The sequence below is a fragment of the Callospermophilus lateralis genome, chromosome 6, assembly GCF_048772815.1.
Source record: "Callospermophilus lateralis isolate mCalLat2 chromosome 6, mCalLat2.hap1, whole genome shotgun sequence".
NCBI lineage: Eukaryota > Metazoa > Chordata > Mammalia > Rodentia > Sciuridae > Callospermophilus > Callospermophilus lateralis.
Window position 1 is genome coordinate 157,686,014 of NC_135310.1, and position 144,179 is coordinate 157,830,192.

General features: G+C 40.0%; 1 long non-coding RNA gene across 1 annotated transcript; it reads left to right on the top strand.

The window, feature by feature from the left end:
• The first annotated feature begins 28,905 nt into the window (after nucleotides 1-28,905).
• LOC143400954 (uncharacterized) lies at nucleotides 28,906-114,439 on the top strand. The gene is made up of 3 exons (XR_013091551.1): nucleotides 28,906-29,040; nucleotides 111,717-111,823; nucleotides 113,206-114,439. It is a non-coding gene; the product is annotated as an uncharacterized LOC143400954 (long non-coding RNA).
• The last annotated feature ends 29,740 nt before the right edge of the window (nucleotides 114,440-144,179 follow it).

Consider the following 144,179-nt stretch of genomic DNA (forward strand, 5'->3'; position numbering starts at 1 on the left):
CTTAGCCCCCTGAGGCTGCTATAACAAAATGTGATAGACTGGGTGACTAGTAAACAATACTTCGTATTCTTAGTTTGGGAGGCTAGAAAGTTCAAGGTCACTTTATCAGCTGACTCCAAACCTGGCGAGGACTGCTTCCTGGTGGCGAGACGGTCATCACTTTTGCCATGTTTTCACATAGTGGAACTGGTGGAGAATCTCTCTGGGGTCAGTTATCAAGGGCACTAATCATTTCTCAAGTGCCTTAACTGCTAGTGCAGTTACCGTGAGAGTTTTTATTCCAATGTAGGAACTTTGTGGGGAGCATAAATATTGAGTCAATTGCAGGTGTCATCAAGTTACAGAAGGCACTTGAGAGCATGGGAGCATAGGAAGCTTTCTATTATGACTATCAAAGATTATGAAAGCAGAACTCTGAAAAGGCAATTTGAAAGAGTTTATGAAAGCCTATGGATTAAATAATAATATCAAAACATAAACTTAGAAGAAATTACAATACATAGAAGTGCATCTCTGAAAATTCTTCAAATTTAAAAGAAAAAAATTATAAAGGAATGAGCATAAACCTGGCAAAAGAAGGTTCCTTATCAACATAGCAGGTGGCCCAGTACACAGGGGTTAGAGTGATGGTGACACTTTCCTGCATAGAGGGAAAAGTATTTTCATGGTTAAATTCTATACCCAGCCAAAATATAAGTCAAATGTGAGAGTAAAGGCATTCATAATATGCAATAACCCGTATATGTCCTTTTATAAAGTCTATATTAAGAAACATCTCTAGAAATATAAGTGAAGAAATCAAGGAAGACAAATTCATTGGAAAGAAATAAAACAGGGGAAAAAACAAATACAATTCAATAAAAAAATGTCTGAGGGAGGTTGGGAAAATGAGTGGAAAAAATCTAGGAAAAAAGTAATAGAGAATACAACAGCAGGGATTGTATGTTGTGTGTGTGAGAGAGAGGGAGAGAGAAAGAGAGAGAAGAAAGAATATACAGACTGATTATTTGGAATATTAATAAGAGAAGAACAATAAACTTCATAAAGTTGAAAAAAGAGATATAAGTCAAAAAGAGGCAGAAATGCATAGAAAGTGAGAAATTTTAATTTGCTTCTCTTAGCGAATTCCAGGTTAAGTAGAAAAATACTGGTGTAGAGATCTATACTATGTGAATTGTAATATGCTATGATTCGTATGGTAAATTATGTACTCTGAAACAGAGGACATAGAGACACACGCCATACCTCAGGCCACATGGAACACTTAGTGCACTTCAAAACATGGGAAAGGCATTCATGTTAGTCAGTCTGGGCTGCTATAGCCCAATACTGTAGATTTGGTGGCTTAAACAACAGTCACTTATTTTTCAAAGCTCTGGAGGTGTATAAGCCCATGGTCAAGGTACAGACCAATTTGCTTTCTGGAGGGTGCTGACTTCCTGTTTTGCAAAACGGCAGATTTTTGGTTGGGTCCTCATGTGGCAGATTGAGGGGTGTGGGAAAAACTAGCTCTCTGAGCAAGAGCCTGTGGTCTTCCAGGTGTTCCCCAGTCCCATGCTACATCTAAACCTGATTTCCTCTCGAAGGCCCTACTTCCAAGTACCAACACATTGGTAGAGCCTTAAAATCAATTTGGGGAGAACACTAGCGTATAGTTCATAATACTATTCCCTAGTCATGATGCAGTAAAACTAAAATTAATAGCAACACATTAAAAGATTTAACGATCCCTGGGTAAATTTAAACATTCTTCTTTACACAACTCTTGGATGAAAGAGAAAATTTAAATTGGATGAGCAGAACATTGAGAAAATATCAATAATGCAAAAGTACTCGTAAAAACCTAAGATATATAGCAAAAGGCCACATTCAAAAGAAATTATATAGCTGCAAATATAATTACAATATCAATTTAAAAACATCTGAATCAAAAACTTAAAAAAAAGAATAAATGATCCAAAGACAAGAATGAAAGGAGACTAAAAGAATGAATAAATCAAATAATATAGATATGTTAGAACACAAAAAAATCATAAAATAAAAAGTTAATAACATTTTTAAGTATAACATCAGATAATCTAATTAAGGAACAAACAGATGGTGATGAGGTGTAGGTGGGGAAAAAATTGGAAACAACATCAAATAATCAAATGTCAATTTTTTAAGTCGAAAAAAATCAACCAGTCTGAAGACATTTTAGAAAAATCTGGGGCCAATGTTTTTTCAATTGTTTACAAATATTTGAAAACTTTATTGAAATGGTACATGGCTTAAGAATTATAAGCAGAACATTTCTATAGAAGATTTATTTGGAAGATAGAGAATTTTATCCAGAATCTCAGCTATTTAACCAGAATGATTTCATGCTGAATTCTATCAAAACCTGTAAGAGCAGATAACACCGGTGCCATTTGAACCATTCCATAAAATAAGTAAGGAAGCAAAGTTCCCAAAATACTTTAAATCGTATTAACATATGCAAGAAAAAGATTATGAGTATCTTCTGTGCATGCTGAGAAAGAATTTGACAAATCTGAGCATCCCTTGATTTCAGAATAAGTGACACCTTCCTGACATGACAAATGATCCATCTCTCCATTTACTCTGAAGTCAGGAGCATTGATATGCAGCTTCATAGAAATTAGCCTCCAGGTATTTGAAGCTACCATGAAAATAAAGCTTTGTGTATACAATAAATAAATCGGGACTAAAAGTTATTGGAATAAATCAGTCATTCATACAAATACATGCCAAATTGGTATTCAGCTAAATATTATAATGAAAAATAGACTCCATCCTTAATTGCCATAAAACAAGGAATTCTTGGAAATAAAACTGAATAAACTCCTATAGGAGGACATCAAAAGGAATGGGAAAAAGTGAGAAGACATAGTGTGTTCATGCTTTGGCAGATGTAACATGGAAGAGATGTCAGGTTGCTGTAAGTTGATAAAATTAGTGTGATTCCACTAAAATGTTATTAGGCTCTTACTTATCCGTTCCAAGTTTTAGAATTTGGGGGATTATAGAAGAAAGAAGAAGAGGAATACTGAGAGGTGTAGGCTAACCTTGCCAGATATTGAACCACAGAGCACAGTGCAAAGCATTAATAACAAAACCTGTGTGGCACTGATGCTCGGATAGACACATCAATGAAACGGAAAGCCCCTAAACAACTCTGAAACCTCCAGCCCAATTTTGCAATGAGACAGAGAATATCTCAAGTCACTGTGGAAAAGATAGACTAATTAAAAAAAATAAAGAAATCAGTGATAGGGTTACTAGGTTCATCACTCATTTTTATATTTGGATGAATTCCCAGTGAATCAAGGCTTAAAGTTGGGAAAAAAAACTAAATCAATAGAATTACTAGAAATAGGGAATGGAGATGTCTTTCAAACTTATGACTCAAAAGTCACAAGCCAAAAAGAAAAATAATTAAAGAATTTCAGAAAGCAAATATTAAAAAAAAAAAAAATCTTCTGGGTGGAAAGAAAAAAAAACTAAACAAAGACCCATCAGTGAAGTCCAGAAACAATGACAAATTCATACACAGTATTGCAGTTCACATTACAGACAAAATACAGCAATTTTCCCTAATAGATCACCCCCCCACCCAGAAATTGAAAGGAAAAAAGAGTGATAATTCAGTGCAATACTATATAACAAATATGGAGAAGGAGTTCAAGGAAAAGAAATCCTAGAGAGTTAAATTTATTCATAATAAGAAAAATGTGATTAAGAGATACTGATTTTCATGTATTAAATTAGCAAAAATGCAAAGGTTAAACAGCACTTATCTGAGATGATAAGTCTCTAGAATCAGAAATGCCCAAGTCTTTCTGGGAGGTCTCCAAATTCTTACAGACCCAGTGCAGAGCAATCCGGCACCATCATCAGCATTAAGGCAATTCTAGATTACACATGTGATGTTAGGGACACAGAACAACGCTAGCAGCACCATGTCTAACAGCAAAAGATTGGAAGCAGCTTAATATTCATCCATAGTGGACAGGGGTGCCGCAGTCTCTGGCTGGGCACAAATCACGAGTCTCCACACAGCTTGTAGATTCAAACAGCAATTCTTTATTCCCGAACTCACACCGGCCGTCTACAAACACGCTCTGGGGGAATCCACGTTCTCTGCCCAAATCCACTACTCCTGGGCTTCTGTCTCCCAAAATATACTGTCTGACCCTAAGAACTCAAGAGGAACTCAGCAGCAGGATACGCCCTATTCTAAAGGGGGAACACCCTAATCTCCTATTATGCTAAACCGCCCTGGTCCTTGAGCAAGGTCACCTTTCAGAAGTCCTTCCACTAGACAGCATGGGAGTAAGCTGGCAAGGAGATTGTCATACCTACTTGGCTGATGGCTCCCAGCACAGGGGTAAGAAATTGTGGTTCATTCCAAATAGAAGAACATAACTGAAAATAACAATAAGAAAGCTGTTTGTTCAGACTGACATAAAAGTATCTTCTGGGAACATTAAGTTCGAAGGGACAAGGGAAAGGACAGTGTATATGACATGCTTTATTCTCTGGGTAGCAGAGAGGGAGAAAAAAAGAATATAGTTGAAAGTGCTTATTTGTTCAGAAAGAAACTTTGGAAGGACACACAAACCCAATTACAATGACTATCTCGGGGCATAGAGGGCAAGGTAGTGTCTACTGAGATGTTAAACAGGGGTGAGGAGAAGGAACAGCCACTTAATGTGTAAATCACATGAATGTCTTACTTAGTCAACAAAGTTAAGAGGAGCCAAATATAGTCACAGACATGCGATAAATGGTATAACTGAGGTATAGCAAGTGCCAGGGAAAAGGTGATAAGGAGACATTCAATTATGTTAGGTGGTAGGGAAACTTGCAGAGATAAAATTCTAATAATATTACATTGCTTGTAATGTAGGTTAGAAATTCAGTGGGGAAATGTAGGGCCAGGGGTGGAAATGCATTTCAGTCATTTAGACTGATGCAAAACTAGGGGTAGACATGCCAGGGATGCTGGGACCAGAAGTTTTTTCAGCCCGACCCTGCCCATAAAGCCTGGTGACCAAGTGGCCCTCAGTCTCTCCATAGTACGACAGATAAAAAGTCTATCTGGTTTTAGAAAAGTCAGTTTCTGAGCACTGTGTTAGACAGCTCTTCATCACTATCACCCGTCAAACAAACAAAAACCAGAAATACAATTTATGGAGAAAAAAGACATATTGGGTCACAGTTTCAGAAGGACCGATTTGTGATTCATTGGCTCCGTTACTTTTGGGCCAGTGGCGAAGCAAACATCATGGTGGGAGTACGCGGAGTTGCAAAATCACTCTTTCTAATAGTGAAAGATTGGGAATAGCGTTCACCGACAGAGGACAGGTGTGATAAATTGTGATACATTTCACATAGAAGAATGCTGTTGAAAATAAATATAAGAAGACTCTTTCTGTAGGCTGACATAGAAATATCTACAGCTGGAAAAACAGAGAAAAAGAGGAAGGGCTCTTACTTTCCTGTCCTGCGGCCCACCTCTTAGAGGTTCCACCACTTCCCAATAGTGTCACAGGCTGGGGACCAAGTCTTTAACTCATGGATCAATAGGAAACTCTTCTCTACATAATATGGAGCACATTTCACAGTGTGGAAGTGTTACAGGGCAGCAGTCCCCCACAAAGCTAAGGCAGCTGCAGAGGCCCCCTCTTCACCCTGGTTCCTGTGATCATGACAGAGAGACTTCAGACATGTTGCTCAGAATAAAGGCATGGCTTATTGGAAGGGTTGGAAAGGGGAAAGGGGGCACTCTCAAGGGAGAGACAGGAGATGGATGGCATGCTCCTTCTTCCCTCCAGTTTTATGCAGAGGGTCCTAGGGAAGTTTCCAAGAGTCCTGCCCAGGTCTGTCTCTTGACTTTTGACTGACAGCAAGGTGACATCAGATTTTCAAGCCCCCATTGCCATAGCATCTCTAGGTCACTTTGGCCCTTGCTGACCAGTTATCACTGGATTCTTGATTATAACTTCTTACAGATGGTTTAATTAGGGCACATTCTTCTTAACTCCCCGAATTCCGGGATCTGATCTGTATAAGGGTCACAAAAGTCCCCGCCACCACAGGGTAACTGGTGTTCTTCCTATTGGCATTTCGGGGACTGCATTTCTCCTGTAGATAACAAATAGTTTGCTGAGGAATATAACATATGCTGAGGACTTCAACCAGGCAGGGCTGCAGGTAAATTGCTTTTTAAAAGTGAAAGTATTGGGGGGTCAGCCCAGTGGGCTCAGTTTATAGAATTACTCCACTGCTCCTGTCTGGGCATATCTGAGTTACAGTATTGGTCTGTCAGGGTGCCAGATGTTGTCTATGAAATTAACAAGGTGAACCCTTCATTGCTTGGAAATGTTCTTTTCCCAAAGGTGTGACAGATTTGAGGCCTTGTTTCCCCTCCAGGTCCCCTTTGTAAGGATGGGCAAGGATTTGACGAATGAAGGAATCAGGTCCAAACCTGGGGATCACCTTCCACTTCTCAGTCTCCTTCAGATTCCTCTCGGAACCTGTCACCGGGTCCCACTGGCCCCACTGGTGGGGGGCACCCTTGCTCCTGTCCCACCTCACTTTGGAGCTCCCATTCAAACCTTTCATTTTCCCATCCAGATTCATAATTTCCTAATGCATTGCCCTTTCTCGGGCTTCTTCACCTTCCAATTTGAGGACACTGCCAGGGAAATTTTAAGGACTTTGGCCAAGTCACTAGGCTTAAGCATTTTTTCTGAGGCATCCAATGACCTACTAAGGCATATTTTGAATTCTTTTCCATGACACACATTTCCCCCATATTGACTGTTGCCTGATGCCAGAACTGGTTCATCTGTTTGGAGTCGATAGGTTCAAAATATTACAACTCACGTACAGAATTCAGGTGGAGCTGAAGTTTCCTTTATACTTCTCACACAGAATTTTTTTTTTTTTAACCAAACAAATTAACAGCATCATCAAGACAGCCTGGGTAATTTCTAGGCTATTTAAGAGAACAAATTGTTTTCAAGCATTGGTAGGCAGTGTAGAAGAATCTATTTACATTCAAATTATTTGCTAATTACAAATCATTATTAGCTATTAACTAAGAAAAGCCACTTAGAGGCAACGACTAGGCAACACTTTGTTAGACTGGTTCTAATTATGGGGACTGGAATATAATAAAACCAAGGTTAAATATAGTTCATAATCTATATCTTATTCCATCCATTCAAATGTACCTCCTGTCCCACTCGCCAGGCCAAATGCTTGTGGTTTTATAGGACCTGCAAAATACCTCAGTACCCAGTAATGCATACAAAGGGAGCTGATAAACTGTCTGAATTCAAGAAATCGCATCCCTCCAGGATCCTCCCCAGCTAGGCTCTTCCCCGGATCTTTTTTAAAGCCTGTAATCAAGGAGGTAGAACAACAGTCCCAGAAAGACAGCTGCAGGGTTAGCCGGGAAGAGCATTTGTTTTCATTTTGAAGACAGCAGCCCCCTGCCAACAGGTTTTGGGCTCCTGTACAAGTTTCTCCAGAATTACACAATGGTTTCAAAACAGAAGAGCAAGGATGGCCAGGAGCAGCTTTGATTTAGCACACGGTTCTTCAAGTCTGGACAGACACAAGTCAAAGTAGATGTCCATCGTCTACTTAGAGGTCATCTGAACACAAGGCGGATACAAGAGCTCTTCTCTGGCTGCCTCCTCCTCCTCCTCCTCCTCCTCCTCCTCCTCCTCCTCCTCCTCCTCCTCCTTTTACCAAGGATTGAGTCCAGGGGTGCTTAAGCACTGAGCCACACACCCAGTACTTGGCTATCTATCCATCTACTAATCTATTTATTTTGAGGCAGAGTCTCACTAACTTGCTTAGGGCCTCACTAAATTGCTGAGGCTGGCCTTGAACTCATAATCCTTCTGCCTTGGCCTCCCAAGAGCTGCTGGGATTACAGGCCTGTGGCACCACGCCCAGCTCATCTTGTAAGTTCTTACAGGTCAAGTATTAGGCCAACTGAGTTCAGTGTGGTGCAGCAACATCTCTGGATTCTGGTGATGGAAAACACCAAGGAGCACCAGCAAGATTCCCAGTGTGGACATGCCCAGTCTCTCCTGCATTATGCATGGTCACCTTTGAGAACCGATGGAAAACCATGAAAGTGGATTCTTTATGAAGGTGGTCTGCTAACTGTGTAGTTCTTTCCAGATGTTAGGTGGGCGGATTCCCAGTGCACACTATTGACCCTACGGATCACGAGTGATGATTAATTGATAGAACTTGAAGATAAATTCCCCACATGGGTGTACAAAGACACGAGAAGATATTTCTTGTAAAGAGGAAGAAACGTGTGCTCCATAAACATATTATATAAAAACTGTACTTGTCCCACCAACCCAGCATTTGCACTAACATTGTTAACACACTTGGGTGGACAGAGACAGTAGATAGATGAACGAAGACCCCATAGGTAGAGCACTGAGTGGTTTGGGGTGTTTTAGTTTTAATGTAGACAGGTGGAATCACATGCCTGTAACATATTATTAACAGAGTCAAGCAACAAATAGCACCATGCACGGAACCAGAAATAATCTCTCATCAATGAAGAATCATGATCCACCCCATTCTGGGTTCTGACAGCCCCTCAAAATGTTAGCACTTTATTTAAGGAGGGCATTTTTACTCATATCAACTAGCTTTCAGCTGAGCTCAGTGGAATCATTATTGCCCCTCAACTGTCAGTATTTGAGTTTCTCATGCTGTCTCTCATTTTCTACCAGAGATCCCGTGCTTCACCTTGGTCCTGGGACAGACCAGCAGTTATAATAAGCTAATAGGCTCAAGGTCCCTGGCTAGTGCAAGCACCGCCTGCTCTGTGCTGAGCTCTTTGTCTAATAATAAAACACCCTGTGAATTCAGCAAATGTGGTCAGGAAAAATTCCAATGAAGAAATGAGTTAAGCAGCCTTTAGCAAAATAAACATTTGAATGACCAAATTTGTAAAAAATTTAAAAAAATTAAGAAGAAATCTGATGTTTTCTGTTGCAGAGTAATTATCATGCCATTTGGCTTTTTGGTGGTTAGTGGCTGGATACTAACAACCATGCACCAGGCCTCTCTGTTTCTGCTGCCTGGGTCAGGTGACATCACCAAGGTTTACGGGCATCTCTGTTAGGTACCTTTCCCTTACTGTCACAGATGCTATGGCATCCTAAAGAAGACCCTCAAAATGACTGAGAATCTGTCCCAAATCAAGAAGTGACAACTTATCCTTAACCTGAGCCATTTATGCCAAGACCTCATGCAGTGTGTGTGAGGGTTCACAGATCGTGCAATAAAGGTTGCTAATCTCATTTCAGCAGGTCACTGGGGTGATGAGGGACAGCTGAAGTACTGTGGAATAGTCTCTGGGAGCTGGGAAAACACAGAAAACAGCAAACAGTGCACCAATGCCACCACGTGGAAGGTGACTCTCTGACCCTTGGCCCCACCCGAGCCAAGACTGAAAGTCAGTTCCAGAATGTTCAGCTGAGCGGGCAAGCTCACTTCCGGCTGAGGGAAGCTCACTGCTCTGCCAGAGGTTTTCTGAAGGAAGAAAAAAAAAAAGAGAATGTTTCTGAGATTTCCTTTTGAGAGTCTTGTAATTTCTCAAGCTCATGAAAGGCTCTGAGAACATCAAGAAAAGTGTCCAATTTTAGTTTTTTTCCATATTTAAATTTTGTTCAACCTGGAGTGTTTCTATACACATTTGAAAGAGACTTTTTAAATTTTGTTTTTATCATTCATTTATTTTATCAGAACATTGTAGTTATCCATAGTAATCGGGCTCATTTTGACAAGGCATGGAATGTGACTTACTCCATTTCAGTCCCCCCTTCTCTTCCTTCCCTCCCCCGACTCCCTTCCTCTGCTCTACTGATGGGCCTTCCACTCACTTATTTATTTTTGGTTGGTGCTTTCTACATATACATAAAGTTCAAATCACCTGTGGCGTATGTATGTGTGCACATACTGTGATGGAGCTAAATGCATCTGGTTTCCCTCTCTGTGCTGTCTCCCCTCCCTCCTTCTCCGGCTCCTTCTTTACTCCACTGATCTTCCCTATAGTTTCATGATATCCAGTCCCCACCTTCTTTCCTTTATTTTGCAATAGCTTTCACATGTGAGAAACAACATTTCACCCTTGGTTTTCTGGGCCTGCCTTATTTCACTTAGCATGTTCTTCTCCAGTTTCAGCCATTTACTAGCGAATACAATGATTTCATTCTTCTTTGTGAATAAGTAAAACTCCATTATGTATATGTACCACATCGTCTAAATCCACTCAACTATTAATAGGCACATGGGCTGTAGAATCCCAACATTTAAAACACCATGGAATTCCCATGCAAGTATGCTTCGTTGGAATGCATTTTGGGAAATGATGATTTAAGCACAGATAATTCATATCCCTGTGTAAGGAAAATGGAAAGGTGTAAGAGGAAGTGTTCCATGTGGGGGAAGAGCAAGGTGAACGCAGCCTTCAGGCACTGTTGGTGACAGGACCCAGGGGTGCGGCAGGTTTGAAGAAAAATAGCTTTTAAATATTTGGGAATCAGTGTATATGTGAATGTATATGATAATTTTAAGGAATGATAGCAAATGCAAGATTCTCTAAATGGAGAAGGCTTTTTGAAAATTTGAAATGCTATTCTATGTTTTCCCAGAAAGTTTATCAAATTTATCTTTGAAGAGTGATTCAGAGAGAGACTCCTGTCTTGAAACTCTCCCTCCTTAAAATAAAAACTGTTTGGGCACATTCCTATGACATGCCCATCACCAGCATGTGGGGGACTGTGCCTGCTTCCCGACATTGTCCTCTCCAGATGCAGCAGTCCCTGTAACTGAGGTGGAGCCTGGTTTCACAGCTCAGTGGGGCCAGAGGAAGCACCCGGAGGAACTCACTCCTCTCACACTCTCTGCAGACCTTGTGTTTGTATTCGAGCTGAGCTGAACAGAACCCAAGCAAGAAGGGAGACATCAGCATAGCTACTCTCTGACGTGGAGATTTAACGTCAATCCTTCTCTTGGAATTCAGGAAGGAAAAAAGAGAAGGAAAAAAAAATTAGTAGGAAAATTGGTCTTGTGTGAATTCTTCAAATATTTGACAATACAAATGCTTATCTATGAATCACAAAGCAATGTATTTAATAACAATAATATATTTCATCTTCTGCCAAGACTTATTTTCCTGAATCTTAAGGAAGAGAGAGATGGAGACAGAGGAGCACATTTTCTCTTTATTACTTTTCAACAATCACTTTCCATGAAAAAAAAATTGAAATTCTGACTCAGAGAGGGAAGGACTGAGAAGATCCGCCTTCCTGAAAGCAAAGCTTTGATGTGTTTAATAACAAAGATCCTCCTTTGCCAGGGAACTGAAAATGATCCGACTATCCACTGCAAAAAGAGTAACTTCTTCACAAGCTTTTGGACACTGCATGTTCTCTATCCTACATCAAATTTAAAAAATTAGTATAAATAAAAATGTGTCATATATACATACAGTACCCTGTGCTTTTACAAAATAATTTTAAAATCAAATAATAGCTACAGCTAGCATGAAAATGACTCAGTGTAGGCAACATTGACAGAAATGGGAAAGACACTGAGTGAAAACCAGGTGATGAGAGGTAATTATACTCACAAAGGGATGCACAGATTCACCCTAAACTCCCACGGTCCTGATCATGGTGCTGTAGCTGTCTGTCCAGAGTGAGCATTCAACAGACATCAGTTCAGCATGCCCCTTCTCCAGAGCTCTTTCCCCTGCATACCTGTTTAAGATTATTATTTGAAAATTGCATTGGAAAGCTTTGCCCCTTGAAACATGTTCATCTTATGAGTCAGTAAGAATGACTTGGCTATATTGCGTTGGATTTAAACGATGGGTTGGGAAGTCCCACAAGGGAGTCTGCTCCGTGTTCTGACATTTTTTCCTACCCACTGGGGTTCAAAAGTGGCAGCAATAACATCTGGAATCCCTTATGAGGCTGGTTGTTCCTCCAAAAGTGATGATGCTCAGAGTCGTATAACTGGAGAGAGCCAAAACTGTGGATGGGACAGGTTTGTGCAGGAGCTCCAGGAGTATGTAGGCACGTACTGTTTCTGAGATATCCAGGCTAATTTAGCTTGAAGATAAACGCAAATGCAGCTGCAGGTCTTGGTCTTCCATATGCTCTCTGACCACACAGTATCTGGGAATGGAATTCCCAAACGTAGGTCAGAAATGGCAGTGGTTGCTGAAGGCCCTTCGGGCTACAAGAGTGCTTTCCTTCTGTCATCTCATTTGAAGTGTGCTTGCTCCCAGGTGAGCCTTTCCTACTGAGTAGGTAATTGTTGCTTAGTGGTTAAGAACATGTCCTCGAGAATGCTGGGATTCTAAGCATGGTTTCTTACACAATTCATGCATGAGCTTTAGAAAGTTATTTTTCTTCACCAAGCCTACTATTCCTATGTAAAACATGTATGAGAGCATTACAAATTTATGGGAAATAATGAAAATATAATGCATTAAAGTATTAAGCACATGCTGGTATATAGAAAATAATCATTTAAAAAAGTAGCTGCAATTAGAGTCTGAACTGGATATGAAGGAATTGGGACAATAATTGCCCTGGCCTAAGTGAATCGGTGCTCTGCTCTTAACTGAATTGGTTCCCATTTTGTACCCACTAACAAGGGCCATTGGAGTCTGTAAAATAAAGGAGACTAAAGATGGAAATGTGAATTTGCTCTCTATCCAAGAATCAAAATACTCCATATCTGTTACATATATGCAGTATGATTAATTTATTAGGGATTGTTGACTGTTTATAATTGCATGTATAAATGAAGTATAATATAGTTTTTAAGTTGTTAACCTTTATAAGTATTGTTCTTATTTCTAATATCTTCACTATTCCTGACATAAATGAGATGACAATTAGAAATTTTAAGGACCAGGATTTTTGTTTTATCAGATGTCAATGCAAAACTATCCACAGTAGTCTGAGAAGTATAGCCATTCCTTTGATGGCTTAGCAATGCACACAAAGACCATCATGACACCTAAGTACCTATGATACTGTTCACTTAGACTTTGTTCATAAAATGTTTTTGTGATGAGCTCTACAATGTTTAATGGGATTTTGTAATATATATATATATATATATATATATATATATATATATATATATATATATATATAGAGAGAGAGAGAGAGAGAGAGAGAGAGAGAGAGAGTTATTTTGGGTTGAATTCATTGTAGTCCATGTTGGCATACGTTGCACAACTTTTACCTGGAAAGAAACTCCTAGCATAATGGCAATATAAATAAGCAAATAAGAACAACGAAAACCATCATGAAAGCTAAATATTTCCCTCCTGATTCTTTAAGCAGGTCAACATTAAATGCCTGAGCTCCACTGCCCGTGGGTGCCTGTGGAGGGAGGATTCAGGATTCTGCCGAATCTTGTTCCATGGAATCAAATCTAGTTCCAGAAGCCAAACTGCACAAATCAGCTCGGACTGCCATGGAATTCCTGCCTTTTTAACCGAGCTCCCTCTTTTCCCTTATAAAGCCTGAAGACTGTCTCCTCGTGAAGGCAGCTGGAACCCCCAGAGGGCCCTCTCAGTGCAGGCCCTGGCTCTGGTCAGGCCACTCCGTGACATTGGGTAGAGAGGTAGAGAGAAGGACAGGGAAAGTCTCAACACCACTGAGGTCACTCTGATAAGACTCCTTAGAGGAGTTTTGAAGAGAGCCCAGGAGATGTGAGACCCCCAAGGTCCTGCCCAGGGAAAGGGCACTCCCACCCAATCAGGCCTTCCCTCTCTCTTGCTCAATCCATGGAAAAAGATTCAATCAGACAAGCTGCTGAGTTTAAGGTCAAATTGAAATTCTTTTCCCACCTCTTCTCATTTTTTCCAAGCCAAACATTTTTCTGGCCGTAATGCAGAAGCAGAGATGTTTATCCTTACTTGCCCCAGGAACCCTGTTATTTTCATCTTAAGTAACCATTTTCTATGCTCGGAGCTTTCAGCCCACTGAGTGAGGTTTCACTGTGTTTGCTCTGCTCTGGTTTGTCTCAATTTGTACCGTTTTAATTTACAGAAGCACGAGCCAACGTGTTCAGTTTTGCTTACCAATACACAATCAGCCATCCAACTCCCCTCAGAAGGTGCCTGTCCATGCAGTGCCCCAATTTTCATCTCTTTTTGTAGCACAAGTCCTATAAACACTTTGTGTAAAGACCGTCTCAGTTATTTTGGCCTTCATTTTCTCCTTACTACAGTCTCACTAGGTCTTTTTTTTTCCCACAAATTAACTTTTATTGAAAAAGATTACCCATGACTTCATCTGACAAAGTCCCAAGGACATAAATGTAAAATCTAAAACTATAAAACTTCTACAAGAGAAAACTTTAGTGAATCTGGGTAAGGTTTCATTTCTCAGCTATGACAAAACAAAAACAACAACAACAACAACAAAACCCACCATGATCCTCTTAGGACTGGTTAGATAAGATGTGCCTCAGGGCAAAGGGCCCATGGTTCAAAACAGAGAACTTGAAGATGGCAGCAGCCAGCGGACTTGAGAGTGGACCCCCTAAGTACTGGCCCCTGCAGGGCTGCACCAGCCACACTCCAGAGGAGGCCAGGGAACCCTCCAGCCCTACACGGAGGCTCCTGAAGCACACAGCCCTCTGCCTCCCACCCAAGGATGCCGCACTGCGTAGCTTGCCTTCCCACTTCTGCGTTTTCCCTGGGGGACAATTATGCACTTAGAAGTGCCAGCCATCCTTTAAAAAGCACATCAAATCCTAGTGCACCTCTGCTCCAAACGTGCCAGTGACTTTCGTTACTATGGGAATACAGTCCTAATATGACTGAGCCCGTGACCTGCCCCAATCTGGCCCCCGACTTTCAGATCCCCTCAGTGACCAGGCTCCACTTCCCCTGCTTGCCCCAACCCAGGCTCCTTGTTCCTGTTTAAACTGGACAGCGCCCTCCTGCTCTGGGCCTATTGACCTTGCTAGCTCATTCTTTAGCACAGACCTCAGTTGCCCCATTTCTTGGCAAAATATTCCCCATCTCTCTCCCTCTCCCTCTCTTCCTCCCTCCCTTTCGCTCCCCCTCCTTCCCCCCCAATCCCCTCAGATTTCAGTTTGACTCTCATATCCAGAAGGAGACCTTCCCTGGCTACTTTCTCTAAAATTGCTGTCCCTGGAATCTCCACTTACAACCCAAGTCTCTGATGAGTCCCTTTCCCTGAATAACTTGTTTTGCAGAGCACCTATTTGGAATTATCTTGCACACTACTTTGTCTGTTATCCATTTTCTCTGTGGACATATCACCTTCACAAAAGCCAGGGCTGAACCTGCTTCTTCTCTGTGTTCCTGGTGCATAGGATGGCGTGCACCCCTCTCCCCCCCTTATCTTTGCTATTTGCTGTAAAGTCCTCCCTGCTCTTTCTCTCCTCCATAAGGAGATTAACACTAGATTGAGCCATATGAAATTGTGAAATTGCCAATCTTTGATCATTTTGGTACCGGTTCAAATTACCAATATTGTGTAAAAACAAAACAGCAATAAAATCATGTGAGTGTGCCAATGACAACTGATTAAGATAACAAAGACATTTGATAGCAGAGGTCAAACATCACCATGAGAATATTATTACATAGAAATAAAACCTGGCACTCCACTATAATGTGTCCACCTTTCTGTGAAAGTCTAAACTGCAGAGAGTGATCCGATGCCTGTTCCCTGGGTGATAAGAAGAAATGAATGGATTTTACAGCGACAGTTGTTAATCCATTACCCGGCAACCACAGCATCGGAGACCAATCCCCATTTTCAAAAACCTGTGTTCTCTCTTGAAGTCTTATTTAAGTAATATCTGTGCCATCTGTGAATGAAGCCAAACCAGAAACATGCATAAAAATCATAATGGCTCTCACGGACAGTAGCTTTCTCTTCTAATCCAGGGAAAGGATTTTTTTTTTCATTTTTCTTTCTACTACACCAGCTATTATTATATGTAAGAACTATCAAAAACTAATGCCTTTTTTCCCCCTAACAACAGAAATGTGTAATCCCATGGTGTTTGCATATTATACTTAATTGCAAATGGTTATCAGCAGCATAAATCTTACATTAGTAGGATAGCTTCAGTGTATCTGTTTGTACTCCCAACCGTTCATACTGCAGTTGGCATAATACTGAATAATCTTTATATTTCAATATTTGCAGCTTCTTTTACCTTTTAGCTTTTCTTACTCAAAGATTTCCCAGAAGCTTTGCCAGTATATTAAATCTATTGAAGTCTAAAGCTCGTCTGACTGGAGACTAGATGGAGATGATGTCAATATTACTGGTGGACAGATTGAGCATAAGACTAGTATTTTTTTTCCTTGTTCCTTTTTAAATTTTATCTCATCAACCAATATAACTGGTAGACATATGCCTTCTTGGACCATCCCCCAAACCTGATATTTATGCTTTTGAAAAAATATGGCCATGACCAAGTTTGACCTTCTGATAACTCAGTTTAAACATGATCATCAAACATCGCTGCTTCTTCAATACTACACGTTTCCTTCTGGCTAAGAAGATGTGCAAATGCTCTAGTTTCTCATTAGTTAGGACCCTGGGTGAACAAAAACTTAAAAGAAGAGAAGGAGTTCAAATAAAAGAAGAGGGACATTCTTGTCTATGAGACAAGATATTCATTAAACATATTTAATAAATACCTGAAATTTCATCTTGTAGAAGCTTTTTTACCAATTTAAAAAAAATCGAAATAAGTAGATTGATTTAAAAAAAATCTCTAGAAAGTCAGTGACAAAATATTACAAAGGAATTGCCATTTACTTAATTTTAAAATTAATTTTAAGTTGTAATGTTTTAGTGTAAATCTGTTTGCATTTTTTTTTTCAAGACAGGGTCTTGCTAAGTTGCTTAGGGCTTCACTAAATTGCTGTGGTTGGTCTCAAACTTGTGATCCTCCTACCTCAGGCTCCTATATTGCTGAGATTGCAGGTGTGAGCCAGCATGCCAGCAGTTTTTATTTTTATAAAACATTTTTCTAAGGTAACTTACATAGAACATGAATATGTGTATTAGCATAAAGAGAGAGACATGCAAATTATAATAGCATTGTCCCCAAAACCAGCATCCCAATAGTAAGAGACAAACAAGATGATTATTTCTGTTAGGGGAGGAAACAATGCAGACATTTATTGCATTTGTTTGGCTAAACTTGCAATTGTGGGCCCTTGGGAAGAGGGTAGACATCCTAACTCACAAATTTATTTCCTTTTCTTTTCAAACTACTTAGGTTTTACAGGATAATGATGTTCACAAAACAGGATGGTTAATTAAAATAGATATTTATAGAAGTGGTTATTAAAGAAGGAAGGATAGCAAAATTAAGTGCTTTTTGATGAAATTAATAGATCTAAAGGTGTATTCTACTTCTTATTTTTGAGTTGATTCTTAGATGAAACAAGGACATTCACCTGAGCCTCATACCTATTTGCTGGACACCTCCTCAGATGTCTGAATCTGGTAGATGCTTCTGTAAACCCTGGCTCCCTTAGCTGGCTCACGCGCCGAGGTTTGCATTCACTCTAAGACTTGTCAAAGCTGGCTGCATATTAACAGCATCTGAAAGGCACCTGAGTGAAATGGGTGTCAAAGAGGTCCTACTCAGAGCTGCTGGTTCAAATGCTCTGAGGGGTGAAGCCAGAAATTGACATTCTTTGATGTACATGTCATTTGAACAAGCTGCATCCAGAAGAACAAAGCTAGTATCCATGTGCAGCTCAAAAAATCCTCACAACTGCTACACACCTGGAGCCACCAGGGACATTAATAGAACCCCACCAGCACCCTGCATGTGCCCTATTCCACATCAGAATTAGCACTTTGGGGAAGTTCTTCAGGACAATCTAATGTGTGGCCAGCAACAAGGGCCGCTACACCAAATTCAGTTGTCTTAGATGCCAGTTTCTCTATTTGGATGGCATTGTAAAGAATGGTAAGTGAATAAATTATTAAATATGCCCTCTATGTTTATGGTAATAAAAGGATTATTACATCTTTATATTGACGCTTTAGAATAGTTAGCACTGAGTTCCATGGTATAAATCAAGAAACTGAAGCTAGCGGAGAAGGGGGAATTTGTGAAAAGGGTACCAGGGAACACTGAAAAGCAAACCCCGGTCAGCTTTGTGGCTAGACGGTCACACCAGGTCCACCACTTCCTAAACATGCAACCGGTAGTCAGCTGCTTTGGTAACCTTATCTATAAAACGTAAGTCACAGAGTCGGCTAGCTCACCTCGTTGCTCTAACAGTTACAGGCAAGTGACCCCACATAGTAAGTGCCTTACTTGTTAACTGGGCTAATGCTGGCCTCCTGTCTGTTCAAGACTCTTCTTCCCCACCATTCCAAAATGCTTGTGAAAGCCCAAAAGCAAAGAAGCCCAACATACAAACCTTTGCCAGATTCTTAATGTGATGACTATTTGACCTGATTTCTACAAGGACAGTCAGAATGTTGAGTCATCTGAATGGAAGTCAGAGAGGAAGGTGATCACGGCACACACACTAGCGCGTCCTGGATCCTGAACGCAGGACACACTTAAACCACCCTTCATCAGGCTAAAAATTAGACCCGCAACTTAACACTGGAAGGATTTTCTCTGAGAAGGGTTCAGATAGTAATGAAAAACACATGAAAGCATCAATGGGAAATGGAACCAACATGCTGTTCTATAATAATCTCATCTTATGCCTTGTTCCTTTTATGGAATGAAGATAGATAGACAGAGCTACATACACAAACACACACACTGTTCATATCTTTATAGACAATAAGGGAACTGGGCTAATTAAAGCACAACACGGGGATTTCCCCTCCTTGTCTCCATCCACAGGACATGCAAGAAGTCAAGCAATACTCCAGGTAAGGAAAATATCACAACGTCACTGTTGTCCTTTCAAGTTAGCTTGTAAAAGCTGCATCCTGCGCCCTGGGTAAGTCTGAGCCAGATACCTTTGCCTCACTAAAGGGGCTTTCCACAGTCAGGGGCTTTCCACAGCCATCCTGGGACCTGCCCCGTGAACACACAACTTCCTAGTTGGACCCTTGACCTCACTTGACCTTGCTGGCTTCTAATCCTGTAATTCTTACGGGGGAGAAAATGAAGAAGAGGAGGAGAAGAGAAAGAGGCAAGAGCAATCGATGACGATGACGTTGTTTGACAGGAACTTACCTTAACGCTGGGTGGTGTTGAGAGGCAGAGATGAACAGCTTCCTTATAGTTATTCTTCCAGGTGGAGCAGTCCCGTGGGCTAGGAATTCCATCATTAAGACAATGTCCTGTCAGAAAAAGCTGTGACTGATCATCAAAAGAGCTGTTCCACACTTGATGGTGACACTCATCAAGTCCTTTGACCTTTGCCTCCTTCCTCTATAAAATCTTTCTCTTATCACAATTTCTCAGCATGATTTGACTTTGGAAGGACAAAAACTGAGGATGGCCACAGGGCTTTGTTGTTATGATGAATGTTCCAAGCTTTAGGTGTGTATGTCTACATTAAAGAAGGGATTTCCTAGATCAGCCAGTTACAGAGTGGTTAAATAGCTACAAACTCCACTAATATTGTAGCGTCCCTCTGTCTTACAGGCAGTGACAGCCACTTACAAAGAACTTGTAGCAGGTACCAATGCTGTTCTGCTCCCCCTGAATTTATTCAATTTTTCCTCCTTAAATTTTTATTATTCTGCTCTAACAGATTAAGTCTTAGAAAAATTTGTTTTAATTTCAAATATATATTTTTGAATAATATATATTTTAAGTAATATTTATTATCAGCTATAGGGTCCAATAGAGAGCAATTGATAAAATTTTATTGAGTAGGAGTTTACAAGACGAATAAAATCTTCTTGTTTAAACTATTCTCTCAGATTTTCAGAACAGAAGCAAAGTGTACTAAGCCTTTAACAAGTCCTCTGTAAAAGTGCAGGTAATTTTATCTGATCACTTTGCACAAGGAGGTGACGAGGGTGAGGAGGGGAATCCCGATGGACAATACACAAATCATGTGGGAAGTACCAGGTGGCTCTCAAGTGGAAGGTGCGCCTGCTGCCACTGAAGAGGAACAGCTCGATTCCATACAGACATGTGTCCCAGAGGATGGTTTTATCTTAGGAATACAGTTTGTAATCATTTTGGTGAACTTAACCCATTACAGTAGCACTGTCAGGCGTACCTGGGACAGTTGAGAACTCAGTCTTGCTTTGCTTTGGCCCAGGTCAGTACTAGTGAATAAAGGCGGGGTTGATGGAGAGTCGTGGGAACACCAGACCACCAGAGTCTTAGCACTCAGAACCTGATGTCCACCACACAACTCGGTTCCCTAAAGTCAATTACATAATTAGTCTAAGCAGGCTTTCATAACTGAGGCTCTCTTTGCATCCTGGGTGGGGCAATCTGTGGTGGGGACTCTGCTTGTATTGCAGGACAGTCAGCACCCTGCCACCAAATGACAAAGCACCCACTCACCTCCAACAATCAAAAATGCTTCTCCAGACATTCCCAAATGTCCTCTTGGGAGAGGAGAATTACTCCTAGTTGAGAATAACTTCCAGTGTTTCATTTCTCTTTGATAACTTTATGATGAAATTTATATGACCAAATAACTCTCTAAAAAATTCATATTTTAATATTAGCATATTAGAATTCAGAACATTCTTATTGCAAGGAAACCAATTTACTCTTGCTTAATTTGATATTTCCCAACTATTTTCAGTTACAGAATCACCTGTCTCTTACTGGTAGCTATTTTAAATTCCTGCACTGTTACAAAATGTACCAGAAAATTCTGATAAAAATTGTGTGATTACACAAAGGCTTGATTCACTCATAAGAAACATTTAAAGCCTTTATAGTTCATTTAAAATGATATATTTCTGTACTTTTAAGTTAAAAATAATCACTTAATTAATGTTAATAGACACAACATTAGCTAAAACAAACTAAAAGATCTTTAGCTCATAATACTTTATAAAATGATTTGGCAGGTAGTCATCATTTTCTGAGACACAGATATTTGTTATGATTTAAATATTATGTGTCCCTCAAAAGCTCTCGTGTGAGACAATACAAGAAGTTCAGAGGTGAAATGATTGGGTTATGAAATTCTTAACCTAATCAGTGCAGTAATCCCCTCATAAGGATTTACTTGGTAACTGTGGGCAGCAAGGGCGTGGCTGGAGGAGGTGGCTCCCTCCGGCTGGTCCTTGGGGTTTAAATGTTTTCATTAAGTGGAGCACACTATGCTTGCTGATTTCCATGTCCTGAGCCGCTTTCCTCATCACACTCTTCCATGGAAGAATGGCGTCAGCCATCTAAGGACTGAGACCTCAGAACCTGTGAGCTCTAAATAAACATTTCCTCTTCTAATTGTTCTTATCAGGGTTTTGGTCATGGGGCAAAAAAGAAAGCAGACTAAAACAGTATTGGTATTATTTTTGTTTTATGAGTAAAAGGTAAGTTCATGTCACATACAACCACAAGAATGGGAAGTTATACTTCATGTGTGTGTATCAAAATATATTCTACTGACATGTATAAGTAAAAAGAACAGATAGAAAGTTTAAAAAGAAAGAAAGAAATAGTCTTAGGATGGCAAAGTGGTTTATCTCATATGTTAAAACATTAGGATGGGAAGGGGAAATCCAGACTACTTTCTTGGGTGGCTTCTGCACATTATATAAGCAGCCACATCTGGAACCAGCCCAATAATTAGGATAGGACCACTCTCTTATTTCCTATTCCTAAGGCTATAGGCTTCTTTGGCTCAGCTTAAACCCATCCTGTGTTCACAGTGATTGGCTCAGGGACAGGCACCTCATCCAGGTCTAAATTGCTCTATGCATGACATTTGGGTGACTCTTTTAGGAATCTGCACATGAACTGAGTTGTTCCACTCACATGAAGACTTAGGACTTCAGTGTGGTTGTTTTGGGAAGGAGAACCCTTTGCTCAGGTCGAGCAAATGAGTGCATGAGCAGAGGAGAGGGCTTGATGGCTGCAACCTTTTTGCTGCTATAGAGCAAACTCATCTGCATGGAGGCCAACACAGAGGAAGACAGAAGGAGAGAATTACAGAGGTAGAGCCACAGATTCTCAGTCCAGCTGCCCAGAGTCACCATTTGACATTTGACATTTTCAGTCATTGTACAGTTCCTTTACTGCCTCGCCCATTTTGTGTGTAGTTTTCTGTCAATTGCAATAGAAACCATTCTTAGTAATATATATGACATGGAAGTAAAATCAGGGCCATATCATTTCACAAGTCAGCCATTACAAAGGAGAACGTGATATTTTGATTTAAGACTGTCTTATAAATGTTGACCTACCAGCTATTCAAATCAAACCTCCTACCTTATATAGGCTGAGCTTGATCACTGTTGATCCAAAAGCCAAGACAGACTGAAAGAAAAACTTCAGGTGATGTGGTTCACAGTGACTCTAGAGGAATGCTACACACCACCAGCCAACTGCCATATGTAAAAAAATATATATATATATTTGGAGAGAATAATACCCATGTAGCTTCCTGAAAAAAGAAAATCAAAGTGAACAAAGAATTTAGTGTAGTGGTATTTTGGACATCTGAAACACTAAGAAAAATAAGATATCCTTTTCGTATTTTTTTTTTAGAAACAGATGAATGATTTTGTTTAATTATTTAATTTACTGTGGAGAATCAAGGAAATGATTAATATCAACCCAAATATTTTTCCAGCTTCTCCATAAATAGATTCTCTTTCAATTCCATTTCTAAGGTCTGTTTCTTGAGACACATTTTTTTTTTCATTATTCCTGCAGCTAATCATTATTCTAATTTGGCTAGCTTTCATTCTTTGAAGTCCAGGCAAGCTCATAGCACTAAATAACAAAGAATATTTCTTCAAAGACTGTCACATGCCAGTATCACTCTAAGAAATGCCCACGGTGTCACGACAGAATCCCAGAGTGAGTGACTAAGCCTTGCATTGGAGGAGCAATGAAAATAATAGCTACCAGAAGCTCCTACAGAAGACAGTAAAAGTGGGTTCTGAATGATTCTGATGGTACCTTGATTTTCCGAGGCAGTCGCTTTTGATTTACAAGGAAACAATAAAAACTCAAATAAATGGGCCGAAGGTTCTATGAACAAGGCCATTTTGAAATGGAGTTTCAGAGAGACAGGTGTCCCCACATGCATGGTATTTCCAGAGACCTCCACAGCGGCGAGTTGGGGGTTTGTTCTGAAGACCCTGCTGTGGCAACAATGTGGAGGACTCTCCGTCTGCTTGCTTGTCTTGAATAAAATAAATAAAATAAAATAAAAGCTCTTACCTTTTGCTTTAAATTTTTCTTCCGTCTAATTGCTCTGCTAACTTGTGGTCTCTGCTAGCTCATGCCTTTGACCAAGCCCGTCATTGTCCACCCTTGCTAATTTCACTTTTGTTCCTGTTTCTAAAGGACTCACTCCCTTGGAATGTCCTCCTCCCACATCTCAAGAGGCACTCACTTCAGGAGCTCCTCCTCTGTGAACAGGGCCCCTCCCTCTTTCCTCACCAGCTTTGTGATTGGCTGCCTTTGAGTCTGGTGGTCTACTTCTTTTCCAAGTAGGGATGGCTAAGGATGTAAAATCTGGGCAGTGAGATTTTTACAAAGCAATATATCCTGGAAAAATATTGATAGATGCCATCAAGATCTGGAACATGTCTTATGTACTTAGCTCTCTTACTAATCAGTAGTGCAAACTGCCTACTTTCTGTCCACACAATTTCAAATGTGTCCCCCTCTGACAAGCTCCATCCATTGCGTGTATTCTGAATGTGCTGAAACCTTACAGCTATGATGCTCTTTGTCTTGTGGTAACTCCATCTAGACAATGTCAAAGTCCATGTCAATACTGCTTGATTATTTTGAAGTCTCCCGGGTATAAATCACTACTCTAGGACTGAAGTTAGAATGTTGGATGATGATTCCAATATTTCATATGTGGTCAATTGTCTTCCTGCCTTTGTTCCTCAGTCTTCTAGTCTATAAAATGGGCATGCTCCTTATCTACCTGCTGAGATTTGGAGAAGATTGAGCCTACTAATTTAAAGTGCTTAGTCCTGAGTATTTATAGGTTGAAAGGAATGATTCCTTTCTTTTCCAGCCTATGAATCATGGTCGACTCTTCTAGAAAAAAAATCATGTTTATTAAACCATGGTTTTACATGGTATGGAGACTTTAAAATGAAGACTCAAAGATGCCTAGAAATCCACCTGATTTTTCAAAGCTCAAGTCCTATGAAGTACTTTCAGCGATGTCAAAATGTGGTTGGACCAGGACATATGTGATTGTCCTAAGATACCTGAGTGGGAACCCAGCAAGGCCGTTCCCTGGGATTCTTCTGACGCCTCTGTGCTGGCATATCTTTGTTTCTTCCACTTGTGGGGCAGAACCCCTTCAGCTGTGAGGACTCTATGATCTCCTGTCAAACAAGGTAGCTCTTCCACAGAAAGGCAGGGGAGGCAAGAGTAACATGTTCTCTGTTTAAGGCTGGCTTTGGGGAAGAGGAATTCTAGTTTCCATGTCTTGCTTAAGTGGCAGGGTGGGCGAGATACCAGAGGGCTGGAGGAGGCCGAGAGAAAGTTGGCTTTAGGGGCTGCTTCTAGGCCTTCTAATCTTCTCGAGTTTAAAAGTACTTACTGTGTCAAATACCACACTTTGGGGATTATGCAGTTGGTACATGACATATTAGCTACTGTTTCATATGGAACCTTGGAAGACATTGATATTTGTTACCTCTCTGTAACCTCTAAATTATGCAGCCCAACAGCTGCTGGACAGTGGTGGGGAAACACCTAGAACTGTCACAACAGCTACCTTACAAAAGGAAGAAAATGGAGGGAGCTCCGCTTCTCAATATCTGAGGTGCGCACTATTCATTTGTTCTGGTCCTGAACACTTTCATTTTCTAGAACAGTTCACTGACCTTGAAACAAGTGTTTCCACAGCTGATTGTGGAGGGCCATTTGTTTGTGGATAGTGGAGTAATGAACAGGATGAAGAACTCCAAAGGTCTTGGCTTGCTGCATGAATTCTTTCCCAGTGAGGAGACTCCTGATACTCCCAAAAGCTTCAAAATTAGGTTGTGATTGTGTGTGTGTGGGGGGGGGGCAGGGGGTGAGGGAGTGATGTCCATACTCAACAGATGATAAAATATGGCAGCATTAAATGGTGACAGATTATTTGTGTCCATACAGTAAGGCCCTGTTGGTCTGCCCCACATGACGTGAGCTCCCATGACCACACTTCTTGTTAAGTAGAGCAAGGCTGAAGAACATGTGCTGCTAGATCTCCTGTGGATGCCACAGCCATCACTGGAAGGCCAGGCTGACCACAGAAATCTTCCCTACTGCGTGGAGCAAATCAGAAATGCAAATGAAACAGCTCATTGGCATCTTTACTTCATCCCAGATGATGATACATTTTGCCAGGATTCAGGGAAGTTCCAAGGTTGCATCTGTGACAACATAAGGTTGTCACCCACCTTATGTTTTCACAAAGCACTGAGAGGACATGTAGGACACAGTTGGCTTTGTCATCATTTTGCCCACCAGCCACAAAAAAAGCTTCCTTTGTTTTCATTCAGATTCTGTATCTTTGGAATCGCCTTCACTGAGAAGTTTTGCTTTTAAGCTGGTATTGAAACCAGTGTTTGAGATGAAACTTGATTCCCTGCTTCTGTTGGTGGATGAGGTTTGTATAAGTTTTGGGTCTCTATAGCTGAGAGAGCCTGTGGCAGAGTCAGCACCTAGGGCCACAGCTGCACGGCTGGACTCTTCTCCATTAATAGGGAGCGGCATGTTGAGCTTTTAAGAGAGAGACTTGCCTTCCAGTGACACAGAAGACCCCAGTAGCTCACTGCCATTTTCTTTCTGGGTTTTTGTCTCACAGATTTGAAACATGGAATCCACAAACCACAACAGAAGGCAAGAGTGAAAGAAGTAGGATTGATTTAGGTGAGAAGAAAAGTGATGGAATTCTTTCAAGGCACTAGGGGACCTGGTAGCAGATGACCACTTAAAAGTCCTAGCCTAGGGACTTATGTAACTTTTAGGTAGGAACATTAAACAAAATCAGGTACTGGAAAAACGCCAAGGCTATTAGTTCACCCTTGAGTCTGTGGTCCTGACACAGGTGAGTCCTGCCTTTCTATCACCCCAGGACAAAGGAGTTGGCTGGAATATTTGGAATGTTTCTATGGGTTAACCACCCCCCCACCAGTAGACTTTACATTAAAAAGATAAAATGCTTGAATTGGGATCATTAACTGTCCCATCTTATTCAAAATCAGAGACAAATGCAAACAAAGATGGAGCAAATTCCTTAATTTTGTTCTATACATCTGACCCTCCATTACACCCAAACAAGAGTTTGGCTTTTCGGCTCCATTTTTTACAACCTGTCCCAATAAAAATGCCAAATGCAAAAAACAAGGGCACCTCAAATTAATTAAACTCTTTGTATCGTCATCCAATGTCTTTGTTCCTCAAGACTATTTCCTAGGAAAAGCCCTGAAGATATCCACTATGCTTATTGATAGCAATTCACCACACTAAATTGAGGAGGAGAAAAATTAACGCTGCCCCTCAGCCTGTACTGAGAATGACTGACAGGAGGATTCAGGCCCAGTGACTTTTTCGTCTCTCTGTTGAATTGACTGGACAGGGTCTTTTCATCCTCATGTAATAATAAAAGAACTATTTCCTGTGGACGTTGAGACTTACAGGAGATCACCCTTCCTTGCTAAGATCCTTGCTCAAAAGAAAGGTCAGGAAAGCTGCATAGGGGCACATTCTAAACTCTCTTGCCTATGCCCTAGTGGAGACCCGGCTTAATGAGACTGATAAACTCTGCCTTACCCTTTAGGACACTTAGAGGAACACGCCCCAGGGTGATCAGCCTATCAGGACAGGCACTCGCTGTGTGGCCATTATTCCTAATACTTCTGAATCACAATAGGCAATGCAAATGCACAAATCTATTCAACAACAAAGAGACATTAGGATGGAGCAGGTCACCACTTCTAGAATATAGTTACATGTCAAAGATTACTAACGGGTTATGTTCATCCAAATTATTAGTAAAGTGTTTGTGTGTGGATGTGTGGGTGTGTGGGTGTGTGCCACATGTTCACCTCTGTGTGCTGGGGATTGAACTCAGGGCCTCCAACATTCTAAGAATCTATTCAACTGAAGCCACACCCCCAGCCCAGTGATAAAATGTCTACCCACACACTCAGATGACCCATCTCTGTCATACAGTTATCTCTGATGTTTCCATTTGGGCTGTCAATGCAGGGTGAAAAAGAAAATTGGTTGTAAAATGTTGACAGCATTCAGGAAGGACATCACATTTTGACAGAAATTCAAACAGCAGATAGATGCATTTTGTTTGTTCATGGTGGGAAAAATAATATTTGATGTATAAATGTGCATTGGATTAAAAAAAATCCAAAAATGACATATAAGCATTTTAATTACTTGCCTGAGTCATCAGGATAACATAATAGGAAGGGCTTGAGCTTTGATGAACTTACATTTTCTACTCACACGCATTTCATCTCAATCTTAGCCTAATTTCCTACTTGTGTCTCAGCCTCCTATTTGGACACATTGGTATTGTTCATGCAGACTATGGTGGATTGAATAATGACTCCCGGAGATATCCAGGTCCTGATCCCCAGAATTTGTGACTACATTACCTTAAACAGAAAAAGGGACCTTCCAGATTGTGATTAAATTAAGGACCTTAAAATGGGAGATGATCCTGGATTATCTGGATGGCCCAATTTAATCCTCACAGTATTGTAAATTAAAAAGAGAAGCAACCAGTTCAGAAGGCAGAGAGATTCGATAGCAGAAGAGACATTAGGATGGGAGCAAATGCTGCTTTTCAAGATGGCGCTAAGGATCAAGGACAGCCAGAGCTGGGGAAGGCAAGAGTAGGCCACCTGCATACAACTTGATTTGAGCCCCTGAGACCTAATGCAGATTTATGACTCTAAGAATTGCAAATTAATACATTTGCATTATTTAAAGTCATAGTCATACAATAATGGAAGAAATGAATACATAATCCAATAACATTATCATCATACAATATTAAAGGATCAATGGGGCAATACACACAAAAGCTTATTTATTGACCATTGGTTTATCCTTCTTACACCCAATATAATCAGTGTTATTATTTGTCTTAAAATTATTTGCAACTTGATCAAAGTTCTAAGAGTTCTGATCTATAACAAAACTTACTTTTCTTAATAAGTTACCTGATTCATTGCTGGCAATCCATAAAACAATATTTGGGATGGTGTTGAAATGATCTTTTGACATAGGCTGTAAAGATCTACCCTTGTGGAAACTAGAATCTAAAACTAGTAAATTAACGTAAAAAAAGAATTAGATGATTTCTAAGTTCCTCAAAATTGGACTACTTAAAATATGCAATGAGGGCAGAAAAAAATGATTTAATAAATCCACCTGTATATTTATTTTAAAAGAGTCCAATGCGAATAAAGTGTTTCATTGTTGCATTTTCACGACTTGGACCTTAAATGTCCCCCAAAAGCCCATGTGTTGAAGGTTTGGTCCCAACCCGGCCACTAATGACTGAGAAGTAAAAGGACCTTTAAGAGGCAGGGCCTAGTGGTGGGAAGTGAGGTCACAGGGGGTGTGTCCTAGGCAGATGATATTGAGGCCAGTCTCTTCCTGCCTCTCCTCTGGGCTTCCGGGTCACCAGGAGGTCAGGGGCTGTTTCCGGAAGGAGCCGCTGCAGATCCTTGCTGGAGATTTGTGTGGGTTTCCTGGTGGATTCTGGAGTTCCCGCAGCTCTGAGGCCGGCCGTGCGTCCTCCGCGGTGGTGTTCGCTGGTCCACTCCATATTCAGGAGTAAGTACCTTTCCTCTCAGGTGTTGTTTTAGGGAAGTAAACAGCTGTGGAGTTAACCCACCATTTATAAAGCAGCTCTAGAATAAGATGTAGGCACAGGGCGGTGAGTTTGAGCCTTTAGAACACCCAGATGTGGGATTAAAAACAGCCATCCAACGTCCGATTTAAGAGATTTTTTTTTTAGTTCAATATTTTGATATACATTAAAATGAATTTAGTATATTTTAATATCCAGTTTCAATAAGCAGGGTTTTTTAAAGAATACATTAAGTATTGAGATTTCATAAGCCTGAGGTTCACAATTATCCTAAAGAACCTTTTCACTCCAGGCCGTTGGAAGGAAAAAGCATAAAGCAAGGAGAGTTTGCATTTTCTGTTTTCTTCCCTATTGTCTTTCACCTTCAGGACTGAACCTTTTACCCAGGCCCTGACCCAACCTGGTTGCTGGCGCATAGCTTTCTCTTCTTGCCTTTAAGAAATACTTTTGTCCTATTCCACAGGATTCAGTGCTCTGCTCTCCTGATGGTTCTGATTAAGGGTATTTTCTCTTTCTCCTGAGCTCTAGCCAGCATACCCTGTTTGAAATGGGGTTATTCGCATGCTTGGTCATCTCCCTCCACCAGCAGCCATGCAAAAGGCACCATGCAAAAGTCTTTAATGTTTGTACACTCAGAAAGGATCAGAAGTCACCTGAAAAAAAGATAAAATTTAGTGGGATAAAGTGAGCTACAATGTAAAAGTGAGAAATTCCCATTTGGTTGTCATAGCTGCACAGAGGAGTGGAGACTATAGCCAACATTTCACGGTAAATACACCATTCTGTGTAATTCAGTGGATGTTATTTTATCCTACAGAACAGCTCCAACTGCCTGAGACATCACAGATATCAGATTAATTTTTCCCCATGTTAACACCATTCCTGTTATTGTTACTATTTCTCTCGCAGTTAAAGCAGAATCATTCCAAGAGATCGACACATCATTTTGTCTTTGTTGAATCACATCTTTAAATATATTTTGGGTTTTCCTTTTTTGTGTTTGTGTGGTTTTGTTAGTTTATTTTTAGCATTAATATGGCTTAGGAGAAAAACATAAAGGCATCTCAGACTATTTTCAAAGAACTAACGTAATTACATAAAATTAATTTTAAATGGGGAAGTAAGGATGAGAGGAGGGAGGATGTTTTATAGACCTGTGTTTGGTGAAGTGACCTTTGTCTGTAGCTGAAATGAGAAGAAATTTCTTTATGCAGAATTTGAATTTTAGCTGCATTCTTCTTTGCTTCCTTCTTAATTTTGTTTGGTTCATTTTGAAAATTAAATTTTACCAATGGAACATTGATATAGATGGTTTTTAAGAGTTTCTAACTAGTTTGACATAGTTTCAATGTATGACTGGCGTAAGACATCCCTGTGGGAAGTCTTGAGTTCATGCTAGGAGAAAACCAAGGGGCATTGAACATGACAGAGGAGGGCTGCCTGCAGATGGGCCCTGAAACAGTTCCTCTCAGCCATGTGGTTGGCAACATGGTAACTCATGATAAAAACAAAAATAACCCAGTACAACTCCAAAATAATCAACCTGAACAAAATAAATTTCAAATCCCTGAAAATGTTCAAAGTCACACTGTTGTTAATAAACTAAAAATATAGTTTCTCTTTCCCTGAAAATTATTGTGTTTTTTCCACACTCTGAATTTATACACTATCATGTCTTGCAGGAGAGGTGAGAGATTTAATTAATCAATTGAGAAAGAAAGAGCAAAGTACAATCCCTTCCTCAAATCATTGGCACAACTTAAGCAAACCATAAATCCCAACATATGGAGCATTCTTTATGTGCATTCCTACAAGCTAGATGTACCTTGTTAAATGAAGCCAATTGTTTACATGCATTACAGCCTGTTCTCTTATTTACATGAATATTTTCAAACTTTGTATTATAAAATAATTATAGACTTAGGTCTATAATTTTTTAAAGAAATATGTAGAATTTTAAAAGGTTTCTTCTAAAAAGAAACCTAGGGTTTCCTCATCATTCATGTTGTTGGAATCAAAGAATATTTTTTTCCAGAATCCTATATAGAGATAGAATCTTATTAGGAAGGATGATAAGACATTTAACAAATAAAATATACTCCCAACCCACATATAGAAATACCTCCTTATTAATTTCCTTATAACTAAAGAGTTAAGAGTATGTACATCTCATAGGTCAGTGTGTTTAGAACTAGAGTTATCATAAAATATTTATAATAAAATAATAGTCATGGATATGCCTTCAATGTTCTGTTTATTTGATGAAATGACATATACTTATATCCTTTAAAAGTTTCATGCCCAAACACAGCAATTTCTGGAACACTCAGATTCTTATATTGTTTAAATTTTTGTAGAGTAGCATACAACGGGTGTCAAAGAAGCCATACAGGAAATAAAAAGCAAAACTGAAAATGACTGATCAATCTGTTTCTATCACATTTCTACCAAGTGCTTTACAATACAAGCATGCAGGATTTTAAATCTTGAGTGTCGCACATTCTATACTGCAGTAATACAAGATAAAGAAGGCAGAGTTTGAATCTCAGCTCTGGGATACATCGAGTGATTTAGAAGAATCATTTGACCATGGCTCTTGTTTGGCGATGGGGTTGATATTGGCATTTGCAGCAGGGTAATTCTTCTTTGTCAACTCTGCCTGAAAATTTGCAGTGTGTTTACTGTCCCTTGCTCCTGATATCAAAGGTCAATACCTTCCTCCATTTATCTTGACACCAATCCCTTCCCCTGAACTCTCACATTTTGTAATGACTTGGGTAGGAGTTAGGAATGGGTGGGGTGTATCACCTCAGTTGAGAATCTATTTTAAACCATTGTTTAACTCTTATTTCTTTTTTATAAATGAGATATTTAGTTAAAAAATAATTTCTTTTGTTTTGAATTTCTCAAATTCCCCACAGCTTATAATATAAAGTAAAATCAAGTTGATGACTCTTTTAGGGTTCTTTGTGCTGCTGTTGACATTCTATGTTTTTATTTTCCTTGACCCACAAGTATGATCTTGTATGATAGATTTTGGGGGGTGTTATGGTTTGGGTATGAGGTGTTCCCCCCACACTCCTGTGAACTAGACAGAAAATTTCAGAGGTAAAATGATTAGATAATGAGAGCTACAACCTCACTGGTCCCTTCTGTTGAAGTGGATTAGTAGGGTGGTAACACTAGCAGATGGGCACGACGAGGAGGTGGTCACTGGTTGACTGGCTGGAAGGCTCACTTTCCCCACGGCCCCTTCCCCTCCGTCTTCCTCTGTTTCCTGGCTGTTGTGAGCTGAGGCACTGTCTTCTGCTGTGCTCCTTTGTGATGAGGCTCTGCCTCTCCTCCATTCAGAGCAGTGCAACCAGCTGACCCTGAACTGAACCTCTGAAATCAGGAGCCCAACTCCTCTAAGTTGCTCTGATCAAGTGTTTTGATCACAGCAATGAAAAGCTGACCAACACAGAGGGCACTGGAGAAGGAAGGGCGTGAACAGCCAGGGGCAGAGCTCTCAGCAGGATAGGACAATCAGATTCTTTCTCTGCCATGTTCATTTATCAAAATCCTTCTTAATTTTCAAAGCACAATAAAAAATGCTAACTCTGAACTCTTTCATTTTCTTCCTATGTGCCCTTCTTTTAGTAAACTTATACTTAGGTATAAACTGTGAAACTTGCAGACAAATTCATCACAGTGTATAGTAATCAGTCTCAACATAACAAGGCTAATTTTAATAAGAATAAATACCAAAACTTTCCTGGTGTATATAAGAAAATAACTTCATAGAATCATGTATTGATCAGCAGCATATCTTTAAAAGACTATGAAAAATTAAAAACTTCTATATATAGCAGTCAAAAGGAAACTAACTGTGACTATGATTATATGGTGTTAAAAGAGAACCAGCAAAATATTCCTCCTGAGATTTTGTTCTTCCCCCACTTGGAGTCCTGGGGCTTCTTTCTCTGCCTCAGATTCTTTGCGAGCCAATCATACAGAAGCAAAGACTGCTAAGAGCAGAATTCGGAATAAGCTGAAGCTGATCTTTGGTGGTCGCCTTTGATCTCTCTCTTTTTGATTTCGCATCCACTTTCTCTTGTGAAATTTAATTTAGTCATATTTGAGGACATTCCCACTCAATTTGTGACTGAGCTCCACCTTTTTCAATGGAAGCAGGCTGGGTGGAATGCATAAACATAGGTGACCTTTACCTAAAGATGAAATCATGAGAGATGCGTGATGTTGAAAGGATTCATGTGTGCGCAGATGGCAGGTCCCAGCGTCTCCAGCCGCTGCCACCACCTCATTTCCTCCTGCCACATCCCTTTGCTTCAGCGTTTCCTCATGGTCTTCTTCAGGATGTTGCAATTGGCAGGAACATTTACAAATGAAATTCTTACTAAGGTGAAGTAAAATGATTTTCTCCTTCAAGGTCTGAATTTAGGAACCTGTCTTTCCTCATGACAGCTGATGACATCTCTGGTGTCTAGGAACAGAAGGGAGAATCCATCTGTTGGCAGGAAGAAGAAAAAAAAAAGATGTACGCAAGGTGCTGTACATTTATAATTTATTCCAAACACTCGAGACGGGAAGTGCTTGAGTTGAAGAGGTAATGCTGAATTTCTAGTGCATGTTCTCTATTATTGCAAGCAAAAGTCACATTTAGAGGCAACTTAAAGGATGACACTTTGAATAGCCATTTTTCTTTTACAAAGTCATTTTTTTTTCAAAAAAGTATATAATCCTTAACATTAAAGCTCATGACAAGTTGGAAAAATAGGTTACAGTGCATATTAAAATGATCACTGCCATTTAGTCTGTTTCCGTAATCATTTTAGATTCCCTGATGCAGAAATAAAAACATATTGAAATGTGCCATTTAACTTAGAATCTTAGTGTATTTCTTTTTATATATTTGGTGCTTTGAAAAATATTAATTTTGTCTTAGGAAAATATGCGCCTACCAGGCTCATGAAAGTGACTAATCAGCAGAGTAACCTGTCTGGCTTCTACATGTCACAAGTTGATCACTACCTAAAAAACTGGCTCTTGTGAGCTGCCTGGGTTGGATCATTTTAATGATGTGTTACAAAATATATCTGAGCTGCTATAAACAATCTCTTCTTTGTTTAAGAGAAAGTAAAAGAAAACGAACAAGAACAAGTAAAATGCTTCCTGTTGCAAAGTGATCGCCCTTGAAAGCAGTTCATGTCCTTCTCTCAAAGCCCCTCTTTACTCACCACCAGCAGTCGCCCACACCCATGGCAGGGTGTATGAGTGTGTGCACACATGTCCATCTCCTCCTCGTGGTTATTGAAATCATCTGATATATTTCCATACATGTTGGGAAAAAATACGAGTCTTCAAGACTGGTCACTTATGTTTTAATGTATAGAAACAAATGGTCTGAAAAGACTTAGAAAGCATGGAAACCTTTACCTTGTCAAGTTTGATGTGGTAAAAACAGCTACGAGTATTCTTTAGTCCTAGTTCCCAGCTCCCTTGTGAAAATCATTTAGTGGACATAAATGAAGCCTATCATATATGTTTGTAGAGTTTATGCAAGTGAGTGTGTGCCTGGCACATTGCAGGTGCCCAGCAACAGTGGTGGTTTAACCCTGACTTGAAACTAATCTGTTGTTCATTATGAGAATCAAAATAGTAGTTCAAAAGCCTACCATCCAGACCTCAACCAACCAAAAATTTAGATGCACACACATGGATGTGCATGTAACTTCAAAAAGGAAACTAAAGCAAAAAATCTTTAATGGAAGAAAGACACTCAAAATAAGATTCAAGTGAATCACTGGGGATTTTGAATATGTACTTTCTCATACAATTGCTCTGGATCAATGTTGTGATGGTTTAGGGTTGAACTTGTCCTTTCTTGATCAAAGTTCTCCCTTGAATAATGGAAACCAATAGACTGAGGCTTAAATTTTCTCCTTCTCTTTCCACCTCCCAGCTTAGCACAGTAATGAAGTAGATAGGAGGAAAACTTAATCAACAGAGAAAAGCTGTATGATTTGCCTGGATTAAAATGCAGCTACATGGAGGGGGAGGCACACTTTCTAATTCATGGAAAAGAGTCACTTGCTTTAATTTAAATGAGAGAAAAAGCCACATGTTTCTTATTCATTCACTGAAGTTTCTGTTGGATCCCATACTCTTTGAATAGGCATTATTTTCACACAGGACCAAACTTGAGATTCAAAAAAATAGGAGTCATTGACTTCGTGTTTCTTTTTTATGGATGAGACCATTAAAATATCAAGATGGAAGGTGTTTTTTTATTAATGCCAAGAAATTTAGAGGATCCCTTTACCAATTGAGGCTAGTATGCAGTCAAGACTTAGGCTTAGACAGGCACACTCTGATTGAGCCACTACGATTGTTGGAGATCCTCTATGACATCCAATTTTTTTCTAGCTTGTAGTAAGTCTGTTGAATTGGGTGCCCAAGGCCAAAGTTGAACAGGAGGCACACAGTGCACACAGAGGGAATCCTGTGGGAACAGACCCCAGCAGTTTACTCTGCCCTATAGATTCCAGAACCTGGGGGTCACACCCTCCACCAGGAACTGGAGCTGCGGTCAACAACAACTTCACATATTCTAGAGTTTTCCTAGAGCTCACGATTGCCACTGCAGCACCAGTTCTGAGGAAGCAACACTCATGCACACACACACACAACACACACATGTGCACACACAACACATGCACACACACACAACAAACACACATGCACACATACACAAACATACGCTCTGGAGTCCCTTCTCCATCTCACTGCCTGCCTCTAGGCTCATCCAAATGGCCAGGCCTCCCAGGCTGCTGGACATAGGCGTCCAACTGGGCAGCTGTCCCAGAGGGCAGCTTGCTTTCCCTGGATCTCAGAACTTTGTTTCAAGTCAAAGTTAGCTAAGTAACTAATGTGTGCTAGTGCTTGTATCTCTTCAAAGGAACGGACAGATTGAAGCTTCTAGCACAAGTCAGGGATGCCCTCTTTCACCACTTCTATTTAACATAGTTCTTGAAACAGTAGCCAGAGCAATTAGACGAAAGAAATTAAAGAGATACGGATAGGTAAGGAAGAACACAAATTAGCAATATTCGCAGATGATATGTTTCTATACTTAGAAGACCCCAAAAATTCCACCAGAAAACTTCTGGAACTAGTAAGTGAATTCAGCAAAGTAGCAGGATACAAAATCAACACCCATAAATCAAAGGTATTTCTGTATATCAGTGACAAATCCTAGCAGCTGTTTCTCTCAGCAGTTGCTTTCAAGTTGAACCCCTCAAATTTAAAGTGTTTGGGAATAGCCTGGGGATCTTGCTGCAAAGCAGTTCTGATGCACTGGGTCCTGGGTACAGGTTGAGAGTCTGCTAAGAGTCTGATAAGCTCCCAGGTGAGGCGGACTGCTGATCCTCAGACAACAGTTTACAGTAGTTTTTGAAAGAACTTAGCATGACCTTGGAATACCTTATGTCCAGTCCTTGCTGAGAAAACTTGTAGATGTACTGTGCCAAACAGTTATTTGTATAGTGTTCATTCGTTCTTTCATTCTTGTCTTTTTTTGGGGGTGGGGGTGGGGGGTTGACCCAGGGGTGCCATATCACTGGGCGACATTCCCAGCCCTTTTTATTTTTTAATCTTGAATCAGAGTCTTGCTACATTGTGGAGGCAGGCCTTAATCTCGCAGTCCTTCTGCCTCAGCCTTTCCAGGTAGCTTCACTGTTGGAAGCAATTCTGTGCAACACCACTTGTAGATGTTTTTTGTTTTCACTCAAGCCTTTCTGTGCTTGGGAGAAAGAGGGCACAGGTCTCCTGAGCCTTCCCTGCCTCAGTGTAAGTCCTCAAGTTACCCAGGGATGCTCTGCCTGATGTTGGAGTGCAAAGTCCTTTGAGCACACAGAAGTGTAAAGTCAGATAGCTTGTTGATGCAGCCCCTGCCTTGCATGCCTCTCTTATTCAGACACAGTTGGCAAGGGAGTACCAGGTCCAGTGAGTCCTTGGAATGACATTGAGTTCTTCATGCATGTTTTACCCAGCAGGCTTTTTAATTTTTTTATTTTAATGGTGACTGTTTTCCTCAAGAGCTGTAGAAAACAGTGTCCAGCACTAGTTGTCAGGGTCATCTTCTAATCTTCTAAATGAATTGCTGGCCCACTGTTGATGGAGGATAAGACAGCCTCTTCCTCTGTTGTAGCCCACACCCAGCCTTATTATCATCTCCTGACTTCCAGGTCTCTCTTCCACGTTTACTGACCCTCTGTGCCTAGCTTGTGACTTTCTCTTCTGTGTGTGTTGACACTATCCATCGAATACCTTCACACATCCCTCTGTTGGCCCCTGTGTTTCCACAACAGTTTCTCAACTAACCATTACTCTCTGTGAGTGCCCTGGAATTAGGAGTTTTGTTAACCTCAACAAAGATGATTTCACAGAGGATGTCATGCTTCTCAGTCCTGCTAATGTAGTGCATGCTCTTCTGTCCTTCCTGTCCTTGCATCTCTGCATGAGTTCCTCTTCCACCCAAGGTCTGCAGCTTCACTTGAACCCAGTGCCTGCCTGGAGCTCACCAGTTTTTCTCTCTCCTCTGTCTTTATTTTCTCCAGCATATAAACTTCCTTAAACATTTGTAAGTAAAAATTTTCTCTGACATTTTGGTTTTTATGATCACACATTTCTCTTCTTCCTTCAATGGCAAAATAACTAGAAAGAACATTCTGAACTTGAGACTTTCAATTTAACTCTCATTCAATTTCTCATCTAATGAAGGTGGTTTCTGCATCCATCATCCTACAGAGTCAGATCTTGCCAAGATCATCAAAGATTCAAGCTGCTACATGCAAGGGGAATTTTTAAGTCATGACCTTGAACTTTCTGAGGAGTCAGCTGTGTAAATTATATCTCCATTTTTTAAATTTCTTCACTATCTTCTGGTTTTTCACTTTTCCTGAATTTTCTTTTCTGTCTCTGGCCATGTTAGTATTGTCAGACTTTACATAACTAAGAGCTTCACAGTAGGTCTTCCAGTACTGTAATGTGGTAAAAGTAGCTTATAGTTGTGTCAGAGATCCCCTTGCCACAGAATGGACTGTGGGAGTGGGGCAGAAGGAGGTCTTGGAGAGTTGAGTCTGGTCATTTTCTCTGTTTGCTATTATATTGATTCTCAATCTCTACAACATTATGCTGATGTCAAGTACCTGGGTTAAGATCTTTGTGAAGTCCGCCTCTCTTGCCACTATACTGCCTACTCTGGTTGACCTCCCTATCTCCATGCCTACATGACTTCCAAATCTAGTTCTGGGCCACACTCCAGAGTTGCAAAGGCAACTGCTGCTTTTCCAAAACAACTTGTTGATTTCTCAGACAAGGCAGATCTGATGTTTTCAAAATGTCCCATGCTGAACTTATTATTCTTTATTCCCCAAATGGATCTTTTGGCTTCAGTTTGCATATTGAAGAAAGATCCAGGCTTCTGACAAGTTTCAAAAGCACAAAGTGGTGGTCACGCTTTCTACTGTTTTCTTGCTAGCTATCACATCTTGGTGTTAAAGTGCTGCTCTGTCTTCTGATCACCTCTTACTTCTTAACACAGATCTTAGTTAGTAGGTCAGTATTAGTTTAAAGATCTCCCAGAAACTCTTAACATAGATCTTATTAGGTTAGCATTAGCTTAAATGTCTCCCAGAAACTCTTGGATGTCATCAGGAGCTATCCAAGCTCATCTTGAGGATGCACAAGGCCCTTGATGGTTCTGGCCCCCATTAGATCAGCTTTATTTATCATGCTTTCCCTTTCCCAGTATCACATAAACTCTCTCACCTCCAGCCATACTCAACTCTTTGCAAAATGTATCATGTTTTGTAATTTTCATTTTTTTCTCTCTTGCATATTCTTTCTTTTTTTAAATTAATTTTTATTGTTGGTTGTTCAAAACATTACATAGTTCTTGATATATCATATTTCACACTTTGATTCAAGTGGGATATGAACTCCCATTTTTACCCCATATACAGATTGCAGAATCACATCAGTTGCACATCCATTGATTTACATATTGCCATACTAGTGTCTGTTGTATTCTGCTGCCTTTCCTATCCTCTACTATCCCCCCCTCCCCTCTTCTCTCTCTACCCACTCTACTGTAATTCATTTCTCCCCCTTATATTTTTCCCCCTTTCCCCTCACTTCCTCTTGTATGTAATTTTGTATACCCCTGAGGGTCTCCTTCCATTTCCATTCTCTTGCATATTCTTTCAATGATTTGAAAAATCAACTTTATTTTTTATGATGTACCTAAAGTGTTCTTCAACTTGTCATTCTTTTAAAATCTTCTGTAGCCTCCTTAGTATCCTGAACTTCACTTTACTAAAGTATTTGCCACTCTATGTTGTGATTGTTCATTTCCACGTCTTTCTAGTAGCACTGTGATGCCTAGATGGCAGGGATCCTGTCTAATTCATTGGTATATCTCTTCCTTTTATCATAATATCAAGTGCTTTGGGTAGAAATTCATTCCCCCTAAAAGGTTACTTGAAATTGTAACTGCAAGTACCAGAATGTGTTCTTATTTGGTAATAGGATCTTTGCAAATTTAAACAAGTTAAGATGAGATCACTGTGGATGGCCCCAACATACTGTGACTAGATTATATTCTCCATATAAAGAGAGGAAAGGTGGACAGACACATAGGAAGACAGTGGGAAGGCATGCAGGGAGAACCTTATGTGTGATGAAGGCAGAGATGGGAGTTTAGGCGTGTGCAAGCTAAAGAGCACCAGAAGCTGCCCACAAGTCACCAGAATCCAGAAAAGGCAAGGGAGCATTTCCCTACAGGGATCAGAAGGAAGATGGTCCTGCTGACACCTTGACTTCAGACTTCTAACTGCCAGCACTTGGAGACAGTACATTTCAGTTTGTGGCTCTTGGTTACAGGAGCAGTAAGAAACTAACATGGAGCAATAACACACAAAACAAGTACTAAATGTGTGGGGCCTTTGATTCTATAATATGTTCAGAAGAATACATGACATTTTGCTTTTAAAATGCAGGTGATGGTTGAAATACAAGACACTTAGATAGTAAATGTTCAAAAATGTTATTTATTATTATTGCTCTCATTTGCTAAGAACCATAGCTCTTAGAGTAGGAATGACGCATGGCATCTTTGGCTGAAAGGTGATGCCAGCAAGCCATTGAGATGATAATGATTATGTTAAGATCTGCATTCAATTGGATATTAGACCCCTGCTGTCCGCCTTGGCCTACTACTTTGGAGCTCTCCTGGAACTCCCGGAGAGTTCCCATTGATTGGGGAAGTGCAGTAGGAGGGATTTCCGGAGGAGGGATTTCCTGTTGGTGTGGTGTGTCCTGGGAAAATGCCGTGTGCATGGTTCGCGGAAGTTTTGGAAATAAAGTTTGTTCCTGCTTGAGTGGCTTGTGATTTTGTGCCCAGCCAGACTGCGGCACTCATTATCCCACATGGCACTTGAAAAGGCACTGTCACACCAGGACATTTGGCATGAGGCACCAGATCCCAGCCCTCGTACCCCGTCCAGGCTTCCTGCTTGGCTCACTGTTTAGAGCTAGACACACACTGGCAGCCTTGACAGTGCTTGGCTTTGGACCACACTTTTTTTCCCTAAGAATGAGCCTCTGAAATTGTGATGTAAGGAACAGAAAATAAACAAAATAAAATGCATGATTCATTTTAGATAAATACATTATTGGCTTTATTAGCAACATCATAAGAATGACCTTTTTTTCTAAGTAAACTGGTCAAGAAAAACCCAAATTTCAGAAAATAAATGTCCTTCACATCTCATAAGAATACTGATTTTATAAAATGTTGCTATAGAAAACAGTTTCTTTGAAGTTGAATAAAAATGAGTGTATTTAAAATTCTTGTCCACATACCTAATCCACAGACAATGTGAGCACTCTGACCATGGGTAAGTACTGAACAACTTGCAGATTACTCTTTCTGATTGCTCTCTCTTCAGAGGGGCCATCTCCAACCTTCAAGGAGTGGCTGACCTAATACTATGCAGGTAGTTCCCTTGCCCTCACTAGATCCTGGTCACATAATTGAAACTAATAATATAAAAATTCTAAATCACAAATGACAAATTTAAAATTCTTGCCACTCTCAGGAAGGCTCAGGATCACCAGATTGTCCCTGGTTCTCATCCGTGCATGTGATTATACTTGAAGGGATAGCTAGGGAGTCCACGTGGGAGGCTGGTCAGTGAGGCCACTAGTACATCAAGTGAGAAACTGCCATTCCACACAGAGTTTGCTTGTGCTGTGGCTGTGACTGACGTACTATCCTGGCAAGTGACACCTCACTAGTCCTGAGGATTTCATGCAATTTCTGGTTCTCTGAACCCTTCTGAGACACAGGGGAGTTTGGCACAGGGCACTCTGTAGACCATGGGTGCTTCTTGAGTGCTTAGAGCTTGTTTTCAGGACCCTATTTTTTCATATTTTCATAAAGATAGGGAACATGGAGAAAAAGAACAGTTCTGAATTTGTTACTTGCTGTCTAAAGATACCTTGAGAGGGATTCATAAAGAAAAGTGGTGAACATGGAAGTTGAGAGGAAAGCCCGAAGGACAATCCTCATTGAAAATGAGGTTAGACTGTTGGTTGTCCACTGCTGAAGATGCCCTGTGACTTGGAATAGCCTGGCCCTGGAGGTCTTCATGGAGTGCTGTAAAATACTGCTTACACTATCAGGTTTGTTTGAGTGAAAAAGGTAAGGACAAATGAGAAGAAAGGAGAACTAAAGAGAAAATGTCTTTCCCTTGGTTGGTCTTGGGGGTAGGGGCAGCCTGCCGCAGTCTCTCGGCTGGGCACAAATCATGAGTCTCCACACAGCTTGTAGATTCAAACAGCAATTCTTTATTCCCGAACTCACACCGGCCGTCTACAAACACGTTCTGGGGGAATCCAGGTTCTCTGCCCAAATCCAATCCGCCCAAATCCACTCCTGCCTAAATCCACTCCGCATGGGCTTCTGTCTCCCAAAATATACTGTCTGACCCTAAGCACTCAAGAGGAACTCAGCAGCAGGATACACCCTATTCCAAAAGAGGAACACCCTAATCTCCTATTACTAAACCGCCCTATTCTAAAGGGGAAACACCCTACTCTCCTATTATGCTAAACTGCCCTATTCTAAAGGGGGAACACCCTAAACACGGATCCTGCCCTGGTCCTTGAGCAAGGTCACCTTTCAGAAGTCCTTCCACTAGACAGCATGGGAGTAAGCTGGCAAGGAATTTGTCATTCCTACTTGGCTGATGGCTCCCAGCAGCAGCCCATGAAGGTACTGGTGATTTGTGCCACAGGAGAGGGTGCTTGAGACAGAAAAGAGGTCAGGCCACAAGTTCTAGTTGGTCTCACACAACTCTTTTTCCTTATGTTCACACCATCACTGTTTTCAGTTTCCATTTCAAGGTCCACAACATTGAAGAATGGTGGAGGGGATCTTGTTCCAATGGGCAGAATCAAACTCTACTATTTTTGAGGTTGGTGGGAACATTATTTTAGGAATAACTAAGCTATTATGAACCATTTCTGAATATCATGTGAAAAGACTATTTTTGCATAATATTGTAAGAGAAATAAAGATAGTGATTTGCAGACTGTGCTGCAAATAAACAAGACAAGCCTTATGGAAGGGTTGCTGAACCAAGCCATGAGAGATGTCTTTTAGGAAAAAGATAATCTTTTTAAGGAGGAACATTCTATTTCCAGCATATAGAAGTAGTAACAATAATCACAGTAAGGTTAACTATAATAGATACTTGGCTATATTTGATTTGTGAAGGATGAAAATGCCATAAATCTGTTTTGTTCTTCTTTACATACATTAAATTACCACTAATTATCATTATATATATTGAAACTAAATATTATTCTCATTTTCACATATTCTCAACATTAATGAGAATAATATCAATGAAGACCTTTCTTATCATGTTTACATAAAATAAATTCCCAGAGAATAGTGGGGATCAGCAAATGGCTGGGTGAGGTGGAGGTGACATTGGCATGTTGAACTCGAGTGTCCGTCTCATTGCACCAAAGTCAACACCCTGAGCTCCTACTCACTAAACACCAGGAAGGTGCTTTCCCCCCAATTATTGGGAAAGTCCAGATCACCCCCACTCCAGCACTGAAACATACATGTACATGTACATTTGCAAACATTCCCAATGTGGGTGGTGCTACCCCAGACTGAGGGACATAGATATAGAATTAAAAAGTATATATATATTTTTAAGATAGAAAAGGCAATTTCCAAGTAGAGAATTTTTTGTTTTTACTCTTTTAATTTCTCCTCCCCTCCCCTAACTCAAGTAGTTTGCCAAACTAAGAAAGAAGCCTATTTGTTGGACAGAATCCATCATTGTAACAAAGCAAGAAAATGTGTGTAGTGTCTGGCATAGAGCAGGTGTTTCACGAACTCTAGGTTTCCTTCCTGTATCTGCCCCTTCTTCAAAGAGGAGGGAGCCAAACAAGGAAGCACTTCACATTGAGGTATTTTGATTAAGCCTTCATTGTTCATTTGGAAAAGGTAAGTCATTTTCTTACCCAGTGGGTCTTCAAAATAGTTTGTTCACTCCTGCTCATCACCTTGATAGACAAGGCATAATTTGTTTCATATCATCACATGGTCCAGTTTTTTGTAGCACAGTTGTGGGCAGATTTCAACTGTAGGAATTAGAGACCACTAAAGGAGGCCGTGTATGACAAGGCGCTGGCACTTTGCTGACTGATAGGGCCTGCAGTTTTATTTTTGGAATGTAGCCTAAAGCTATTATGGCTCTGGATTTTTGACAGGCATCATGCATTGCTATTTCAGAAGAAAATTTAACTTTAAAAATCAAGTAGCCTGAGGGTTTGGAATCATACTTACATTTTTAATAAGTTGTCAAAAAGTACTTTGCAGTATTTTTTTGTAACTGGACTACACTCAGCAAATTTATATGTAAACTACTCAACCCCATGAACAATTCGTTACACAAAAATGGCTAAAGGGCCTGTTATCGAGTTTATACCAAGAGAAGTGGGAGGTTCTGATTCCTGTCTATTATTTTTGTACTAGACAGACACATAATATCCTGAGTATATTTTTGTCTAGAAATAAATTGAGATAGGCCCTTTTTTGTTATTTTTTATTTGACCAAGCAAATAAAGTTCTCAGAATAGACTCTTCAATAAAGCTTATAATTACTCATAAGTCACTGAGAAATCTATTATCCAGAGAGAGAGAGAGAGAGAGAGAGAGAGAGAGAGAGAGGGGGAGACGGAGAGGAGAATGCTTTGGTTAGGATTGAGAGGATGGGATCCTTTAGTGACTTAGTCATCAGCAAAGCAGGCTTCGGGGCTGATTGTTTGATTACTGTCATCTGATCACATACATTACTAATGAAAAACATTGACCGTTTGGTTGACTCCAACATTGCTCTTGGTCTGGGAAGCACAGGCCACCTGGATTAAGCCTAGAAGAAATGCAAGTTGGCCTCATGAATTCTTTGGAGGTGGATGTACTACAGGGAAACAAGGGAGGCGCTTTTTAGTCAGAGCGTGTTCAGTCTGCATCTTGAGTTTTCCCATGTCAAAAAATTCCAGTAATTAAGAAAATTATGATAAAAGAAATAGTGCCTGTTTTGTTGTGTTCTTAAGGCAATTAGACTAAGAAAATCTATGAAAATCAACTTCCATGATTGTTTCTGCCTTGGATAACCTTCCTTTCCTGTTCCTTAGGGCTGGGGTGCAGGGCCAGCAGAGTGGTCTAGTAAACCTGTGCACATTATTTAGGCTATTCACTCCAGCAAGCTGTGGGACAAACTAACACCCATGGTGTGGCGTTGACTAGTGTTTACCAGAGTTAGCCTGTGTGTAGCAGGCTAGAAATTAGAAGGTGAAAGTCAGCTGTTCTCTGACTAGCTGGAAGAAATACTTGGGATATATTTAAAGCCTTATCTAAAATGCAGAAATCATCTTGTACAGTTGTACTGTCGGAATGCCGAATGCATCTTAAACATGTGAGTGTCTGAGAGCTCATAGTCAGATGCCTCACGGCCATCGGGGATATTCTGGAGAGGCACAGTGGAATTTCAGCCCTAACTGTACAAGGTAGTTAAATTTAGCAAGGTGAATACAGAATTAAGATATTATATGGAGTCATGGATAATCTTAGCCCTAAACAAACATTTCAGACCTCTTTCAGCAGTGGTCCAGGTTGTTTGGAGGATAAGCTTTGATTACATTCTGTTATCAAAGATGAGGGAAAGACGAAAAAATAATTTGGAAGGGTACTTTGAGAAGTCTTGAGTAACAATTAGTATATGTTTTAGGATTGTTGACCAGAGGGACATTATGAGGACAATGGCATCTTCAGAAGATCCAGCAGTAATACAAAGTGGAAGACATAGGTTCAAGAATCAGTGCAGACTACATACACCTCTGATCTTTATAATACGAAATACAAAAGCAATAGGTAGTGAAGAGTAGAAGTAAAATCAGCAAAATGCTGATGCGTGGGAATTTCTTCTACTGTTCCCTCTACTTTTGTGTATGTTTAAAATTTTACTATAATTTGAAAAAAATAAAAGTAATTCTCTCTTGGACCTCTTTGAATAACTAATGAAGACAGCTGATACTCAGTTCAGAAATATACATTCTAAAATATTCATATATATCTACAAAGAATCATACCTCTCCCTCTCCCTTCTTCTCACCCTGAAATGCATCCACATGTCTCATTTATATGGAAAGTTTCTCCAAATAAGGACTTGGAGATTTTAGCCCTGGCCTTGGGATTTTCCGATATGGCTCACAGCTCTCAGTTCTCGCAGCCTGGCTTTAGTTCGCATTACTCTGACTTCCTCCTTTGAAGTGCCTCTCTGTGCCACATGGAACCTTCTCAGGGGTAACAGTGCTTCTTCTCTGTCCTCTGTTTTCCAAGTACAGAAAGTCAAGGGCAAGTCAGAGGAAGGAAGCGGCTTATGATGCAGTGCCACAGGTCACAGCATCCCCTCCACCCCCAGCATTTTCTGAACCCCATGGTAGGAACTTAGTGGATGGTTCCATAGCTGACTGGCATAATATTCAAACCTAGTTGTGTGCAAAGGAAAACTGATTTGGGATGACCTAGGGAAGGAAGCAAAACACTATTGGTTAAATACTTGGATCTTGGAGTTTCAAAGACCAAAATTCAAAAATTTTGTGTTTATCATCTTTGAGACCTTAAGAAACTGACTTATTTCCCTGGCCTTTTGTGTGTGTGTGTGTGTGTGTGTAAACTTTGTGACATTTAGTTCTTAATTGTTGAAAAGGTTAAAATGAGCCATTAAATATGTTTCCTGTAATTAATGGTGACTGTGTTGATGTTTTACAACATGACTTGGCCAGCTTTCTAGGTAATACCTCAAACCTCATTATTTCACCTAAGCCAAGATGTCAAGGCTATCGGCAACATAACATTAAGCATGTTTACATGACACCATCTACTTTTCAGAACTTGCTTGTCCACAGGGTCACTCTTTAGTGCTGATTCCACTGATTTCCCCACCTCTGAACATATCCCTGATTATCCCCCCAGGCTGTCTCCAATCTTCTTACTCTATAAATGAATCCTCAGGATCCCATCTAATCTCATGCATTTAATTGCTACCCATTCACCAATGACCTACCCCTTTGTTATCTTTAGTCCCTTATTATGTCCTAAGCTTCAGAATTTTAAATGCAAATGACAATCTCCATTTTCAGAATTGAGATTTTTATTCCCTCCCTATCTATCCCATTGCTCCTAGTGTCACCACTCTTGATTTTCCATTGCACTTAGGGTCATCACCAATCTTCTCTCCCTCATCACCCAAATCCAAGAACTCTTTCTGAGTCCTCCTTCTAGTGATTATCACCATTCTCTCTCTCTTTTCCTCCTGCTGCCTGCTGCCACTTCCTCACTCAGGGGGTTATCACCCTCCTCTGAATCTCTAAACCATCCTGCTGGCTGGCTTCCCTGACTCCATTTTTCTCTCTGTACCTAAAGCCAACACTTGTCAACACGTGGCTGCTCTGAATGTGAAGCCAGCCTCACCTTCCCCTGCTTGCAGGGCAGCTTGGCACACAGTGGCCACCACAGTTGTCCTGGCCTCCATCACCTGCTCCTCCCAGGCTCATTTTATATTTGGGCAAAAGCCATGGTTTCTTTACTTAGGGAGGTTTGGTGTCCCTTTGCCTTGTATCTTGATATTCTGAGAGTATGAAATATTTCCTTTGACTTGTTTTTCTTATAGTAATTCACCTTCATATTGTGAGATTCTTTCTTTCCTCTTTTGCAAAAATTCCCTTCATTGGCTACATTAGTTGCATAACTCTGTCCCTCCATTCTCAGCATTGCTGTGTTGTAATGCTTGAGGTATTTCGGAGTTTCCATTTAAACTAACTCTGCAGGATCAGGCATTTCATCCTAGTTACACACTGAATTCCTGTTATGTGGCACATGTTAAGAGCTAGCAAGTGTTTATTGTACAAAATTAAATATGTTCTCTGTAATTACAGTATGTTTTAAACTAAACCTGGCCCCTATAATCATAGAATATTTGAAAAAAATGCAATAACAGGTCAAAACTTATGGAAAATATGAAATAATAAGACTTTTCTAAATCTAGTCCATATGGTCATCAGCATTATTCAACAAGTTTCTTGTAAATTCAGTTCCCCTGGAATTTTATTATTCCTTTATCACTATGAGAAAGCTGGAGTGGTAAGCGCAACAAACAGTGCCTGCAGGCGGTTCCTCATAGACCCAGTCCTAAAGAGAGAGAGAGTAGAAGAATCTGTCCAGGCACAAGAATTGGGAAAAAATAAGCTGTCAGAAAATCTCTTGAATTAACAGTAGGCACATAAACTCTCTCACCCCTCACCCCTGCCTTTGGCAGACAGAAAAAAACAACAACAGGTTTTTCCAGCTTGAAAGACACCTAACTGTTTAACATGTAAGATGGGACAATTTGGCTATCCATTTACAAGGAGGGTTGAAAAGTAAAAGGGGGGTGAATCTGTATTTTGAGTATATTCTATTATTTCATAAATTCCCAAATTTAAAAACTACACATTAAATATGGCAAAAGATTGTAATTTGAGGATTTGTAAAATTGACTTATAACTACAGAAAACAGGACTACATATTTGAAACTAGAACCATAGACAATCTGGTATATAAAATTGCTTGTATTTTACGCAGAAAGTTCTTTTGTCCTGTATACTAAAAATGTTTTAGATTCAGATGGTTCTCTTAATATGTAAAATCATTAGAAAGTTAAAGAAGTCTGTAAACTAGAAAGATACATGATGGATCAGTATCTTAAAGTTGAAGTAGTGTCAGTAATTAAATAAGAAGGCATGTATTGATATTAGGCTCCAGTGAGCTTTAGCTCTTGGGATGCTGATGAATTTATGGTCATAAAGATCTTGCTCAAAATGAGTGGTCTCAATCCAGTCTATCAATATGAAGTTGTGCTATTACTCTTTTCTGTATTCTAAGAGCAGAAGCTGTGGCTGATCTGGTGTTGAGAGATCCTTTCCCACTGGAGAGAAAGTCCAAATAGTTTATAGATGTTCCTCAAAAAGTTTATCCACAGCTTTGGCATCTGAAGGGAATCTGTGCTTACTGTGAAGACAGGTTGCCATGAAGTATTCTGGCAACCCAGGCTTCTTCCTCTGGAACTGTCCCTGGTGACAAATCAGGGAATGTGATAGGAAATAACCAAATCTCAAAAAGTTTAGAATTAAAAGAAACAGAATATTGTTGTTCAAGTTGTTATTCTCCTTAAAAGCAAAATATGCTAACGTCATGGGGGGAAAAGTTCGCTAGTAAGAAATAAGAGATAGCTATAAGAAAAGAAATGATGGGGCTGCTTCTGTTTTTGAAAATCCATTATTCCCACTACTTTGTTTTATGTGTGGGTGAGGTGGGGGAGCATTTTAGAAGGGAGAGAGCACAACACCCTAGCTTTCTTTCTGGCTGAGTCAAGCTCTAAAGGAAGCTTTCACCAACACATTAGCTCATGTCCAAGGCGCTGCTTCCAAAAGGAGCTGCCGGTCAAAACATTTTGGCAGCAGGTGATCGTGGCAGCTCAGGGTGTGTGGGTCCCATGCTTCACCACCTGGGTAATTTAAACTAATCTGACATGACGGGCAGCTGTCCGCTTTCACCCAGCTCACGGTAAAGAACAAAGATGAGAAACTAAAGATTAAAAATGAACTCACTGTATTATGCAGTTTGTTTTCCAGACATTTTAAATACTGAGTTTTCAGGAGATTAGGAGAAACATCAGTTGAATCTTTCATTTCTACATATTCAGAAATTTTAATGGACTGTGTCTATATAGTAAATTAATTCCAATGGACAGTGGTCTGAATGTACATTTAGGATGGATACAAAAGTTGTTAGGCCTGTATGTCAGAGTCAGGCCCAGGTTTGAAAACTGTTGCTAAGGAAACCTGAGAATAGAGTCAGATGGCAAAGATCATTTTTTTGTGTGTGGGAATCTATCCAGGATACCAAGTTATAAGACCTGGCTTGGGCACTGAGTACTGTAAAGGTAGTAAATCATTTAGACACTCAAACTATTTTTATTTTTTAATTCAATTTATTTACATTTGATAGAACTATGCTAAGCTCAATAATCTGTACAATATAGAAGTTAGACTAAGTTTTAAGATCCATTCAAGCCTGGTTATTCTTCAACTGGCCATTAAATAAAGCCCAGTGAGTCTGGGCAAATGATCTACTCTTAAACAGATCTGCATTCTTTCCCCACATGCAGGACTCAATTTGTTTTTGTCAGAGATGCACTTCCTGTCTGAGGCAGACAATCTGACATACGTGGACATTTTTCTCATTTTCTGTTGAGAAGATACCAGAATGTTAAACATAACACATTAAAAAGTAGATTTAGAGCACAGTTTTTTTTTCATGTAGAATACTATAGACATTACATTGGAATGGGGAATTATACTTGCATTACTAACTTATTTAAATCTTTGATACTCCTAATTTATTCTTGCAATAGATAATATTGACTATTGAAAGTACTCCCAAATGTTGTTAGGTATTCATTTGGAAAAGCAGTTCCCTTGTTTAAAGTTTTAACTGTAATCTAAGAACGCTTTTACTTATGTGGACAAGGAGAAAGATACTTTTATTTCCTATAATTTCCCCCCAAAGAAGCATTGGGTAAAAAACCTGAAGCATCCATTTATTTAATTATGGCCTAGTAAAAATGTCACTTCAGACTTGTGACTCAAAGATGACTCATAGATGTCAATTTTAACAGTCATAATAAATATATCTTTGGCTAAAAACCTGAAATTTTATTATTCATATGAGGGAAAGAAAACTCAATTTTATTTACATAATCACAACTGCCTTTCTTCTTTTGCTTCTAAGTAACATTGCTGTCCAACCCACCCTTATATTGAACAGGACTTGGAGCATAATCCTAAAATCATTTTATTTTTATTTCTTACTATCTTTTTAATTTAAGAGCCTATTTCTTCTCTTGCCCCTACATGAAAATGTGCAGAGGTTCTAGAACCTTACTACAAGATACTTTTAGGCACAGAATAAAACTCCACTTTGGAAAAAAAAAGAAAAAATCCCACCCATTTTAAGAATCTGAACTGTGAATTTGAATTGGTATGAAGGTGTCTCCTCACTGTGAGTGGGAAAGACCATCATAGGTTGGAGTTAGTGGGCATCTTCCTTTTTCTACCTCAAGAGCCTCTCCCCCAGCTGGTTTCCACAGTGCCTGCCCCTAGAGACTGGGAAACGGGAAAGTTAGAGGAAAGCACAGCAAGGCAGCCCTTGAATTAACAAAATGCCCCTGAGCTGCTGTGAGCACTCATGGGGCTTGGTAGACGTTTAAAACCTATGTGGTCCTGAGATTTGTGAATTCTTTGGAGACCTCTGTGTGTTCCCTTCTCAACTCACTCCTACTCAATTGATGTTTCACATTTAGCTCCCTTGAGGATGGTCAGTGTCCTAGGAATCCAACTATAACCTTGACATACCTCTGCCCTGTGGTCTTCTTGGACCTTTAAATATACATAAGGGAGGTATTCATACATCTCTTACCCCAGCATTCTCTGCCCTCTCTGCCAACCCTGTGTATATTGCTGATATGACTTGATTATGTTCTTCTTAAATTCCCTTGATCAGGGAACACTGAATAAGAAGATACAGGGGCCATTTGGCGATTTCTTTAAAGTCTCTTGTCTTCTTTGGGTTGGGAGAAATTTATAGCATGGCTCCTTAGTAAATCTCCTCTTGATACTCCCAGTTCTCCAGCTCCAAACTCTTTCACATTCTCCATGAGTATGAGGAGTCTAAACTTATTCTTAATGTTACTCCCAAACAAAGTTTCCCCAAACTTAATCAAATGCTGTCTTCAATGTACCCATCTGAACCTTTTCAGTTACACATCCTCTTACATAAATAACATTAAGGTATAGTACCTCTACTTAGTCATGTTAGCATGGAGATAAATATGTGTATTGACTGGTGTCTGAGACTTATGAATACGACTCTCTGAAGCATTGTTATACTTGCAAATATTTTACAATACCACTGAATATGATTTGGTAAAACGAAAATTGGAGTACAAAATGATGACTCTCCAGTTGATCTTTGAAATTTCAGGACAAAATACCCTAAATTGTATTTTTCATTATCATTATCTAAAACTATTGAACATTCCTATTATCACAATATAAGGAAAGATGCTTCTTATTTTATCTGAGTATCAAAAATGTTGATGGTTACTTAAATATACATTGAAGGATGTGCTGAGAGATAGATTCTGGGAAATTCTGGAGATATATTATTCGCTGTGATTATTACTAGCTATATAAATTCAAATTGAAATTAATTGTATATAAATTCAAATATTTCAGTTAAATGTCCTAGTAGCATTTCAAATGCCAATAGTCATAATTGATTGGAGACCAACATATTGGACAGGGTGAATATAAACAGTTTGCATCATTTTTAAAATGGATGTGGGGTAGCACTGCTCTAGAAAAAGATGCATGATTAAATCCATATGCATGGGACCAAGGAGGCCAAGGAGTGCTGTGAGTCACTAGGGTGGGCACGCAGAAGTAGGGCTCTGGGTTTCCTCCATATAAATGAATGGGTGTTTTCCAGACAACACAGCCTGTTTGGGTGATTTCAAGTGGGATATTATGGAACCAGCTCAGCTGAATTATAAGGAAATTATCTTGATGTGACTCAATCTAGACCTAACTGCCTCAAAGAAGCTAAAAGAGATTCTGAAGAGGCCAGGTGAAACTTGACATGCTGCAAATTGAACTCACTGCCAACTGTTAACACTCATTGTTGAAAGAAATCCACTTGCTTTACAAGTGTGAGATATTTCCATTTCTTTTGCTATATTCTTAAAATAGAGATTGAGGTCTGCAGTCATTTGTTAGGACAATGAGATCTGCAATCATGATGTGTGTGTTCTCACTGGAACTTTACTAAGGGAAAAATGTTATGTGACTTTTCTTTTTAAAATATATTTATTCTTCTTTGCTTTTTAAAATTGACTTCATTGTTTCAAAAGAGCAGGAAAGGGTGACATAAAACGTAGCAATGATGAAAAAGTATATCCTGTTTGTCTTGTGTGTGTGTGTGTTTTTTTTTTTTTGTGTGTGTGTTTTCAGAAAACAAAAGGGTAGGACTATTATTTTTTTTTCCTCAAAATAAAGCAAATATCTCTTTGGTCATCTATAATAGGGCAGCGCTATTTTGAACAGTTTGATGTCACTTCTGCATCCCTGGAAGAGACAAAGGCGAAAGTCAGAGGAAAGGGAAAGGCAGCTTTGATAAGCCCTGCCAGTCACTGATCCGGAGAGTGAGGCATCCTGTTATTATCATGCCTCAGAAAAACAGTGGAAAAACATTCATTGTGATCAATGGTATCCATTTTTTTGTTATTTCACAGTTACCTGCTGCAATTCCCTAAGTAATCAAACTAAATTAGGGCTCTTTTAGTGACAGCTGCAAAACACTAGGTCACTCTGGGTAAAGGTCACTGGAAAATTTCAGTCTGAGGTGGGGAAAGATTGGCCACAAGCCAGAGAGTCCTCGTGATATGAATAATATTCAGTCATGAATGTCTGTTGTCACTAGATGTTATGACCCATCCTAGTGATGCCATCAATTAACATTTCCAATTATTTTAGAAGTCAGTGGGCTATACTACACATAAAAATAACAAAATTTAATGCTCATAAAAATGAAGAATTCTTTCTAAACAAAAAATGGCTTTAAAATTGACTTTTTGTGGTTCCTGGGATTGCTGTATCCATTAATCATTCAATCCTTTAAAAGGACTTCTAGCAAAATGACCTCAGGGATTGCTACCATTTGGAATTCATATCCATTCAGCTGTCTTATCTCTGGGTGCCCAGGTGCATTTCTATAGCATTTATCAACACAGCATCTATAGGATGTCACTTGTGCCCAAGTACATGTGCAGCAATTACAGAAGAAGCACCTCTTCACCCATGCTCATATTCCACTATCTTCCTAGTACAGCCTCCAGCTGGGGCAGAGAGCAAGGCACTGTCACCATGTTCAGTGTCTTTAGGGATAAGACTTTAGGCAAAATCCTAACTTCTTTTCTTTATGAACATGGATTTTTAGTTAATAGATTATTAGACACAGAACCATAAGTAACTTGCATTGCTAATGTCTTTTCGAGGCTTTGGAAGAAATATGAAAGAAATCCAGTCAATCACCAGGATGTTTGTTTTATTTGCTGGCAAACACGTGTTTATATACACATATGGAAATGATGATATTCTTCAATGATTTTTATATGAATTGTGAAGATTCATCCTTAATGGGGGCAAGATCCACAGAACTATTTATATAATTAAGCCTCTATCAAGGAGGATTATAATGTAAGCTTCTGTCCACTTGAACATTATTATGATGTATATGGAACCGGCTTACTGTTTTAGAATTTCTGTATGTTTTCCTTTATTATAGCTTCAGGCTTCCTAGCAAATTGACAATATTCGAGTATGTGGAGTCCCAGTGGATTGCCACTGGTAATGAACAGAAGGTCTCTCTCCCTTCCTCCTTTCCTATTTTCAAGTTACAGGGCCTGAGATGCATGGGTGTGAGACAACACAGAAGCAGTGTCTAGAAAACCATTTTGCTCAGGGGACCTGCCAGCTGAACACTCCCCAAATGCTTTTAAAAAGAAAGAAAAATATGTATATTAATGCCAATTTTAAACAAATCCAAAGATTTGTGGAGCCCTGGTCCACTGGATGATGTTGCTTTAGATACGAATGTGTACCAAGTGAGGTAACAGATAAGAAAAGGCAATGCTAAAAGTCTCCTGAGCTTTCTAACAAGAGATCTGGGAAGTTTAAAAGCATATCAGGTTTCTCCAAGATTATTAACTCTGGACCGCATTTCAAAGTGTATCAAGTGCTGCCTGCTTTATACCAAACAGAAGGGAACATACCACCAGACTGGGCAGACAGAACTAATAAGAACTGCAATAAATCAAACTAAGAAATATTTATTGAACATCTCCATGTCTCCAGCATTGGAGTGTTAGGTGTATGATGTATGTAAAATATAAATGAAAAGGTCTGCAGTCTCAAAGAGCTTAAATGAATTTGGGGGGGAGATAAGACAACTACATAAAAAATAAATGATAATGTAAAATTTGAACAGCAATTCAAAATGAGTATCTCAGGAAATACCACAAAAGATGAAAATGGACCCAACCAAGAACATAAATGAAGTCCCTATTTAAATGTTTGAAACTAAAAAGATAGCTTCATGAAAATTTTGCTGTACAAAAAATCAACATTGAGGCACACAATGCAAATACTTATACTTCAGACACACCAGGATCTTAACTGAGTCCTGTACATGTTCCCAGTCAGATGCTGTGTTGGTAATGGAAACAGAAAGCCAAAGTGCTAGCAGTCAATGGTGGACGTGGAATGAAATTATAGGTAAATTATAAAATAAAATACAAGGATTCAGTCCTTGTTGTAGTTTAGGGTAAAAAGGCCTTTTGCTCCTCAAAACATCACACTCAGTAACTCAATTTTTCAGAAATTGCTTGACTTAACCTGAATGACCTACCAGATCTGCCCACCACTCAGGGTCCAGTCTCTGAAAGGCCTTGGGAGGGCAGGTTCCCACAGGTCCCTCTGGGTTCCTTGAGGGCCTACCTCCACCTGGTGTACGCCTCTTGTTCCATCACCAGGAGTTACTGACCAGTGCTGAACACCTGGCACCCAGGACAGAATGATTCATAGGCAAATGAAGAAATCTTAAATGAAGGAGAGGCTTGACAAACCCAGATGAAGTTGACTAAAACAGAAGAAGGGGGATAGGAAAGAGGAAACACTCTTACCTTTAATAAAGGCAGACCCTGTTGAGAGCCACAACCAAGTCAAGATGGCGCCTGGCATTTTGCCAGAACGAGTGGTTGAGAAGTAACGCCAGCAAGCCATTAAGATGATGGTAATTAAGTTAAGCTGTGTATAACTATTAAGATAATGACTGATTGCTGTAACTGGATGATGCTAAATTGAAAGAAGCTGTGAATTCAGTTGTGTATATAAACCTCTGCTGTCGGCAATAAGGCAGCTCCTGCTACCTCGGGTGCCCGCTACTTTTGAGTTCTCGCTGAGTTCCCGTGGAGTTCCCGTTTGTTCTCGCGGAGTTTCCGTGGAGTTCTGGAGAGTTCCTGTGGGGTTCCGGCAATAAAGTAGTTCCTGTTTGAACCTACAAGTGGCTCATGACCTCCTGGTTATTTTGTGCCCAGCCAGACTGCGGCAAGACCCAGATTATATTTTTAGATATACTGATAGTATAATGTTCATAGTTCCAAGAGGATTATTGAGACATAAGTACCAACCTCAAGTAGAACGAAAACCAGGAATTTATCTTGAAAGTCCCCACTGAAAACAAAACTTAGAGGTCTCCTACAGCCAGACAAAAAGTGTCAGAAGCAGAGAGACCAAAACCAGAGCCTATAGCTTGACGACAAAGTGGATACCAAACCCTATATCAACAGGGATTGGCAAGAGAGGTGAAGATGGGTGACTCAGTAAAAGCACTACCCAAAGTGTATATGCAGGTGTAGGATATCACCAAGGTGAATTCACATCCTGAGGTCAGCGATGTCACTGCTTTCCCATAATCCTGAGTGGAATAATTTTATAAAAGGGGAAAGAGAACCCAGAATTCGTGTCTAGAGAAAGAGAGGCAACCCTGTCATTGGTGACTGTGCAGGGCAATCAGAGGCCCAGCAGGAAGGAGCTAGGAGAATAATCCTCTGGCTTCACTCTCTTCCTGCCAGCCCCATCAGAGCTGCCCACTGATGAACTCAGCTGAAAGCCCAAAGGTAAGGGGGTCCCGGGCAAGGTCCACGTAAGTCCGCCCCCTGCAGCACAGAGCCATCGAAATGGGAAGAGCTGATCTAAAAGCAAAAAGACAACATCCAGTGCACACAGCAGCTCCACAGATAATCCTAACTGAGCACAGGCATCTAAAAATGGACGTGCTCACTTGAGAGATGATTCTGAAAATCCACCCTACTCTATTTTATTATTTTTTGGCACTGGGGATGGAACCAGAGGTGCTCTACCACTGAACCACATCCCCAACCAATTTTATTTTTTTATTTGGAGACAGGGTCTCTGAAGCTGACTTTGAATTTGTGATCCTTCTGCCTCAGCTCCCAAATTGTTGGGATTTCAGGTGTGCACCACTGCATCCAGTAAAAATCCACCCATTCGAAGCCTGAAAGTCCATGCTACTTTTAGTGTATTCAGAGTTGCACACCCACTGGTATGTAAGTTTAGAGCATATCATCACCCCAAACAAAAACATGCCCCTTAGTGGTCACTCCAGCGATTTCCCTTTTCCTTGGTCCTGGCAGATGCTAATCTGTACCTTTCTCTGTGGGTCTGCCTGTGCCTGTAGAGGAAGTCATACATGTGGTCCTTCTTTGTCTGGCTTTTCACCTTTGCATAGTGGTTTATAAGTCTCATTCCCACTTCATTCTTTTCATGCCTAACATTCCACTGTATGAAAATATTGCATTTCTCCCATTCTTCAGTTAACGCTCATTGTTTGTTTTTCTTTTTTAATATTGACAATGCTGCTGTGGACATGCATGTACAGTTTTTTTTTCCTTGGACATGTGTTTTCAGTGCTTTAGTGTAAACACCTGTAGTAGAATGATGGACTCAGGACACCATGATGTTTAACATTTTGAGGGATGACTAGGTAGATTTCCAAAGAACTATACAACTTTATAATTCAACCAGCAATGCACCAAGTTCTCATTTCTCCTTAGCCTTGCTAACTTGAATTTTTATCCATCTTTTTTACATTGGTTATCTTAGTGGGTTGGAGGCATCTCATGTGGCTTGGTTTGAGTTTTCCTAATGAATAGAACTCATGTGTAACTCTTGGTGTGTTTACTGAATTGTCTGTATGTGTGTACTTATAAGTACTTGAACATTTGTCCTTTTTTAAAAGTAGGTTGTCTTTTCACTGTTGTATTGTGTTAACAGAAATTCACTAGGAAAGATGTTGTTAGGTAAAAAAGGGGACATTTTATTTCAAAGAACAGAATATAGAGTTCAGGGAAATGCAGCTGGGGTATGTTAGTCAATTTTCTGTTACTATGACAAACAACTGAGACAACTCAATTCATAAAAATTAAAGGTTTATTTTGGTTCATGGCTTCCAAAATTTCCATGCCTGCTCACTCTGGTAGCCAGGAGGTTTGGGGGCCTTCAGCAAGGCGACACATCTTGGTGGAAGCACATAGTGGAGGAAGTTGCTCACCTCATGGTATCCAGGAAGGAGAGAAGGTTGGGGAGGGGAGGAGACAAGAAGGAAGAGGAGGAGGAGCAGCAGCTAGATTCCCACTGTCCCCTTCAAGGGCATATCCTCCCTTCTAAATGCTCCAGTACCGATAGCTTTTACAATGTTGAGGTAAGTTCCTGTTATCCCTAGTTTTTCTAATGTTTTGAACATAAAGGGATGCTGTACTTTGTCAAATGCTTTTTCTGCATCTATCGAGATGATCATATGGTTCTTATCTTTAAGTCTATTGATGTGGTGAATAACATTTATTGATTTCCGTATATTGAACCATCCTTGCATCCCAGGGATGAATCCTACTTGATCATGGTGCACAGTTTTTTTGATGTGCCTTTGTATTCAATTCGCCAGAATTTTATTGAGGATTTTTGCCTCTAGGTTCATCAGAGATACCTGTCAGTAGGTCCACAGACTGGGGATGAGCTTTCAATATGTGGACCTTTGAGAAAATTCCAAATCCAAATTATGGCACTTAAGGACAAAACAGAAGTACACCCTGAAAAAGCAAATGTTGGGGGTGGCTTATGTAAAGAATGTCCCCTCCACCCCCGGGCTACCAATGCAGTCCACCTATGTAAATGAGGGATGCAAGCTTACAGGAAGGGCTGATCCTGATTGGCTGATTGCAGATTGTAGCTCATTGCTCAGGCAGCAAAATGAGCCTTTCCTGGGGCAGCTTATCTTGACAGTTGGAATAGGAACATGCCCAGGCAATGACACAAAGTTTAATATGTGACTCAGGAACACAAGAGTGCTAGTGCATTACCCCCAAATCCCCAAACGTCCAGTGCCTGCCAGGCTCCATTTTGAACTTAGGCCCAGTTAACCACTTGGGACTATTCTGAGAACTTCAGTTTTTCTTCAGTCATAAGAGTTCATATATTCTGGATGAAAGTCCCTTGTAAGATACATGATTTGCAAATATTTTCTCCCATTCTGTGAGTTTTCTTTTCAGTGTTTAGATGTGTCCTTTAATGAACAGAAAATTTTGATCTGGGATAAATCTAATTTATCTATTGTGTTTCTTTTGTAGAATATGCATTAGATGACCTAAGTGTAATGCTGCCTACTCCAAAAATTTATGCCTATAATTTATTTATATGTTTTCTTCTAAGAATTTGCAGTTTATCTCTTTAACTGTGGTCTGTGGTCCAATTTGATTTAATTCACGTACACAGTCTAAAGTCTATCTTCTTTCTTTCACATATGAACATCCAGATATTTGAGCATCGTTTTTTGATAAAACTGTCTGGTTGATTTTGTCAAAAATGAATTGAATAGCAAATGACTTTATTTCTAGATATTTAATACCATTTCATTTATATATATATGTGTGTATATATGTCTGTGTCGAGAAGGGGCAAAATTGCGACGTATGCAGTCGAGGGGAGAAATAAAGAATGTCCACGTGCTTCTGCACCTTTCAATGCTTTATTCACTCAAATCACTCAATACGATTTCACTTTATAGGTTCTTAATCAAGAAAACGACAATCTTTAATGCTAGGCACTGCCATAGACATAATCACTTCACGTCAAACAATTCTAGATTAATTTTAAGCACTGCAAAATACACTTAATCAAGACAGTCTAATGACAGACATTCCCTCTGCAGGCTATGTTCAAAAGTCTTAAGTCTTAGGCTTTAAGTTCAGCAGATGCACACTCACTCAGACCGCGGAGACCAGGTCCTGAACCAAGGCAGGCTTTTCATGGTGTAGAGTGGACAAGCTGAAGAGAGGGTTGTAGAGAGAAGTTGTGGCTCTAACCAAGGTTCAGACGAGGTGGTAGAGTTTGAGAGTGGTGAGGATCACGCAGAGGCTTAGGAATGAAGACAAGTGATGGGATGTCAGGTCCTCATCAGGCTCTTCAGCTCGAGTGCATCCTTGTTTCAGCTGGTTGAATCCCTGTTCATCAGCTGTATTATTTATATTAAATTTGGGGGGTTTTGACCCCCCTTTCAACCTTATCACCATGACTTCATTTACCCTGGGGTCAGAAACATCTGGTCTGGTGGTCTCCACCCTGATCTTCTTCCTTTTCCCTCTTATCAGCCTGCCAGGGGCTTCACTCTGTTTATCAGGGTGAGGGGAAGTGACTTGTTTGAGGCCACACTGGAGGGCTTTGTGGGTATGCCTGGTGACCCTGCAGGTCAAACTGGAGTTTTTAGAATAGAATTGCTTAGGCTCAGGCCTAAGGCCATCCTCATAGTGTGTGTGTATATAAATGTCAGTACTATGTTGTCTTGATTACTGTACATACAGAGAAAGATTTGAAATCAAGAGATATGAATTCTCTAGGCATTTAAAAAAAAATTTTGACTCTTTTAGGTTCCTTGCCTTTCTACATAAAGTTTAGGATGATGAAGTCAATTTCTTCTTTTAAAAAAATCCCAGCTGAGATTGTGGTATGTATGGATCACATGGAATTTATACATCAGTTTATAATGTGTTATTGTTTTAGCAATAATAATTCTGCCAATCTCTGAGCAAGGAATATATTTCTATTAAGCCTTTTTAAACTTTTTTTTCCAGGGCTTTTTACTAGCTTTTAGTGTACTTATTTAATAAAATTTGTTCCTAGGTGTTTATTTATTTATTTTCTTGCACTGTTGATAGTATGATTGCTTTCTTAATTTCATATTCAGGTTACTCTTTGCCAATGCATATAAAAACAATTGATTTTTGCATATGGATCTTGTATCCTAAGACTTTACTGTATTTCATTATTATTCTCGGAGTGTTTTAGTGGATTCTTTAGAGATTGGGTATATAATTTCATGCCTATCTAATCCAAATGGTTTTTATTCATTTTCTATTCTGATTGCTTTTGTACTTTGTGTTATAGCAGCCACAGAAACTAATACAACTGCATCCCATGAATTTTGGTATAACATATTTTCTTCTTTATTCCTCTCAAATATTCTCTAATATTTCTTGTGACTATGCTTTTTTCCACTTTTTTAAGGTTCCATCACTTAATATCTCTCTCTCTCTCTCTCTCTCTCTCTCTATATATATATATATATATATATATATATATATATATATATACCTTCAAATTCCTTGTAAATGACTTTTTAACACTGATTTCTCATTTCATTCTGTGTGGTCAGAGAACATACTTGGTATGATTTCAGTCCTTTTATGTTTATTGAGGTTTACTTTAAGGACATGCATAGTGTGTCTTAAGAGAAAGCTTCATGATATATAAGAAGAGTGTGTCTTGTGATGTTGGGTGGAGTGTTCTATAGATGTCTGCCAGTTTATGATTTTGTTCATCTTTTATTTCCTTATTCATCTTCTGCCTATTGAAAGCTGAGCATTGAAGTCTATCCCCACTATTGTCATTGAATTGTGTGTTTCTCACTTTAGCTCTTCAGATTTTGCGTCATGTATTTTGGGGCTTCATTTGTTAGGTGTGTGTCTATGAGTTATTAGGTCTTTGTGAGCTGCCGCAGTCCGGCTGCAGCAAAATAACCGGAGGGTGACGAATGACTTGTGTACATTGATACAGCAGGAGTGAGAGCCGTTTATTGTAGGATCTGAGCGATATTTATACATTTTACACAGATTATCTAATTAGCATAAAATAGATACATCAGTCAACCAATAAGGAATCTCCAGACTTAATGGCTCGCTTTTTTTTTTTTATTGGTTGTTCAAAACATTACAAAGCTCATGATAAATCATCTTTCATACATTTGACTCAATTGGATTATGAACTCCCATTTTTACCCCAATTACATATTGCAGAATCACATCGGTTACACACTCTTCTTTTTACATAATGGCATATTAGTGACTGTTGTATTCTGCTATCTTTCCTATCCCCTACTATCCCCCCTCCCCTCCCCTCCCATCTTCCCTCTCTACCTCTTGTGCTGTTGTTCAGTTCTCTCCCTTGTTTCCCCCCCTTTCCCCTCACAACCTCTTCTATGTATTTTGTGTAACATTGAGGGTCTCCTACCATTTCCATATGTTTTCCCTTCTCTCTCCCTCTCTCTCCCCCCAATCGTCTTTGTTTAATGTTAATCTTTTCCTCATGCTCTTCCTCCCTGTTCTGTTCTTAGTTAATGGCTCGCTTTTGTTACTTCACAAACCACTCCCTCTGGCATTTTGCCAGGCGCCATCCAGACTTGTTTACAGACTCTAACATTTCTCTGGCAAAATAACAGGTGCCAATCTGACTTGTTTACAGACCTTAACATTTCCCCCTTTTGTTTAATTTAAATAAGGACCATAGTGTTTTTTACAGAAACACCATAAATAACCTGCTAGAAACAGAAAGGGAGAATACAAAATGTTACAATATTAAGCCAATTGATGGCTCCATGTAAGAAGCCCTTGGAAAAATTATACCAGCAATGACACCATTAGCAAAGATATCGAGTTACAATTTGTTGTAGATTACAGTTTGTTGTCTCAGTCCAGATAAAGCAGTGTCTCAATAGATTAACTCACAGTCCAGGTAAATCACAGTCCAGGTAAGTTTTGCAGGCAGCTAGCTTAAGTTGTAGCAGCAGAAACAGCAACAGCTCCGAAGTTTCCTCTGGTTCTCAGCAACATTGTAAATTCTTTCACCTTTGTTTTCACCGGCACTGGGAGGAAGGCAGGAACTCCGGATGGCTAAAGAAAATCCTGTAGCATTTCACTAAGAAAACAACCTTCTGAACAATTTAGTACATTATCTCAAGGTTTTTTACATTTGAAATAAGCCTTAATAGTACTCATTACTCATCAGCCTCCAGGTGTGGGAGACCCATTGTAGTTACTGGCCTTGGAAATGATCAAACTTCAGGGACGCCAGTAGTGTCTTCTGCCAGCTGTAGCATCCTGGGCAGCCCCAGATGGCCCTGGGGAGAGTCCCAGACTCAAACTGCTTCCGGGCACAGGGAGCAAAAGCCTGCGAGACTGTGCCTCCAGGTCAGGTCTAGATTTGGGCTCGCAGTGGCGTTCTGCTCCCCGGGGCAGGGGGCGGGGAAGAGCCGGCAACTGCCGCTTGGAAAATTCTTGCTGCACCATGATCGGCTTGGGCAGGTGGCAGCCGCCTTGTTGTTTCACGCACCCTCCGGTATCGAAAAGTATTCAGTAATAGCCTTTTGCTGCAACTTTTTTCCTGATAATCCTTCTTCTGAACTTTCTTTTTCTTTCTGGCTAGAGTTTCTGGGCTTTTATCAACACATGCCCTAACTATTCTTGGTTCCACTGGGGTGCCTTCTTCCCTTATCAATTTACTTCTCACCCCTTCCATATTTTCATCACAAAGACAATATAACATTTTAAGACAAAACAAGACACAAACATACTGTATCAATCTTCTCCATTTTCTCGAAATGGCCATTTTTCCTCTCGCCCTATCTGCCTAGGGACGAGCAGATTGCTCCCGTCCTATCTATGGACAGGCAGCTTTTTTCGTCACTTACCCCCGAGTGTCCCAGGGCTCCCCTTAACGGGCCACCATCTGCTGCAGTCCAGCTGCAGCAGAATAACGGGGGTGGGGGGGTGGGGGGGTGATGAATAACTTGTGTACGTTGATGCAGCAGGAATGGAAGCCGTTTATTGTAGGATCTGAGCAATATTTATACATTTTACACAGCTTATCTAATTAGCATAAAATAGATACATCAGTCAACCAATAAGGAATCTCCAGACTTAATGGCTCCCTTTTGTTACTTCACAAACCACTCCCTCTGGCATTTTGCCAGGCGCCATCCAGACTTGTTTACAGACTCTAACATTTCTCTGGCAAAATAGCAAGTGCCAATCTGACTTGTTTACAGACCTTAACAGTGAGCCATTCATTTTTTTTTATCATTTTGGAAATCCTAGTTTGTCTCTAGTAGAAACTCTTAAAGTTTTTTTATCATCACTTCAGTTCTCTTTTGGGTACTTTTTTGCCTAGTGTTATCTTTTTACATCCATCTACTTTTAATCAACTTATTTGTGTATTTGAAACTAACGTGTGTTTTGTAGTCAGCACAGAGTTTGATCAGTTTTTTTACCATTCCTTCAGTGTCTGACTTGTCTAGAGTCTCTGGTATGTTTACATGTAGTGTAATTACCCACAGGAGAGATGTAAGATGCTAGCTTCCTACTTATTTATTTTGTTCCTCTACTCCTACATCATTATTTTCCTTTGTGTTCCATACCTGTTTTCTAGGTTAGCATTCTAATTCATGTAAAATTTCTTTTACTCTTTTTTTAAAAAATTATTTCTCTAATAATTCCTCTGGGAATGGAAATTAACATTTTAACTTAAGTAGTTTAAGTAGATGAATTCAATAACATAATTTTAATAGTTCTATAAAATGTTGCAAGAATATAACCCATTCCCTTTCTATTTCTTTGTTATATTATCATACTTTTATCTTTATTATATATAGTTTATCAATAGTTTTTGAAAGCATTATTCTATGCTGTTTGTATTAAATTAAAAAAAATGAAAGTAGTATGACAAAAATACATTTATATATTGTCTTGTATGTTTACCTGTACAGTTAAATTTTCTGGTGCTCTTTATTTCTTTGTTGGATTCAATTTATTCTGCAGTGTCATTTCATTTGGTATTTGGGACTCCTTTAGTAGTTTCTTTTAGGGAAGTCTGATAGTGACAAGTTTTCTCGTTTTTTTTTTTTTTTTTTTTTCCTGAGAATGTCTCAATTTTTTTTCACTTTTGAAGGATATTTGTGCTGTGTATAGAATTTGTTGCTGTTTGTTGTTGTCATTTTGTTCTGTTTCCATGTTGCTGGGGATTGACCCAGCGCCCTGGTGCAGGCCAGGCAGGTGTTCTGCACTGGAGGGCAGCCCTGGCACCGAGGGGTTCTCCTTGAGCAGCTGCAGCACGCCACGCCATTTCCTTCTGGTCTCTGTGATTTCTGTGAATTCTTCTCTGACTCCTCTGGGTTTCTCTGTGTGAGCCATTTTTCTTTTTCTTTGATTTCTGTTTGTCTTTGGCTTGAGTTTAGCTATGAAGAGTCTAGGTATGAATCTCTTTTGAGTTTATTCTGTTTGGAATTATTGAACTTCTCGAATGTGGAAGTTAATGTTTTTCATCAACTTTAGAATGATTTTTTACTGCATTAAATACCTGCAGCCATTTTCTGCCCCCCTTGTGGGAGTTCTGTCTTGTATTTATCAGTGTTTTTTCTTCATTGTTTTGTTTTTCTCTTCAATGACCGAATAATCCCAGTTGATGAGCCCGCACTTTCTAAATGATTTCTTCTGCAATTTTAACCTACTGTTAAGTCCCTGCAGTGAACCTTTCAATTTCAGAATTTTTATAATTTACATTTCCTTATTAATGTTTTTTATTTTATGAAAAATTCTCATACTTTCCTTTAAATATTTAGAACTGTCTTTATTTCTTTGATATTAGCTGTAATAGCTGATTTGAAGTCTGTCTTGTTGGTCTGAGGTCTATATTTTCTCAGGAGAGATTCTATTAATAGTCTCTTTTTTCTTCATAGGATTCATCCCCCCCATTCCTCTTTTTCTGTCTTGTAACATTTTCATTCATCTTTGGACCTTTTAGCAAAACTATATGGAAAACGAAACCTCTGAGCTTTTATTAAACTTTTTTTTTAAATTAAATAACAAAATTGACTAAAAATAAAGTATAAATTAATATCTATCATTTATAACAACTACTAAAAGAAGAAGAAGTGACAACATTTATTGGCATAGAAAAATCAAAGAGCAGTCAAGATAAAATTAATAAAAGTGACATGAGGGTTAATTTCATTTTTGTGAAATATCTTCTACCATCAATACTTAATGCTTATGAAACTTTATATAATAAGTAATTCATCATCAATTCTCTGTTGTGTAAAGCAACAAGGAAAGCTGAGCTCTACTGGTGACAACAGAAATTTAACAAGAAAGGATACTGATGATTTCAAAACATAATTTTATTGGATTATTATAATTATTAGAAACATTTTAAGGTTTATAACCTAAAATGGAAAATATATATTTCCTTTGAAAGGAATATTTAAAATATTGATTAAATGCTGTCTCAACTTCAATAAAATTCTTTTAGCAGGCAATTATATGGGTGATCTCTTGTTATATTTGGAAATTAATAGTGGATGACTGTTTTTCAAACTAATTAGTTTTATATTGAAAATATCATCAATTTGAATAGTTATTGAGGAAAATTGAAAATAAGATACCATTTTTGACCATTTGGGGAAAATCAAAATTGAAATTGTTGCCTGTCATTAATGTAAGAACTTCACCTTAATATGCCATAAATGTTATTGCGTTAAATTGTTTCAACATGTCTCATTCTTGCTAAACTGATTAGATTATTTTCTCCAACTTATAGGCGTGAGTTCTGAAGATCTCACCTATACATGGAAGTGAATCCAGTCTCTGAAATCTGTTCATTGTGGCTGGGTACAGTGGCACATCTGTGATCCAAGCCACTTTGTAGTCTGAGGCTGGAGAATTGTGAACTCAAGGCCACCCTGGGCAACTTAGCAAGACCATGTCTAAAATAAAACATGAAAAGGACTGGGGTTAGCTCAGTGATAGACCCCTCTGGGTTCAATTTCCAGTACCCCCTAAAATCCATTCAATATTTAAGAAGAAATCATGAATATGAATCAACTAGCCACATAAGATATACGGATATAATTCAGGAGATTTAAAAAAGAGAAAGCAGGTTTAAAGCAGAAGGAGACAGGAACCAAGGCTATATTGCTTAAAATAGCATTTGAAGTTCATGCTTTGGACACGTTCCTATGGGGGAGGGTGGCAACAGCCCAAATGCCCCAAACAAGCAGAACTTCAGAAGCAGCAAGGGAGCCATCCTCCCAGACCCCGAAATGTCAGTGGTGAATGAATGGGAGACTTAACAACAAGACAAGTAAGAAATGTTTTTTATTCTTTGTAATATTAAGAATTCTTCACTTTCTTGTCACAGTGTATTGGCCAGGACTCTAAAACAATGTTGAATAGTAGAGTCAAAGTCAACTCAATATTGTAGTCTTGATCCAGACTTTAAAGCCTTAAGTGCCTTATCTCCATTAAGTGAATTATTTGTAATTTTTTCCTTCAATAGGAGATACTGAACTCAAAGTGCTCCACTGAGATATATACCTAATCCTTTTTATTTTTATTTTGAGACTGTATCTCACTAAGTTGCTGAGTCTGGCCTTGAACTTGCTATTCTCCTGCCTTAACCTCCTGAGTTGGTACGATTACCTTTGTGCACTTCTGTACTGGGTTTAAAATATTTTTTTGCTTTTTTTGTACTGGGAATTCATCCTATGAGTACCTTACCACTGAGCTACATCCCCAGTTTTCTTTATTTTATGTCTTTATTTTGAGGAGGGGACTTTCTACTGACAGTTTCACTAAGTTTCCCACGCTGGCCTCCAACTTGTAATCCTCCTGCCTTAGCCTTCCTAGTAGCTGGAAGTACAGATGTGTGTCACTGTGTTCCATGTGATGTTTTTCTAATTAATGTCTTTATCAGATTAAAAGTTCCCTTAAGTGCATGACTCCCAGCTTAGTTCTCTATTCCTTGAACATACCCAGCTCCTCTGTCACAATATTTTAGTATACTCTTTGATTGGATTGATTGGCCATTGTTTTTCAACAGGGTGGTTCCTCAAGACCACGCCTTTTAGTTCAAATAGTTTCCATGTTTTATGTTCCTGTAGTAACTTGTTTTTCTGTCAGAACCCTTGTCACCACTTTAATTAGGGGAAAATGTTTGTTTATTCCCTCTTTTACCTGTAAGCTCCCCTGATGCAGGGCTGTGCTTGATTAGTTTTAACCCTAACAACCAGCTACCACATCACCCCTGTCTCCTAGATCTTGCTTGACAGGTCCTTGGTGAAAGATGTAAGAGTATCCATAATAAAACAGTAACATACAAAATGCCTTGTCAGAAATATAATTCATGGTCACTTTCTTTTTCATGCAATGATCTTATAGAAATCTCGCATTTCTACTAAGAGCTTTACTTTTTAAAGTTTCAAAGGCAATCTAAGTAGCACTGTCATGCTCTCAGCCGCATCTTGGTTCACCTTTCTTCTTAGCCACCAGCAGACACACTGTGCGTTTATTGTTATGTCTGCTGCCCCAGCTAGAAGGTCAGCACCCTGAGAGCAGAGACCAGGTCTGTTTTCTTCTTTGCCATGTCACCAGCATCTAGGATGACATCTTGAAGGTTCTCAGTGATGCCACAGTCCGGCTGGCTGGGCAAAATAACCTGGAGGTGACGAGGAACTTGTGTAGATTGATACAGCAGGAGTGGGAGCCATTTATTGTAGGACAGGAGGGGTATATATACATTCCACACAGCTTATCTTCATTAACATAAATTAGATACAGCAGTCAACCAATAAGGAATCTCCACACTTAATGGCTCGCTGTTACTTCACAAACCACTCCCTCTGGCAAAATGCCAGGCGCCATCCTGACTTGTTTACAGACTCTAACACAGTGAGTATTTGTTAATGGACCAAGAAAAATGTAAACTGGTTCTTGCATGTAAGATTCTGAGTTGTTATATAAGAAAAGGAAAACTCTTCATGTCTGATGACTCACCACCGTGGTGCTTTCTGGTTCTGGGACTGACTTCTCATTGGTCTTAGGGTCCCGAGGTCATGAGGACCGGAGTGAGCCTTTCCCTTCTGTCAGCAGAGGTGGAAGGTGGTCATGGATGTCCCCGGGCCATTCTTCATGGGGAGCCTCTTAGTCCCAGCAGATGACTTAGTGCCTCCAGGTCTGGCAGTTGTCCCTCTCACAACATCTTGTTATACTGTCAGATGCATTTGACTCTCACCTGACTTGTGTCCACTCTCCAGGAAAAAAAAAAAAAAAGATATTTTGACCAGGTCAGATGTGACAAGGTACAAACAACTGAATTTTAAATGGGTAAAACTGGATGCTGAGACAGCATCTTTACTAAATAACCATGACACTAGGGTTCTTCTTCCCCCATCCCAGGCAGAGGAACTGTGGTAGTTATAACCCAATAATCCCCCAATTCTCCTTATTTGTACTATTCTGGTTAATGACAGGAGAGGAAAGAAAGGTTAAATCATAGAGGCTTTGTCAATGTACACTAGAAGAGAGAAAAAACAAGAAAGAAGAATGGGATGTGCTAATTATGGGTGATGGTTTTTCACATTGGGATTTGATGGTGGATAAGAAAATTTCAGAATTTGAGGAAATCCTCTTGGAGAGATGGAGGTGGAGACAGACGTCAGTCCCCATATTTGGCATGCACACTTGCGTGAAGACTGCACTCATTCTTCAGTATTAAGATTCTAAGCAAAGGTTTTGGGTGAGTATTGTTTTTAAACATTTTTTTAAGAGAGAGAGAGAGAGAGAGAGAGAGAGAGAATGAATCTTTTTTCTAGATGGACACAACACAATGCCTTTATTTTTATGTGGTGCTGAGAATCGAACCCGGGTCCAGCCCGTGCTAGGTGAGCGCTCTACCGCTGAGCCACAATCCCAGCCCTGAGATGAATCTTAATATGGTTAATTTTTGTTTGCAGATTGAATGAAAGTCCACTCAGGGATAGCACTACATGACCCTCAGGGGCATTTGGGGGAATCATGAGACCTTATTTCTGATTGTGAATCCATATTCTCAACCTCTCCTCTCATTAAGACACTTAGACTAGACTTTTAGAAGATATTTTTTTATCAGACTTTCAAATTATTTGAAAAATATAACAAGGAGTAGGTGGGTTTAGCAAATTTCTTGAGCTGCAATAGCTCTTAAACACGCGCATATACACACAGAGCATGTGAATGTGTACACACATTTAAACAAACAAAATATCTATCTACCTATCCATATGTATTAGATATGGAGATTATATATATATATATACTAGTACTCCTTGTTATATTTTTCAAATGATTTGAAAGTCGGATAAAAAAATATCTTGTTCAATTCTAGTGTAATTGTTTTAATTAGAGGGGAGGCTGAGAACCTTAATTCAGGATAAGAGGTGAGGGCTCATGATTCACCCAGATGTCCCTGAAGGGTCACGTAGTACTGTGTATATATAATGAAGTTTATACTGAGGTCAAGTTTTCTCCTCAAGGGAGAATGTGCTGTGTGAGACTTTATGTTCCAGAGAAAGAACAGATCCTGCAGTTAGTTGTCTATGAGTTCACCAGATAGAAGTCTCAGAAACGTTCGTCCTGGGTAATGCCTGGAAAAGTTAACCCCACCTGCATGGAGCCCTGCTTTCTCAAGGAGTTAGAGTCACTTCTGGAAGCACAGAGAAGATTGATGGTAGCCAAGCTTGGGTTAATTCAAAGTTCCTGGTTCTACAAGTGAAACTGGATCCCTGGGGAATGGAAATTGCTGTAGGATTTTCAAATAAACAAGCTTTGGAAACCACTGATACAGGCTAATTGCTAACAGACACTTGAGAGACTGGCAGAGGGAGCCACGCCAATGACCAGTGAACAGCATTTGGTTAGAGCAAGGTTTTTAATGGCAAAAAGTGGAAAATCTCTAGGACCTGGGATGTTTTATGAGTAATTCACCCTACAGTCAGGCCTTGTCAGTCATCTCTGTCTCTGCTGGGCTCTCTCATCTTTTATAGAACTTCAGAACTGATCACTAGTTGAATTTAAAATGATCTTTCAGTAAAGAAGAAAAATGTTATCCCTGATTTCATCAGACTCCGGCTCAGTGGAAGTGATCTGCCATGGGCCAGTGAAGTAGAGCTCAGAGGAGCCATCTTTGGCTAAATTCCTGAATTTTATAATGTAACCCTAGGGATGATTTGGATGTTCACTGTGGCTGGAATCATCAGTCTTTAGCAGCCAAATGTGAAACCTCTTACTCCCCTCCAGAAGCTGGGTGGCCATTTAGGTGTGGAGTTCTCGGGGAATGCCTTAAAGCCAGAAGTTACTCAGGCAAGCCTCGGATTCTTGAATGTAGATCCCTTTGTGAGTAAGGTGCCAGTGGACAGAGATTAGGTCAATTTGTCAATACTGATTAGACCATACCTAAGAGCTCTCCAGGAATACAAATGTGGAGTGCATATTTCCATATGCAGCTAGTATAAGAGAATGCCTCATGATTATTTTAGACCCAGAGATATATTTGAAAGTTAAATTCAACTGAGCTGGTGATGGTATGGTGGAGGTAATGAAGATGCTGCATTTTTAATCATGGTGGGAGTGGATACAAGTGGTGGGATCATGATCCAAAAACAGCTGAATGGGGAAAAGAGGTTTTGTCAAGAGAAGGTCATACAATTTTACAGTTACTGGAGTTAGCAGTCATTTAACCCAACTTGTCCTTATTGATCAGGAAATAATTGAGGCCCCCAAATTTCAAGCAATACCTGGAATTAGCAGAAAAGCTCACATTAGTCCCAAGATAATACTTGCCAGAGATGAAATAACTAGGCCTTGACAATCTGAGCTTCAGAATATTTGCCTCATGTTAATGACGGGAGGGACTAATCAAGGACTTTGTGGAAGGTGGAAGAGGATGGACCTTGGATGATGAGACCACACTATCTCATAGCTTTGCTGTGGGATGGCCATGAATCCTACACAGAGCCATTCACACAGAAGAGTTTTGACCACCAAAGCCTTTATGGTCTTTTAATTTTTCTAGTGCAGATAATATAAAGTCAAACAGGTATAAGTAGCTATTAATAATAGAATTTGGAATTTGCCTGTGATTTCTATAATACAGAGTGCTAATAGTTACTACTCTCAACCCCTAGAAGATAAGCAGTAGTGAATGAGAATGTGGACATAATACAGAAGTAAACAAACAAACAGCAACAACAACAAAAAATGAGTGTCAGTCCTGAAGCCAGCATTGTATCCTCATGGAACCTTCCAGTTGGGCCTGCTAATCTGCTTCTCTATTGCCACTTTCTAATTTCCCCCACTTCTTCTCCATACTTATTTTCCTTTCCCAAAAGATTTCTTCGGTGTTATTTAAAAATTATTTGCTAAGGCATTCCTGAAGACCCCTAGCCAATAGAATATGGATTTGTTCTCTTTTAATTATGTGCCTGTAACCAGTATAAATGTAGTAAACAAACCACATGACATTCATGGAGCTGATTGCTTTTGGCAACCAGTGGCTAAATCTTCATAATGTAATATATTTGTGGTTGTCAGTAGGCAGAGGCTGTATTTACTCCAAGGATCATAAAACAGAAGAGGAAAGCAGCCTTCTCAGACCAGCATGTATAAAACCAGAAATAGATACAAAGCCTTTTATTTCTTGGTTTAATATTTTGGCACTCTTTTCCCTTTTAACTCCTTTTATAGTTCTGCAGTATTTGGAATAATCTGGATTTCTTGGAAAAGACAGATCTAAAAATGACTTCTTTTAAGGTCTATTGGCTATAAATAATACTATTTGGATAGCAGAAACTGTAAGATAGTGTAGTCTCTTAATGGGGAATATATATGGAGAGATTTAATAGAAATCAGTCCCAGTACTAAAAAATCAGCTGTGCATATAATGTCTCATCCTTTTAATTCTTGTATCTTGAATGGTTTAATGTGATTTACAGAAAATGTTACTTTCAATAAAATGTAGAAAATAAAAGAATGAATTTATGTAGTATGAAATAATATGTCAAAAATAAAGCTGTCAATATACTTTAATTCCTCTTTTATGACATGGTATGATATAATTCTTATTCATATATGGAGCTCAAGGCACTGTAGTTTTACAAATGGAAACTCTAAAGGGACTTTTATGGTGATTAATGTTAATTCTAAATATATATATTCTTGATGAATGCAAAATCTATTTAATAAGATGATTTACGATGTTCAAAAAGACTCTTGTACAAACTTAAAACAAGCTAACTTTGAAAAATTGAATTTGTTCCTTTAAAAAAAATGACATCATCCAAGATGTGTTTTTAATCAGTTATCATGGCAGATAATCCAGAGGGCAACATGTATGGAAAAACAATGGCATGATTAACTAGGCGTTGACCTCGTATCATGGCACTGGTCCAGGGAGAGCTTATTAGTTTTAGCTAGCAGTAAATATGAAACCAAGGGCACCATAAATCACAACAGTAGGATTAATCTCAATATGAATCAGATGCATGGGTAAAACTCAGACATTCCCAGTTAGTCCAAAAACAGCAACATGAAGTGAGAGAAAAGACAACAACAGCTTTCACACGGAAGCCTGTGAACAATCCTTTCCATTTTATCATAATTTTCAATTGAAGAAAGTGGTCCTTATACCTCAGTGAGAATGTTCCTTAATTAAATAACTTATAAATAGGAACATTTAAGATTGCTTCTGGGAGACCAGTTGAGTAGAGGAGGGGGGTCTGGGAGGATAGAGGAGGAAAGAGGAAGAGGAGGTACTGGGAAATGAAAATGACCAAATGTTATGCATGAACAGATTTACCACAGTGAACCCCACTATTATGTATAATTATGATGCACTCATAAATTTAAAAAATTAAGTATTGATGATGATCCTAGTCAGGACAAAATCTTTGCAGGGAAGGGGTGTGTATTTTGCTTCTTGAAATATTTTGTCTACTCCTGCAATTAGAGGCCAGAGAGTGAGCAGACCTTAGGTCGTGGCTTTAGCAGTACAAACCCATTCTGTGTAGATTGTCCGGCTCACCACCGAAGTTTCCAACATCACAAGAATACCAGGATTCATGCTTCCCTGTGCCAGCCAGTTAATTGGCAGGACCATGTTAGACAACAGCAACAAATTGGCTAGAAGAGTTGTGAGCCTTGTTTTGACTCATCTTTAATATACAAAGATGAACTTAATCAAGATTTTACAAGACTTAAACTTATTTTGTACTAAGAAGGAGTACTATTAGAGTTCTCTGTGTTTGGAGTTGGCAAATAGATACATTTCTTCCCTTTCCTGAAAATCTTAATCTTCATTCACAATATTTGAGTCAGCATGTTTGAATCTACATTACCTTGTTGTTTTTAAAACTCAGATCTGTGGTAATGAGGCCATCAGAGGGAGAAGAAAGAAAATACCATCAAAATCGCTACTTGGTATTATGCTAAAATATCAACAATAAAATTATTTTAGTCAATTTTTGGTAAAAATTAACTTCAAGAGAAAATTCTGTAATCCCAACTAAGTATGGCAGATAGCCAAATCTGGACTATAGTAATTCAGGGATTCTGTATAGTCAGAAGCTAACCTGTGCTTCATAGTCTTTTGAGATTTCTTTGAGGACATTTTTCCATTTACATATATTTAATTTCTGAACAGACATAATGACTATAGGTAAAATATATTTTTTTCTACTGTCATCTGCTTATAGGACAGCTGCTGTTGTTGCGATGATATTTTCAATTAAGACCTATTTGTTCTTTCCCAAGGGCGCTGATAATATTCACTATGGTTTAAGTCATATGGAAAGCCCATTTCTGTCTGAAGACCGATCGATGTAGCATGCCTAATTCCAGAAATTTCTAGGGGTTTAGAAAAGGTCTGCATCTGTCAATTTATAGCTTGGTTTATTCTAGAAATGTGTGTGCAGACAAAAAAAAATCAGTCTTTGTAACCCAGACCAAAGGCTTCTTTAAGCCCCTTACCTGTCTTAGAGATTAACTGTGGAAGTGAAGCATAGATAGAGTGGCTCACATAGAATTATTTTGCACATCTGATTATGATCCTATGATGATACTATGCACTTTCTGCAACATGTATGAGAGAGGGTTAAATTAATTTTGTAAATTAAAAGATTATCTCGAAATTTAAAAGAGAAAAGAAAACTATCTGTTTTTATGACTAGAGAAAAATGCAAAATTATATAGATTAGGTGAAACTTTTATGTCATTCAATTTTGTTAGAATACAGCAAGCCAATTAGATAAAATTAAATTTCAAGCCTGATTGATTTTTTAAATATTCATTTTAAACATTGCATTTGGTGTTTATAATATTACAAGGAAATATCAAAGAATGTTTGGTACATCTAGGAATGAAATGAAAACTATATTGTCAATAGCCTCGCTGGGGCTTTTGATAGAATATTATGACATTTCTATATTATGCACACCATAAAATGCTAAAGATACACAGGACATAGGACTATAAGTTTAAAAACGCACATACTGGAACCTGGAATGTTTTGGCATTTATAGCTGGCTAGCACAGGAAGATAATGAGTAGTTTGATACCTTGGAAATCGTAACAATGAAATATGTAACAATAGTTTCCCATCAAGATGGATCATATATCACACAATATTGGGGGATAATTCAAGTCTGCAAGGCAATCTGCTTTTCATTTCAAGTGGAGGGCCAATGTAAGCCATAACTTACCTGGGTAGTACTCATGTGGGAAATAATGACAAATTTAGAATAACTCATGATGAAAAAAATCCACATAAGAAAAACATGAAAGATTTTATATCCTCTTGGATCTGAACTTTTTTTTTCACTATTATTCTTATCCTTCCCCATTAATGGAAAAGCTCTTATGTTAATATGATTTCATGATGAAATATAAGCATTTCTTTAAAAATTTAAATGGCCACTTATGATTACCAGGCAATATTTCTCAACTGTTGATAAAGACAAAGTGATGTAAGTCTTCATTGTGATAGTTTACTGTGGGTAACTCAGGATCCAGGAACCTATAAATTTACACAATTGTTTGATCACTTCCCATGCTGAGATGTACAGTGACTATTCTCGTATACACCAGTTGTTTCTGTGTCAATATTTTTCTTTTAAATCACATAGAATTGGAATTAGGGTGGCATAGAATCAACACTTCTAGATTTTGTAAAGAATTGAATGACTTATATTCTGTTTTGACTTTTCATCTAATATTTGTGAAATCTTGTGAGACAGGAAGGAGACAGAGGAATTGTTGGTGAAAAATAGAATGGGTCTTTGTGATCTGACAAAGTAGTGGGAACTCTCTGGCCTCTGGCATTTCCCATCATCCCTGTAGGCTTTGGCCAGCTGCCCCTTGAGCGATTCATCTCAAGACACTGCGTGAGAATATGCCAAGGTAAAGAGAGGGGAGAGGGAGTTTGGCAATATGGATGGAACTTTAACTCCATCTCTACATTAATTTACTTTTTCTGTAACACAGAGATATCTGTTCACTCTAAAATCTAAGTTCTTCATGAAACAGGACTTCAAGGGTGTTGGTTCCAAATGAGGTAACATCCTTCTTGCATATAATACAAGGTTGAAGGCCGTAAACTTTAGAGATAAAGGAAAGCTAAATTCTGTTCCCATGGCTTTGAATAAATGGTTCTGTCTCTGTGTATTTCAGTTTCTTTATATGTAAAGTTGGGCTCATATCAGGTACCCCATGATATTGTTATGTGTATTAAGATAAAGAGTTACATAATTTTTGAAAATAAATGCAGAGAATAACAAGTGGTTATTATTTTTATGCTATTTTTAAAAGAAACTATTATTTCTATCCATCCAACATTTATTTATGGGTGATACATTCAGAGAAGAGACTCTTGAGTTAAACAACTACTTATGCCTTTATGAACATTGAGTGATGATCCCTAGGCATTCTTCAATAAAGTGATCACTATTAATACTTCCTCTTGTCTATCCCACTCCTACACTTAACAAATTGTCCAGTCTCCTGGACAAAATTGTGACTTCTCTGTTGACAAAGTAGTGTAACATGACCATCACCAGGCTCAATGGAGACTATGAAAATATGTCAAACTTTCCCCATCAAGTGTCATTAAGCCAAGAACCTTTGTAACCCTCTTTTTCTAGAATAAAATAAAAGTAACCATAAAGAAAAAATGGTTTTATTTGTTTTATAATAATTAGTTTAACAATAAATAATAGCATTTTCTAAAATCCTTCTTAATGGTAATTGACATTTTGTAAGATAAATTATGAGATGAAAAGTACGAAAAAAAGATAAAATATATAAAAATGTGGGTATTTGATATCTCCCTTGGTATAAAGATTTTATGTTGAATCATTCAAAATAGTTGACTTTGTTTTTAGTAAGACAAAATGCACAACTTAAGATTATACATTTTGAAGTGTGCAATTTTGTAGTGTTGAGTAAATTCATAATATTGTACCACCACAACTTCAGTCTTTTTCCAGAGCAGTTCATCCCCCCAAAAGGAAACCCTAAACCCGTGAAAGAGCTGATCCCTATGTTCCTTCATTCCTCAGCCCCACAGGAAGACTGATACACTTTGTCCCCAAAGATTTGCCAATTCTGGATATTTCATATAACCAGAACCATATGATATGTGGATTTGGGGTCTGTCTGGCCACTTTCACTTAGAATAATGTTTCTGAGTTTTATGAATGTACTAGCAATAATTAGATATTTTTTTGTATGGCTAATTACTCTTCTACTGAGTGTAGAGACCACAGCTTATTTATCCATTCATTGATGACTAGAATGAATCTTTATCTTTTCAAAATATCTCTTGTTTCTACCAACTTGGGGCATTAATCAATCCCCAGTGTGCGTTAGTCAGATTATTGTCACTGCAACCAAATTGCCTGAGAAAAACAACTCAGAGGCAGGAAGATGTATTTTGGTTCCTGGTTTCAGCCCTTGGTCAGCAGCTCCACTGCTGGGCCTTGAGGCAGCAGAAGGTCACAACAGAGGGTATGGTGGGGGAAACGGCTCAGCTCATGGCAACCAGGAAGTGGAAGGAGAGGGGGAGGAAGGGGCAAGGGACAAACAAAGTCCCCAAGGCCACACCCCATAGGGCTTGCTCCTTCTAACTGAGCCCCACCTCCCAAAGATGCCATAAGCTGAGTCCTCGGTGGATAATCCACTTATGAGCCCAGAGTCTGCCAATCCCATCCTTTCCTCAAATCCTCACCTCTGCACATTGCTACACTGGGGACCAAACCTTCAACACATGAGCCTTGGGGAACATTTCAGAACCCACAGTTAATAGGATCTCAAATTTCCCTGGTTCATTGTCTTTACTGGATTCTAAAACTCCATCCCACAGGTGTTTCCCCACTTGTGTCTGAGAGCACTCTGGAAGGCCTCAAATTGAATCATGAAGTCCTCTCTCAATTCATTTTGGTGTGAATGGGGACTGCACACATCATCACATGGAGAAGTTGCCCCATCCCTGCTGATAATGCCATGTCCATGTCCCTCTGAGAACCACCAGGCCACCACCAAGCAGCTCAGTCACCCTCCCCCCTAGACAGTGTGCAGCCTCAATGGCACACTCCTGAGGCAGGTGAAACCCTGGATGGATGAGGGAGGCTGAGGCCCTGAGCCCATCAACTCAGCGGATGCCCTGAATCATGTGGAAGGTGTAAGCTTGTCCCAGATCCTAAAGCTGTCATAGATTTGTGACCCAGCAGAACCTTAATTCAGTTTGAAACAAATAAGAAAAATTTTTAAAAACTCATTGAAAATGATGTTGATGTTCCTAGTAAAAGAAACATACTTATGTGTTTTATAAGTGAATACTTTGCTATTAGGTGTAATTAGTGCCTAAAAATGAATTTGCAACATATTTGTGATGATTTCAGCATTCTAAGAGCTGTGGGATCAGATTTCTGTTGAGGAGCATGGTGGTGTGTCTTTAGAATTGCCGCAGTCCGGCTGTAGCAAAATAACCGGGGGGTGACGAGGAACTTGTGTAGATTGATACAGCAGGAATGGGAGCCGTTTATTGTAAGACAACAGAGGTATTTATACATTCCACACAGCTTATCTTAATTAGCATAAACTAGATACATCAGTCAACCAATAAGGAATCTCCACACTTAATGGCTCGCTGGAGTTACTTCACAAACCACTCCCTCTGGCATTTTGCCAGGCGCCATCCAGACTTGTTTACAGACTCTAACAAGAATAAAGTGGCAATACCTGTAATGTCCTCTACAGCTTGGTAAAGGGTGGAACAGACACAACAATATGAGCTTTGATTCAATCAACAGAACTTGTACTCTTTTTATTTAGCCAAAATTGTCATCTCCCCTTAGTCTTCATAAAAAACAAAGAAAACAGTGAGTCTGAGCTAGCAGTCAAGAGACAAGCCTATCTTTTTTGTGGTTCTTTAGAAAAATATTACCTAAGCATACTAGGACGTCCTCCCAGAGTTTCCCGTGCAAGCCCTTTGGTTTTTACTTAGGCATTGTTCTCCCAAGCGACAGAGAACAGCTGCACATATTCTGGTAATGGTTGATATTTTGAATATTAACTATTTAATTCACATTATAATCATTCCCCCCCCCCCAAAGTCAAGCAGCCTGAGGTTCTTGTACATTTTTGTGTCCTGTTTGTCAATGACGCAATCATTTCAGATACTTCACCTGAGTTTCTTTACAAGTATTCACAATCACATTTTAATCGATTCACTCCTTTAAAAATTCTAAAGACAAAATAAAAAGTCATAGGATTAAAAAAAAAATACAAAATTGATGATGTCATAAAGTCGACGTCATGCCAAGCGCTCACGAAGAGGTGAAACATAGGCGACAGGAAACTAGGCCGGAACTTCCAAGGCAGGGCTTACCTTAGAGTGGTTTTGTATCAACACCCTGAGTTTTTTCACAGCATTATTGTGAGAACCTGAAAAAATAAACACAAGAAGAGAAAGTGAAGGGAAGGAAAGAAGGTAAAGTAAGGGATGGTCAGAGCACACTGTAGCAAAGCCCTCCCCTCAAGGTACCCAAGTGCCACTACCTGCAGTGTGCATACCGTGCTTGCTAAGGGTCCGCCGTCTGCTTGGGCTCAAAGGTCTTAGCAAATAAAGCAGAAAGAAGAGGGCGTTTGCAGGAGTCAGTGTTCTTATTATTCAAAAAAGAAAACCAAAACAGAAAACTACAATTCAGGGGGAAAATACCCGAGACCTAACTGAGAAACTTCTCTGGTGGCTTCTCATACACAGGTATTGGGAGAGATAAGAGGAATCCCTGGAGTGGGCTAAAAGCCACATTTTCGCAGCCTGATCCTTGTGGTGCTCCTCACTGCCGTCAACTGGCATGACATTCTTGTGTGATTTGGCACAAGCTGATCAAAATAGTGCTAAAATTGTGGTTGGGTGCCCAGTCTTCTTATGCTTTGGATAGATCCAAAGATGTAGTAAAAATATACTTAAAAAGTGAAATTTTAGCATGCCTGCAAAGCCTATATCAGCAGACAATTCCCCACAGCCCTCTCTCTGATAAAGATTAAATAGCAGAAACTGGAAACATTTTGTCTGCTTAAAAGAACCTGATGTACAACTACTTGGCACTGTTGGTGAAGAGCTGAATCACATCCTTCAACACTCAAAAAAAAAACAAAAAAAAACAAAAAACCAAGGTTCTTCACCTCCCTTTCTTATCTGTGACATGGTGGGACCTAATCTTAAGAAGCAGTATTAAGAAATATTATGTTGGTCCAGAACTGAAATCAGCCTGGGAATCTGTAGTCTTCGTGTACTTGTGTGGAAATAAATGGTAGCTACAGACTTTGAGAGACATAAATCAGTGGAATATTTGCTGATATTATGTAGCTGATATTATGCAAAGTAGACATGGATGTAGATGTTCATGACAAGATGTATGTTTCAAAAGAAAGCTCTGTTTGGGTATGTTGGAAGTAAGAACACCAGCAGAACACGAGCATTCTGACCGCAGTTTGAGTTTTTGGCTCTGCACTTATTAAAAACGAAACGCAAGGCCTGGGGTGGTAGCCCAGTGATCAAGCACTTGACTAGAAGGCAGGAGACACTGGGTTCCATCCTCAGCACTGAAGGAAAAAAGAGGCGGGGGGGGGGAGAGAAATGGCTAGTTGTTTGCTAAACACATCAACTATTTCTTCAAACTTATCTTGGGGGAATCTGGAGAATGTTCCACTGGATTAAAAGTTGCATTTTTAGAAGAAAATGGAGGCTTGTTCCCCAGCCCCTCCACCCAAGAGAGAAATACTCGGGAGAAGTCACCTGAAAAGAAGTCCAGGGTTGCATCCTCAAGGAAAAGGCACTTCTCCTTTGCATCTGAGCTTCTTCCCAGGACCACATGGGAGTTTCCTTCCAATGTTGTTTTTTTTTTTTTTTTTTTTTTTTCCTTTCCTCCTATAACCTCTCATCCTCCCAGTACTGAAGGAGTTTAAACAAACATGATTTTGTTTGGTTCTGCAGAATTAACACAACACTCAAGCTTATTTCTAATTGAATGCAGATGTTTTCTAAGCAGAGAAAAGCCTCAGACTTGTGTGCATAATTCTTACCCTGCCCTAATGGAGAGAACTAAGTCCAAAATTAGCAACTTTTTAAAGCCAAATCTGGCCATGTGCCACATAGACTGATTTGAATTTTCTTTTCTTTTCCTTCTCTTTCCAAGGGAGTGTAGACAGAAGGTCTTACAAAAAAATCTATACTGGGAAGGCTACTGTTTTTCTAAGAAAAATTTAAAAGGCTACAAAATACCAACATGCTAAACTAATCAATGTGGCATGGCATCTCTGTCTCCCCTCTGCCTCGGTCTTTAGCAGTAACACTGAAAACATGTCACAAACATGTTGTCCTCCTGTGGCTCAGCAGCCAGCCTTGGAGGAATGAGGTCAACTCCAGGGTTCTGTTTTGACTGTCCTTAGTTGCTGAGAAGGACAGACTTGTGGACACCAGATGAAGGGGATGCTCTGTGTCCTTTTGACTCCTGACTTCAACAATTTGCCATGAAAGATTTAATGACCTCATTGTCCCCGCAGTGCCAAGGCTGTGTGTTTACATGTCTACAACAGCAGGTTTGGGGCTGATTATGTTGCCTCTTTTAAAAACTCACTTTGATTACTGAGAATCTCCTAATTAGGCCGTTTCTGTACATTATCAATGCTGCAGAGGCCTGATCCCAGCCTTGAAGTGTGCACCACCATGAAACTCATTATTTAGACATAGGATGTGTATATCTTGATGTCCCTTTCCCATTGGTTAAAGAGTTCAAACTTTTCAAAAGAAAACTTTAAAAATGTATGATTGTATCTCTTGTGGAAATAAGTAACTCCTTGGTATTACACATTCCTTGATTGATAGCTAGTTGTTTGTGTGTTACAAGGGTGGCCTAATAGTTCTAATGAACTTGAAAGGTCAGGCCTTGAGTTATATTTAGGGTTAGGTTCGGACAGGTATTTAAGCAAAGAGAATTCCTGATTTGCGCTGGCATAGCCAGTCCCTCAACCAGTCTATCCACATCAGCATAACTCTACTCTAGGGCCCTTTTGTTGCCGTATTAGCCATTGGATTTTTACTGGTTTTCATGAGTTTGCCGTTTATAACACTTCACCTGCAGCCATGGTATTGCTCTAGGTTTTACTGATCTAGAAAACATTGGGGGCCCTGGGTCTTAGGTTCTTGGAATTAATTTCAAGGCTTTGAGTGCCCAATTGTGAGGATCCTATTTTATGTAGGTGAAGCATCATTTGGCACGTTGGTGAAAGTCAGGTTTTTGAGCAAAGTTCAACATTTTCAGGAAAGAAGAAAGAAGGAATGCTTACCTCCATTTATTTTTGAAATTTATAATAAATCTTCCAACAAAAGCTGTATATTACACAACCAAAGTAGATGACAACCCTGAGAAGCTGAAAGTGGAAGTTTCTAGAGAGTTATTTCTTCCCTTGTCAAAAGAACAACGCAGGAGCAAGAGAATTGGTTTGAACCATGCTCACACAAAAATAGTGGTAGAAAAGACTTAAATTTTCATCAGTAATCAGGGAAGATATTTAAGTCAATTTAAACCAAAAATACCAATTCAGAATCTTGGATTCAGGCAATAGTTATGCTTTCCTTCCATGCCATTCCAAAGACCTGATCGGGAGGCAAGTTGGGACATCCTGGGACTTCATCCTACAAGTTCAATATGAAGGAGTTCTGAAAGCACTTATTATTCTGTTTCTTTTCCTTTGAATTTCAGTTTCCATTTGTAACTTGCTTTAGTGGGTAACCTCTTGAGCCCACAGCTAATAGCTTCTAGCTGAGTAACTTGGGCTTCTGAAGGGAATTCATAGTATGATATTCTCAGGTTAACTCGTAATTGATTGTTTTTAATGGATGAGTCTTTTTGTTTAGCTAAGGATTTCTGACCTTTAAGACTGTTAGTATTTCTAGGTGATATTTACTCTGTTGATCTCTTGCTTTCATTGTTTCTTTGCACTCTTTATGTGTGGTTTCTCTGTTTGAGCTGGTGATTTCAAACATTTTCAAACTAAACACTTAATCTCTGTGGTGTGTGCACTTGGTAGCCTGTGCCTGTGGAAGCGCTCCTCTAAGGCAGTCGAGAGGTGTCGAAATCTATGTCCAGAGAAACTTCAGTGCTTCTCCCTATTGGGGGAGTAGGGAGCCTGAATGTGGCCTGACAACTTTGGTTTATTTTCTATCTGATCTTTGGCTTATTGGATCCAGTTTTATCAGGTTTTGGTATTTCAGACACTTACTGGGAAAAGATTAATGAAAAAAAGTTCCTACAACATCTTTATACTATGGATTAATGTGGGTAAAATGTATACTTAAACAAATGCTCTTTGATCCCCATAGATAATATCAAGTTTTGAAAAAACTGCCAGGTGGCTGGAGGCCAAGTTGCCTGGGTTAAGGTAACATGAAGGATAACCTCACATTTTGCCAGTGAATAGAGTTAAAAGACACTCAATGATGTCCTCTAGGAGAGAATTAAAGGGGTGTGTGGAAGTGGAAAGGGTCTGAAGAATTTGTTCTGTATTTGAGCTCCAAAGCCATCATTCTAGGCTGCATGGCTGAGTTCCATTACCTGAGGTCACTTGTGTTAGAGTCTGTAAACAAGTCAGGATGGCCCCTGGCATTTTGCCGGGGGAGTGGTTTGTGAAGTAACGCCAGCGAGCCATTAAGTGTGGCGATTCCTTATTGGTTGACTGCTGTATCTAGTTTATGTTAATTCAGATAAGCTGTGTGGAATGTATATAAACCCCTCCTGTCCTACAATAAACGGCTCCCACTCCTGCTGTATCAATGTACACAAGTTGTTCGTCACCCCCCCTGTTATTTTGCTGCAGCCAGACTGTGGCAACTTGGATCCCCTGCCCCTGTCCAGTGGCATGGCCTGGAACGAGAAGGCTGGAATGGGAGTTCAGGAGGCTCTGACGTGCCTCATGGCTGCATCCTAAAGAGCATGCACTCACTCCTCTGCCAGCCAAGCAACCCCAGGTGCAGAGACAGGGAAACCTCTCTAGACTAACCTTAGAATCAAACATTAACCCAAAGTGAGGTACTTAAACAGCTCTAGCAAGCAAGAAAATACAATAAATACCATTCCATTTACCAGCTTTCAAAGATTGAAAAGAGAGAGTTAGCATTAAAATGCATTTAAAAAAGAAAAATCAAGACAGTCTAGCAGAAGCTGGGGGAAGGAGGGAACACATGGAGACACAATTCCCTCCAAGCCCACAGAAAGCAATAAGAGTTCTCATTTAACCTGGGGAAATGACTGGAGAATCACTTGTACTTTGAAACGACTTTTAAATTGCAAACTAATTCCCCAGTGGGATATGTTGATGGCCTACTGTACCCAGCATAAATAATGAGTTTGCAACCAGGATCCCAAATAAAGCGGTGCTCGTTTGTGGAATTTATGAACAAGATTCCCCCTCCGCCATGTGACATTGCAATGTTAATGCTTCCAATTAGGAGTTCCACTGTGTCAGCAGGCGAATTCCCTGGCAGTAAGTCAAACTTTAATGGGACATGCTGGGGAGCGATTACGCTGCTGCAGAGTCAACTCTGAGGTCAGTGTTAGGCTTCGAGAGGTGTGGACATGGCCTGGTACCTATTCTGCTTGCAGGTGTTGTTTTCTGTTTGACTTTTACTGCTATATTTTAAATTGACCGTGACAAAGTAAAGTTTCTGTCTTATAAAGGATTTAGATACAATGGATCTACTCAAACCAACCTCTCTCTCTCTCTCTCTCTCTCTCTCTCTCTTTCTCTCTCAAACAGTTTTTATACAAGGAATAAATCTGAGGGTGGAGGGGGTTAAGTAGCTGGTTAGATCAGACAAACTAATACAGAGCAGAATTGGGATGTATTAGTGGGGTTCCAACTGGGAGAACTGGAACGAGGCGTTCCCACCTAGAACTCACCCACTCCTTTGTTCTCTTTCAAGGATGCTGTCTTTCACTGGGAAAAAAACAAAAACAAAGCAGGAAAGTGCAGTAACTTTTACAAATATATTTAAGAATGTTTAACAAAAATAGGACTCTGAGTTATAATTTAAGCAATAGGAAGCAAAACATGTAACCTAGTGTAGCTAAACATCCAGATTGCAATGAGAAATAGATACATAATAAGATAAGTCTACAAGAGCTTTTTAAAAATACATACAGGGCTTCATTCCTTAAACTTAAAACTAGGTTGTCATTGAAGAGCAAAGATCATGCCTGTGAACCCCGGGCTGGGGACGAGACCTGGGGTACTTACTGTATTAGAGCAAGGCTTGTCTCCTTAGCCCCTTCTCCTGGGCTCGCTCTTGCCCTCAGAGCAGTTCTAGTCACACAGCTCCCCTGGCATCCCAGTGCTCTGTCGCCTTTGGATAGTCTTCCTTTACCACACTGTCTTTGGTACAGCCCTGTAAGCACAGCAAGATCTGAGTTCTGTGCCAGCTTGAGAATTGGTGCCACCATTGCAAAGCCATGCCACCTGGGCTTGGAATATCAACCAACAATCAGCCTACACCTAAGGACCAAAGCACATACAGCTGCATTGAGCCTCAGGAGGCTGCACCTCTCCGTCAGGTGGTTCTCTGGCCGACCTCTGGAGAGCCACCTGCTCTCCACCCCGGTTGGTCCTCTGTGGCCGCGCCCACAATTCTGCACCTTCTCCACAGCATTCAGTCCTCTCCCCTAACACTTCTTTACCAGAATTGACCAAGACTTTCCAGATGCTGGCATCAAAGGATGCTCAGGTGAAGCTGTGGTCCTACGCCTGCAAGTATCCTTTTCACAACTTCCAAATTCACATCTCTAATCTGCATCTTTCTTCTGTGTAATAAACAAATCGGGGGTTTGTTGTCAACTAAATTATTGCAGGAATTTACCCACGAATCTATATAAATGAATGGAAATCTGAGGAGAGTAACTTCTTACCCAAATCTACATAGTCTTTCTGTGTATTTATTGATGAACTCAACAAGTTGACTACACAGGTGACCCCAGGATAGATCCTTTACTTCTCCGTCACTCTTCAATTTTCAGTCCAAGTGCTGACATGATTTCTCTTTTTTTCATCTTGATGCCTTTCTAGCCTTTTGCCTTTTTCATCCCTACTCCACTGTGGAGGGCCTCAGTGGCTCCCTGACCATGGGTGACTGACAGTCAATCAAGCCCCCTCCCTGCCTGTGGCCAAGCTGCCTCCATGTCTGAAGCCCTCACAATCCCAGCGCTCAGCTCTAGATCAGCACTTAGGTGTTCAGTGTGTTGACCCAGCCTCCTCCATAAACCACCTGGTAGGAGCTAGAAGCTATGTCTTTTAATATTTCAAGATGCCTGTCCCAGAATAAGTAGTCAATATATAATTTCTAAATGAGTAATTGGCCAAGTATCTAAAGCAAATTATCATAATTGTACTCATACGTTCTCATGTATATGTTTTTATGTGATTTTAGATTTGTTGTTCAATTTTGTGCACTTAGAAAATACCAGCCCAAACACTTTTTTACTTCCCACCTTGCTTTTTATGCTAACAATAAACATATTAATTGAAGAAGGGTTGTTTTTCTCAGGCACATTTTATGACTTTGTATTTATTAGCTTATTTGATTTCTCCAACAGCTACATAGGTAGTTCTTCTTATTATCACCCCAATTTTTACACATGAAGAAACTGATGCACAAACAGAAGCAGAATAGGATCAGAAGCCAGATGCCAGCGCCAGGGACCCTGCCCTGTCTGCTGCCATGATCTTGCCCAAGCCACTGCTTGCACTGCTTCCTGCCTCCCCTCCATTCACGAGGAGTGGGCAGAGGGGAGCTTCACTGCAGAATCGACTGCAATGAGCCTCCCAGCTGGAAGCCATGGCCTCGTCAGGCGACTCGCCTGTTCTTGTCACCAGTGGTCTGTACCATGTGCACGGGATGGGGATGGTTTCAGCACAAAGTAAAGAGGGCTGGGGTGGCTCAGGGGCAGAGCACTTGCCTAGCCTGTGCGAGGCACTGGGTTCGATTCTCAGCACCTCATATAAATAAATAAAAAAGAAAAGTCCACTGAAAACTAAAAAACATTTTTAAAAAAAGGAAGGAAGGAAGGAAGGAAAGAAAGAAAAGTGATCATGAAAGAGTTCAGAAGTGGCCAAAATCATTAAGATCTAGAAATTCTTGAGCATTCCTTTCAGAATCCAGATGTGATAAAAATTATTCAGAATACATGTAGAACACTTATCCTGAGTTCCATAAAGAGGTCCAAAAGTGATGGAGAGTCCCTTTACGATTCTTTGTTAATCTGCTGACAATCCCGTGAGGAGTTTCATTCCAACCAGTGCAGGGGATCTGAGGAGCTCTCAGTCGCTCCTGGCTCTCCAGTCATGGGATCCCCAGACCTCCGATTTTTATAAAATATTTGAAAGTAAGGTTGAACGTTCCTGTTCTAAAATACACTGCTGCATGTGCTAAGTGCTTTCTAGAGTATTGTGACTTGTGTCAGGGTAGTGGTGACAGAAGGAATGAATCTGTTCATTTGTTTATGCCCGCTGGTGGAAAACAAACTGAATATCAGCCAACATAATTCAGTTGACACTGTTCTGAAATATCCTCCTCCCACACAAAGCAGGATTTCACATTTGCAGAAAATATTTATCTCAACAGCAAGCAAGCCCATACTGGCTCATTTCATAGCTTTAAATCAGCACATGAAGGAAGGTGACCAGGCCAAGTCTGGAGTGCTCCGGCTCAGGTGGGGATGAAGCGTGTCACCAGTTCCCAGGGGCTGTCAGGGAGATGGCAGCAAGCTCCACATGAAACAACCTTTGGTCAGTTGTTTCGCCCCACTGGCCAACATGGACTGGTCAGTGTGGCTTGACATCTGCTTGAATGCCAAGCGGAAAGTATGAAGAAGGCATTTCATTGTCTCAATCAGGATTACTTTTGTGCTCTCAAGTGATATTCCAAGTCAGGTTACGACTTTTCTCTTACATCTCATAATTGTTTCAGTAAAAATAAATGTTGAAAAGGAAATGTATCACATTTGTAAAAACCTTGAAACAGTAAAGCAATGAACCCAATTAAGTAGCCTTTTTTTCCCAGAAGAAAGTAATGTTTTAAATTAATTAATTAATTCTCTTTATAAGTGGGTATTAAAGACACCTACAACATAGCTGTCACTGAGCTAGGCAAGGGAAGAGCAAACAAAACACATTTCCTCTGCCTCCTCGTGGGTTACAGTGTCTTGAGGGGACATTGAAAAATAAGTGACTGTGGTGTATGTTTAGTACTTTGGCAGCACTGTGAATAAACACGGTGGATAACAAGGCAGAAACACGGATACTTCTTGGAGTTTGAGGGACAGCCTAGGACAGAAGATGTCTTTGTCTTTGTGAGTGAGTGGAAGCTCACCTGTACACCAGTACGAGAGCAGGGAAGGCAGGAAGTTCGGATCCACCTTTCAACTCCTGGTGCCATAGAGTGAAGAGCTGGATCCAGGAAAAACATAGGGGAATTGGCCTTGAGCTTTCCTCTAAAGAGTTCTTTTTAGATATTTTAACTTGAGCAGGTTTGTAAATCTCTACCCATCACAGCCTTGAAGCTGGGGTATATATATGAAAACCTATTCTGTATCCTTGAATGGTTTTGATCATTACTTGAATTTAGGCTATAGTGACTGTTAATCAGAAGAGTTGCCAAGATGCTCAAGGGGAAATTATATTCAATAGAGGCAGAGAGGACATAAAGATGGACTTTTTAAAATTTTTTTTTATTTGTTCTAATTAGTTATACGTGACAGCAGAATGCATTTTGATTCATTGTACACAAATGGAAGACAACTTTTTGTTTCATACCAGTTGTGCAATCATACATGGTCCTAGGGTAGTGATGTCCATAGGCAGTGGAATAAGGATGGGATTTGAAGAACTGCAGATGCAGAGCCCCAGGAAGCTCCGCCATTACCTAGGGAATTCCACACCGTAACCAAGCTGTCGCTCACAGACTCCAGGAGAAGCCAGAGCCGTGGAACTGCAAAGTGAGGGAAGGTCTGACTGAAGACCCAGGTCTGGCCTCTTGTCCTGTTGCCTCCAGATGATGTTGCACTTACTGGGCCAGGGAGGCCACCTCACGCCACAGGCTGCGATTATACTTGCATATCAGTTATTGGTCATTTATGTGTGGGAACAAAGGCCAGTGGTCTCATGTTTAGTGGCACTTTTTTTTTTGCATGTGGGCAGCTGCCTGTAAATGTTTATGAAATAAATGATTTTTTTGGAAATTTTTATTGCATAAAATAGTTTCCCTTTCCCCAATACAAGTTGTTTGTTGGTTATTATGAAGCCTAAGTCACAGGCTTCATTTACTTCTTCAACTCTGAAGTAGAAGCTTTAGAAGTGAAAGGACTGGTAAACACGTGTAATGACGGTGATGGATTCCAGTTGGAGGGGCCATGGAGATAGGTGTTGAGCAAGGATTGCTCAGTGTGGAGAAGCTGCCTGAAGCCAGCTTCCATGTTCCCTGCAAGTTCCTTTCTCTAGTAATACATAGAGAACAACCTGGGGTTGGTGAGTTCCCATAATGGATGTGAAATTGGTCACTTTTTGATGTGTAGAGTTTATCTGAGAGCCAAAAAGATGCCATGGGCCCCATGTTGATATTGACTCCTTCGACAAAAGTGTGCTTCATCTTGATTACTCACTGCTAGAGATGGGTCTTAGAAGCTAGACTGTGTTAGGGAATAGTCAGCTATTCTAAGCCTATCTTTATGGGAAAAGGGAGAATGTGAAAGCTTTTAATGCTTTTCAGACTGCATCAGAAGATAACTTACATTTTAGGCTACTCATTAAGAGTCCAAATAGCTGTGTGCAGTGGTGCACCCCTGTAATCCCAGCAGCTCTGGAAGCCGAGGCAAGGAGGATCACGAGTTCAAAGCCAGCCATAGCAAAAGTGAGGTACTAAGCAACTCAGTGAGAGCCTGTCTCTACATAAAATACAAAATAGGGCTGAGGTTGTGGCTCAGTGGTTGAGTGCCCCTGGGTTCAATCCCTGGTACAGCCCCCCTCCTCAAAAAAGAAGAAAGAAAACAAAACAAAGAAAAAAATCCCAAATGACTAAAAGCTAAAATAGTTCAAATCTGTTTGTCATGTCCACCAATGTCTACACTGCTGGTTTAATGTAGAACATCCGGTTCTTTCAGAGGCCCAGAATAAAAGTTAAATTTATAGCAATTTTTCTTATTAGTATATTTGGTAATATTCTGCTTATATGAATATTGGTAAGTCATGTCATTGTTACACATCCATTCATTCAGAAAGAGGCATTTCAGTTCAGCTATCTGAGAGGACGTATGCTAGTTGTTTGGGGTGTGAATAAATTAGGAAGGGTCCCTGCCCTCAACAGGCTAAAAATCTAGTACATTCAAGCTGGGTCTTTGTACTTGTGTTTTCATGGTTCTTGGGCCCAGTGGGCATTTGTCACACTTGACTATAATGTCCTGTTAATAGATAATGTGCAAAAAAAGAGGAGAAAGAACATTAGGAAAATTTTTTTAAAAAAATAGCAAAAGGCCATCAGTCACTTATATGGACAACAGCATCTTATTTATTAAAAATGCAGATATTCAGGTCAAAACTCAGTTAAGCGATAACGGTAACCACACTGAGGTAAAGAAAATTCAAGATTCAAGGCAACTGAAATCATAAATAGCTCATTGCTCAACTTAATTGTTCTTTCTCCTCTTAATACCGCCTGTTAACATTTTGCAATTGGAATGTTTTCCATCTGTGCCTTTACTTGAATGGTGTGAATATAGCTGATGAGAACTATTATCACTCTGTCTTTCAGACTTCGATCTGCTTTGTGGTGACACGATTACAGGCAGAAAAATGTTAGTGCAGTCATCCACTTGATGTTATATAGTTTTATGTCCCAGGGTTAGAGTTTCCCATCTGTACTTCAAACTGCTCTAGTCATTCTTATTGTGATAGGGAATACCTAGGTAGACACGTGCAGAAATGTCACCTGTGTGATTGATCATAATTGTGAATGCTCTGTTGCACTCTTTGAAAGATTCAGGGTAACACTAAATGTAAAGATGCTCTTGTATTGATAAATAAAAATAATAGAATGTGTGAATTTTCCAATGTTACTTCGGGATATTCTTCCAGTAAAGCGTCCTGTGTTAAGTGTGAGGTTGGAGAAAAAAGTATGAGGTTGGACAAATGAGGAAATAAAATGCTTAGGCACAAGAAGAAGAGTGTGATTTAAAGAGGAACTTAAGTCAGAGAGGGTAAATGACTATTTTGAAGGATGTTTACTTTGTGTTTGAAATTAGGAAATTTACAAATCATTTGACTGCATAGGAATGTCATCTACTTTCTGTGTAGTTAACATGATTAGAAGAAATTTGGATTAGAAAAAAAAAAAAACAACAAATGCTGTTTTACATTTCTATGTCAACAGATATTAGCTCATAATTTAGGCAAGGGAGGTATTTCCTGCTCAGACATGCTCAAAAATAAGCCTGTGACTTTACATTTTGTTTTGTTTCTGTTTTTGAGGAAATGCGACAGAAAGAATTGTTACCCTTGTGGCCTCTGTGTCAGGTTAATGCCTGTGCCCCATGGGCAGGTGTAGGAACTAGTCTTAGCCAGGACACAAGATTTCCTCCAAAGTGAGTTCTTTGTTCAGATTCAAATGCCAGTCTTCAGGGCACAGTGAACCAAGCACTGTAGACATGATGTGCTTGAAATCCACAGTTCATCTTTCATCTGTGTAATTACATAGGAAGGAACAGGCAGGAGCGTGCTGAGGACATGCCTGGCTGGGAATTGTGCTTGGTGTGGCCTGAGTGTACGAGCCCCTCCCATGCCCCATTGCAACCTTAAGCACCAGTACAGCTGAATTTGAAGGAAGAAGTAATTCATGACAAGTGAGTTCATAAGGGTGGGGCCCTGACCACGTTGGATGAGTGTCCCTGTTGGAAGAGACACTGAAGAGCTTCCCCTCTCTGCAAGCAGGCACACACAGCACGGCAAGCTCCGTGAGGGTCTAGGGCCAGGCAGGAGGTGTCTGGAGGCCAGGACAGGAGCCCTCAGCGTGATTTTTTCTTAATTCCATATTTGGTCTTTTTTTTTCTCCTGAGAGTCTCAGGAACAACAACGAAAGCCTACGGCAGTGGGAAAGCAAAACTGTTTTTATTTTTGACCAAGAAGAGAATTGGGTGACACTCTCACAAATCAGCTTCTCAGCCTGAACAAAGACTGAGAATTCCTTTAAAGTAAGGGGAGAGGGAAGATCTTAGGTAGCAAGCAGGAGGATTATGCAAGACTTTTCTGGAAAGGACTCAGGGCTTGGCCTGGCCTTCCTTTATTCATTACCAGCCCCTTTCCAGTCTGGGTCCAGAGTGGTTGGCCAAGGTGGCCCTGGAGGGTGGGAGTTTGACTGGGGTGATATGTGACAGTGGATGGTGCAGAGTCTGGGTCATCCTGGGTCCCCTGTGCCAAAGCCAGCTCTAACCTATCATGCAGCAGTGGTTGCCAGAGGCCTGAGTGGCTTGTTTGGTGGTTTCATCATCTGAGAGGAACACTGATTGGTGACGTGGGCTGCACTGCTCAGGGCTTGAGGGAGTATCTGCCCTCGACAGACACTGACCCAGCCGAACCTTGACCTGGGACTTCAGCCTCTGCACTCAGTCCATGGTATTTTGTTAGGACTGTAAGAGTCAATGTGCTTTTTATGAAAGAAGTTTATAGCTAATGAATGTTTATGGATACTTCCTCAAAACCTCTTTTTCTAGAACAACTCATTGGAGAACACTTGCCCTCGTTGTTCTTAACGTAGGCATTGTTCACACAAGGCCTTTGTGTTTGTGGTCCTCAGGATCCGTTAAGCTGTACGGTACAAGACAAGAACCAAACAGGGCAATGTTGGTTCGGGTCTTCCAGAATCCAGCCCATGCCTCTGCATTTCTCTACTTGATATGTTTTTCAAGAGGATAACAAAATGTTCCCAGTGGACAGGACAGGGACTTTGAAGTGCAGATCCATCCATGCTATTCCATGGCATTAGAGAAGCCAGGGGAACACTGTTTCAGGACTGTCAGGGAAGGCGAGCCACTCTGGGTCTGAGTGCTGTGTGGTTGATCACTCTCGTAGTTCCCGGGAGATGTGCTGATTTCACAGGGCTCTTTTGTGATGGTGAAGCGTGAGCAACCTGCCTGTGTGTGTCTCTGTGTGCGCTTTCTACACGCTCTTCCTACTTGTCCAACATTAGGCGAAAGGCATTTCCAAAGAGAATTCTCTTTCTGAGTTTTCCACGAACATCTGCATTTTTCAAGATGAAAATGATTTTTCCTGGATTGATTTTAACAACAAGCAAACAGAGGGGATGAAAGGCAGATGATGTGGCCACACACCAATTTCCTCCCTTACACACGGTTCCTATCACTTATCAGAATTTTAATTCCACCTGCTAAGTAATGCAGGTCGCAGAGCAGAGGTTATGCATGCAGCCACAGCTGAACATCTTCAGATGCCTTTTCATTATACTGTGGGTGCACTGCAATCTCTTCGGGCTCCTTGGGGGATGGAGCAAAGATTGCTGAGATAAAGGTGAATTACTTTATTTATTTATATTTTAACAGGGAAAGAACCACCCGTAGATTTGTCCATCACAGGACAAACTCAGCCCACATCTATTATGGTCCTTTCTCCTACACGATTTTAGAAAGACTTAACCTCAAGTATTTAATCATAATGCTTGGAAGGGAAAAAGATCTTTCCTTAGCAAAGTTGGAGTACTCATTGGCAGACAGCAGAGACAGGCTGGGTTAATGTCGATTTCTTTACTTTTTTATAAATGCCCCCTGTGTTACCAGCATGGATTTGAAGGTGATGTGATTTTCTTACAAATCCATTAGTTTTATAGGTTTTTGGCAAGCCCCACTGCTGTGTTGATTAGATATAGTAACTGTGTCTATTTAAACAGGGCTTTAAATGCTTGGCTCAACCCTCTGCACTGCTGGATAACAAGATGTACAGTAGATGTTCTCACTTCAGGTTGTGCTAAGCAGTGGTTTGACACATAACTTAGTGTTTAGCCATTTGTGATAAGAAGCACTTTAATTGCAGAGTTAATTGCAGGTGCCTCCAAGATATACTTTTAAATGCTCCCGACCAAATAAGAGACAGCCTCTCCACCTCTTTAGGTGGCTTTACTCTATCACTGTTTCCCAAAGTGTCCTCCTCAGAACAGCAACATCAGCAGCACCTGGGAGCTTGTTAGAAATGCAAATTTTTGGTTCCACTCCAGCTCTCCTGGATCTGAGAGTCAGGAAGTCAGACTCCGCAATCTACACTTGACGAAAGTGCTCCTGGGAGTCTTCCCACGGACTTTAAGAACCACTATATTGGAGAATCCCTGTCACAGGGTGCTGCTGTATTTTGGTGCTGAACAATTAATTTTAAACATATTTGACTTATTCTGAATGAATCAACTTTCTATATCCAAATTAGCTAATGCTGGAAAATTACTACTTAATAATAACAAAAAGCGATCACACATCTCTTAATTTTTTAATATGTATCTTTACACTGATAGATTTGGCCTCATTATAAATGTATTAGCATTGAGGTTTGGGGGTGAGGGAAAGTAGCTATTCTTTTTTTTCCTTATCTCTCTTGCCTCCTCTTTTTCATTATCTAAAGAAGTTAACATGGCATGCTCCATTAAACAAGATGCAGCTTTTATTATCTTTTATCTCTTCGTGAACCTTTTCAATAAATGCTACTTGATTACTCTTGCATGTTGAGAGAGACATTTAGAATAATCAAAACATAAAGAAAGTGTGATGCTTGGTTAATCCAGGGCAGAACAACTTCCTCAACATCAATAAATGGGTTCAGACTAAAGCAAACAGGAATACCATGGGATGCCAGAGATGCTGCTTTGCAGGAGCTACGAGGGGAGGAATCTGTTCCAGGAAAATAAACAAATCAGTGGTAAATACACTTCCTAGCAATAGAAGTGTCCATCTCCTGAAAGAACAGCCCTGGCCACTTAGAGACCTGAGAGTCACTGCAGTTACAACTTACAAATGATCGCTTTAGTTGTTCGTTTGTGCATTTACTCATTTACTTTTCCATTCATCAAACATCGAGAGGTTTCCACGGGTCCTTTTGTTGTTTTGCGTTAGCTAAGCCAGAACAATATTTCCAGAATCCCCTTGCCTGTGAAGTTTCAGGTGTGTTGCCTGCGAAGTCACAAGACAAAAGATGCTTGGTTTGCGATTGGGATGGCAGAAGTGAATCAGTAACATTCTCCCTAGGACACTGTGTCACTTGTCTCAGGCTTACCTTGTTGGAATGGGACATTGCTGGCCCCACAGGCCTTCCATATCCTATTGAACTTCCTCCTTTGGTGGCCCAGATTCCTGGACTGTATGTGGGTTTACTTTTCTTACAAAAGATGCCAGATTTTGCTTCTGGTCCAACGGTCATGAAAAGTAGATTCCCCATGGTTAAAGGTAGACTCCTATGAATTCATGCCAGCTTGGTGGTTCCAGCTGGTCCTCCTCCGTTCCCAGGTGTGACCTTGCTCAGCTTTCTTTCCCCTCAATTCCTGTCCACGTTTCCTGTGTAAGGTGGGCCTTCTCATCCTGCACTTCAGACCCAGGTTTTAAGCAGCTCTTGCAATGTTATAAAGTCAAATCCACACAATGAAGTATTTATTAGTGTCATGGTCCATTGAGGTTGCTGTAACAAAACGCCCCAGGCTGGGTAATTTGTAGAAGTTTCTCTTTCACAGTTCTGGAGGCTGAGAATTCAGGACCAATGAACCAGCTGACTCAGTGAGGGCTGTCCTGTTTTCAAGAAGGCACCTCCTTGCTACATCCCCCAGAGTGAGGCCTGTGTCTTCACCCATCAAGGGCAGCAGAGTGGAAGAGCTGTGCTGGTCCTGTAGCCCTCTCACAAGAGGTAAGATCCCATCAGTGAGGACAGAAGTCACCTGGTCACCTCAAAGTCATGGGATCTTAACATCATTGCATTAGAGAGACACAAACACTGTAACCTAGCAGTTAGCTGTCACACCTAGTGAACATGCATCTCTGATCAAAACATCTCACAAAATTTGGTATTAAACAGTGTTCCAGAGGAACTGAACCCTGACGATACTTTCTTCTAATTGTTTCTAAGATTTCTGGAATTCATTCTATGTTTTGTTCAGATTTAAAGGCATTCCTATACTTCAATGACTGCCTATAAACTCTGTGACCAAGTACATTCAGAGGTATGAGCTTGTTGTCAAAGGATGCAATTTCAAAAGCCCCAAATTCCTGTGACTTATAAGCCACAGGATTTGTTTCTGACTCATGATCCCCAGAGACACCCTCAGAGGGGCTGTATCTGCACCCCACCTGCCTTCTCCCATGGAAACCACCACTGTCCTGGCACAAGGCAGGTCTCAAGTGCTGGCTGGTGCATAGGAACCTGCCATTGGTCATATACATTCATTTTCTGTTTACAAATATACTGCATGACAAAACCTGGGTTCCACATGGTATCTCCTACAACTTAGGACCATGAAACCAGCCACAGCAATTTATTATATGACCCTAAAGGTGTGGGTTATGATTTCATGGAGGCCTGGAAAGCCATCTCAAAGCCCAGAGCAAAAACATCATGAAACAAGATTATGGTGAAAGAAGAGATAAACAGACAATAATAGTCCCAGATGAGGAAAAAAGCAATTACGGAATGGAAGACAGACATTATGTAAGCAAATAATAAAATAAAGTTTTTATGAGACAAAATAGAAAGTTCTGTTTTTGCTCCATGTTGAAATGAAGAGAAAAAGAAAAATCTAAGAAGTTCCTGGTAAAAATTTCAACTATAGGAACTGATTTAATAACAGCAAAAACAACACCAAAGGAACCTTCTTCTGGAGAGAAGTAAGAACATTTTCCCAAAGGGGGAAAAATGTCAGGTTGAGATCAGGCTTTTCATCTCTAAACACTGGAAGTTACAAAAAAAAAAAAAAAAAAAAAAAAAGAACAAGGAGGAGGAGGAGAAAAAAGAAGGAGGAGAAGAAGAAAGACCCAAAGAAGAAAGCAGGGGAGGGGAAGGGCTCTTGGACAATAGCCCTAAACCAGCCAGGACCTCGATCTCTGGTGACGATGACAGGTACACAGCAAGAGGGGAAAGTGAGCATCAGACAGGAGACATGGCCACACCTCAGGGTTCACGCTGGGAAGGGTCTGCTTCCAAAGTAGAGGAGGTGTGAGGGCCCAGCAGGAGCCAGACCTCCCAGTGCAGAGGAAGAGGGAAGAACCAGAGAGACAAATGGCAACTCCTTTTCCTGTTCCCTGGAATTCCAGAGCACCTTGGATTGGCGTTAGAGACTTCATAGAAATGTCTCACGTGCTTCAGTGGTTAGGAGAGTTGAGATTTCTGCATCTTGAATATTGGATATCCTGGGCATGTGGCTTTTGTTCCTCAGAGCATGAGTGTCCTCTGTTATGTCCACTGATTTGCACAGGTTGAACCATCCTTGCATCTGTGGTATGAATTCCATCTGTTGAATTCCATCTGCCAGTATTTTGTTGTGAATTTTTGCATGTGTGACATCGGGAATCCTTTAAGAAATTTTGAAACAGAAAAGACATATAGTCCTTGGTCTCAGTCTGCTGTAGCCATTTGGTGGAAGAAGTAACAACTATCTTAGTTTTAGTGAAAAGTGTGGTTGTAAGTATGTTTGTGGTCATAACAACAGTAACTCTCTTGATTGTGAAATCTCCACAGAATTCCCAAGTTAACAATGGAAGAAAGAAACAAATAGTAGCTTAATTAGCAGGACAAAAAAAAAAGGTGGAGGGGGGAGTGAGAAAAACAACAAAGTACAATATAGAAAATTATAAATGGATATTTCATAAGAACATCATTGTAACAAACTGACATGATGTATAACTTTCTTCTTTTTTCAGAAGAAAATTAATAGTCAAGCTTTTGATGGCACATGCCTGTCATCCCAGCAACTCAGGAGGCTGAGGCAGGAGGATCACCAAGTTCAAGGCCAGCTTCAGCAACTTAGTGAGGCCCTGAGCAACTTAGTGAGGCTTTGTCTCAAAATTAAAAAGAGCACACACTATCTGAACAATTCAGTGCACAAAGAGGATTAAGCACTGTCAGAGGAGAGATCACAGAGGTGAGCCAGCCAATGGGGAAGAAGGTTCAGGAACAATAGTTTCAGCCAAACATTAAACCTTCTTTAAATGTAGACCAAGAAATTCAGTATTGTTTGCATTATGAAAGCCTATGGAAAACATTAGCATCCTCTAGGTTCATTATTAAATCAGCATTATTTTGATACCAACGCTTGATAAAGACACCTGTAAAAAAGAAAACTGTAAGCAAATCTCAATAATAAGGCAAAAATTCTAAATAACATAATAGCAAGAACCATCCAGTCATGTAACAAGAGAACAGTGCACTGAGTCCTCTGGATTTCTTTCAAGAGTTGAAGGGTAGTTTATAGGGTTACAAGGCCAAAGGGGAAGGGATTTGAACATTATCAAGATGCTCAAAAGTATTTGGCAAAATTCTGCAGTCAGTTCTAGTTATAATTCTAAAGAATTTGAAAATAAAAGCAGAATACATACATTGCAAATGCTATATATAAAAATAATAGCAAATATTATCATAAAAAATTAGAAAAATTGAAAATATTTTATTAAAAATTAGGGACTAGGTAAAGGTTTCCACCAACACTATCATTACTATTTCTTTAACATTTAAACAAAAGCAAAAGCTAAGAAAATAAAATAACATAAGCATTTGACAAATATAGTTATTTTTGCTGAGGATATAACTGAAGTTGGAAATACCTTAAGAGATACTTATTAACAAGCCTAATAACTAATGTGATTACCTGGACACTTTAATCAGTGGCTTTTTATCCAATCTGGAAATGACAATAACTGTACAAAAAAAAAAAAAAAACAGCCAGGCATGGTGCTACATGCCTTTAATCCCAGCAGCTCAAGAGGCTGAGGCAGGAGGATCATAAGTTTAAGGCCAGCCTCAGGAACTTAGTGAAGCCCTAAGTAACTTAGTGAAACCCTGTCTCAAAGTAAAAAGTAAAAAAGACTGGAGATTGGAGCTCACTAGTAGAGCATCTCTTGGTTAAATGCCCAGGACCAAATAAATAAATAAATAAAATGCTGAGTAATTATATTTAACAAGCATGCTATTGTTTAGAGAAAGAAAATGATATGTCTTACTAAATGATTTAATAATAAATGAACGCATCACAATTTCCAGGATGACAGGATTTTATGTTATAAGACAATGAATATGCATGCACATAGGAATATATTCCAAATACCGTCCCCAACTTTTAGATGGAGCTGACTGTTGGTTTATGAAAAGAAATGGGTGAGAGGAAACTACCCTCAACCTGTGTTAGGTGAACCATGTTGTTCCCCTAATGAAATGACTATCATGCTGGTGTCAGAATAAGCAAATAGAGTAAATAGGAATAGAATGAACATTCGAGTTAGTAGGTCTTTTAACACATGACAAGGAAGTAGTTAATTCAATGAAAAACAGATGGATTTTTAAGCAAATATGACATGTAAAAGTGGCAGGCTCTCTGGGACAGGTTGCACAAAGCCTTCGATGGAAAGCAAGTGAGCAAACACCTATAAAAACTAGTAAATAGGAAGAAGACTCTGTGTACATAGCTATTAGTGGTCAGTGGCCATCATAATTGCTTGGAAAACTGGGAGATACTACAAATAAGTCTAGTCTACTGTATATAAATAAGACTGTGGGAAAATAGTCAACAGGCAATGACTGGTCCATGAAACTTTCTAATCTGATGACATACAAAGAGTTAATAAAAAATGAGGTCTCACAAATAGAAAAACAAAGAGTTTAATATTAATTGGCTAAAAATACAGCTCAGGAATTCACCGATAACTGAAACCTCATCTGTACATGCACAAATCCTGTCATTTGCAAGAACATGGATGGAACTAGAAATCATTACGTTACGTGAAATAAAACAGGCACAGAAAGACAAATGCTCCACAGTCTCACTCATATGCAGAATCTAAAACAAGTGGATTGAGATTATAAGGGTGGTCACCAGAGGCTAGGGAGACAAGGAAATGAGGATGGGAGGAGGTTGACCAGTTAGCAGCAAGAACTGGGGTGCTACTGCACAGTCGCGTGGACTATTGATAGCCATGATGTACTGTCATTTCATTTCGTACAGCTAGAAGGAAGCATCTTGGAAGCTTTCATCATAAAGAAAGCTAGGAGGAAATCACCTTTCCATATTGGGGTTGTGGGCAGAAGAGCAGGCTTATCCATAGAGATGACATAAGTGAACCATGCAGTCTTTTTAAAAGGCAGCTGGCAATACTATACTTAAAATGCAAATATCCTTTTAATCCATCTCACAGTGCCATGGACACACTGCTGAAAAGGCACTAAGTACTAGGGCAGCATTAGTGTAGTGGCCACCACTAGAAGCCGTTAGTGCCCATATATGGAAGAATGTCACCTAGGCAAGGTCGTGTCTATCATACTTTTGTGTCTATGTGATGTTCTCATATTCTGGAAGACTTTTTATCAAACAATAGAAATATATTCTTTCTTACAAGAGTGACTATCTACTGGACTCTAAAGTTTACCTCCAAACTCAATTTTTCTCCTCTGATCAAAAAGCAGCAAAATTGAAAACCATCAATCAAAAGTTAGCCAAAGCAGCAAGAGCAATAATGGCAGCCACAATGACAAAGATGGAAAGTTCTTGGGTTTGAGATAAACTGATAATTAAAATTACAAACACCTGCAATTGGAAACACTATAAGTGTTTAACCTGTTCTCACCTTCCTGCCTTCTATTTTTTACAACCATTGTTCACACTGTAATAATTTCGTACTATAACCAGAATGTTATTATGACATGAATGTGTGTTCATATTGCAGTAAAATATGCATGTGAGGATGTAGTTAAAAGTCAGCCAAGAAAAAAACCCACCACCTCAATAGTGGGTTAAATACAAAGCTAATAAAAGTAATGAAATGGTTGTAAATGAGAAAGAATGAAGTCTCACCCATTCTCACCTCTCCACCCAACGTTGCAAGAGAGTCCTGTGTGTGATGCTCTTGAGTCAAGGCTCACATTTTACGACATTTGTGTTCCTTGATGAACCACCACACCCCAGCAGTTGTCCTCAGGTCTATATTTCAATGAACTTAACCTTTCACCCTAGTTATTTCAGCACAGCTTCTCAATGCATCTCTTAGTTGGTTAAATTGCAACCCTGAGAATTCTTGCTTGACCTTTATTGTACAAGGGCTCCCAACTGCTGTCTTCCCTGAGATCTTTTTTCTGTGTCTGACAAGGTCTCTCCTGGCCTTTGCAGCCAGCCGGCTCTATAGGAGAACATCTTGGTTCTCACTCTGTTTCTCCAAGGAGTTGGTATCTATTGATTGCTTCCCTCTCTTTTATCATTTCCTGTTCCTTTGGAGAAGGAGTATTGATTCTCCCTTTTAAAGCCTAGTGTTTTATGTTGGGATCACCAAGGAAATATTTCTTTGCCTTTAAGTGTGTAGCTACTCCAAGGACATGACTTGGCATTAATCTCTCTGTCGCAATCTGTTCCTAGTGTATAGTCTAATAGTACAATTTTCAGATTCAGGTATGACTTATTTTTGAAAGTTTTATTAATGATGTTAGGGAAGAGAATTCAGTTCTATCTCTCATCTTTTGTGAAGAAGAATTGTATGTGTGCTAGATAACTTTTATAGCTACCATTTTTCACTTAAAAGTCATTTCACTCATGATGTCTTTTATATTGATGTTGTTTTCTGTCATTTTTTAAAAATTTCTGCTGCTTGCAATATGATTTTTATTTCTCTCTCTTTCATTGTTTTTTTTATTATTTATTATAGAAACATGTTTTTTTCCAAAATATTTAATGAGAAGTACCTATTTGTCATATTAAATTCATTTGATCCTCTCTGCAAAGATTCAAATTAATTAGAGCATTTGGAAGCAGTAAGTCCCTTGAGTGTCTGTCATACAATTTGGGGGAGAGTCGAGTCGTACAGATATCAGCTGTAGAAGTAAGAGAATAATAAATTAGTCCTAGAGAATAATGTGGAGGCGAATGCACCTGTTTGGAGACGGGTCATGTGTATAGGTGACATAATACAGGTGATTCTTGACAGCATCAGGATTATTGTCTTATTCTGGATTACACCTTCAGGGTCACATTGAAATCTTCCACACATTACACTTTTGCTCAACATTGCTTGACTAATCAATGAGAAAATGTATCAAGAGCAGAAATCAGGGACAGGTTATTCTAGTCCAGATGTTAGTTACAGGTCACAGGACATCCAGGTCTTGCTTTGCATGTTCTCTTTTCCAGTCTCTTAGCTACCGAGAGTATGGTCTCTTCATTTTCTTTCCCTTTTTTCCCTTCCTTGCTTCTTTTGGTCCTGGGGATTGAGCCCATGAACTACATACATCCCAAGCTCTTTTATTCTTTTAGACAGGACCTCACTAAGTTGCTGAGGCTGACCTCAAACATGCATCCCTCCTGCCTCAACCTCCCTAGTCACTAGGATTATATTCCTGTACTACCATGCCTCACACTTTCTAATTTTAATAAAATGCAAGGAATAAAATGCCATCAAGTTTCAACACAGTGACTCTTCTTTTCATCTTAATGGTGAAAAAAAAAAAAGAAACTTCAATATCCAGTAACAGATTAGGTTCCACAGAATGAAGCTTCTACTGAAAGTAGCTAAAAAGGCTGGAAAACCCCATAATGCATCAGCTTGTAAGTGTGAATGAAATGCAAGGGATTGAGAAACTCTCAGGTCAGACAGGACATGACAGTGGGAAACTGAAGTCAAACAGAACCATGACATTGGTTTTAAAGAACATAATTTGTGAAGCTGGGTGGATTTGTTCATCTGTATCAGATCTTTGTAAGTCTTGGAGTAGGTGAGAGGAGTCCAGTGCCTACTAAGAAGACCTTCTTATCTTATCTGGAATGCTAAACTAGCTGCAGAGGGACTGCAAGCAAAATGTACCTATTTTAACCTTATTGCTGACCTGGGAATTGGGATGACCCCTCTGAATTTGTATCCATAAGCAGACTCTCATTCAGGTTTGCAGAATGGCTTTATAGCTCTGTAGTCTGAAAATACCAAACCCATGATTTAGAGTAAAGTAATTCTGGAATTTTATTTATACAAGGGTCTGAGAAGAAACAAGTACAAAACCTCTCTGTAGGATTTCTAGTCTTCCAGACTTCAAATAAATCATATAAAAATATTTATAATTAAAACTCAGTGAGCACGTTACTACATTCAGAAGGAAAGAAGATACCAGACACCATGAGGGAGAGCCAGCAGAACAACAGACTGCAAAGACTGATCTGCAAATGCTTCTGTCACTAAAATTATCCAAACCAAATACTAAATAACTGCATTTTGTATATCTAAAAACATACAGTTTGAATATTTTGAAAAGAACAAGAGTCTATCAAGATGGGGCAGGCAGAGTTGAAAGAGAATCAAATAGTGCTGCCAGAGATGAAGTAAAATCAGAGTAATTTTTAAATAGCAAGTGTAGTGTCAGGCAAGATAAAGCTGAAAGGAAAATTAGTGCTCCAAAATATGTACGTAAGGAAATTACCTCCAATTTAATAAACGGATAGATGGATGGATGGATGGATGGATGGATAGATAGATAGATAATTACCAGAAGTCAGGGAGAGAAAAATTGACAGAATGGCATTAAAGAGATTCTGTGCTATAAAATACATTCAGCAAGGTTAAGAAGATTATTAAAATATAAATAATATTCTCTGATCACACAGAAATTAATGGAGAGATCAATTTAAAATATAGTAAAATTCTATGTACTTAGAAATTAGTAAATATTCTCCCCCAAAGAATTCATGAGGCAAATATAAAAGATAATAGTAATTAGGAATTTATAATTTGCTGCAGTCTGGCTGGGCACAAAATAACGGAGCCGCCACACAGCCTTGTAGGTTCAAAACAGGAACTCCTTTATTCTCCGTACTCCTGCGAATGCCACACGCATGCGGCCTTCTCTCCGGACACACCACACACCAACCCCGGAAATCCTGCCTCTGGCACTTCCCCAACCAATGGGGACTCTCTGGGAATCCAAGTAGGGAGAACTCCAAAGTAGGGAGAACTCCAAAGTTCTAGCAGGCCTAGGCGGACAGCAGGGGTCTAATATACACAGATTAACATAACCATTATCGTCTCAATGGCTTGCTGGCCACCTCTCAACCACTCTGTTCTGGAAAAAATGCCATGCGTCATTCGACTATGGCTCTTAGCATCAATTATACATTATAAGTAAATTCATACATTATATATAAATTTATAATTAAAATTATAAATTTTGAAGATAGAAGTAAATTAGTACTTAAATGAAAATTTATAACCTTAAATAATTTTAGAAGAAGAGAAATATTAGAAATAAATAACTATTCATCGCACTTAAAAATGAGATGAGTAAAAGAAACAAAAAGTTGTGCTTTAAAAAAGACTAATAAAATGAATATACCTTTAGTGAGATTAAGAAACACTAAGTGCATTAACAAAAAGGAATTAACATTAGAAAATAAGGAATGAAATACAAAGCATTACTGTAGGTATTCCAGACTTCTAAAATGATAACTGTGTTAATCAGCTTCACTTCATTGTGACAAAACACGGAGAAGAGAAAAGGGATGAGAAAAACTACCTGAGAAAAGGGATACTTTCATGTATTAGCCTTGGGGAGACATTCAAGATTCAAACCACAATACTGTTATTAAAAACAAAATAAAAACATTTCTTTGAAATTAAATTTGAATATTTATAGGAAAGAAAACTTCCTAAGAATTATAACTTACCCAAAGAGTTAGATTAATTAATTTAGAAACCTAAATTGCTTTATGTCTGATATTCTGAGACATATTATAATGTCTTCTTACAAAGTAAACTCTGTGCTCAGAGAGGTTGTTCTGTGAGAATATTCAAAACAAGGGGAAATAATTCTAATATTACCTAAACTTTCCAAAATATTGAAAAAAAAATAAAGGACCTTTCCAAGTGAATATTACCCAAACTTTCCAAAACACTGCAGATAGAAAGGACCTTTCTAAGTTAATTTCATCAGTTAGTATAACCTTGGTTATAAAAATCCACCAAAGACCATAGATAAAAGTGAAATTTCCAATTCACTGTCACAGAGACTCAAGTATCATAAACAAATGGGTGCTGTCTGAATAAATAGGTACATAAGCATAACACTTGACGAAAGGGGAATTTAACCCCATGAATTTGAAGTTGGATTAACATTTAAAAATATGAGTAATCATTTCAAAAAGGGAAAGAGAATATCATGTGATCATTTTTTGGAAGTAGATGCAGTGCTTGGTAAAATTCAACCTCTATTCATGTAAACTATAGGCAAATTGGGAATAGAAGAGAATTTACTAAATCTGACAAATGGTATCTTTCAGATACAGCCGATATCCTATGGTAGGCAGCCATTATATGGAAGGTGTTGCTATGGTTTGGAATGTGCTGTGGGCCTCCCATTGGTAACTCCTGGGGTTATCTGGGGCTTGGAGTTTTCCCAAGCTGGAGTACTGAGTGTCTGGGGAAATGTGAAGGGATCCTTCCACCAGGGGTGGCCTGGTGTCTCTGGGTAGACAAGGATCATCTTAACTCATGGGGACAAAAGTTCTCAGGCTCCTTCCTATTGGCTGCTCCCTTTGGTTCTACCCACTGCACTAGTGTCTTTGGGTGAGGAAGGAGGGTTGGGCTCCTAAGGACAAAGAAGCCTTGCTGGACTAGGCTGCTTCCTATGGTCTCTCTTGACAGGTGTACTATATTACCTTGGTAACTCTCTCTCTCTTTTTTTTATTGATTTTATTTTTTTTAAATACATGACAGTGGAATGCATTACAATTCTTATTACACATATAGAGCACAATTTTTCATATCTTTGTATATAAAGCATGTTCACACCAATTCATGTCTTGATACATGTACTTTGGGGTTTTTTTGCATTATAATTCTTATTACACATATATACCACATTTTTCATATCTCTGTTTGTATATAAAATATGTTGATTGTTTCTTTTGCTGAGAAAAAGCTTTTTAGTTTGATTCCATCCCATTTATTGATTCTTGGTTTTAATTCTTGCGCTATAGGAGTCTTATTAAGGAAGTTAGGGCCTAATCCCACACGATGAAGATTAGGGCCTACTTTCTCTTCTATCAGACACAGAGTCTCTGGTTTAATTCCTAGGTCTTTGATCCATTTTGAGTTAAGTTTTGCCAAAAACATGCACTGGAGAAAAGATAGCATCTTCAACAAATGGTGCTAGGAAAATTGGAAATCCATATGCAGCAAAATGAAATTAAACCCCTATCTCTATATTACATTGGTAACTCTTGGTGAGAAAGCTGAGTCTCCGTCCTTTTGGAGAGAAGGGCTTGCTGGGCTGCTTATATCTGGTGGGACCCTCCACTGGTCTCTCTTGTTGGTGCTGCCTGCTGTGCTGATGGGGGGCAGAGGGAACCCCTTCAGCCTGGAGCATTCGCTGAATCCGGCACTGGAAATGTTGGGTCTGGGCGGTTCCTCTGCTGGGTGGTGTTCCCTTCTTCTTACAGCCTCTCCTTGGTCTCCTTTGGATGACTCTTGTGCCACATCCAGGGTTTATCGTCATGCTTAGGGGGAAGGAGGAAGAAGGAATGACCATAGCCTCTTCTCCAATTGGCAATATCCTTATTAGCTTTTAACCTGTGCACATATGGTGTGGATCCCACTCTGTTGTTTACAAATTTTTGTAATAACGTGAAATTTATAAAACAGAATGCTTAGTAGGTTAAATTTTTTTTTGATTGCCTGCTGTCCCCTTAAACTTACTCCTGAGTCCTATACGAAATATACAACGTGTTTGTACATGAATAAAAATATTTTTTCTAACTATAAAGAGGAGATCCAAAAAGCATTGTCAATAATCTGTTATCATTCACCATCTAAGCCATCAGTCCATACAAAGTTTATATGTGGTAAATTTATTCATTATACTGTATAAAATACATTTATTTATTTTATATCCTGGATATTTTAATTTATTTGGAAATATTATTTGATGTTTATCTGAAAACTACACAATAGATTGAAATGTAATTAATAATTTCTTTCTGTCGAACACATAATACATATCTGTTGTTTTAAATGTATTGTCAAGGTTGTGGCCATAACAAATCTACAAAGATAGCATTATTATCCACAAATATAAATGTGAAAACAATTTATTCTTCTGTAGCACACTTGACTATGACCACAGCTGCACAAAATGCTCATATGTCCTTCCAAAGGTCATATTCTTTACACTGTACCACTTTCTTTGGAAAAAAAAATGGTGATATCAAACTATGCTGTATAAAAGAAAAAAAAGTTAATGAACTGTTCTAATTTTCTCCCATTATTGTATTATTTCATAAATCCAAAACAATAATTTATATGTTCTTGTTGAAACAAATACATGAAATCAAATGCCCCCAAAATTAAAAATACATATACATATTGAAATGGAAAATACTGTAAAAAACAGGATCCAAGACACCTTTGTGTCTGTTTTTTGCTTGATTCCTTTTTGAGATTCTATTAGAGTTGTGAATACATGGTCAAAATTGAAAACAGATATCAGATTGAGGGAAATACATATCCCATTAAATTTAAAGCATTATTTTCTTCCTTCACCCAATCTCAAAATGTATGTGGACAGTAAGAATGGTTTCCTTCATTTACATTGGATTCTGTTACTCTCAGGTTGATACAAATATTTGGGGGGAAGTAAGATTAATTGCATTCTTTGAAAAATTTATAAGAGTAACTGATTTCTCAATATATTCACAGAATTGACTTGTGATTTTAATCTGAAATAATTTTTCTAGTGTTAAGATTTTTAAGTACCTCCTAAGAAGCAATTTCATTCTGAGGTGGGACATTGAAGACAATTTGGTTTTTTATATTTTTTAAATTCCCAGTGAATGTTATACTTGTGGAAAAAGAGAGTACACTCCATTTGGTCATCTCAAAAACCGCGCTCCATTTAACGTCTGAGCTTGGATTTGTTCCTGAGTTTCCACACACATTTGAGTGGAACATGCACACCTTTAAATGAAACTGGATGCACATTTCACTTGGAGAACAAAGGTTAAAAACCAACCAACATTCTTTAATATCCATAAATCTCATCATTCAGAACTCCTTGTGAAATTTTTTAAATAAGAAACATACTTGATATCTTTTTTAAATCATATTTTTCCTTTTATAAATGGGAGTAACTTCTTCCAACATTAATATCAAGTACATGAGCCTTGCCAGGAATTTTGTGTTTCTCTGGGTTGAAAGCATCCAGTCAGATCTCATATAGCATTCACCTTTCTTCTGAAAATGCTTGGATCACAGCCCTGCCCTATTAAATATTTCCTTAACCTTTTTAAGGTTGAGGATTTTTATTTTCTCCTTTCTTCTTAATGTAGCATTAAACTCCAAGTCCCACAGCGTATGTCTTTGCCTCGTGCTGCTTCTCCTCCGAGGCTTAACTGCAGAAGGGAGCCTTAGTGCTTGGGTATAAACCAAGCTGGTTCAAGGGGAGGGCACAATTAGCTGCTGATTGCTGAGTTGAAATATGGAGCCCAGTGTTACCATTGATTTGAACTCGAAGCCAGAAGCAAAGACACAGAAGTGCCCTCGGAGGCTGGCACCTACAACCTCCCTCAGGAAGAAACCAAAACCGAAGGAAGCAGAGGACTGGCTGACTCCCAGCTCTCCCTGTTTAAGCTTCTTTAGCGATTCCTAAAGCAGTCACTGACTCGGAATTGCTCCTGTCTCTGCTGACATGATCCACTTCTGGGCTAATTCTCTCCTACTTCTAAGCAGCATGGAGAGAGAGAGGTTTGGAGATGAAGGGGCAGTGCTCTTCAACAACAGTAACCTAGCCTTCAGCTGTCCTTCGTCCCATCAGCCCCATTCCCCTAAGGAACCCTAGTGTGAGCCTAGCACTGTCTAGCCTGTCTCCCACGTGGCCACTGCAGATTTAATTCTTCACTGCTGTAAATACATTCTTACATGTGGCCTGTTGCTGGGCATGAATACACAGTTTCTCTGGCTCGTCCTGAAAGCCAGTTGGGTCTGATTGACATTTTTGGTTTACAGTAAATCTGAAATTCTCTTCGTACACCATTTCACTTTAGCACACAGACTCTTATTACACATCTAATGTGTGCCAGGTCCCGGGTCAGAATCCTCTCTGATCCCATCCAGTCTCAAGCAGCACATTCTAAGAGCCGGAGTTTGGGCTGATGAAATAACCCAGCTCTGCTCCTATTGTCTATAGCCTTCCTGTTCTCCTCCTGTAGCCAACAAGTCTCCACAACAGCGTCTCCATCCACATAGCGACAGCTTCACAAATCCAGCATTAGGTTTCTTTCAGTCACAAATGATGCCTCCCTCACATGCCAATTTTTGGTTTCGGTTTTGTACACACTGGTTTGGGAAGCTAAAAGCAATCTAAAATAATTTTTGGATCTTTTATTGGTCGTGATAAAAATTAATAAAAATTGAACATTTCTGGTAAAGATTATGGATCCATAACAGCTAACACAGGGCACTGTGTTCAAACCTGATATTTGGTTTTCACTGAATGGTGTGAAGATATGTAATACTCTCTCTGTGAGCTTTCTTTTCAACTATTTCACGTCTTACAGTTAAAAAAGCTACATAGTAAAGATGCCTGGTATAATACTGTAAATTTTATGTGTTAGGCACATCTCAACAATATCCTGCAGGTTTTTCCTCATTAAACAAATGCTGTGGACATGTTTATGTATGTTCTAATTAAAAGCTGTTATTGATGGGTTATAACTTGCTTTAAAAGTGTCTGTGGCATAAATTTCAGAAGTTTGGTTTTATTTTAATCCAGTGACCTGTTTTGCAGGTTCTTTCTGGGTAACTGAAGGGCTGTTGATTCCATTCTCTCCAGCACAGTGATATTTTGACTATGGGAGTTTTAAGTGAAATGGGTCATTTGTTGGATTGCAGCTATTGTTTTCATAATTTAATAATTTAATAATTTTCATAATTTAATAATCTACTGTTTAATCTTGAACTGCTTATGGAGGTATTAGAAAACATGGGTTTTTTTCTCTCATTTTTTTTCTCTAGAGCTTAAGTCAGTGCCTTGCACACAGTTAGTACCCTGTAAATGATTGTTGGATTCCTGAGTGATGATTACAGCTATTATACACACCAAACCTTTTCTATCTAGCCATTTTCCATCCAGGTTCTCCTTAGTTTACCATAAATGGTGTATTTCTTCTCTGTTTGAAAATGCAATGGTGCTAACCCAGATGGTAGGGCTCATGCAGATAAATCCAAAACCTGCTCATTCCTTAAATCCATTTTTAATTAATGACAGTGAACATTTAATTTTCAGCGAAGCCTCGGCAAAGCTCAGACACCCCTCCTTACTCAGAAATTCCAATGATAGTAGGTAGGACTGCTGCACTCCTCCATCTGGACATTAGCGCATTCATCAGAGGTGTTACTAACATCCACAAAATCATTATGTTGCACAGTCTTGGATGTCACCTGCATTAGCATTGATGGTCGCTCATTTTCACACACTTGTTCCTCTCATGAGATGCTTTGGTTCACAGGAAGTCTTGCCTGTCACACAGGGTCCATTACTCATGCCACAGGGTTTTTTCCAAGTGACTTCATCTGAAGACTGAAAAAGCCAGGATGCCATGGCTTTTAACCACTCCCTGAATCGCATATGAAGTGGCTCACCCGGCCGTCCACCCCTAGGCAGTAAGACTCCGGGAGCTGGTCACTTCTACAAGGATCTCACTCTCTTGTTGAAACAGGTGTCATGTCAATTTTCTCTCCCCATCTGCAGACTCTGGCAACCAGTGATCTACATTCTGCCCCTATCATTTTGCTGTCACCAGAATATCAAATACATGAAATAATCCAGTATTTAGTTTTGAGGGTTGGCTACTTTCATAAGCCAAATGCATTTGAAATTCAGTCATCTTTAACCTGGCCCCCATGACACCTGTTTCAACAAGAGAGTGAGATCCTCGTTGAAGTTGAAGTGACCAGCTCCTGGAGTCTTACTGCCTAGGGGTGGACGGCCCGGTGAGCCAGTCCATATGGGATTCAGGGAGAGGTTAACAAGAAGAGTGAGCGCACAGGTGGACATGGATGGAGTGAGTGTGCCAGGAAGTATCCTTACTCAGACACCCTGTGCCCTGTTGTCAAGGTTGAGCAGCTACCATGCTCAACCACAGCAGATGCCCATTTCTGCCAGAGGATCAGGACACAGGTTCCTAACTCTCATTTCTGCAGAAATGACTCCACTAGGGTTAAGCCTGTGACATACTCAGATTATAAAATCACTGTTTCTCAAAGTGTGATTTCAGGACCATCTACACCCCAGGCCACCGGGAGGTTATGTAATATGCAGGTTCTGGACCCCCTTTGGACATGCTGAACCAGAATGATTGGGAAGAAAGCAAGTAAGTGTCTGGACTTGTGATGAGCTTTCCAGGAGATAGTTAAAACACTCCATGTTTTAGGTATGACAAATATTGATCTCCAAAGGACTTGGGTGGAGGGGATAGAGGAAGAAAGGCAGCTGTGAGTTTGTATCTAGCTCCTGCCTCTGGAGGTACCGTTCCAGGAGCTGAAGCTTATGTCATTGGGAAGGTAAATTAAATCAGCAGTGTCTCTGCAAAGGCAGAGAATGGGAAAGGAAAACTCGTATTTTGAACTAATATGTTAATTGGCAATATATTATAAAATTTATACTAGAGAGATAGATGTAGATATAGATAGAAAAATAGTTGGCTAAAGGCAGATGATCAAACCCAGTGCCTCACACATACTATAGGCAGAGTAATTTGTATCAATATTAGATTTAGTAATTGTGGAAGTGATATAATAATCAGAGCAAGATTTTAAGTGAAAGGTTTTGGATTTTGTTTTGAATAAAATGCTTTATTACATCATTTGATGTGGTAGCAGCATCTTTAAAGATATTTAGTACATTTACTAAGTTTTATGTTATATGTAACATTAAAAGCACTTGAGGAATTACAATCTAATAAATCTAATACAATACCTTTTTTTTTTTTTTTTGATACTGGGGATTGATTGAACCCAGAGACACTCTATCACGGAGCTACATTCCCAGCCCTTTTTAATTTTATACTGAGTCAGGGTCTCACTAAGTTGCTGAGGTTGGCCTCGAACTTGGGATTCTACTATCTCAGCCTATGGGGTGTCTGGGATCACAAGTGTGTGCCAGCACTCCTAGCTCCTGATATATAAGTTCTTTTTTTTTTTAATTGTAAATGGACAGAATGCCTTTATGTATGTATTTATTTTTATGTAGTTCTGAGGATCAAACCCAGTGCCTCACACATGCTAGGCAAGTGCTCTGCCACTGAGCCACAACCGCAGCCCCGTGACACATCAATTCTTTTTTTTTTTTTTAAAGAGAGAGAGAGAGAGAGAGAGAGAGAGAGAGAGAGAGAGAGAGAGTTTTAATATTTATTTTTTAGTTTTCGGCAGACACAACATCTTTGTTTGTATGTGATGCTGAGGAAGCGCATGCCAGGCAAGCGCACTACCACTTGAGCCACATCCCCAGCCCCACATCAATTCTTAATCAACACTCCTTAAGGTTATTTGTTTGCATTCTCTCTTTATCTATTAAACAATGTTTATGTATCATAAGTTTGTTTCTGACTTTTTGATTCTACATATTTAAAGTGACTCTACAATGACAGCTTAGTCTGTAAATATGAATAAAAACATGGGTAGAACAAGTGTGGAATGAAAGAGCAAGCTATTTTAAATTTGAGTGCAAGGGCTAACTTGAAAATACAAATTGCAGGTCATCATTGTTGAAACAGCTAAAAGGAGCCGCAGACCATTTTCTTTAGCCGCCAAAGCCAGAGCAAGTGGGAAGAAGACCTTTGCCCTCTGGACTGTTTTGTTTCTGTGTCCCACCCCAAAACTCACCCCAAATGAGAAACAGACCTCGGGCTGTTCCAGCATTATTTTAAGCCACGTGAGTGCACACAAGTGACTTTGGTTTGGTTTTGTTTTTGTGGCAGCATAAATTAACAAGGTGTCAAATGAATATCGTGACCCCAACTTTATCTCCAGCCGCTGAAATTGGTGACCTGGAACAGGCCCTCCTTCCGCAGCTCAGCGAAACTGCACGTGGAGAATCCACAGGCTCAGCTGGTTCTGGGGACGCCGCTGGTCTGCCTCCGAGGGCCATCTGGTAAGAGCATTTCCACGCTCCGTGGTCACGCGGCCTTGATCTCGGGGGGCCCCACTGCCCACTGGCCATATTGGCGACCTCTGCTTCCTCCCGAGTGTGGAGAATCTGCCATAAAGAAAGCTCCCGCTCAGCTGCAGATTTTCTGGGCGCAGCGCTGCCCTGATTTTGGAAGGAGCGCCTCTCCGTCTCCCCTGAGCATGTGGAACAGCCGAATGCAAGAGTGAAAACTGCCAAAATGCTAATCACGAAGAGAGAAAAAAATAAATAACCCGATCCAGATGGGACAAAGTGGACATATTTCAAGTATCCTGGGGAACTGTACAGTATATCATTCGTGATGCGTGACACACCGAGCCTTGGCCTTTCACAAACACACACTGCCCAGGCATTTGCCACGGGGGGACAGGCAGAGCCCGCCGTAAATCTGAGGGCGCCCTTCGCCCAGCTTTGCGCTCAGGGCTGCTGCTGATTCAGCGGGATCCGGGCTGCAGTCTGCTCCCTTGGCTGCCCATCAACTCTGCGGCTCACCCCATGGGGCAAAATCCCAGCGGGCGAATTCATCCCAGTGAAACTCAGATGCTTTTCACAGCAAGGAAACTGCTGCTTTGAACCGGCCTCTGCTGCGCTGGGGAGCCACGTGCCAGGTGGCAAGGTTACCTCAGGCCCCAGAAGTTGTCCTGGGCCTGCAGGGGCAGAGCAGGTTTGGGGTTTCCACACTCAGTTCTTACCCTCCGTCCACCTCTGCTGATTCGAGGGAGCGCCATGGATCCACTTTGCAATAATAAATTCAGGTGATTTGAACAGTGGCACCAAGACACACTCTCCGGGAAACACTGAAATCCACGAATTACTAGGGAACTGTTTCCGTGAATGTGGAAGATATGCCTCTGCAAAGAATATTTGTTTTTCAATTGGCATATAATAAATGTACCTATTTAAGAGGCAGCATGTGATGTTTCAATTCATGCATACCTTGTGTACTGCTCAAATCAGGGTAAACATCTACCTTCTCAAACATTTATCCTTATATTTGTGCTGGAAACATTCAGAACCCTTTCATCTAGGTTTTTTGAAATATGCTGTGCATTATCTCTAATAATCTATAATCATGCTCCAGTGTGACAGAACACTGAAGCATACTTCTCTCTAGTTGTTTCTCGGTGCCCATTTGGAAGATGTTTCTAAGAGTTATTATTCCTTCAGCTTTGCTCAGGCAGAACACGGTCCTCCATGATAAGGAATGTCCGTGTAACGCCATAGAATATGACCCACCACAGGAGTAGAAGTACCGTGTGTTGAAAACCTTTATGTGCGTTAAAAAACACTGGGCATAAAGAGGCGTTTTAAAATGAAGTCACTAATATGTGTGTGATATGGTAAATGTTGATAATATATTAAAATATATATGAATCAAATGACATAGTTTAATTTTGTGAAGGATAGATATCAGGACACCATGGTACCTATGTGTACATTCATATGAAATTGTCTTAGGTCTCAGCAAACAGAGCATGATGATCATGTGGCACCATGGTGTATCCCTTTAACATCTGTCTCCTTTAGCTTTTTTTAGTTGGTGTTGTCTTAGAATTTTTTATTAGCTATTATCATGATTCACCATAGTAAAGCCCAAATCTTAATGAGTCTTGTACCTCAGACAGACAAGAGTTGGAAAAATGAGACAGGAATTGCCTGACATCATCCTTTAAGGGTTTGAAATCAAGTTCCCAAAAGCTCTAAGATGTAAGAAATAATATCTTTTAATTTTCCATGCACTAAATTAACTCCTACTTTGTGCCTATATCTTTGGGTAGAAAAAGCAAACTGCAGTCCAGTTAGTTTCCCTGAGCCCTTTCCTCTGAGTGGCTTCTGTGTTGAAGACCTTGTGTGGGACTGTGCGGGGGTTGGGAGCAGCCAGTCTTGGTTACCATCACCATGGGCTGGCAGCGGCTGAGCTGTATTTCTGCCTGCTCCGTAGACTTCGACCTACCCAGGGAGCTGGGGCTGTGTCCTTTGTATCCCACTGAGTTCCAGTCCCAGCTCTCTCCCTACGGTTGCCGTCCACCTGTGAGAGCCTGCCAAGGTTTGGCTGCTTTCGTTCACTGGGCTGGGACCTGGGAAACACTGAACTCTCCTGGGCTATGAAAAGCCCCTTGAAACTTCTTCATTGCTCCAGGGTGTACAGGAAATCCTTCCCATAAATATGCAGAACTAGTCACTTTCCTGGAATGCTCTGTGGCTGGAGAATACAATTCTGTGCTTTTAGACTTCTAGACCAATCTGGGAATTCCAGTATCCTCCTCATCTCAAAGGGGCTCTGAGGAAGAGGACAGGGTACAGGGAGGGACCTTCTCACACATTTTTCTTCTTCATTTTTTTCTATTCTTCCTACCATCCTCCCATCTGGAAATTTTATCTAGAATCTAGGGGTTAAAAACGTGTCTCTGATGTTGTGTTCTAGTATTCTTTCAAGTCTCTCTTCTTCTTAGGTCTTGGCTTTTGGTTTGACTTGGTTTGGAAAGTCAAAAGCAGGCTCTTGCCTGTGATCCTCAGCCTTGGGCCTCTCCTAAGGTGAGCTGGAAGGGGCGCCTGTGTTCCAGTGTGGGTGGGGCTGGGCTGGGGTTAGGATGTGGGTGGGGGAGACGAGAGGCTTAGAGAAGGTGGGAAGGCCTGTTGGCTAGCAGATCAAACTATTTCTCACGATACTGTGGTCTCATCTGAACATAGTTTTAGGTTTAATCACAGAGAAGAAGTACAAAGTTTGGAAAAGAGGACAGGATGGGGGTCATGAGTACGTGACCCAAATTAATGAATTTGACTTTTAAAATGTGCTTTGAATTTAGGCTTTTGTTCAGTTTCCACAAACTAATTACATTTAATTTTCACAGAGCCATAAACTACACGGAACATTGAACAGGCTAGATAATAACTACAGGAAAATGTGCAGCTCTAGCTTTTGTTTTGGACATTTTAAGGTTTCAAAGTATATAAATGCTACTTAAAGTCTACTCATAGCTTTTTTATCATAAGAATTTGTTTGTAATTTTTAGTATCCTAATTCATTTTGTTCCCAAGGCATAATGAATTCTTTAAATTCTCTTTAGAAACACTTTCCTTTTTGTCTCCCTTTTGGTTTTACCCTTGGTCATTAGGGTCATTAGTTGCCCTCCATGCTGGCTCTTAGGTAACCCTAAGTGTCCTCTAAGACGCCTGGCCTTCCCTAGCTCCTCCTGAGGCTGCAGGTGAGCTCACAGGTGGGCCAAGCATCCCGAGTAGCAGGTGCAATGTTGGTGTGAGAGGGAAATCGAGGCTGAGGTGCCTGGCTGGGTTTACTTACCCAGTGCCCGAGGCTAAGACAAGAGAAGCGTGATATCAGGAAAGAAGTCCCCACTCCATGTCCTGTGCTAGACACCTTAGAATGATAAAGACATACGAGGTCATTTCCATTTGGTTTAAACTTTCAGATAGTTAGCTGTCTGAAAGTCATTACTACTGTGTATGGTTTAAAGTAAATAAAAGTAATGATATTCTTTTGTGCTTAGGCTGAGGAGGAAGGAAAAAGGGAAATAAACGTGTGTCACTAACGATAGGAAACCAATTCGCATTTATACTTTTGTTAAATATTTATTGACCTTAATACCCACCACACATTTTTTTGGAGGGATTATTGACTCTAAATTGTTGAGCAATAATAGAGGTAAGGACTTGCCTGCTCTGGATTTATGATCTCATGGTAGAAGTTTCATTCATTGCCTTACAAGTCAAATAACATTGTAATTGTGGGAGGTCTATTGGAGGAGAAGATGTGGGGCTATATTCTTTATAATCTGGTATTCCAAGAGTAGGGTTGATTGGGGGATGCTGCCAAAATCTGCAGGAACATTCCATCTAAATCAATACTGACATGCAACTCATCAGCACTAAGAATGATAATAAAAGACGGGTGCTTTCAGCAGCCACCCAAATTCTCTTGGTGCCTGCTGTCCTTCTGTTTCCCTAGGACTAGTGTGGACCATCCCAACTCAGGCCACATGGTGATGCAACAACAAGTGGGTTGCCCCTTAAGCCTAGTGTCCCCAGGATAGTGGTCCAGTGGCTGGTATGCACTCTGGTTGTTCCAGATGCTACAGTTATTCAGTATTTTTAGTGCAACATTGGCAATAGAAAAGTCTAGCATAAAATTTTCTGAAAGGACCTTATAACTTCCAAAAGCACTTTGGGGTCAGGGGAAGATTACAGCTCCTTAACAGATATGATCTGTAATAATATCTATTTATCTGTCTGTCTGTCTGTCTATACATTCATATGTCTTCTACTGGTTGTTTCTCTGGAGAGTCCAGATTGATAAAAGGTGCACAGTTTGGGTTTGGGAAACAGTCTGACTTTGGTAGAGAATAAATTAATGACTATCAGAGTAACATTGAAAAGACCATTAGGAGACTAATGAGTTAAGAATAAAAGGAGTTTGACCTTCAGCACAGTTGTTAATGGGAGTGGCATTGCCCTTCAGGGACAGTGCTGGTGATTAATGAGAATGTTTTTGTTCTGTTTGTTTTGTCTTGTTTTGGTTGGGTCCAGGTTTTCTGGGCATATCTTGCAATTTGTAGGACATTTAAATTTAAAGGGAGAATTATCTGTGTTTCACAAAAAAACTAGAATGTCGCACTCCATAGCAGAGACTTTCATATAAATGAAAAATCTGCCTAGCATCTAGTTACTTTTTACATGCAACACAGTATTTTTGTGTGATGTAAGTGTGCACTGAGTTTTCCAAAAATGCATCAACTATGAAAGTGGAAAGATAATTATATTTCAGTTTGCTTGGCAAATTACTGAGTTTTACCCTTTTTGAAAAATCAAACCACTGAGGGTAATGTTCCTCATGGTATTTGCATCCAATACAGTGAACCTGTGTGACTTGCAGCTGTCATATTGACAGAACTTGGTGCAGGTGCAGACCTCTGATAACACTGCTCAGTCTTCAGTCTAGCCATGCCTGCCATTTACATGTTGAAGTCCATATGGATTTAATAGAACTTATTTTTAATTATATATATTTCACATTATAGTTAAATATCTTCTTGTTTTCAAAATTTGAGTATAGTGTGGTAGTATTATATATGAATTTCAATGCATTAAAGGAGAGATTATGAAATACTTGTTATGAAAAGAAATAATTGTTGTGAGACCATTGCAATTGGATGGAAATGTTCAAGGACCCTGAAGAGGCTCCACCTTGGAAAAGCAACATGGTTCAGTGTTGGTGCACATGCCTATGAAGACAGTGGGAAGAGGGACCAGGACTAGGGGAGCCTGGGCCAGTAGTATAAGTGGGAGAGTCATCACTGTGAGGAAGAAGCGGTTCCCCATCTCATCTCCATTTAAGCCTTGGAGAATTTCAGCACCACTGATAACTTACATCACAGGCTCACCACAATACAGTAGAGAGGCATTGTTTATTAGTCACATTCCATAGTTGAGAAAATAGATACTAATAGAGATTACTATGGTTAGGGTAACTCAGGGAAGAAGTATCAGATTTGGAGATTAAAGATTGGTAAAGTCTAAATCTATTTTCCATGTGTTTTGTGTATAGCAATGTACACAGAATCTCTGTCTTTAGGATTTCATACTGACAGAGGCACATAAAATAACTCATGAACCTTCTGCTGTTGTTGAAAGGAAATTCTCCCTGTGTCTCTTGTGTTTCTGCACATTTTACTAGGGAGGCATTGCCTACCCTCTTCCTGGCCATTCTTAACTTGAATATTCGTACAATGAAGAGTTTTGGGAAATGTTGCTGTGGAACAGAATAGACATGCTTATTGCCTATTATAAAAAGAGCAGGTGCCCTCAGCTCAACGTGTATCTCCTGAAACACCTAAGACATAACACAGTGGGTGGACATCATCCATCTGGGCCCACCTATGTCTGCCCTGGTGGCTTGAGAAGGAAGTGATGCAGACATGCTGATGTGCATCTGTCTAGCTGTGTCCTGAAAAAGGAAGTTCTTTGGATCCGACTTCATGAAGTGTTGATGGGCTGGTTCTTTAGCTAATAGATAGAATAGAAGCTTGAAAATTCCCAATAATTAAATAGTGTAATCTAAGATGATAAGGGCCAAAGGAAGGAAGGAAGGAAGGAAGGAAGGAAGGAAGGAAGGAAGGAAGGAAGAAATAGAGGGCGGGAGGGAGGAAGGGAAGAGTAAGAGAGAACTGGCCACCGAGATGGGTTGGGTTTCTAATTTTAAGTAGTGAGGTCATGTTTTCCACATTCAGAGGCTCCCGAGTAAAGCCTTGAAGGACATTAAAAGAGGGAGAATGTCACTGGCCAAGATAAAAGTCAAACTGCAGGGAAGTCAATCGGGTTGAATGGGGCTGGAGGAAGGAGCAGTGGAGACACTTCAGAAAAGCTGGGGTCGGGCATCTGAAGACTGTTTTCATGCTGACCGAAATGTAGCCTCACTGTCCAGTAGCAGAGGAGAGCAAATCACTGTGGCTGCTCTGCTGAGACGACCCTCTAGGGAAGTGACAGTAGAAGTAGAAAGACAAAACAGGGGACATTCATGCTTTGTTGGTCCAAGGCTTTATTGGCATGTTCACCTGCAGATATTTAAATCAGGACAAGACAATTCTGACTTTGAGAAACTGAAGTATTTGTTCCCTAGGCACTCTCTGAGAATGCATTTAAAATCCCCTTGTGATAAACTCTCTGAAATTTGATGGCATGAAGATCCAAGCACTATCACTATTTTCCTGAATTCTTAGGTTATGTCCTGATATTTGGGGGATGATGAGATCACAGGCAACATAGACCAAACTCTGATGGGTGACGATGGACGCTGGGAAAGAAAAATAAGTAGCACTTCTCAGCCCAGATAGTATCCTGACTGCCAGGTAGCATGCTTTTATTAAAATACTAATTACTTTGGGAAGCTAGTAGACAACATTAGCTCAGCAGGTGCGATAGATGACTGTGACGAAGGGAATTATTTTAATACAATCTTCTCTTTCATTTTTTGCCTATTTAGAGACAATAGGATTTGAATTCCATGTGTAAGCGCCAGCACCTGCAGCAGGATCTTTTCTAAATACCACCAAATAGATTTTCTACACCACTCCAACCAGGAAACTTCATTATGGTGTCTCTGAGGAGCTTGAGAAGAAATGATTCTTGTCACTGCACTGGAACTCCAACAACTAAATAGGAGGTTCACTGGCTAATTGGAACCAGAATTCCACTGCAGTGTGGACAGAATGCTGTAACTGCCATTAGAAATGTCTGTGTTCTAAATGGAGGTCTGACTCTACCAGGGACCCAGAGCAGGTGGCACCCAAATGCAAAATGACCAGTGAGTGAATCAAAGGAAGGAATTTGGAAAGAGTCTGCAATTTCCAGTTTGCCTAGGGTAAGCAAAAATTCCACAGCCAACTGCTGACTGAATGGATTAGCAAATTCAAACATTTCCAGGTTAGGGAGAGAGAAGAATCTGCAAATGAACTGACAATGGATTTAACAGGTTTTAGCCTGAGGTCGCTTAAAAATTTGAAGAGTGCTTGCTGACGAAATGGGGGCAATCTCGAGGCAAACCGCAGTGTGCGATCAGCTTTGCTAGTCCTTGTAGACCCCTGAACCTCCAAATTATTTTTTATTATTTCAGTATACTTCTAATTGGGTCACTAAAATCGGCACACTTCCTCTAAGAAAGTAACACATACACACAGCAGGCTTGAGCCAATCAAATATTCTGTTTTCTGTCTGGGGTTATTCAAAATATTGAAATACGCCATACTCATGACACAATGAAAATAAACTGCAAGGGGAAAGACATTCAAATGTGGCTCAAAATGTCTACGCTCTGAAAGTATATATTTCACATAGAAATATATGTGTTCAAATATTAATAGAACGAACTCGATTTGCAATGTTATGTCTCAGAGGTTTTTTCAAGTTATATCACCAGCCATAAACTATCCATTGGGCCCTCCTGCAGGAACGTTATATCACAGTCAAGCATTCCACCCAAGCCATTCTACCAGGACAGACTCCAGTGCTGCTCTGTCTTGATTAAGCTTGTGTCGCTCCCACCGAGACCAAGGTTGTGGTAGGTGCGTCCTCCTTCAGCCATGGTTGTGTGCCAACACACACAAGGCCGGGCCTGCAAGCCACCTAACTGGCAAAAACAGGCCCTAACACACAACCACACACAGATTCCCATTTGATATGAATGTCGCCTTTACAATGAGAACAGTCAGGTCCTTTTCGTGTTGAGCTGAGGAATTTCTTTTTTGCACACCAAGAGTAGGGTGCCTCGGGTTTGATGGGAGAATGAGAGGGACTGGATAGTTTGCAGAGGAGATGGGTCTGGCACAGGGAGGGAAAGCACCGCACTCCTTCCCAGAAGGGAAGTCCCCCAGTCTCCTACCTAGCAAGGTCATTATGGAAGGTGAAGGTGAAGAGAACTGTTTCAGTTAGGGAGAGGGCGAAATCCTCCATCCTGGCAAGGGCTGATGGGAAGTCGGAGGACTCCATGTCTGAGGGTCCTCTTTCCTGATAGAATTAGGAGGCAAAGCAATGTGCTGGAAGGGGAGCAGGCACACTGGGGCCTAGGGAGTGAGGAGTGGGTGAGGTGAAAGCAGCAGATGAAGGGCAGCATTAAGGATCCAGTCCTGTGTCTCTGACTTTTTTTTTTTTTTTTTGGCAAATGAATTAGAAGCACCATTGTAAAAGTGATCTTCAGAAATATTTTGAGTGCAATATCCATATTTGAAGGATGTATGCAGATATCTAAGAAAGTTTTTTTAAGGGACAGCTCTCATTTACATGTATGAGCAATGACATTTTTAATTTTAAAAAACTACATTTTTACATCTCATAAAAATGCACACCTCAGTGATTTCACAGATCTGTACACGTGATAAGATGGCATTGAACAGCAGAACACAGGGTATCCACATCAAAGACCTGGTCTTGGCCTTGGACTGTGATTTTGTAGGAAGTGACCATTGATTGAAGTTGACTGAAGAGTGTGCATACTCCTTGCAACTTATTGCAATCATATATCTATTACAAAATGAAAAGTAAAATAAAATAGAGCAGAAACATTCCCCTCCTTGCAGAGTTGAACATATTTTGTGGTATATTCTGCAAGCAGATGTGAGCCAAGAGGTAAAGCTGTAGTGTCTCTGTTTCCAAGCTTCCTGACAGCCAATTATAAAAACAAACACAACAATTGCATTACAAAACAAGAGCTCCAAGGTAAATGTTTAAAAAGATGGCACCAGACTTCTGGTAGGTGTCTGTACCTGTTTTGCCAAGGGAAGGACATTGTCCCACTTTTATAAAAGGTGGTTCACTTTATTCATCACAAGTCACGTAAGAAGAACCTGCAACAACTTTCAGTGGATTACAAGAAGCCAAAATGCTATTTCAAGTGTGCCGGGTACATAAGAATTGTTGCCTGGCTTTCAGGAACAACATCTATGGTTTGTGTTTTTGAACTTGAGTAAAACCCAGCAGGATATAAGTGAAGGAGAGAGAAATCCCAAGTCATCTTGCTATAGTGAGTCCCTTCCAACTCTGAGCAAGCAAATGAGAAACTGAGAAAATGACTTCAGCAGGACGTTACTTACCTCTGTGTCACTGTGTTACCTCTGGGTCAACTCTGCACACATGTAAGCCCGGGATAATGCCACTCACGAAGAACTTAGGCCTGTATAGATTATCATCCAAATGTTCTCAAGTAGCGTGAAACGGCAAACCTGTTTATGTTGAGCAGGCTGCTGCAGAGCTTTCCTGCTAAGTGCTGCTTCAGATTTGAATCTACAGAAGGTCCACCCTACACAGGCACCTTGTAAGTGTTCTAGAGCATTTGAGGACTTTAAAGTGCTCAAGGGGTGTCCAAAGCACATGATGATTAAGTTGTCTTTAAATGTTTATAGCTAAAAGGAATGTTGTAATCATTTAAAAATATTATGCATTCAAATCCAGTTTCCTAATTAGCTAAAACCCTTCAAAAATGGCAAGTTATGATGATCTGATTTCTCCAGCACGTTCTCACCCTGTCAGTTTGGTGCACATTCCTGCGTCAGACGTTTCGTGCCTCCAGATGTGCAGAGCTGGCAAGGTTGTCAGGTGTCATTTTACTCTTGCTTTCTGATTTTGAGAGGGAGGAAGATACCATGAGGAACAGCTGGGATGTCAACAGATATGATTGCTGATAAATGACTTAACACTGTATATATTTCTATGAAGTGGCATGAAAACTGGAGAGGTTTCAAAGTGCAATGCTCAAAAAACGAGAAAAATCTAGCAAAACTACAAGAAATTCACCATGAACATGGAACAAAACAGTAAGGTAGTTCATGGCTGTCAAGTGTTTACCCGGATAACCACACTCACTGGAGCTTCTTCACTGAGCTGGAGGCCCTGCGCACAGTGCCTGCTCAGCGTGTGTGCTGGGATGTCGCTCTCACATGAGAGAAACACACATTGTGAATGTGAGACACACATTCACACAAGCTAAGCAAGTGTGAAACACACCTGCTCAAGTTCTCCCAGACTTACTCTTTGTGCACTCTGGCTGGTGGTAAATCAGTAGTTCAGGAGAGACCTAAGTCATTCCTGAATCTTCTCTGATTCAGCATCCAGCTTCCCTGGGACAGTGTGCTGGTTCTACCACCACATACTTACAAAATCCTGCAATTTCCAGTTCCCCATGGCTCCCTGCTTAGTGTCGGACACTCTTTGTCCTTGCAAAGATGACTGCCATAGTCACTTCCTATCTCTCTGCTCCACCTTGCATCCTCCAATAATTTCTTCTCCTCAGCCAGCTTGAGTCACTCTCTCTTCAAAACTTCCAGTACTTCCTGTGTTCACTGCAAGCCAAAGCCCTCAGGGTTCCTATGGCATCCTACAAAGCCTACCTCTCGGTGGCCCTGCGTCCTTCCTAGGACCCCGCTGCTCCAGCCACGCAGGTCCCGTCCATGCACCCGGGTATTTCTTCTCCTAGGTCCTTGGCGATGGCTCTTCCGGGGCCTGGGAAGCTCTCTCCCTGGTCTTCACATGAAAACTTCATCTGCTTTCGGGTTTCCCTCTGGTTTCTTTTTCTCTGGACTATTCTGTTAAAAGACTAGACATACACAGCATTGTGGGGGAGCAGAGCAGTTCGAGGCTTATTAAATGATTTGCACCCATTAGAACGCTGTTTGCCAGTTTCTTCAAAAATTACTAAAATACCAACCATATTTCCCAGGAATTCCATTCCTATTTATTTGCTCAAGATAAATAAAAGATACATTCTCACACACACACACACACACACACACACAGACACGCGCGCGTGTGCGCGTGCGAACTTTAATAGATAAAATGCCCACCATCTCACCATTGGAGGAATGGATAAACACACTGAAGGATATTCAGGTTGGTGGGCAGGTGAGTAGTTCCTAAAGTCTCATTCTCTGTGTGGTTTCCTTTTTCCTTTTTTTTTTTTTTTGTACTTTTCTACATAAATAATTCATTGTTAAACTAGTGTTGATCCATGCATTGGTTAATTAGAATCCAATGGCACCCAGCGATACCTAATGGCGTGCTGAGCTATCTAAGTAGGAATGCTCTAGCCTTTCTACATTTAATGAAAGGAAGCCATGCCCCCCATCCCTGCTGACCTCAGTGATATAATGATCACAGGCTGGGTGCTGTCCAGGGCCAGGAAGAAGACAAGGATGTCACTTCTTACCAGTTCTCTTCAACATCCACTTGGGTTAGTAAAGATTGAGTTCAGCAAGGTAGTAACTTGATAAAATCAAAATACTTTTGAATAATTTGTATATTCTATATAATTTTTATGTATTCAATACAATTGAATAATAGAAAAATAAAGTTAAAATCCACTTAAAATAGCAGCAAAAAATAAATCTTTAGGAATAAATTTAACAGAAGGGCAAAACTTGTACTCTGAAAACTGCAAAATATTGTTGAAAGAATTGAAAGAACATATCATAAATGGAATAACACCCCATGTTCATGAATCAGAATACTTAATATTGCTAAGATAGCAACATTACCCAGAATGATCTACATATTTAATAAAATCACTGTAGAACCTCAGCTGGCTGCTCCGTAGAAATTGACAAAAATCTGTGTTGAATTACGAGAGATCGGAAGAACATAAACAACTTTGAAAATCAAAGGCAGGATTGGAGGCTCACACTTCCCGATTTCAAAAGGTACTACAAAGCAACGGTAATCACGATTGTATGGTGCTGGCATAAGGGTGAGGAGCTCTATAAATGGGAAATAATGGAGAGTCTAGAAACAAAATGAGAACTGATTTTCAACAAGGCTACTTGGACCTTTCAGTGGGAGAAAGAAGAATCTTTTCAACCAGGATCTGGGTCAACTGGACAGCTTCATGAAAAAAAAGTCAGCTTAGAGCCTTAGGTCACACCACATACAAAATTAACTCAAAATTGATCAAAGACCCAAGTGTAAGAATGAATAAGGCTCTTAGCAAAAACCTAGGACTTAATCTTCCTATCTCAGATTGACCAGTGGATTTTTAGACATGACACCAAAGGCAAAATAAATAAATAAATAAATAAATAAATAAATAAATAAATAAAATAATAATAGAGAAAAAAATTGGAGTTTATAAAAGCTGCTCAGTATATACAGGAACCAAAACATCACATTGTATCTAATAACTAATTGGAAATATTATGTATCAATCAAAAGTATAATAAAATAATAAGTCTCTATGTTCTAAAAGATTCTATTAAGAGAAGGAAAAGGAAACTCAGAATGAGAGAAAATGTTTGCAAATCTTATATCTGGTAAGGTACTTGTATCTAAAATATAAAAGGACTTTTACAATTTATATAAGATAAATGACTCAATATAAAAATATAATATAAAAATGGGCAAAGATACTGACATTTCTCCATTGAATATTTACAAAAGTCCAGTCAGTACAAGGAAACAAATGGTTGACATTGTGAGTCATCAGAGAAATACAAATAAAAAACACAGACTTCACTACATAACCATCAGAATGGCTAAAATTGAAAAGACAGATAATAGTAAGTACTGGTGACACGGAATCATCCAGACCTCCAAACCCTGTTGGGAGAAATGCAGGCTCTTTGCGTGTTGACCTGGCTGTTCTTCAAATGACTGAATATAAAGTCACCAAATGTCCTGGCATTCCCATTCCCAGGTGTATGCTTGAGAGAAAAGAAACCTGTGTCCACACAAAGACTTGTATGTGAATATTCACTGCAGCATTATTCATAAAAGACGAATGTGAGAACAACTCAAGGGTTATCCACGGATGGATGGATAAGCAGAATATGGTACCACGTCTCCAGAAAATGAAATCTTTTTCAAATATTAAGAAAGATGAAGTCCCGACACATTTCATAACGTAGGTGAAACTTGAAAACATTTTGCTAAGTTAAAAAAAATTAGCCACAAAGATCATATATTTCATAATCACATCTAATATGAAATGCCAAGTCTGGACAAATACAGACAGAGCACGTGAGTGGTTGCCAACAGCTGGGAGACTGAAGCAACAGGGAGCCATGGCTGAAAGATGCAGGGTGTATCTTTGAGGTTGTGTGAATTCATTGACATTGGCTGCAGTGATGGTTGCACATATCTCTTAATATATTTAAAAAAGAACATTAAATGATATATTCATATGAGAGAACTCTGTGTATGTGAATTACTTTTAAATATAGCTATTAAAAATGCAAAAATGTTCTATGGGTTCATTCAAAGCAATTGATTCTTTGCTTTAAACACTTAGAAAAATCTATACCTGAATTGTGCCTGATCACAATTCCAAAGTATAAAGAGCTTCCTGTCATTTATAAAAGCTAATATTTTGTCCACCACAACCACCAGCCTAAAATCATGACTAGTGCATCTGCTGACTTTTTGCTGGGTGATAGCTCCTCCTATCCTAGCCCAGCTGCCAACATGGCATCCTGAGAGCTACACATCACACCACAGTCAAATCTGTCTCTTGTGGCTTCTTCCATTAACACAGATTGTTTCACAGAAGTCACAAAACCCATGCAGCCATTCAACACTTCCAACCTCAATAAGAAGGTAATTCATGCTTGGTTTCTTTTCTTTTCTTTTTACTTTTTGCAGTGCTGGATATTGAACCAGGGCCTTGCACATGCTGGGCAAGTGCTCTACCACTGAGCTACATCTCCAGCCCAATGCTGAGTCTTTTATTATATTTTTGCCCCTATTTGTTTAATAGCTCCTTAGACAAATTTACTTCTAGTCCTGTGTTGACTATATTATTGACAATTCATTATCCCTTATTACATTCTAATTTAAATAAAAAGTATTTTATTCAGATATTTAATTAGGCCTTATATTTTCTGAATTTATGGGCCATCTCTTGCTTCCTTACATTTTCTTGAATATATTAAAACCCAGGACAACAGAAGACACGATTTTAAAAATCTATGCAGCGATATTTACATATGGTTATTTGGCCTTCACGCAGTCAAATGGCCTCCTTCCAGGGTCAGGGCTGGTGTGCATCAGTCGTTGTTGAACTTGTACATAGTGGAGACAGGAGCAGATGGAGAGGGACAGAGGGGTGGAAATAGAATTCTGCTTATATGAAATACGGTAAAGAGGCAAGACAGACGGACACACGTAAGGGGTTTGAAGAGGCCTCTCAAGTCGCCAAAGCAGCATGTTTCAGTCAAAACAGACTGAACTCAGCCCAGAGGCTTGGACGGTCCCTGAGAACTCTCCAGATGTCTCAACCCTGCTTCAGCTGACAATGAGATGGCTGGTCCCCAACTAGAGTTTCTGGTTTTGTCTTTCTCACTATTCTGTTGAAAAACAGCTTATAACATTACATTGCTTCTAATACCCCATGTATTTTGTCTCCACAGGCCGATGCGTGCAATTTTGTTCTAAAGATAGATACTCCATTGTAAAATTAACCAGGTCAATAAATGATCAATTATAAGCAGCAATATTATGTATTTCTCTCTCACTATTTTAGTCTGATAGGTCATCAAATTTAACTCCTATTCCTTCTTACAAGAATATTTTGTTCTTTTCTGCAAGTACAGGTTTTAAATTAGTATCTGTTGGTATTTCTGGGGTAGGATTCACTCATTCACTCAACACAGTTTTTTGAATGCTTTCTGTGTGCCAGGTACTTAACTAGGTTTTGGATATGGAGTTGAGAAAACCAAGAAATCCATGTGTTCTGGGAGCTTACAACTTACCAGAGACAAGTATTAAATCTTTACATATAGGGCTTCACAGATTGTGATAATACCCATGGAGAAAAATAAGGCTGAGAATGGGAATATTGGATGTGCAGGTAGTGAATTCATTAGAATAGGTAGAGTCTGGAAGGAGTTGTGGGCAGGAGATGTGGGTGTGCGCAAGGAAGAGTTTTCCAGGCAGAGACAAGAGTAAGGGCAGAGAGCTTGAGGCCAGAGCATTGTTAGATAGAGAAGAGGAGAGACGGTCAGATGACAGCCTCAGAAGGAGGCGAGGTCTTACGCTGTAGGCCTCTGGATTATTGTTAGGTTTTGCGTTTTTAACCTTGAGTATGATGGGAATCTTTAGAGCTTTGAGAATATGAATTGCATGAGGGGGACATAAACCTCCGAGAAGGATCTGGCTCCAGAAAGGTGGGCAAGGATGGACCTAGGGGAATCCAGAGAGAGGCTCCTGTAATGATCCAGGGACTACATGATGCTGCCTTGAAGTAGGGGTGGACGTGGGGATTCTCATCCCAGTGGCAGCAGGTCAGCTCAAAGCAGTTATTCTCTGGCAAGTACTCTTTCTCCCTCTAGTAAAGACCACCAGAGGCCGTGGCCATGTTTGCTATGTCAACCTATTCCTCTTCCCACCCTTGCGTATTACCTGGCACTGAGTGCTAGAGGAGTAGATTTAGGTAAATTCTCTGAGCATCTTCTGTGAGGGTGTAAGGCCTGCTTCCGAAGCAGCCTTGATCCCACCTCACACGCAGTAGTTTTGCTTCCCTGATTGAATCCTAACTCGTCACATTCCTAGCCCTGATCCCAGAGAGGCAGCCAAACACAGTGAGCACCGCTGGTGATCAGAGATTGACTTCTATACACCAAATCTCACCACTAGGACCTGAGGCCTCTCTGAGCAAAGGACTGGGACATATTCTTGTACCAAAAATAAAGTGCTCAAAGCTTGAAGGTGCTCACATCTACTGAAGTTGAGATAATTTGAACACAGAAGTGAATCATGATAATAATGGATTATAACCAATGAAACAGAATTAAAATCTGAGCCCTTCGTAATGTAAAGATGTGATGAAGAACAAGATATTTGCATAATCTTAAAATGCCCATTCCCAAATTGTGTATTACTTGCAAATGGAAAAAGAGTGACTTTACAGTAGGAAAACACCCAACTGGGGGCCTGGGGGCCATCCTACAAAATAACTCATCTGTTTTCTTCAGAGCTATCAATGTTAAAAAAAAAAAAAAAAAAAAGGAAGTTGAGAAAACAGAGTCAGAGACACCCCCCCACACACACATTCAGTGCAGTACGCAATCCTGGATTGGGCTCTTGATTGAAAAAATCACTATGAGGACAGTATTGGGGGAATTGGCAGTTTGGATATTGACTGTGGATTAGATAATCACGTTGTGTTAATGTTTACCACATTTGGTAATTAAACTGTCATGTTAGTGAATGTGACTTTATTTGAAATGCATAATGAATTATTTAGGTCTAAAGTGGCAGTAGGTCCCCAACTCATACTCAGAGGATGCAGGAAATAAAAGCACATCCTGCGGAAGTGGCAGAGTCATGACAATGAAAGGCAGAGGCGTCTGAGCGCAGGCCGTGAGGGAGTTAGGGGCTCTACCGGGTGAACTCCTCCATAAATCTGAAATTAAATACAAAATGAAATGCTATTGAAAAACATTCTAGCTATCTTTTTCTGCAAAACAACCAACAAGAAAAATTAATTATTTAAAATAAGAGAACTATGAGTTCTGCTCATGAATTTGCAATTAGGATAGGGCTCAGCAGAGTTGCTCTTTCCCGTTTACTTATTTAGTAAACCGAAAGGTAGCACTGTATGTTTTTATCATGTGCAACATGATGTCTGCAAGTTTCTAGACACTGTGGAATGGGTAAATCCAGTTCATTAACACGCACATTTACTCACACAGTTGTCATTTGTGTGGTGAGAGCAGAGCCTCCACTCCCAATTTCAAGAATACGCTTTATCATTTGGTAGACTCACCTCGCTGTACAATAGATTGCTTGGAACTTGTTCCTCTCACCTAACCGTACCCCTGTGTCCTCTGGTTCAAAACCTTCCCAGCCCCCTTCCCATCTCCCCCGCCCCCAGCCTCTGGTAGCCACCCTCATGATCCCCATGTCTGTGAGATTGACCCCTGTGGGGTCCACACGTGGATCAGCAGGATCAGCCAGGGCTTCTGGAAGCTGGAGGCCCTCACCCACCGTCTGCTAACTTCAGCTGCCCGGGGGCCAGAAGCCTTCACAGGGCCTCTCAGCCTGTGCGGTCTTCCTCACAGGAGGGAGGCTGCGCCTCAGTGGTGGACACCCTGGGGACCAGACAAGAGCTGAGCCTCCTTTATAACTGGTTTAGCAAGTAATGTCATTCCATTGCTGCTGTGGTCAGAAGCCTGCCCAAATTCAAGGGGACAGGGGTATAGAATGCACCCCCCTTGAAGGAGCACCAATGCTACATTGAAAGAAGACCATCTGGAAAAGGGATACGTCAACTGGGCCGTCCTTAGAAAATACAGTGCCACAAAAACCCAGCGGAAGGAAGGAAGGGAGGGAGGGAGGGAGGGAGTGAGGAAGGGAGGGAAGGAGGGAGGGAGGAAGGAGGGAAGGAGAGAGTAGAAAGAAGGGGGAGAGAGCGGGAGGAAGAAATAAAATGATGGGTCATGTAAAAAATGCAAAGGAATTTAGTGCACAAAAAACACAAACTGAGGTGTTTGAAATATAATAAAAGACAAAATCATGAATGAAAAATACACAAGAATTTCCACATAAAATTTCTGCATGAATTATTTCTACATAAAAAATTCTATATAAATTCTGATTTTCTACATAAGAGAAAATCAGAAAATCTTATACAACATATAGTGGAGAAACTACTGAACACTCTATTTACCTTGGGCTTGGTGACTAAAGGGTTAGGAGGTCAGCATTTAAGTTACATTCCCCATGGGACCTGCATTTAAAAATAATGGTGCTTGTTGATAAGGAAAAGCTCTGCTCTGCAGAAGAATCCCAGCTGTAACAGAGAAGAGATGATGGAATTAAAAAGTCAGCACTCTGCAGCTGCTGGCCACGTCTGGCATAGCCGTGGTTAGTATGTGCTGCTAACTCCAGAAGGTTTCTAACTGTTTGAACTTAAAATTACCATAATGCCCAAGTAACACAAAGCTAGCTTATTTTCTAACTCTGAAAACAGAAAAGCGTTAGTGTAAAACAGAGGTGTAAGGTTGTCATCATGCTACTCCAGGGCTAAATTGAACCCAGTTAGCACAGGATCACCCAGATCACGTGTCACCTGAAGTCTATGACATCACCTACCTTGGATTCCAAAGAAAAAACATAATTCACAGCTTAGGGGAAGCTCAGAGTGGTGGAGAAAGTGGGGTGAAGTCACATTGAAACAGCCTTCCAGACCAGCAGGGGGGCAGACTGCAGTGCCTCACACCCCGGTCCTTCAAAACCAGTGTCTTGAAGGGAAACCAGCAGCACACCCACGCGCTGGTGCAGAAGGGATAAAAGACACCACTGAGATAAACTAACCTCCAGTTGGATTCACGGCTATGGGGGACATGCTGCTCTGCACCAATCACACTTAGGGCACATATCTAGGACATTATGGGCTTGTGGGGTCAGACTTCATGACCTAAGAAGAAATGCAGGGCACTGCTGGCTACAGATCATGAACTAAGAAAAAGGAGATCATCAATATCATATGTAGTGTAGCCCACTCTCATCAAAGTGTCCATGTGCATTCACACGTGCTATTATTTCTGTGTCTCCTGTCTTCAATGTACTTAGGTGATTTTATAATAAAATTCAAAGCATGTAGGTAGTAGAGAGTAGGATCACAGAAAAGAGGGCAGATTCAAGAGGTGTTTAGAGATAGACCAGCAGGACAGGGAGAATGACTTCATGCAGAGTTTGGGGGAGAAGAAGGGCCTCTGATGCTCCCCAGATGTATGTCTTGACAGAAGGGGACTTGACCTTGTCTCTGACTGGGGCGGCCCAGGTTGAAGGTCATGAGGTCAGTCCTGGACTCATTAGGTTGGAGCCCCTGGGAACTGTCATGGCAACGCTGGAGAGGTGTGGGGTCCAGTAGAGATGAGAGGAATAATGGCCTGCAGGGCCCTGGGCCACTACCCTGCCTGGTGTTGCAGGTAGGGACCGTCCAATAGCCATCAGCCATTCCAAGAATTCCGGTCCTTACCGTCTCTCTTAGATAACATCAGAGGAGAGAATGCAAAGGCATTTACATGTGCCGTTACTGACATGTCCTCCTTCTCTCCTGCCGTCCTTCTCCTCTTCTCTCACACTATCAACAAACAGACCAGTTGACTTGGCATCGGTCACGTGTGCTCCTCTGTCTGTCACTGTCACACTGTCACTCTTGGTTCAAGGAAAACAAGGACATCCACTAAGCTTCAACACTGCCTCCCGGGGCCACGCTGAATGTCCTTAGACAGGGTCACCAGGGCTCCTGGGCAACAGGAGCTCTCTATCCCCTGACGCCTTCTATAATGGATTTCCATATCAGCAAATTTGTAGAAAATTTACAATGAGATTTTTTTCTATTATAATGGTTCTGCTTATATTCAACACTTACTCTAGGCCAGGCTTTGTATTAAGTGCCTTATGTATATTACTTCATTTGATTTTTAGAACAGCTATTTATGGCTATTGATCCCCCTTTTTGATGAGGAAATCAACATCTGAAGAAGTTTTAATTCTCACAATGTAACTCTAAAAGTACTGAAAACAACAACTGAGCTTAAGTCTTTCCTTGGTCCAAACAGTGTGGTCATTATTGGGCTTACGGCCCCTTCCAGGCCACCTCTATCCCTCAACCTGACAATGGCTGCCTAGAAGACTCGGCTCCAAGTTTCACCCTGGCCAAGGTTTTCTTACCCTCCGGGGCTGGGCTTTCCCTTCTGTAGGTGTGGAGCCCAGGAGCAAGAGAGCCTGCAAAGGTACAGAGAGGAGAAGAACTGGCCCAGAGATGGTGGCTGGCAGAGGCAGGGTTGGCTGGGAAAGCTCAGGGCAGATAAAGCCAGAAGCCAGAGGTGAAGCCAGAGACCACCAAAGGGACAGATATACAGAAAGAGACGCCCAAGTCTCCTGGAGAAGACCACAGGGTCACCTGCGCAGAGTTTCATGGAGGAGGGAGAATAGGGCAAGATCAGGACTGAGACTGCATATTTGAAGGGCGTCCATGAATATCTGTGATGACGTTGGACAGCTCTTCTGGTGAAGCTGGGGAGCAGAAGCCACTTTGACACCGACACACTTCTATGACCCCTCCTGTCCCCACATAACATACTTCAATTAATTCATAGATCTTTTCAGGTAAGTGGATAAGATCCTTACAGGGAGCTCCCACGTAGATGGCTTATGCCAGAAAATTTCAGGGAAATTTCTAAGAAACACAAATGGTGTTAGTGAATATCATTAATTACATAAGTTTTTAAAATAATCAGGATTAGAAGAATAAAGCTACATGTTTTAGGAATGAGTAGAAATGCCCGGATGTGATCACTCTCTTACCATGAAACTCCAGAGACATATACTCTTAGCAGTCCTACCCACCTGAGGCTGCTGCTGCCGGATTGAAGGTCATAGAAACAGAGGCCAATGGAAGAAGAAACCCTAATTTATGTGTTCTAAGTAAACCAAGACACATTTATACATGAGGGAGGGAGAGGGAGATTTTAAAAAATAAATTCTATGGGGAAGAAGCTACTCAGCATTGCTTCACAATTTGCCAGATGTTTCCTGAATATTTTCTTTCTCTTCCCATCTCTGTCAAGTTAATAATTTCCAGGGGGCCAGACTGTGATGGAAAGTGGAATTAACTTCCGGAGGCAATGTCTGTGCGACAATAGCAGCAAACTCTAATAGTAGCATCAAGAGTGATGATGACAATGACGCTAATTTTGAAGCATATGTCTATTAAGAACTATTGAATATTTAGGGAGATTGAGTGGAGAATTAGGCTTTTATTTGCCATATACCTTCAAGGTTTGCCCTCCGTGAAATACTGTGTATCGCATTAGTAGCTGACAAATGGGGACATATTCATGGAATAATAATCGGGCATTAAGAGCCAAGTTAAAAAAAAAAAAAACATATTTGGCATCTCGACTATGTGCTTATATCCATCTATCTGACTGGTGCAAAGGTAAATCCAGGATTCTCTCCCCGTGCAAGATTTCCCAGCCAGATGTCAGTGATTGAGCAAGGTACCTTTACAGCTTCTGTGAAGGCAGCAGATTGGGCAGCAGAGAAGGAATGGTATGTGGTCAGTGCACTATGAGTAAGGTAGCCTTGCTGGCCATTGCCTACCACTTGCTAAAAATCTCTATGAATTCCAGAAGGGTCTGTGGCTGAGTTAGGTTGGGGAAGGATCCACCAGTGATCTATCTTCCCATGGCATTCTGCTTGCTGAATTATTCAAGAGCATGATGAGCAGAGGGAAAAGAGCTAGGAAAAGAGGAAAAAGTGCCCTTCCTTCTGCCATTTTTAATAGGAGCTGAACTCGAGTTTAGAACCTGTGTCTGCCGTGAGATTTCATTTGCTCACTTAGCAACCCTCCTGGAAATTGTTCAATGCAGAACTCAAGGCGGTTCCCACAAATAGAAGAAGCAATCAGATTTAAAAGACCTGTGGGACTAACAACTTTGAGTGACCAGAAGGAAGTAAAATGTAAAACACCCGCCCAGGGAAGCTCCAGGTCCATTGGAAACCCCTGAGCCAGAAACATCTCGGTGAGCAAAACCCACCAGGGCCGCACACTCCTTCAGGTTCAAGAGATCATCTAGATGTGGGATTCATCCCATTCGTTTCTCGTCTGCCCCAGAACAAACAGGCAAAGAGCAAACGACTCTGGAAGGCTAGTTAATTCAGAGAAACTGAATTCTGCTGGAAATAAATGTGAGCGGCTTAGTTCAAAAGCTGCTGTGTGATTCAGTCCCAATGAGCCCAGGGAGCTTGGGAAGCATTGGCATCTGTCTTCATCTTGCCTTTTGTAAAGATTAATCATTTCTACGGGTGAGGTTCTCTGAAGCCCTTGAATAAAATGCTGACTAAAGTTCAACGTCTGATTATTTATCTTTTCATCTGGCATCGTGGTTTCCAAAATGCCGCTCTCCAGAATGTGCCTCATGTGTTTTCGACTATAGGACTGTTTTCCAGAAGTAGCTGCTTCTTATGTCAATACCAGAATTACTCGTCTGCTGGATACTGTGCTGTTTTGTTGGGGGCAATTATAATAAATTTTAAGAGCTGACATTCTTCTCTTTTAGAAGAAATAGTTTCATAAACGGAGAAAGAAAATTTATAAATTCCACCCTTTAAGACTGGGAACTGTGCCCGTGACTATTACAGTGACAGAGACAAAGTGTGGGTTGATGGCTAGGGTCAACCGTGACACTGGATCAAAAACGGAGACGGTTGCTCAACCAGGAAGGGTTCTTCATGTGATGGAGCTTTTCACTCCCAAGATTCAGTGATGACTGCCTGAGTTCATGCATGACCTTAGACTCGCAGAACTATGCACAGAAGTAAACTATACACATTATTACATAGAAAAATAGAAGTGGATTGGGCTTTGGATGTGGCTCAAGCGGTAGTGCGCGCCTGGCATGCGTGCGGCCCGGGTTCGATCCTCAGCACCACATACAAAATAAAGATGTTGTGTCCGCCAATAACTAAAAGATAAATATTAAAATTCTCTCTCTCTCTCTCTCTCTCTCTCTCTCTCTCTCTCTCTCTCTCTCTCTCTCTCTCTCTCTCTCTCTCTTTCTCCATAGAAGTGGAGAGGTAGAGAGGTAGAACTGGATGTGTACATTTTCAAACGGCCGAACATTTAAAAGTGGTGAATTCACTTGTATCTAATTATATTCCAACAAGGTTGACCGAAAATACTTTTTTAGCTTTTTCTGCATATTTATATATGCAAAGCTACAAACTATACATTTGGTCTTGTTTCTCTCATAAAGTGAACAAATGTTTTGTTTTTTTTTTTACCCAATGTATGTTATATAAAACCTTTGAACAACATCAAATACACAATCTTCTTCCTCAAAATTTGGCAATTTTAAATAAGAGAAATAAAATAATTAATTTGTGATAATTGCTTAAATCAAATTGAAAATACTAATTGCAGTTTTCCTTTTTTCCCCAAGATTAGGCTCTTAAAAATAATTCTTAGACTTTATTTTTCATATTTAAGATCCTAGAATTATTACTAAGAAACCTTTTCTCACTGAATTTTAGAACACAATTTCTGTTCATGTCAGTTATAAGTATGGATACTGATGTGGAATTCTAGCTATGCCACTATATTGCAAACAGGGTAATATTTCTGAGCAATACCATTTTTGTGTGCGTGTTCTTGTCTATATTAAGTTTGCCTTTGAAGATTTAATTTTCTTTCATCACTTTTCTGTTTTAGAACTATTACAAATCATCATTTGTATTCAACATTAAAGGTCACTGGGATGACTGACATTTATATCACCCAGTTCTTCTTTTCTTGATATATGACAATTGAAATGGCATCTTTCCTCATTGCATTAAACCATATTCATATTGAAATGTGAGAAAAAATTAGCTCATTAATTACCTTAAGAAACTAAAGCTCTCATCAATAAATATATCCTCTAATTGCATAGCATCACTGCAAAAGGCAAAGTGTAGATTCATAAAATAATTCTAATGAATATATTTGCAGACAGAAGATGATTGTTCATGCAGTAAAATAAGGTGCCAATCAAGGGCAAAAGGGATTACCAAACCAGTATGCCAAGAAGACCATGTGGGGAAAGTTTATCTAAATACATTTCTCATTGGGGCATTATTTATCAATCGGCATATATGTATATTTTAGGACCGTGTTTGTGTTTCCAATGTTTGTTTGCTATAGTACTTTCATTCTTGCACTTATGAAATCATTGATTTTTATGTTTTTATATGTGCCATGTTAATAATCTTTTTTTTTGAGAGAGAGAGAGAGAGAGAGAGAGAGAGAGAGAGAGAGAGAGAATTTTTTAATATTTATATTTTTAGTTTTTGGTGGACACAACATCTTTATTTTATTTTTCTGTGGTGCTGAGGATGGAACCCAGCGCCCCGCGCATGCCAGGCGAGCACACTACCACTTGAGCCACATCCCCAGCCCTGTTAATAATCTTAAAGTGGATATTTTATTGAATTTTAATTTGTTTGAAAATTAGTGAAGGTGAACACTTTTTCATGCATTTATTGGCCATTTATATTTCTTCATCTGTGGATTCAAATGAAAGTTATGGATCACCTTTTGCAGAGAATGAAGCCCAAACATTTCCACCTTTGTGAAGCTTGCATTCCACATTCTTTAGTAATTTTCTACTGATGCATTCATCATTAATACATTAACATCTAGCCAAGTTCGTATCTGTGATTTAATTCAGTAAATTTTCAGACTTTCTTAAAATTTTGTAATTTTTAAACACATTAATCTTTTCCCAGGATGATTTATGAAGTGGTGTTGAGGTATTGATATGTGGGGAGGTCTTTTCTGTTAGGGTCTGTAAACAAGTCAAGATGGCGCCTGGCATTTTGCAGAGGGAGTGGTTTGTGAAGTAAGGCCAGCGAGCCATTAAGTGTGGAGATTCCTTATTGGTTGACTGCTGTATCTAGTTTATGTTAATTAAGATAAGCTGTGTATTCAGTAATGTATATAAACCCCTCCTGTCCTACAATAAACGGCTCCCACTCCTGCTGTATCAATCTACACAAGTTGCTCGTCATCCCCCGGTTATTTTGCTGCAGCCGGACTGCGGCACTTTCCTACTTACATTTATTTGATGATTTCTTTGTTGTTGTTTTATTTTATTCTTTATTTTGGAGTCAGTTTTGTGACAGAAACAATTGATGTATATTAGGAAATAGACTTCTAACTTTGTTTCTATCTCCTTTAATATTAAACTAAATGACCAATCATTTAATTTAATGATCTCCATTTCCCTATTGATTCTAAATCACTATTTTATCATAAATCACATTTCCAAAGTAAGTATCCGTATTTGACATAACTCTTTACTAGTATTAAGTTGCATGTTGTTCCAAACTTAGTTGTTGAGCGTTATTACATGTTCCAAGATCTGTAAATATCTCATTATTTTTCTTTAAGAAAACCTAAAATTATCTCAATTAAAGTTGCCAGTTTATAATTTCCCAAAACTTTAAGATCACTTTGCAATTTTCTAAGAGGAATTGTTTTAGGATTTTACTTAGAATTGAATCAAAACTATTTTTAAAGAGGAAATAAATTTACCTCCATTTGAGTATTTATTACTCCCATCTAAGTCTAAGATCTAGCTTTCTTTTAAGACTTTTGATATGTCATTAAGTTCAATAGCTTCTTCATGTATGCCATATAGAGTCTTGGTTAAATCAATTTGTTGGTGTTTTGTAGTTTGGGTTTGTAAAACTCACAGAATTATTTCTCCATTGTATTTCCTAATGATTAGGAGCAATTTTTATTTGTTCATTTTTAATTCACATGAGATCTCCCTGTCTCAGCGACTTAGGTAAGTTGGATTTTATGACCCTAAAGTGCTTTTCAAGCTCATGCACTTTGGTTTTCCTCTTCCTTAGCTCTGATATATTTATTGACTTGCAAATTGAACTGGTCAAATGCCACTCACAGGCAGCCTTTTTCAGGTTAGTTACTAAGAAAGATTTTATTATTCATTTATTTATTATTTACTTGGTGTTGGGTCTGAACCCAGAGGCTCCTGGCGCTATGCATGTGCTCTAGCCCTGAGCTATACCCCAGCCTCAGGAACATTCTATAATTATTATTTTTTAAAAATATTCCAGCACCTTCCCACAGATGAACTTGTGCTGCTTTTCAGCTTGCAGATTTCGCCCGAGGTAGTGGAAGCGGTTTATAAATGACAAAGCACCGTGACCAATGAGCCCAGGCAATATATATTATTCCAAAATTGGGAGAAAGCTATGAAGGAAACAAACAAAAGAAACTTTCCTCGGCTGACATCCCAGGTGCCTGCAGAATCTATGAAAGGCACCGGGCAGGGTGCACAAAGAGAGGCACAGCCTTCCTGGGTCTCCATCTGTCTTCTCATTTTTTTCTCACACACTGTCACAGTTACTCAAAAATAAGGCTCTGAAAGTGAAGTTAAATCTGTGCAAAGAATTTCAAACATAATTGGAAATCAGTAAAAGCCTGTCTTCCTTTTTATGTTTTTTTTCTCTTGCTTCTGATTAAGTTCTCACTCTTTCAAATTTGTTCCTTCATGGTTTAAAAAAAAATTAAGATTGCATTTTCCTACAAATTCCAACTGAGACAAACTTGGACCTGTTTCCATGTTGAGTCCCAGCCCAGTCAGTTACTTTTCTCAAGGATCTTTATAAATAGCTTATTGAATAAATTGGCCTTATTGGAATAATTATCTTTCATCACACTCAGGCTCCTGTGCGTGGAATCTGGGGACCAAGGTGCAACAACAAGGACAAATTGAAATGGGATCCAGAAGGCAGCCATTGGTTCACCTTGGAAAAATAACTCTATGATTGCTAAACATTTAGACCTTCTGCTAAAGACAAATGCAAGATATTGTCGGCGCCCTCAACAATTAGCCCACGAATTCAATCTCTCGACAATCAGCTGAATTTTTCATGGGGAATTCTGTGATCAGGGGAGCTTTCCTTTTTCCTTTATAAAGGCATAGGAGGAAGGAATGTTTTATCCACTCTCACCCTTGCCCAGAGAAGCTGGCTCTCCTGTGCAACCTGTCCATTTCACAAAGAGATATAGAATAAATTACTCCCTGAGAAAAATGTATGAAGCCATCGATTTCAGAGAAAAAGCATCTAGCATAATTCATCTTGCCCCATGCTTGGGGAGGAGCCCCGGCCAGAGCAGGTGTGGAGTCCATGTACGAGGCTCACAGTGGGCAAGAAAGTGTCCCTGTGCTCCCAGAAGCTCACAGGGCCAACAGTCCTGCCACACGGGGCCTCTTCTACTGACCACAGGCTCCCTGGGAGCAGAGGGAGTGCACCGTGGAACACAGCAATCCCCAGGGTTCCAGGAGGCCTCTGGGATCTGCTGCATGGTCCATAGAAGCTGGGCGTCCACATTCTCATCCCCAGCCCCACCACAGAGCCACACTCAGGAGGCCAAGAAGTAGAGATCTTGGCCTTTGGAAGCCCGTTCTGTTGACCCCTTGATCTACTGTGGAGAAACCTCGAAGACCTTTTCTCCAGGCTTCCTTGGTCCCCTGGGCCTTGAACACACGTCCTTGACCCCAAGTGTGACTGGCGCTGTGTTTGGTTCTGCTCTCCTGTCCAGGTTTCTGTGCGCTATCAGATCTCCCCTGATTTGAATTCGAGGGCTCCCTGCTTGGTGCACTTGACCACAGATCACCACGGCCAGCTCTGAAGCTATCTTGGTGACACTTAGGATACATTGATGGGCACTGCGTATGTCTCCCTAGTGTCAATACCCTGTTCACCGGAACAGGACCTTCCCCTGCTGTGACTGGAAACTCTCATTACACTTCCGTCCATGTCACCTTGAACAGCTCATGTCTACACAGCAGGCCTGGCCCAGTCAGGCCTCGTCAGTGGAGCAAGCCAAAGAAAATGAGTGAGTCCTACCCAGAAAGGATGACCCAGTTCCCATCTCTTCCATGATTCCAGACAGCTCCCCAGTATGTACACTTTGTACCCCTTTAAAGTGATCAACTGAGGAAGAGGCAAATCAACTCAGTAATGCATCATCTTTACTACTCTTTTTAGGGGTTGTTTTTTAAAATGAATTTTTCATCTGGGAATGGTGGTACTCGCCTGTGTCCCAGTAACTCAGGAGGCTGAGGCAGGGGTATTGCAAATCCAAAGCCAGCTCAGCAGCTTAGTGAGGCCCTAAGCAATTTAGCAAGACTAGGAAAATAAAAAGGGCTGGGGATGTAGCTCAATGGTAAAGCACCCTGGGTTCAATCCTCCATACAGAAAAAAAAAAAAGGAAAAAGAAAAAGAAAAGAAAAATAAGGGGGTGGGGGAGGAGAATAAGAAGAATTTTCAGAGTAATGGGAACATGACTTTAAATAGATAGAAATTTTAGTGGGCTGCATTTATTCCTGATTTGATTTCATTTTATTCACTCATTAGGCTTCCTAAGAACATGATATTTTTGGTAGAAGGGACATCTCATTATATAATAATGGTAATGGTTTGGGTGATGCTTCACAATTTTTTTGTATTATTTGTAAACTTTTAAATTAAAATTTCTAAAAAGTGTTTGAAAAAAATTTAGCATTGTTAAAATTATTATAGAAAACTCAAAGTGAAAACAATGGAAAATTTGAGAAGTATTATTTTTGTTTCTTAAGTGTATATTATGTAGCATATCACATGATATATATTATAAGATATATATATTATATAATTTTAACATGTTATATAATATTATATAAATAATATCATATATGTATATTGCATATTTAAAAACCAATATAATATTATTTACATAATATAGAAAACTACATCCCAGCAGCAATAAGGACATCTAATTCTCAGACCTTGGATTCCAATACAGGTACCAATGTCAAACACATAAACAAGAAATGAACTGAAATCATAAATGGGAACAAGAGCTTCTAGGAGAAATGACCACAGTAACTTAACACAGAAACGTCTCTTCAAGGCAAAGTGCCTGCAGCTCTGACCTCACGCTGGGGCTGGTGCCAATGCTGCTATTAGCCTTTGTAGCCAAGGGCTATGTATTTAAAATAAATCCTGTAATCCGTCTCCTATTTGCTTTTAAAAATGTTTCTCTGGCCTTAAACTCTTCTGTGCTCATAGTTTACTATGACAAGTGTGTTCCCACTGCAATTCAACACCATTCACAAACATCTATCATCATTGTTTTCAGAATGTCTCTATAATTGTTACTTGGGTTGACAAAGGTATGTAAAATACAAGATGGACTTGGGAACATTTTGTAGGATCAGAAAGTAAGGAAACGGTTAAAAAAAAAAACTGATAAACACACAGAAACAAATCCACAGAAGCCTACATATTGTTGGGTGTAAGTCTCAAGAATAGAGGAGCTAATTCAAAGAGCTCCTGATGACTTAAGCTTGGAATAATTTGTCTAAAAAGTTATGGTTTGATTAAATGATTGAATAATTATACTAAGAGAGAGTAGATATATTCCCCCTCAGATAAGCCCAATTAATTTATATAGATATTCCATCTTCAAAGAAGTGGGATGTGTCTCCTGTGGTAGTCAGCTTTCTGTCACGGTGACAAAATACCTGAGATGATCAACTAACATGGAGGGAAGGTTTATTGTGGCTCATGGTTTCAGAGCTTTGTGTCCATGGTCGCTTGGTCCCATGGCTTGGGGCCTGTGGCGGTGCTGCATCAGGGTGGGAGCTAGTGGTGGAGGGAAGCTGCTCACTTCATGGGAGCTGGGTTGCTAAGTCAGAGACAGGAAGTGGCCAGTCCCAATCCCTCTTCCCAGCCACATCGCCAGTGACCTCACGTCCTCCCATTAGGCCACCTCTTAAAAGTTCCACCACCTCCCAATACCCCCATGGCTGGAAACCAAGCCTCTCACACAGGACCCTTGGGGACACTTATCAAACCACGCCCCTCATCCCAAGGCGATGCCGTCACAGAGTGAGGAACGTCCTTCCAGGGAGACAGTATGTGAAGAGAGGCGGGAGAGCGAGGTCACAGTAGGACCTGAGAGACACCCGTGCCCCTTGGCGCTCTGCGGTGCTCCTCTGGCTCTAGTCCTTTCCAGGGTGAACCAGGATGTCACACTCAGGTATTTTCTTACCTCCTTGGCTTCTCCTGGACGTGGACGTTTTTCAGATTCCTTGTTTGCTGATGGCCTCTGATTGGAGGCACGCTGGTCAGTCCTTCCGTATGGCAGCCTCCTGCTGCTTTTCTGAGCGGGCCAGTGGTAGGGGTATTTGAGAGGAAGATCTCTGCTATGAAGTACCGCACTTACCACTCTGTGCCAGTCACACGTACCCTTGACAGCAACACCCCCAAGACTCCCTGCTGCTGCTCCCTGCTCCCTGGCCACCTAGATCAGGTGGGGTTTGTAGGTGTCACCACTGTGAAGCGGCTCCTCCTCCCTGTGCTCTTCAAAAGGAAGCCACTACATGCCACCTCCGCTCCGAGACACTGAGCATGGAGGCGGAGCAATTCTCTTCTGTATCATCTTTATAATTTTTTTGTAAATCTAAAATTATTTAAAATAGCAA